At 44.6% G+C, this 144,179-nt stretch overlaps 1 protein-coding gene across 1 annotated transcript; it reads left to right on the top strand.

Moving 5' to 3' along the window:
- The first annotated feature begins 30,371 nt into the window (after positions 1-30,371).
- On the top strand, positions 30,372-134,384 carry ADAMTS16 (ADAM metallopeptidase with thrombospondin type 1 motif 16). The gene is made up of 23 exons (XM_063130001.1): positions 30,372-30,431; positions 30,657-30,753; positions 40,083-40,411; positions 52,490-52,766; positions 55,021-55,220; positions 59,172-59,255; positions 65,822-65,981; positions 70,065-70,170; positions 70,480-70,617; positions 74,774-74,927; positions 76,563-76,658; positions 87,170-87,318; positions 93,225-93,397; positions 94,164-94,294; positions 95,950-96,073; positions 100,876-101,123; positions 105,413-105,551; positions 112,182-112,308; positions 120,805-121,006; positions 121,945-122,139; positions 123,551-123,769; positions 131,137-131,284; positions 133,129-134,384. Exons 1-23 carry the CDS (start codon positions 30,372-30,374, stop codon positions 133,242-133,244), a joined length of 3,672 nt encoding a protein of 1,223 aa, XP_062986071.1. The 3' UTR covers positions 133,245-134,384.
- Positions 134,385-144,179: the final 9,795 nt, after the last annotated feature.

Below are 144,179 nucleotides of genomic sequence, written 5' to 3'. Positions count from 1 at the left end.
TGTTCAAAAACAAAACGTTCAATGACTGTAAAAACAATGTTTCATATACTAGTGTCGATCCCCTCCCAATCATTGAGGGTTCAATCGATAGGACTTCACCCTTATTTGCTTAAAAGTCATCAAGAGGATGTACAACAATTTAAAATGTGTTCTACAGACTACCCTAATTTCTTAAAACAACACTTGCTGGATGTGCTATATAAAAATATTACTTACGTTAATATTGTATTTTATTTATTGTATTGTATTTATCATACTTAAAGGTACCCTTTCCTCTAAGGAGCTCAGAGCAGCCAGCCACATCTTGCATTCCTAGGGTGGCCATGTGTCCTATTTTACAAGAGAACAGTCCTCTATTTCAAGAGCAGGCAGAGGACAGTCCTCAATTTGAAAGTGACCTATGTGTAATGGGCTGTCCAGTCTAAGTCTGGTTTGAAGTCAAAGTACCATAAGGAAGGAGAGAAGGGGCCTTGAAGTAGTTAGCACCAGGAGAGCTGTTCACCTGGCCACAGTCTTCTCCACGATTATTGTATGTCTATTTAAATCACAGTGATTGTTTCTAAATTTACATCTCTAAATATACAATTGAATGTGCACATTTAATGCAAACTGGTGCCCTCTTTTTTTGGATATGCATTTCCATGTTTTTGATGATGCATAAGAGGCTATCCTAACAACAACCCTGTGAAGCAGAATAACCTGAGAGATAAAGATTGGTCTAAGGTCTGCCCATAAGCTTCATGGCTGTGCAGCCTCAGGCCTCCCCTAGTTCAGGAAGGACACTCTCCTCTTGCACTAAATCGGCTCTCTAGTAATAATAGTAAGCTATTGGTAGTTAGTGAAAGTGGCTGATCTAGCAAAACAAAGTTTGCTGAATAATCAAAGCACAACAGGTCATGTTCCAAGTACGTTACTTCAATGTCATGGCTATGATTCACGAGTGCCCCTTATTAACCAAAGTGATATTTTTTAATTAGATGCAGGGGCCAGGACAGATGCCTCAATTCTCTGACACCAAATATCATTTCAGATGTAAGGCTTCATTCTTATCCTTTATGTTTCTGTAGGAAAACCGCATGATGCAACTCCTTGGCAGCAAGGCAAATGTCTAAGAATTTAGTTCCAGTCTGCTAGCAGAGGGCCGGTTCCTACAGTTGCCAGCTCCCATGTGGTATAAACACAGTATGAATGAATCATTGCTCAATTTTTCTCTTGGCATTGCTGAGTATATTTTATATATCTTCCAACACAGGTACCATAGGCTGACCATCTAAAATACTTCTTCTGTTAGGGAAGCTGGCGACGGGCCGACTAGGACGGACTAGGTAAGACACACACACACACCCTGCCACCTTACCTGGCTCTGTCACAGTAGCATTTTCACATTGAGGATTCTGAAACTGGTAGCTCTAGTCCCCTCCTCAGTGGGAAAGATGTTCTTCCTGGCCCTGTGAATGCCAGCCAGCATCTCCTCTGATCTCCCTTCCCATACCACAATTTCTGCGCCTTGCAAAAGGGACACAGGGCCCTCTACCCACGTTTGTGAACACCTATATTCAAATGCTTTTGTCATCCCCAAGTGGAACAGTGATGTACTGTTACCCTGCTTTGCCATTTCTCTTCGTCTTCCCTGTTTGACTCTCAGTTCAGTGAAGTGAAAATCGCTTCACTAAGTTGCTCCTCTGAGTTGCTTTACTGCTGCACAACATACATAACACAGCCAGTGGAGGTTGGTGGGGCTCTGGATTTCAGTCTGAACCCGCCAGAATAAAGGAGCTACCCAAAGTGCTGAAGCATATCCCAAAATAGGTCCAGCACCTTAGATAGCTCCTTTATCATTCTGACTGGTTCCAACTGAAACCAAGAGCCCCGCCAACCTCTACTGCAAACAGCTCTGTGGCTGTACAGTGTGCTTCATGGTTTATATGACGCAGCCACCAACTTGCACCCACCACAGGTTTTCACCCCAAAACTGCGCACTTAAAAAGTAGATGACTTACTGTGAATTTTCCATTTACTCTGAGGTCGCTGCCTTCCTTACTCGTCTGCCGGTGGTGACCTTGCTTCACATCGAGGCTGGCAGCATTCCAGGGGCGAATTGAGGCCCACAGTAAGTCAGGGGCATGTGTGGGAAGGCTGAGGAGAGGGCAGGGGCAGGCTGAATGGCTAATGGCGCTGCCTGGAAAGCCCGCATTCCCTCCTGCCATGGGGATTTGCCGCTCTCACCCCACAGTAAGGAACGAGTGACAAAGCGACACCATCAAGACACACACACACACACACACACACACACCGGAGTAATATGAAGGCTAAGAATGTGAGCTGTGCACGGAAAGGTCCCCCATCCATGAACTCCCTAGATGGCCTTAGACAAGCCACTACGACAGAACCCACTATATGCAATATGGGAGTGCATATAGTGACCTACCTTATAGGTCTGTGGCTAGGATATATATGCTAGGATATATGTGTTCTCCAGCGTTTTCAAAAGAACCTATTATTTGCTGTGTTGGCCTATGCTTATGTTGTAGGGTATTTTGGCTTTTTTTCTCTTTTGTTTTCTTTTTTGTACACCGCCTTGAGATCGTTATTAATGGATATGTGATTAATAAATTTGATATATAGAATTCACTTTTTAAAAGCAGTAGATCATGATGATGATGATAATGATATAATATAATATCATTCTTATCAGCAGAAGCCCTGCATAGATTCTGTGCTTGCTGAAAATTACACTCTTAGGTCATAATCCACTCAAACTGATTTCAATATGTGCAATCGAAACATATGCTAAATTGCCCTATTGAAATCAATGAGATTTAAACATAGAATCATAGAATAGCAGAGTGGGAAGGGGCCTACAAGGCCATCGAGTCCAACCCCCTGCTCAATGCAGGAATCCACCCTAAAGCATCCCTGACAGATGGTTGTCCAGCTGCCTCTTGAAGGCCTCTAGTGTGGGAGAGCCCACAACCTCCCTAGGTAACTGATTCCATTGTCGTACTGCTCTAACAGTCAGGAAGTTTTTCCTGATGTCCAGCCAGAATCTGGCTTCCTGTAACTTGAGCCCGTTATTCCGTGTCCTGCACTCTGGGAGGATCGAGAAGAGATCCTGGCCCTCCTCTGTGTGACAACCTTTTAAGTATTTGAAGAGTGCTATCATGCCTCCCCTCCATCTTCTCTTCTCCAGGCTAAGCATGCCCAGTTCTTTCAGTCTCTCTTCATAGGGCTTTGTTTCCAGACCCCTGATCATCCTGGTTGCCCTCCTCTGAACACGCTCCAGCTTGTCTGCGTCCTTCTTGAATTGTGGAGCCCAGAACTGGACGCAATACTCTAGATGAGGCCTAACCAGGGCCGAATAGAGAGGAACCAGTACCTTGTGCGATTTGGAAGCTATACTTCTATTGATGCAGGCCAAAATAGCATTTGCCTTTCTTGCAGCCACATCACACTGTTGGCTGATATTCAGCTTGTGATCTACAATTCCAAGATCCTTCTTGTTTGTAGTATTGCTGAGCCAAGTATCCCCCATCTTGTAACTGTGCATTTGGTTTCTATTTCCTAGATGTAGACATACTTATGTCTTGTTGGGATTGTTCCCTTAATAAATTGATAGGACCCATTCCTTATTTAAAACATTTCCTGTAAGCATATTAAGAAATTTTCAATGAGGTCCATTTTGAATGTATACTAAAAATAGTGCTAAATTCCTGGCATGTGAAAAAACAAAAGAATTTAAAATAATCCCAGCAACTTGTACAGCACAGTCAAATTGCTTAGATTCCCAGTTAAACCCATTATTTTATTGTGAAGGGGGAAAGTTGAGAATCAGAATGTTTAGTTTGCTTGAAAGGGTTCCAAACAGAGGCCTGGGAAGCACGTCCCTGAGGAAATACCGTGGTTTTCAGCATTCATTCTTGCCAGTGGGGGGGAAAACTGTAGATTACTTTATTTCTATTTTAAAATGTTCAAAAAGCCAGTGGGAAATACAAAGAGTTCCAGATTATTTCCATACACAATGGCAGGTACATGTCAAGTATCTATCAGACTCAATCCCTAAATCATCACACATAGCCAGAATTTGCCCTCTGCTTCTCCTGTGCCATTATGCATCCATGCCACAATCCTTACCTCTGTGGCTTTAAATAAGCCATATGAAACAAGAAAGAATGCAAGAAAAAAGGGGGGAACATACATAAGAGTAAATTATCTCTGAAAGACAGCTTGCTCGCTCACTACCATGTTTTGTGTGTGTCACTTAGGCCATAGCTAGACCTAAGGTTTATCCCTGGATCGCCCAGGGGTCAAACCTGTTCAACTAGGTGACCCACAGGGGATCCAGGGCTCAGGCAGGGGTGAACCCTGGATGATCCCAGGAGAAACCTTAGGTCTAGCTGTGGCCTTAGTTGCAAAGGAGTGTTGGGTGTGTTGTGTACTTGCTTAGTCCCTGTGGAGCAACCAGCAGTCCCAGCAGCTCTGGCCATGCCCTGGGTTACCTCTATGTGCACCTTAGAACATGCCTCAGAATTCTCTGCAATGTGCATGGATTCAATATCAGATTTGGGGGAGCAATCAATGTGGAAGGTGTGCCTTGAGGGTAGAAATTCTGAGAACCGCTAACTTATCATACACTAACCCACACATGTTTAGACTGGAAAGAAGTCCTACAACTCTCAGCATGCCCCAGCCAGCATGGCTAGCTGCTGGGAATTGTAGGACTTTTTCCCAGTCTAACAATGTATAAGATTGCACTACAAATCAAGACAGTCTGCAGTACAAATCAAAGGCTTTGTGCACCAGTTCCACCTTTTCCTCCTTAACGGATTTTTTCCCCCTCTAAGATAGCTAGAAGAAGCTGTGAGAGGACACGGGAGGGTTACAAATGGAAGACAACATCTGGACCCACTGTAAAAGTCTGTGTTTGAGGCAGGGTGGTTGCATGGTAAGAGCCTTGTCTGGAATCCCCTTGGACCCAAACCAGATGATACATTTTCCATATGGTCATCTCTCCTGGACTTGTTTTGATTTAGAAATAGCAGGTGCTCAAGCCTCTGATCCAGATTGGGACCATGACAGGCAGGGAGGGAGTGTGACCCTTCTCTCATGCTACTTCTAACCCCAACCCCAAATTGGTTGCCCCCAACTTTTATTTGCCCCCATTGTACAAAATGGTACATTTGGGCCAAATAGCAGCTTGGGGACAATGGACCCAAAGCCTGCTCCCACCTGTTGCTGCTATTTCTAAAAGAAAAAAACAAGCCCAACATAGATCACCTGGTAAATGTATCATCTACACCAGATCTTGCTCAGAAATATACATGCTCCTGAGGAATAATTGCAGGGAATAAGTGATGCCCTTTGCCTTCTCCAACCATGTCACTAGTCCAAATATTGGGCAGTAAACTCGAAGACGTAGGTGTTTAATAAAGATTTGTTAAAGGGGGGGGACACACTGAAATCTAAATACTCAGTACATTTGTCATCAATTGTAAAATGCTGCCTTTTTTCATACTGTTGTCCTAAGCAATTTTTTTTAAAAAGTAGATGTTATGACTCTTGGGTCCTCGAGAACTGGTCCCCTACAGAGCTGTATGCCTTTCCATGGGGAAATAGTGCTGGGGTTTTTCTCTCAAACAATGCAAGTCACTGAACTGCTCTTAACTGCTCTTTCACCTCTGACACAGTTGTAAAAACTAATTAACCGGCCCAAAGGGTTTTGTTTTAACAGGTGAGAGAACATGAACACTGCAGCACTTTGTTTATGTGGAACAGTCCAAACAAGTAGACCTCACTCATTTTACGATATCATTCATGTGTAAATGCAAAAGCGTCCTACTTCCCTCTCACTAAGCTTCTTGGGGACTGAATCACTCTGTAAGAGTGCAAAGGGTGAAGAATCATAGAATAGTAGAGTTGAAGGGGCCTATAAGGCCATCGAGTCCAAACCCCTGCTCAATGCAGGATTCCACCTTAAAGCATCCTTGACAGGTGCAATCTTGCCACGTTTTCAGTCTGATCCTATGTAGAGTTAAGTGCTCCTAAATAGGGCTGTGCTCCGCTTCGCATCGGAGCGTAGAAGCAATAGTGAGGCGGCCTGATTTGCCTCCGACAAAGGCGGAGACGAAGCAGATCGGGGGGGCTGTGGATCGAGGCGAAGAGGATCTAGACCAAGCGGATCCTTTGCCTCAATCCGGAGCTCCGAAAAAAGGTAAGTGGGGGCTTACCTGGTGCTGCTGCAGTCCGTGCGGTGACAGTGGCAGAGCCAGGTAAGGGGGCAGAAGGAGGGGGCTTACCTGCCTCTGTCACGGTCCGGTGGTGGCTTCAACTGAGGCTGAGGCTCAAACCGGAAGGCCAGGCCACAACCGCGACCTGGTCTTCCTGTTTGAGTCCTCGGCCTCAGGTGAAGCTGCTGCCGGAACGCAACAGACGCAAGTAAGGAGGGGGAGGGAGGGGCCTTTCCTGGCGGCGGCAGTGGCGCAGTCTGTGCGGCGATGGCGGTGGAGCCAGGTAAGGGGTCAAGAGGGAAGGGTCTTACCTGAGTTCATCATGTTCCAGAAGCAGCTTCAACTGAGCCCAAGGACTCAAACCGGAAGACTGCGGCCTGGTCTTCCGGTTTGAGTCCTCGAGCTCAGTTGAAGCAGCCACCGGACCGCGACGGATGCAGGTAAGGGGGGAGGAAGGAGGGGACCTTACCAGGTGCCGCCCCCACTGCTGCAGAGCTCCGATTTGGAGCTGGAGCTCAGCAGCGGAGCAGAGCGGCCCATAGGCAGATCGATGCGGGGTGTAGCGGGCCCATTCCAGATTTTGCAGATTGGGTGCGGAGCAGATCGGGGGATCTGTACACAGCCCTACTCCTAAACCCATTTCTTTCACAGGCAAGTCCAACTTTATATAGGACTGGACAATTCCAGTTCCATGCCTAACCAAGAATCTGTGGGGAGCGGTTACATATTAAGTGGTGACACACACTGGGAGTGCTGAAACTTTTTCATCCTGAGAGCCAAATTCAATTTCGGAAAAGCTCTAGGTGGCCCAATATTAGTGTGAGAATCGTAGGAGCTACTGCAGTGTGGCCTTTTACCACACCTATGCAGTAATGCCAGAAATGTGAGGTCATGTGAGAGAATCCTATGTTGCAGCTTCTTCCCACATCAGTGGTGCCTCTCCTTGAAAGTGGATCAGCACCTTTGCATGTGACCCAAGACTTCTGACCTTACTTCGAGGGGCACGGGCAGGGTCGGTGCTACCATAGAGGCCACTCAGGCGGCTGCCTAGAGCGCCAAAGTAAGGGGGCGCCAAATACTGCACCTGGAAGCCGCTGTCCCACAGTGGCTCTGAGGTGGCGGCTTCCAGGCGCACCGTTCCGAAGCCGCTCGCCTGCCTCAGCGTCCTAGCTTCACTTCGGCTGGGCACCCACCCAGCTGAAGCGAAGCCACCCCCACCCACCCCCACTCCAGTGTCCTGGCTTCGCTTCGACTGGGTGGGCGCCGAAGCGAAGCCAGAACGCTGGGGTAGGGGGGCAAGCGGGCGGCTTCAGAATGGCGTGCCCAGAAGTCGCTCTCCCAGAGCAGCTTCCAGCCAGGCATGCCATTCCGAAGCCGCCCGCCCGCCGGCCCCCCACCCCACCCCACCCCAGCATCCTGGCTTCGCTTCAGCTGGGCAGGCGAGATGGCGCCCTGTGCCCAGGTACGCTGGGGTGGGGGTGGGTGGGTGAAAGCAGCTCACCTGCCTAGGGCGCAAAACAGTCTGGCACCGGCCCTGGGCACGGGAAGGAGCTATGCTACAGTAGTTCCCATGCTGCTAAAGGTAACCAGTTCAGAGGGTTCCTAACTAAATGGTTATTCATATTCACCAACCCTGTTAAGCAGAGATCTGTGCATTCACTCTATCCTTCTGCCCTCCTTCAGCTAGCAACAGAAAGGACTAGAGGTGAAATATCTGTAACCGTCTCCTACTTGGACAAAGCGAGGTGGGAAGGAAACTCATTTTTCTGCCCACAGTGAGCACCACAAGCAGCTTTCTCTGCAGAGCGAGTTGCTTGAGAAGAAAGCCCAGACCAATTGCAAATGCTATCAAACAATCAGGCTTTCCTGAAAGATGAGTGGGGAAACTCCCTGCGTCCAGCCACTGATTCAAACACAGGACCACACAGATGGTTGGGAGTGTTGAGATCAGTTACACAGAAGGATAAAGCTATACATTTCCCATGGCTATCACACCCAGTCTGGCACACCTGGCCTTTGCAGAGGTCCTGGGAGATGTGGATCAGTTTGGCTGATGCTGGTGGAGCACGTTCCTTATCTCAGGAATAAAAGAATTCGACCAACAGCGCAGGCCGTGGGGGTGGCGGGAATGAGAGACGAAGCAGCTGCAAGATGAGTTCAGTGGAGTCGATGTGTAATTGAGGTCAGAAATTGGCAAATTGGTTCTAGGCCTTTTGTGCATGTCTTTGTGAGGAAAGATGATAAATCTTCCTGAGGGGGTTGTCCTTTAAGAGCAACCCAGGCCTTAGCTAGACCTAAGGTTCATCCTGGGATCATCCCTGATCATGTAAATGACACACAGGATATCCCGGAGCAGGCGGGGACGACCCTGGGACAATCCCGGGGTAAACCTTAGGTCTAGCTAAGGCCCCAGTGCCTACCAGATGTGTCAGACTATGTATTTTACTGGCTATACTGGCTGGGGATGATGGGAGTTGTAGCCCAGCCTATCTGGAAGGCACCAGCTTGGGAACGGCTATTGTGGGGTAAATATAGGAAAAGAGAATGAGAGAAAAGTTAGGGCAAGCATGGGCAGTTCAGCTGGAGATATTGGGAACTTACCAGAGCCAAGACAGGGGTGCAGGACCTCAGGCCTAGGGGCCAAACCTGGCTCTCCTGGGGTCCACACCCAGCCCTCTGAGATTCCCCAGAAGATGCCCCTTTCCCCGGCTTTTGTGGGGGGTTTGCCCATTCTCAAAGGTTGAGCTGCCTCTCCTAAGGCTTAGTTTCTGGCAGTAATACTTTTAAGCTAACATTTACTGGTATTTAGGGTATTTGGGGGGGCTTGCCCCATTTGCTTTTAGTCCTGCCCACTACTGGAATGCACCTCACAGAGACACCCCCACCCCCTGCCAAGAGCTTCTCCAAACTGGAACTTGAAAAAGGTTCAACACCTCTGTGTTAAGGGGCCCATCAAAAACCAACGCCACCACATTTACTTTCATTTCAAATGTTGCCTATTTCTACACTAAGCAGGAACATGCATCTCGTCCCTTTCCTTTATTCAGGTAAGGCCTTGGTTCCAAAAGGGCATGCATTGTCTCTGGCCTGGCCTGACCATAGCCACCCATGAGCAGGGTCTGAGGGCTCTTAAAGACTCATTCCATTCACACAAGTGAGTGAACACACATACACACACACACACACACACACACACACACACACATATCTCTCTCTCTCCTCACTGGCCACACCTCTTCTCCTCCCTCCAGGTCAAGGGAAGGAGTTGCCCAAGGCCTCCCAAAAGCAAAGACCTTCTGTTTGTTACAAGTATTGTTCAAGAACAGAAGGATTCCATTGTTGATACATCCGGTCTAGAGCAGAGATGGATTTCCACACATATTTGAAGCTGGCTGGACAATTTCCCCCCTTTTGCAGAATGAGAAATTGCAAACCTAAATTTGAATTACCATATATATAAATATACTCACAGTTCAAGCACAGAAGTGGCCAAAAGACTGCTGGGTGATCTTTCTCCCCAGGGGACTCAAGCAGGGCAGGCACAGCAGGCAGCAGGAACTTGCCTCCTACATCTTCCATTGCCCAAAGGCACAGCAGATTAAACAAGGGAAGTGAGTGGATTATTTCTTAATATACAGGTATATTGAGAAATACTTGAGAAATACTACAGGAGTAGGCAAGGGTAGCCAATGATGAGGAAGACACTCCTGAGTTGAGTGTCTCAAGTGCCTGGTGACAAGTGCCAAACTGGTGCTACATTGTATGTGGCTAGTGGAAGCAAATGAGGGCAACCACTGCAGGCTGATTGAACTAACTAATCCAAAAGAGAATTCATTTCTGGAAATGGCATACTTTTGTCAGGTACCACATGACTCAGACTAGGAGCCCTGTGAGTCAGGCACTGGTTCCTTGCTCCTGGTTGGAGAAGAATCATGTTGCAGGACAACCCAAGGTGCTATCACCTCAGCCAAGGCATGGTTGGGAACCTGACAAGGACCCACATACCAGCAGGGTCCACTGACAGGACCACCTCCCCTGGATTTGCTCCTCCTCTTTACTGTTGCAACCTGCTTGTTCACCTGCTTCTCGCTTTGGACCAGACAACGGTGGTGGTGAGAAAGAGGAGGAGCAGATGCCGCTGCCTACTTGCTCACTGGATCTCAGCCTGTTGAGCAAGCAAGTGGTAACAATGATGAGGAAGAGGAGGAGAAGCAAGAGCAGCTGGTGACCATAGCAGCGAGAAGGTAGACTCACTGAGGGAAAGGGCCCATCGAAGGTGTCTTGCCCGAGGGCCCTCAAGGGCACTAACCTCAACCAAGAACCCACCTAGTCCTTGGAGTTAGGTGCAATGAGGCAGTCAATCCTGTATCACTGCCTGGTATAAAGCTCCCAGATCTGCAGCTCTCCCTCAGGTAATTTGGTGGCTGCCCATTGAGACAAAGATGCATTTGTGACTGACATCCATCCTATGACTTATAGTTCTATTCATAGTTTAAATCAGGGGTAGGCAACTTATGATCCTCTAGATGTTTTGGCTTACAACTCCCATCAGCCCTGGCCAGTATAACCAATAGGGAGGGATGATGGGAGTTGTAGGCTAACTAAAACATCCAGAGGGTCATAAATTGCCCACTCCTGGTTTAAATGCAGGTATGTCTGTCTTCAAAGCATTCTGTGGCAACAACTAAATTCTGTTGCATGAAGACATCTCACATTAGCAGAGAACAAGTCTAAACAACATTTTTGTAGCTCTTTAAGGCATGGGAAAAGTGTCTAACAACACTTATCACATTATGCACATTTTTAATGAGGTAAAGTTTGAAAGCAATTTTAATCTGTGATTTCTGGCAATGTAAAGACCACGAAGTTACTCAGTTTCTTATGATTTATTTCTCTCTAACAGGTGAAAAGTTGACCTTGATGTTTACCCTAGCTAAGGACATATATTTGTATAACAATGTTTCAGCCAAAGCCATGTATCTTCTCCTTTATTAATTTGGCTGCAATTCTAAGCATACCTGGTGGGCCAGGCCTGCCCACATGTTGGGTGATATGGCCTCCTATATTTGCTTGACACCCACCCTATTTTTTGCATTCCAAGGCAGCTAGCAAAAATGGGGAGTTTACAGAGCTTTTGATAAGCCACTATATATGCTTGGTGCCCTGTAAGGCCTGCACTAGACTATGGAAGTAATTCCCCTTGGATGCAATAGGATTTACGTTAGGGTAGATATGCTTAGGACATAAGAACATAAGAAGTGCCCTGAGGCTGGATCAGACCAAGGGTCCATCTTGAGGGTGAGACATGAGAGCACTCTTCAAATACTTAAAAGGTTGTCACACAGAGGAGGGCCAGGATCTCTTCTCAATCATCCCAGAGTGCAGGACATGGAATAACGGGCTCAAGTTACAGAAAGCCAGATTCCAGCTGGACATAAGGAAAAACTTCCTGACAGTTAGAGCAGTACAACAGCGGAACCAGTTACCTAGGGAGGTTGTGGGCTGTCCCACCCTAGAGTCATTCAAGAGGCAGCTGGACAACCATCTGTCAGGGATGCTTTAGGGTGTACATACAATTGGTGTACATAGGCATGGTATGAAAAGAGAGACTGGCTCTGGTGCTGTGTATGTCCAAGGGAGCTGTGTATCCATACTGCCTTGGATACTGAAGGTAGCACATATCCATCAGGGCCAGTAGCCCTGATTGAGCGCCTTCTCCTCCACGAGTTTGTTTAACCTCCTTTTCAAGCCATCAAAATTGGTGGCTGTGGCGTTACACCCCACAAGTCAGTTCCCAAATGTATGTCTGCAGTTTGTAAGTCTGTGGTGAGTTTAGAATGTTGGTCTGAGTGGGCGTAGTTAGAATGTCTTGGTAGGGGCAGGAGTGATATATAAGGGAAGAACGGAGGGGATTGAGGGAGACTTTTTAGGTACTCTTAGGCCACAGCTAGACCTAAGGTTTCTCCTGGGATCATCCCGGGTTCATCCCTGCCTGAGCACTGGATCCCTTGTGTGTCACCTAGGTGAACAGGTTTGACCCCTGGATGATCCAGTGATAAACCTTAGGTCTAGCTATGGCCTTAGAGTCTTTAGTACTCTCTGTGTTTAGAGTACTTAAGTTCTGGGAAATTTGAGGTTCAGTGTAGAGAGTGGTGTCTTTGGAGTGTGGTGTGCACATAGTTGATGTATATTAATCAATACAGATAATAAAGGAAGCTCAAGAGTGATTGTGTGAGAGAAAGGAAAGCGCATATGTGAATGAGTGAAATAATTGGATGAAAGGTTTCAAAAAGGTTTTTAAGGTTTTATTTGAAACAAAGCTTGTGAACTTTTGAAAATAAATTTTGATTATTTTGTTTTTAACTACCATGGAAATCCCACGTGTCTGTTTGGCATTTATCATCTAAAGTTTACACATTTGGCACCCACTCTGACAACAGTTCACCTCAGCACATATAACTCACTGTGTATTATTATATATATTGAAATCCTTCTCCATTTAACCCCTTTCTCCACATAGTTTGGAGGAAGGTGGTTTTTATCCCTTGCCTCAGGCGTATCAAGCGGTGGGGCTTGGCTTGAGCAGGGAGCAGCCGCGGCCAGGCTTGGTGTTCAGAGCCTGTGTCGTGGCAGTGGCCATCACCACATCTTGTGGTAGTTATTATTATTATTATTTATTTACTCTATGAAGAAGTAATTCCTTTTATCTGTCCTGAATCTCCCACCAATCAGCTTCCTGGGATGACCCCAGGTTCTAGTATTATGGGAGAGAGAAATGTCTCCCAATCTACATTCTCCACACTATGCATAATTTTCTCTCCACTTACTCACCTTTTTTCTCAGCTAAAGAATCCCAGATGTTATCACCTTTCCTCCTAGGGGAGTTGGTCCAGTCCCTTGTTCATTTTAGTTGCCCCTTTCTGCACTTTTTCCAGCTCTACAATTTTATTTTATTTTATTTTGGTTCCATGACCAAAACTGTACATGGTTTTCCAAGGGTGGTCACACCATATATTTGTATATGGGGAGTATGATGTCGATAGGTTTATTTTCAATTCCTTTCCTAATTATGCCTAACATGGATTTTGCCTTTTTCACAGCCACTGCATACTGGTTCGGCAATTTCACTGAGCTCTCTACCACAGCCCAAATTTCTCTTTCTTGGTCAGTCACTATTAGCTGAGCTCCCATAAGCTTATACTTGAATTTGTGATTATTATTATTATTATTATTTTGCCCCAAACTGCATCACTTTACACTTGCTTACATTGGACTGCATTTGCCATTTTTATGCTCATTCTCCAGTTTGGAGAGGCCCTTTTTGGAGCTCTTAACAATCCCTTTTTGTTAACCATGCTAAATAATTTGGTGTTGTCAGTAAACTTGTCCACTTCACTACTCACTCCTAAATCTAGATCATTTATGAATATTTGGGAAAGTATTGGACCCAATATAGATCCCTGTGGGGCCCCACTGTTTACATCCCTCCATTGAGAGAATGTACTCTTTATTCCTGCTCTCTGCTCTTTGACCAGTTACTGATGTATAAGAGAACCTCTCTTCTTATTCCATGACTGCAAAGTTTGCTTAGGAATCTTTGGTGAATGACTTTGTCCAAAGCCTTTTGGGAATCCAAGTGAACAATGTCTACCAGATCATCCCTGTCCACATGTTTATTGACACTCTCAAAGAACTCTAAATAGTTAGTGAGACAGGACTTACCTTTGTGGAAGCCATGTTGATTCTTTTCCAGCAGGGCTTGCCCTTCTATATGCTTACTAATTTTATCTTTAATAATGCTTTAACCAATTTACCCAGAACAAACTTTAACCTAACTGGCCTGTAATTTCCCAGATCCTTCTGGACCCCTTTTTTAAACATTGGTGTTACATTGGCCATTCTTCAGTCCTTGGCTCAGGGACATCTTGCATATTTTTATTAGAAGTTCAGCAATTTCATATTTGAGGTCTCTGCTATTTTGAGCAAAAGGTTTGATTCCCCTCCCCACCTTAAACAAATATCCAGTGTATCCAATGTAGTTGCAATTGTCATTTTACGCCACAATCATTTAAGAGTGTCAATGATTTTGGAACTTTAATCCAGAACAAGAAGTCAGCCCCTAGTCCAGGAAAGCACCTGAAACTGTGGTACAGAGCAATCCTAATCCCCAGATCAAGCTTGCTGAAGGGGATTAGGATTAAGCAGAGATGCCCCTCCACTGGGCTCAGTCAGCAGAGAGAATCCCCCAGATTCAAAGCCTTTCTATTACCCTGAGGGGCCACAGACAAAAAATGACCAAATGTGAATTCCATAGGATAATCATTCTAGGGACCACAATACCTGATGGAACGCCTCTCCCGACATGAACCTACCCATACACTGTGCTCAACACCTAAGGTCCTCCTCCGAGTGCCTACTCCGAGCGAATCTCGGAGGATGGCAACAAGGGAAAGGGCCTTTTTGGTGGTGGCCCCCCAACTGTGGAATGATCTCCCAGATGAGGCTCGCCTGGCACCAACACCGTTGTCTTTTAGACGCCAGGTCAAGACTTTTCTCTTCTCCCAGGCATTTAACAGCATTTAACAATGCTAAGTTTGTTTTTTAATGGATCCCAGAACTGTTGTTTTAAAATGGATACTGTTGTTTTTACGTTTTTGATGGTTTTAAATTTTGTATACTTTTTTTTTTTTTTTTTTTTACTGTTTACTGTTTTTAACTTTTGTAAACTGCCCAGAGAGCTTTGGCTATGGGGTGGTATATAAATGTAATAAATAAATAAATAAATACACTCAATGCAGTTTTGATACACACTGTGTTCTGTTATCTTTGCTGCCTGAATGCAAATTTATCTCCACTTCTTGTGATATCTTTCTGATCTTCTGGTAATAAAAAAACTGGCCAACTCAGCAATAGTTCTATGCAAATACTATTGAAGTTGCCTGAACAAAGTTTCATTTTAAACTTCAGGTAATTTACAAAACAGAGGACAGTGAACTAGCTCCCCTATATCGTCTGAATTCCATGCACAAACAATCCTCATAACCACATGTCTCATGCAACCTCCCATAAAGCACCATGGATTCATGGACGACAATCTCAACAAAGATGGGGAAATGAGCAGTTTAACATTTGTTCAGAAGAGGACATTTTTGGCAGGTGCAGCTTTAGGCAGCAGGAGAGAAAAGGTGCACCTGGAGAAAGTTCCTTTTCCACACAATTAGTTAAAGATACAGGAGCAATATTCTCCTTTATTCCTTTGATTCTTAGGCTGTAGCTAGACCTAAGGTTTATCCCAGGATCATCCCGGGTTCATCCCTGCCTGAGCGCTGGATGCCCTGTGTGGCACTTAGATGAACAGGTTTGACCCCAGGACAATCCTGAGATAAACCTTAGGTCTAGCTACAGCCTTATTCTTGGGTGGGAACCTCTGATCTATCACTCTGGCCCTTCACTGAAGACAGGGAGTAAAATATTTATCCATCTGTACTTCTCTATATGTTCAACCTGGGATCTGGTGCTTTGGTGTGGGGACAGGAAAAGCAAGCTGCCGAAGGAGTTGCATTGCTGAGTCAATGCGAGGCATCTGTCCCATTCCCAGCTCCCTGTTCTGGAGGAGCTGCCCCTCCTAAGAAGGCAGCCAAATGCCATGCAATTTGTCACAGCACTGGAAGTTGTGTCATGCTTCTCTGCTTGCCAATTTTCTAATCTCATGCATTTGGTTTAGCCCCAGCTGGCAGAGAGGGAGCCTCGTAGTATGTAGTAGCATGTTTATATCAGAGCCGCTCTATAGTTAAACTATATCTTACTGCTACCTGGAGAGAGTTGGAACAGATTGCTGAACTGAGACTTGTTATTTTCTAAATTATATTTCTTCCTCCTCCTCCTCTTGCATGGGGTTCCTAGAACGGATATATGATCATGTTGTTTTTGCTCACAAAATATGCAAGTATGCTCCCATTCGAAGACCCAAATGTGAGCGTCAGCACATGCCCACCACAAATATTCACAAATTGTCAAACATGTGCTCGCATTCATCTTGTTCCTGATTCCCAGTTCAATTTGCACAGATTTTCTCAATAGACTGAATCAGCTTCAATTCAGTTCATGGAGGAAATTTGGGGAGATTTGCACAAATTTAGGGAGATTCATGCAGATCTCTGGTTCGACTGCTGCTCGATTTGCACACATTTATTTATTTATTTATTTATTTATTACATTTCTATACCGCCCAATAGCCGGAGCTCTCTGGGTGGTTCACAAAAATTAAAAACATTCAAAGTATAAAACAACAGTATAAAACCATACTATAAAATACAATATAAAAGCTCAACCAGATAAAAACAGCAGCAATGCAAAATTACAAATCTAAAACACCAAGTTAAAATTTATTTATAGACTGTTAAAATGCTGGGAGAATAAAAAGGTCTTCACCTGGCATCTAAAAGCATATAATGTAGGTGCCAAGCGAACCTCCTCAGGGAGCTCATTCCACAGCCGGGGTGCCACAGCAGAGAAGGCCCTGCTCCTGGTAGCCACCTGCCTCACTTCCTTTGGCAGGGGCTCGCGGAGAAGGACCCCTGAGGATGACCTTAGGGTCCGGGCAGGTACATATGGGAGGAGGCGTTCCTTCAGATCTCCTGGCCCCAAGCTGTTTAGGGCTTTAAATGTTAATACCAAATGTTAATACTTTGTGTGAACGTTTCCTGTTCATACAAAGCAAGCAGTGATTGCAAATGGGAATGGGAACTGGCCATGAGATGAGCACAAGACAATGTTTGGAGCGCCTTAGCAATCTCAAACATTGCTCTTTCACCCATCCCTACTTCCTAGTGATTTCATTTATTTATTTATTTATTTATTTCATTTATATCCTGCCTTTTTTCCTCCAAGGAACCCAAGGTGGCATACATAATCCTCCTCCTCTCCATTTTATCCTCACAACAACAACCCTTTGAGGTAGGTTGGGCTGAGAGTCTGTGACTGGCCCAAAGTCACTCAGTGAGCTTCCATGGCCGAGCGGGGACTAGAACCTGGATCTCCTGACACCCAGTCCAACATTCTAGCCACTAGACCACAGTGGCTCTCAGTGTGATTAGAGTACACATTTAACTCACTTCAACAGCATAACAGCATCAAGTGCTCCTATGCCATTCACCAGAGGACGTTGTCTAAATGAACTTATTTGGAAGTAAGCCCCATTTAGGACTTTGAAGTAAGGTTGATGAGTTAGCATATTTGTGTGGGGTAGATGGTGAGGCTAGATCAGAATTCCATTTCCAGCTACAATTTCAATAAATGCTGCTGGACCTGAATTCTCAAAACTGGGCCATATTAGAAAGAATGATACCAAATGGTTGTTGGAATGCATTGATTCCTTTCCAAATGTTTTAATACAGATCATTGTTCAGTCCCCACAGCCATCTCGGTTCATTTTAATGGCCATTTGGCAGGGAAATACTTTTCTGTTAGGCCATTTAGGGGTGACTCCTAAATAGCGCAACCGATCACCCTTTGGCTTAATAAATTCTAGTGGCCATTCAGCAAATTCCTGAGGCCATTTGGGAGAGACCAATGTCTCCCTTCTGAATAATAATAATTCCATTTTTGTACACCCCAACAATTTGAGTCTGAAACATTTCCATATTCCACCAACAATAAAAACTATCAGAATCCATAACAAATTCTTATGACCACCTTAAAATTCTGTAATTTATCGTTAATTACTTTTTTTATTATTTCAAACTTATAGAACATAGAAGTTCCTGATTTTCCCACGTGGCTATTTATCACCAGAAGCTTATTCTTTCTATAGCTGAATCCAAGGTCGGTGCCAGACTATTTTGCGCCCTAGATAGGTGAGCTGCTTTCACCCACCCACCCCCACCCCGCTTGCCCAGCCGAAGCGAAGCCAGGACGCTGGGGTGGGGGGTGGGGCGGGCGGGCAGCTTCGGAACAGCGTGCCCGGCTGGAAGCTGCTTTGGGAGAGCGACTTCTGGGTGCGCCGTTCTGAAGCCGCCCGCTTGCCCCCCTACCCCAGCATTCTGGCTTCGCTTCGGCGCCCACCCAGTCGAAGCGAAGCCAGGACACTGGAGTGGGGGATGGGCGTGGCTTCGCTTCAGCTGGGTGGGTGCCCAGCTGAAGTGAAGCCAGGACACTGAGGTGGGTGGGCGGCTTCGGAACGGCGTGCCCAGAAGCCGCCCTCTCAGAGCCGCTGTGGGACAACGGCTTCCAGGTACAGTGTTCGGCAAACCCCTTACTTTGGCGCTCTAGGCAGCTGCCTGAGTGGCCTCTATGATAGCACCGGCCCTGGCTGAAACCTCATGGTACTGCTAAGTAGGTATTGGGGTGGAGGGGATTCAAACATCTAAAAGTCAGCAGCAAATTTTCAGGAACCAGTACCACATTTTTAAGCAATCCAGATACTTTGATTTGTTAAAAGTGTATGGAATATTTTGAAAGAGGCAGTGGTAAGACTACTCCTGAAGAAACCCTCCCTGGACCCAGAAAATCTTAATTTTGGGCTGGTGGCAAGTGTTCTTTTCCTTTCTTTGAGTGGGTGATTTCCACCTATCTCCACATGCTCTTGGATGAGGCTGATTGCCTGGGTCCATTTCATTTAGGGTTCCAGATGGGTTTTGGAACAGAAACAGCCTTGGTTGCCTTGAATGACCACCTATGTTGGGAGAGAGGAAGGGGAAGTGTGACCTTGTTGATTCTCCTTCATCTCTTGGTGGCTTTCAATACCATTGATTTCAATACCTACTGGGATAATTGATTGAGTTGGGAGTGGGAGGCACTGTATTTCAATGGTTTCACTCCTACTTGGATTGTTGGCTCAGAAAGTGGTGCTTGGTGAATGTGTTGCTCAGCCTCATGGATTCTCCAGTATGGGTTTCCACAGGGGTCAGTTTTGACCCCCATTCTGTTCAACATCTGCATGAAACTGTTGAGCGCTGTCATTGGCCCCATTCAGAAGACACCTTAAACCATGGCTTTAAGCACCATGATTAAGCCAGAAAGCTGGGCTGTGTTCAGAAGACACCTTAAAGCATGGCTTTAACCATGGTGAATAAAGCAAAAAGCCTTACTGTGGTTAAAGCCATGGTTTAAGGTGTCTTCTGAATGGGCCCACCAGTACGTTGATGACTCCTTTTCATCTTCAACAGGTGAGGCTGTGGATGTGTTTGATTAGTGCCTGGCTGCGACAATGGACTGGATGTGGAGTAATTAACTAAAACTCAAGCAAGACAAGACCAAGGGAATACATTTTTATCTCCTTTCCCTATGTAAATATGCTTAATTTCTACCTCTAGAGCTGTGTGAGCAATTCTTCCGAGTAAGCCTTAGTACTAAATCCAGCATCTTCTGCTTGGTTACTTGCCACTATTTATTGTTTCAGGCATGAGGTTGAACCCCTATCCCCTAATTCTTAAGAGTCTCCTGTAAGGTCTGAGAGGCTCTGGCTGAGGCTGAGGTGAGCATAAGGAGTGCCAGGAGTCTACCTCCATCTCTTCCTTCACATTTGTTACATCCCACAAACATGGGAGTAGATAGCTCTATTAGAGAATACTCCTCTTATTCAAAGTACTCTCTTTTTTAAAATTGTATTTTATCCAAAATCCATATACTGCAGTATCTGCCTTTTTCAGTTACCTGAAACTAAGGTTGGGGGGGGGGGGGAATGTGCATGAATTTTTGAACCAAAAGCTTTATGCGGTTTGATGTAACATCATTAAGAATAGTTTAAATGTACATTATGTAGTCTTCCAGAAAGCACTCTTTTATTCCCTACCCACAAGAAGGTTATAATTTTGGGTTGCACTTGAATTTAGCATTTTTTTTTAAAAAAAAAAAAAGTTACCCATTTCATTTTAATCATCATCCACCACTAATTATTGTGGTAATCTTTCTCTGCTTCAGATAATGGCCTTTGCAAACATTCTCAGATTATGATTTTATCTCTTTGCTTACTCTGGATGGTGGCCCACACTGCTCTGTGACTAGACTCAAAGATTATCTCATCATGATGCTATTAGTGACGGTCTATGTGTAGCTTCCCTTTTTGCGTTACCTGTCTGCCCACTGTTTCCTTCACTGCTCTCCTTGTCTGTGATATTATTATTATTATTATTATTATTATTATTATTATTATTATTATTATTATGTACATGGTGCTGTACAGAGTAAAACAGTAATAGCAACAGTAAATAGCAAGACCCTGCCGCATAGGCTTACATTCTAATAACATATTCTAATAAATATTGACAACTAACAAGGTCAAGGAAGAATTGTCAATTGCACCAGCTCTTACATGTGCACCAGCAACACTGATGCACATAGTAATGCTTTAATCCACTGGTTATGGCCACACACGAGGATATGGGAAAAGATTCATGGGCAGAAAAGATTAGCTATTCTGTATCCAAATTGGGCTGCTCACATGTTTACCTCCTTACAAGGGGGTTTGATGGGGCTAAAGAGGAGATCTCAAGAAGACTGTATGATGGTGAAATACAATCATCATTGGCTGTCATCAAAGTGAGCCATTCAAATACAATATACAAAAGTATAATTACTGCCCCGGGAAAAGTTCCTTTATACTTAACTTCTGTTACCTCACATGAGTTGAGATGGTTATTTACCCGGTGCAGGTTAAATTCACTCCAGTTAATGGAGGTGAAAGTGCGTTATAGGATCCATCCACACGCTAAAGCTGACTGCCCAGCCAGCTGCCCCAAAATTGAGGATATGACACACTTTCTAGTTGAGTGTCCAGTGTATGTCGAGCTGAGGAAGCAATACCTTGAGCCCCTGATTCCCGGGTTCAACCACATGTCACCTAAAAATGTAACTCAGATATTATAGTAAGGCTCTGATCACTATATTACAGGAATCACAGTCGTGATTCCTGTAGTTAAGGGCCGTCAGTAAAACGAGCATTCCGCCATGTTAAATGGAATTGCTGGGGGGTGGGTCAACCTAGCAGCCTAAAATAAAATAAAAAATATTTCAGGAATCTTTCTGAAACGCGGTACTGCCAGAAAGAAATGCTGGCTTTACATTCCCTGCGCGTTTCAGGGAGATTCCTCCAATATTGAGGGCTGGGTGGGAGTTTAAAGCAGAAAATGGTGGGGGGGGGGGGCAGTATGTCTGTCCAGATCTGCTTTGTTTTACTTCCTGGTTGGCAACCTTTTTTTGCTCACTTATAGCGCCAAATTGGGACCCTTACCTTCCAATCCATTGATGGGATTGTGTTCCCCTGTCCTCCTCATTGATGGAATGGCCTTTCTTTTTAAAATATCTGCTTCCGTTGATTAATTTTATTAATTTATTTGCGTCCAATGTTAGCCTATGGGACTCCGATAAGCTCACGCATGCGCCTCAGGTTCCAAGGAGGGAGGGGGGAGAAGGGAGGGAGTGGGAGAGAGTCTGGGAGCAAGCAAGGCCATCCTCTGGGGGGGGGCAGGGCCTCCTTCTAGCACCCGGGCCTGCAGCCGTGCAAGGAGTTCACCTCAGCTGGGCCCAGGCTTCCTCCCAGCGTCTCCGCCCCCTCCCTGCCTCGATGGAGCCTTGTACTTTGCCTGCAAGATCCTGCAGAGCAAGTACAAGGCCCCATCGACGCTCAGGGAGGGGGCTGTGGGACACATTCTGGGACTTCCTGGAAGCATCCCCCCCCTACTCCCTGCCTAGGCCGAGGGGAAGAAGAAGAGGAAGAAGAAGAAGAAGAAGAAAGCTGCAAGCAAGCAGGAGAAGAAGCAATTAGAAGGTAAGACTGAGGGGGGTCGGTGGGGGGGATGGTGGCTAGGTGAATGTAGGGGGCTGGCTGCTTAAGAGCTTTATTGCACCAGCACTATACCTTGCAATCGCTGCAAATTGCATGCAAAGGACTCAGAAGTTTTCCACCTTAAAATCAGCTTTTATTGTGAAGTACTCTCATGCATCCTGCTTTAATTGTGCTTAATTTGCAAAAAAAATTGCAATTTCCCCCTTAAACTCACATGGTGGTTTGCAAAGGATTGCTGCAAAACAACAATGTCTAAAGCTGGTAGCTCTGTGCTGCAGCAGCAGTAGCAAGACAACTGCAAAAGCAGGTACATGGGTGCTGGTGTGAACGGTATTTAGCTTGCACGCTTGAAAATTGTACAGATTCCAGCCTTTGCAGTGTTAATCTCGAAGTCTTACTGGGGGAGTTTGGGTGTGTGTATGGATAAAACTCTGTAAAAATATTTCTCTTAAGACATTGTCAGGGATGTCTGTCAGGGATGCTTTAGGGTGGATTCCTGCATTGGGGGGGGGGGTTGGACTCAATGGCCTTGTAGGCCCCTTCCAACTCTGCTATTCTATGGTTCTGTGTGTCTAGATATTAATTTTAAACAGTTTTAGGCTATTTGCAGTTCCATCCTTTTCTATTATAAGTAAAATGATTCAGACTTTCTTTTAAAAACAAACAAAAGCAGGCATTAGTTTGCAGCAGAAATGTCAGTATTTAGAATCATAGAATAGCAGAGTTGGAAGGGGCCTACAAGGCCATCGAGTCCAACCCCCTGCTCAAGGCAGGAATATAGTGGCAGTTTCTTTCTTTTCCACTGGAGATTGTATTAGAACCTCATCTTTGCTTAGGTGAAGGAAAAGCAATTAAGTTAAAATAATTTATTTATTTATTTATTTAAGAACTTCAATTTTAACTGTGGCAATATTCTTCCTTCAGGAAACATTACTTCATAGACCACCGTGATCCTTCTAGACTCCCTTTGCAGCCTTTTTTATTTTAAAGATTTAAAAAAAGGCTGTTTCTCTAAGGTTTGAGAAGGCTTTCTTTAAAATACAGTCTTTCTTTAAAAATAGGACACTTTAGACATGTTTGAGCTCTATAGAGGAACCATACTTGTCCATAGGAATCCATGGCAAAGCGCTCTTTGTGATCTGAGGAACTGAGTAAGGGAACCCTGGAGACAATTTAGACTGACCAAAACCCTATTCCCCCTTCTGAAGAGGTCTGGATTAACACTATTCCCCCTTCTGAAGAGGTCTGGATCACATCTCTAGAAGCTGGCTTATCCGCTTCCTAGAATTTGGGATTGTAAAGATTACCCCCTGATTAATTTATTTGTTTATTTATTGCATTTACATACTGCCCCATGGCCAAAGCTCTCTGGGCAGTTTACAAAAGTTAATGAGCTCTTCATTCTGAAACATGTTGGGCATAATAATAATTAAAATAATACATTGAAAATATTTTCTCTTTTTGCATCCTGTTACTGGAAGCATCACTGGGGTAGATGAAGAAATACTCTTAAGTCCATAAGGGTGTAATCTTATGCATGTTGAGAGGGGGTGAGGCCTACAACTGCCAGCATGCCCCAACCTGCAAGACTGGCTGAGGAATGCTGGGAGTTGTAGGATTTTTACTTTTCTGTCTAAAAATGCATAGGATTGCACCATTGGGCCAGGTTCAGATATTATTTAAACCTTATATTCAAGTAATGAGGTAAATGTATTGTAAACCACCCAGAGAGCTTTGTCTATGGGGAGGTATATAAATGTAATAATAAATAATGATTTATTGCTAGTTTTGCAAAAAATATTTCATGCCAACTTTTTATCATGGGATGTCTGGATCACATTGTCAATGGAATAAGTTTCTAGGTGTTCAGCTATACATTGGGGCACTGAATAGCTGCTGAGAATAAGTTTGATACAATTCTGAAAGTTACTGTACCGTTTCCACCCTTATAAATAAACGAACAAAACTGTCATAGCCCCCTGAATCACAGCAATTCATTTTTAATCATAGAATAGTAGAGTTGGAAGGAGCCTATAAGGCCATCGAGTCCAACCCCTGCTCAATGCAGGAATCCACCCTAAAGCATATGTTACAGATGGTTCTCCAGCTGCCTGTTGAAGGCCTCTAGTGTGGGAGAGGCCACAACCTCCCTAAGTAACTGGTTCCATCAATCTTCTCTTCTCCAGGCTAAACATGCCCAGTTGTTTCAGTCTCTTCATGGAGTTTCGTTTCCAAATCCCTGATCATCCTGGGTGCCCTCCTCTGAACCTCTCCAGCTTGTCTCCATCATTCTTACTATATCAGCTATATTGGAACATTGAGAGAAAATGGCTGCCTCCTCTAGCAAATATTGTCAGTGTCTTTCCACGGGTGGGTTACTCTAAAGCCTCCGCCTCCAACCCCAGCGTCCTGGCTTCGAAGCCTGGAGCGGGCGGTGAGTGAAGGGAGGTAAGTGAGCGCGCGGCGGGCGAGGGAGTGCAAGCTGCAGAAGCCCTGACCTCTTTTGCATCTGATTACTCTAGTATAGCTCCTGCAGCTTGCACTGTTGTGATGAAAAGGGAATTTCACCAGGTGTCATTTGTATATATGAAGAACCTGGTGAAATCCCCTCTTCATCACAACAGTGCAAGCTGCAGAAGCCCTGACCTCTTTTGCATCTGATTACTCTAGTATAGCTCTTGCAGCTTGTACTGTTGTGATGAAAAGGGAATTTCACCAGGTGTCATTTGTATATATGGAGAACCTGGTGAAATCTCCTCTTCATCACAACAGTGAAAGCTGCAGGAGCCATACTACAGTGACCGCATTTAAAAGAGGGCAGGGCTTTCGTCATCCTTTACAAAAAGCCATGAAATTCAATGAACTAAAAACCTACGGTTTATAAAACAACGTTAAGGCCGTACACTTTTCCACCAAGCACCAAAAAGCGGGGAAATTGGGAGTTAAGGCTCGCCAGCCTTAACGCCACATCCTCCCTAAGGAGGCAGAAAGTACCAGTGAAATTCTCATTCTGCCAAAGCAGATAAACCATGAGGACAGGATGGAGAATAGGATATGCAGAGGTGACTGTGGGGCTGTGGAAAACTGATGACGAACAACTTAGAGCCATGTACTTCTTTTTTTGTTTAGAGCAGCCCTTCCCCAACCTGGTGCCATCCAAAGGTGCTGGACTGCGACGACGGAGCAGGTAAGAAACCCCACCCCCTCCTGCCTGGCCCTGCTGCCAGGTAAGCCCCAACCCACTTCCGTGTTCCATCGTCACTGGGCCCGGGCTTGAACTGAGCACCCTGGTCCATCCGGAAGCTCAATTCAAGCCTGGGCCCGGGGACGACGGAGCAGGTAAGCAACCCCCTCCTGCCTGGGCCCTTACCTAGACCCACTGCCACTGCTGTGCAAACTGCAGCAACAGCTCCAGGCAAGCCCCCACCCCAGCCCACCCCACTTACCTGCTCCATCGTCGCTGGGCCCCGGCTTGAATCGAGTGCCCTGGTCCACCCGGAAGCAAGTCCGCACCTGCAGCCTTGCTTCTGGGTGGACTCAGGGGCTCGATTCAAGCATGGGTCAGGCCATGACGGAGAAGGCAAGTGGTGGGGAGCGGGGGGGCTTGCCTGGAGCTGCCACCCCAACAGTTTGTGCAGTGGCGGCTCCAGGTAAGGGGCCAGGCAGGAGGGGGGTTGGCTGGAGCTGCCGTACTTTGTGCAGTGGTGGCAGCAGGTCCAGGTAAGGGGCCAGGTGTGTGTGTGGGGGGGTGTTCTTACCTGCTCCGTCGTCGCCTGGCCCAGGCTTGAATGGAGCCCCTCTGTCCACCCAGAAGCAAGGCTGCAAGTGTGGCCTTGCTTCCAGGTGCACCAGGGCGCTCAGTTCAAGCCCGGGCCCAACGACGACAGAGCAGGTAAGTAGGGGGGGCTTGCCTGGAGGCGCCCCCTACGTTCCCCATCCTGCTGTCCCAGCATTCCTGACCATGGGACATACTGACTTGCAATGATGGATCGTCGCAGTCCAACACCTTTGGAGGGCACCAGGTTGGGGAAGGGCTGCTCTAAACAAAAAAAGAAGTAGGTGGCTCTAAGTTGTTCGTCATCAGTTTTCCACAACCCCACAGTCACCTCTGCATATCCTATTCTCCATCCTGTCCTCATGGTTTATCTGCTTTGGCAGAATGAGAATTTCACTGGTACTTTCTGTCTCCTTAGGGAGGATGTGGCGTTAAGGCTGGAGAGCCTTAACTCCCAATTTCCCCGCTTTTTGGTGCTTGGTGGAAAAGTGTACGTCCTTAACATTGTTTTATAAACCGTAGGTTTTTTGTTCATTGAATATTGTTCAGGACTGCCAAATTTGTACAGCGGACGCTGGAGGTACGGAAGCTTTTGTTTGCCATATAGGATCAAATTTTACTAATCTGAGATTACATGAGGGCCAGTACTGGTACTGCAATTGAGCCTACTATCAGTTTTATATTATTATCTTGTATTATTCTTCTGATTGCGGTGAGATGGTGTATGGACATGCTATTATGTTAATATGTTATTTTTCTACTATTTTGTTTGCGATTGGCCTATTCGGCTAACAAGCAATAAAGATTGATTGATTAATTTTAAAACACACATGAAGTGCCCATGTGACAGATGCTCACGGTCATGGAAAGAGAAACTTATAAGTGAGTCATGCCATACCTGTTAATAGCAACTAGAGAGACATTTCTGCACAGGAAGGAGAGCTTAACATGTGAAAAACGCCATTCCCAAATGAGTAGAGCTCAGGGGCAAGTCTATGTATGAAGAGTTGGAAGAGAACTAAAAAAACAGAGCAGCCCGTTTACTAACAGGGATTGGCCAGCGAGATCACATTACACCAGTCCTTTTACAACTTCATTGGCTGCCAGTCCAGGTCCGGCCCAATTCAAAGTGCTGGTATTGACATTCAAAGCCCTGAACAGCTTGGGGCGAGGTTATTTGAAGGAATGCCTCCTCCCATATGTACCTGCCCGGACCTTAAGATCATCTACAGGGGCCCTTCTCCGTGATCCCCTGCCAAAGGAAGTGAGGCAGGTGGCTACTAGGGGGAGGGCTTTCTCCGCTGTGGCACCCCAGCTGTGGAATGAGCTCCCCAGAGAGGTCTGCCTGGCGCCTACACTGTACTCCTTTCGTCGCCAGCTGAAGACCTTTTTATTCTCTCAGTATTTTAACACTTAATTTTAACTTAAATTTAAATTTTACTGTTTTAACTCTGTATTTTAATCCTATATCAATTTTGCTGCGTGGTTTTATCCTGTTTGTGCTTTTTATACTGTATTTTGTATTGGTGCTTTTAACCTGTTGGTTGTTTTATTATGGTTTTAATTTTTGTGAACTGCCCAGAGAGCTTTGGCTATTGGGCGGTATAAAAATGTAATAAATAAATAAATAAAAATATGTAGAATGCACCAATTCATGGGTGACTGAAAAATGCAGGAAGGTTGAAATGAAATTGTAAATCCACCTTCCTGCATGGCTATCTGTTGATTTAAAAACCAAATGCTGCATCTCTGCCTCTTACGCATGCACACCTTCATTGAGAGGGAGGCTCAAAAGTAATATGAAATTGGTCTAAGCTTTTCCCCTCTCTCTTTCCCAAATGTTTTGTGTAAAGAGCAAAGCTCATGCTCAAACACTTGAAATTCTTCCATGCAAAAACAAACCCATGAAAGTAGCTGTGTGGCAGAAGTGAATTCTGGTGTGTCCGCAGTTACAGGTGATGCTTTCTGATGGTGATATACATATGTATGAATGCAGTGGATGAAAATATGCTATCACACCTAGTCTGGCCCTCAAAATGTAGAGCAGACCTCCCTTGAAAGGTATGGGGCAGTTGCAAGGGAGGTGCTATGTTCCAGGAAGGAGTAAGACCCTAGAGATGCCTTCCTTCCCTACCAGCCAATGCTAAAGGCTCTCATACCCATTTCTGCATATGGCTGCACCCTCACTGTCCCACCATCCAGGCAAGAATGGCTTGCTGTTGTTTTATGTATCCCTCTGTGTGGCTTGTGGGGTGGGGTGGGGTGAGCCAGAGACCTCTGTTTGGTTTCTCTTCTGAGGCCAACATGAGATCACGTCTCCGATCAGAGGTCCATGTCCTACGCACACACAGCCACAGGTTTTATGCAAACCAATGGGTGCAAAAGGATCTCTGTAGGTTCAGATGATTGGTAGTAATGAGGACCCCAGAAAGTAGTGTAAGTGTGGAGGAGTTCATCAATTTGAGAAACCGCAAACTAGTCCATGATAGGTAGGGTTGCTACAGCTAGGCTGGGTTTACCATGAAGCAGAATGAAATGGTAGCATCCAGCCGGAGTAGAATGGCCCATACCATCTCAGGCTGCAGATGTGGGATACCAGCAACACATCAGGTAGGAAGGTTCTAGCTTGGGCTAGCTTGATCGTTGCAGAATTTGTTTTTTGTTTCTAACCAGCGCACACATTCAGAAAAAAAATGGCATTCCCTGCCTGCTGCCTCCAGAAATGGTCCCGTACATTCCTCCGTGTCAGGACTTGACCAGGCAGGCCTCGGGGGAGCGATAAAAGAAATGCACTCTGCACCTGCTCAAGCGCACTTTCGCCTCTGCTTGTCGCACAGCCTCTACGTGGCCGTGCCCCCTTGCAATGAATTAACCCCCTTTGGTTCCCGGAGCCCCCACGCTCGTTATCTACCCCCCCAGGCTGGTGCTATCATAGAGGCCACCCAGGCAGCTGCCTAGTGTGCCAAGCTAAGGGGGCGCTGGGAGCAGCGCAGCACTCATGCACGTTGGCTGTGAGCTGGCCCAGCCCGAGGATTCAGCTGGGCCTGGGTGGCGAGATGGCGCCCTGCACCCGCCCAGCTGAAGTGAAGCCAGGGACGCTTGGGTGGGGCTCCATGTTCGGACTTCCGCCCGGAAGCCGCAATGTGGAGCCACCCACCTCCACCCCAGCGTCCCTGGCTTTACTTTGGCTGGGCAGGCGCGGGCACCATCTCGCCCCGCGCCTGCTGAAGCAAAGCCAGGGATGCTGGGGGGGCGGGGCTCCACGTTCAGACTTCCGCCTGAGAGGGCAGCTTCCAGGCGGAAGTCCAAATGTGGAGCCGCTGCCCCCACCCCAGCATCCCTGGCTTCACTTCGGCTGGGCGGGCACAGGGCGACGCGAGGCAGGGCTGTCGCGAGCAACTGGGCCTCCAGCACCCTCCTAGCGCTGAAGAAGAGGGGGAAGAAGAAGAAGGAGGAGGAGGAGGAGGAGGAGGAGGAAGAAGCCAGCAGTAAGCACCAGGAGGTGGAGAAGAAGAAAGAGAAGAAGCAAGTAAGGTAAGACTGGGGTGGGGGGAGGAGAGAGAGAGAGAGAGAATGTATGGGTGAATGGGGTGCAGGGGGTCTTTGAGTGAATGCATGTGTTCATGCATGTGTTTGTTTGGAGTGAGTGATGCTGAGTGTGTGTGCGCGCACGTGTGTGAGGTGGGGGGGATGATTTGGAGGTGATATTCCTATTAAATAATGCCTTTTAGACCCATCGACGTTCCTTTCCAATTTGTTTGCTATAATTGCCGTGACTTATTTCTTGCACTTTCAAATAAATTTAGCAGTTTCAAGTTTTGTGTTTCTTATTTTTTCCAGGACACATATGCTCTTAAAAATCAAAAGTTGGCATTTTGGGGGTGGGGGGGTGAAAGTAGCTCACCTTGCCTAGGGCGCAAAATAGTCTGGCCCCGGCTCTGCCCCCACCCCACCCCACCCCACCCACCTTTGCGTAGCCGGGACCGTCCCCTGCCTGCTCTCGCTCCAGCAGGACAAAGGGAGAGAGCGCGCGGCCGAGCCCGAAGACCCCTCCGACCCCCCCCACCTCTCCGCGCGCTTCCCGTCTGGGTGGGAGGCGGCGGCGGCGGCGGCAGGTGCTGGGCGGGGCGGGCCCGGCTGTCACTCAGCGGGAGCCGGGTGGCTGCCCCCCCCCCTCCCGCGAGCGGAGGCTGCTGAGGGAGCTCGCATGGGGCGGCCCGGCATGGAGAGCTACACCTGGCGCGACACGCCGCCTCGGCCCGTCTGCTTGCGCGGCTGCTCCCTCGCCAGCAACTCCCGCCGCCGCTCTCGGCGAGGCACCCTGTAGCCACTGGGCGTCCTTCCCCTGGCGGCGGAGCGGGAGCAGCCGAGTGCGTGTCGGGGGGGGGGGAGCGGGCGGGCGGGCGAGCGAGCGAGCGCCGTTCCTTCATGTCGTGACGCCGCTTCGGGCTGCCTCTGCACAGCCCCCCGCAGGGCATGCAGGTCTCTGCCACCCGGCAAGCGGGCTCCACGTCCCTCTCCCGAGCAGGCGCCGGCCTCCCGCCATCCGCCTTGTCCCTTCGCTGAGTGGGTTCTTGGCCGGCGGAAGATGCGTCCCCGCAGCCTGGCGGGGCTGTGGCTCTGGCTGGCTTGGGGGATACAACTCAAGGTACGTTCCGCCAGAGCAATGCGTAAAATCCGCCGCCCCCCCCCCCTCTTACCGGTTATTTCTCTCCCCGGGGGTATTGCATTTTTAAAACCGTTCCCTTCCCCAGCTGTGTTATGTGCAATATTGCAAAGATCCGAGTCACGTAAGGATATGCTTCCCCCACGCTTTTTCTCTTCCTTCAGTGTATTTCTTACATCGTTGCATGTCTCCCATTTGCTTCCCTAGGATGCACCTGTGGCGTGCGTGGGTCAACCAGCAGCTGGGAGCCCAAATCTCCTTCCCACTTTGCACTCGGAGTTGCTGGACTTAACAGGCAACAGTGGTAAGTCAGCAGAACTCGGAATAATTTCCACTGCTCCCAAGTTGTGTTAACACTTGGACGTGTTACATTATCTAAGGAGGATAATGATACACAAGGATGACTGATGTCTAATGAAAACAATTCTTTGACTTTCTTATTTTTAAAAAAATCATTACATATGACCACTAATGCTTTACTGATAGGGCTTGAACTGTGCATGTTTGCTCTGACATCTTACTTCCAGGTGAAGTGTGCATGCATAGAATTGTAGTCTTTATGTGATAAATTATATGGAAGTTCAGAATAGTCGATTGTGATTCTCATATTTTAATGTGATCTCAAGTGAGTAGCCCAATAGCTACTGGGATCTCAGGATAATTACAAAATTTGGGTTGCTAACATTTGCCTGCTGGTTGTAGAGCTTGCTTGCTGAGTTGTAAGAATGTGCACTAGGAAGGAAAATCCACTGAATTCTGAGATTAATTCCAAATAAATATGCTTTGGATTTGGCTGTAAAAAAAAAAAAAGCCACTTTCTCAAAATGCCATGTTTGGCTTTTATTAGTAAAAAGGTCAATCTCTTTCATTTACCTGTTGGTACTTGGAATATTGTTTACTGTGAAATGTGGGCTATAATTGATGTGTTGGTTTTGATCTGTGTGAATGGATTTCCCCACCCACATAATATAGAAACTATTTGAGTGTAGCTTTCCTAAATTAAACTGATATATTTGCTGCTGGCTTTCTTCCAGTCTGGAGTTGCTGCCCTGAAACTTAAAACCTAACAATAATAACTTAATGGATGAGGAAATAACACCCACACACATTCAAGCTAATGAATAACTGTTTCCCTCAGTGAGGTCTTACTACATGGTGATATGAGCCCAGTAAAGATCTGAGCCAGTAGGTGACTTGCTTTGCGTTTGCCCTGCAAACATTTAAGTAAAGCTGTAAGTCAAAATTGAGGCTTATTTTTATAGATATCATCTACACCCTTTCCCCCATAATAATCATGACAAGAGGAAGTTCAGCGTTTATTAGGATCATAAAACATCCAGATGCATAATGCCCTACTGGAACGATTCCATTCTGTAATAGTGTTGTAAAAGTATATTATTAAAGCAGTCTTGTTTCCAATCAGTCGCCATAGGTGACTAGGAATTTCATCCAGGTGAGTGAGCCAGGCTGCCAGAAGAAGGACAGAGCACTCAGCCCCTTCTCTGGCAGCCCACTGAATTTCCTTAGCTGGATGTAAGAACATGAGAAGTGCCCTGAGGCTGGATCAGACCAAGGGTCCATCTAGTCCAGCACTCCATTCACACAGTGGCCAACCAGCCATCAGCCAGGGATGAACAAGCAGGACATGGTGCAACAGCACCCTCCCACCCATGTTCCCCAGCTACTGATGCACACAGGCTTACTGCCTCGAATACTGGAGATAGCACACAATCATCAGGGCTAGTAGCCATTGATGGCCTTCACCTACAGGAATTTATCCAACCCCCTTTTAAAGCCATCCAAATGGGTGGCCATCACTACATCTTGTGGTAGTGAGTTCCATAATTTGACTGTGTGAAGAAGTACTTCCTTTTATTTGTCCTGGATTTCCCACCAATCAGCTTCATGGGATGACCCCGGGTTCTAGTATTTTGAGAGAGGGAGGAAAATGTCTCCCTACCAACATTCTCCACACCATCCATTATTTTGTGCACCTCTGTCATTTCTCCCCTTAACCTCCTTTTTTCCAAGCTAAACAATCCCAGTTGAAGTAACCTTCCCTCATAGGGGAGATGCTCCAGCCCCTTAACCATTTTATTTCCCCTTTTTCCAGCTCCACAATATCCTTTTTTAGGTATGGTGACCAGAACTGTACACAGTATTCTAGGTGTGGTCGCACCATAGATGTGTATAACGGCAGTATGATACTGGCAGTTTTATTCTCAATTCCTTTTCTTATAATGCCTAACATGGAGTCTGCCTTCTTTACAGCGGCTGTAAATTTTCATCGAGCTGTCCACCACAATCCCTAGATCTCTTTCTTGTTTGGTAACCACCAACTCAGATCCCATTAGGTTCTACTTGAAGTTGGGTTTTTTTGCCCCAACATGCAGCACCTTACACTTGCTTACATTGAACCGCATCTGCCATTTGGACGCCCGCTCTCCCAGCTTGGAGAGATCCCTTTGGAGCTCTTCACAACCCCTTTGCATTTTAACAACCTTAATTAATTGGGTGTCGTCAGCAAACTTTGCCACTTCACTGCTCACTCCTAATTCCAGATCATTTATGAACAAGTCGAAAAGAATTGGATCGTTTGCTTCCTCCCCACCCAGTGTAGAAACTGAGGGGGTGGCTAGAGGAGGGATGGAATATGCACCTCCTCCTCTGGCAGCTGAAGGCATTTCTATACAAGACAGGGAGAACGGGAAGCCCCTTCCTCACCCATTCGTTGTAGAAGCCAAGAGGGCTGCAGCGGAGGGAAGGAGCACTCCTTGCCTGTACCACTAGCCTCCTGTGTTTCTGTGCCAGATGTGCAATAGGCTAACTTCTCCACATCTAGCATCAAAAGATGGCGGGCTGGTGGTGATGGGACAGAGCCGCCCATGCCTTGGCTACCAGCCCACTGAGCCTCTCCACAGGAGGCAAAGCCCTTTCCTGCGTGTCCAGCTCTGAAATCAAGTAGGCTGGCAGTGGGCACATGGATCCCTTTATCTTGCTTGATGACAGTCGGTGGAGCTTCTGTGCTCAACACACAGGAGTTGAAGCCTCTCTGTGTGGGCTCATTGTAGGAACCGAGTGGGCTGCAGAAATGGCAGGGAGCCCTGGGGTGGGTGGGGGGAAGTCTACCAGTCCAGCCTTCCTCAAACTGGTGTTCTTTGGATGTTTTGGATGAGGACTCCCAGCATTCCTAACCATTGGCCATGCTGGCTGTGGTTGATGAGAGTTGGAGTCTAAAACTTCTAGAGGGCCCTAAGATGGTGGAAGCTGTACTGGCCTGTCTTTTCCTCACAAGAGTGGCTGGCAAAAGAAGGACAGAGGCCTCCGTCTGTCCTCCGGAAGCACTCTCTCTTAGGAATAAAAAGCAGGCTAGTGACTTTTAGGAGCTCATTTACAAGGTTATATTAAGGGAAGTGTAAGTGGAGATTCAAAAGGACACTAGAGGGTGCTAAATGTGAAGTTTCCTGTCCCAAAGTCTTCATTCAGTGCTGGTCCTGTTTGGATTAAAGTGGGAATTTTCTCATTAATTTTTTCAGGACATTTGATTGAGAGGCTCTGGAGCAGCCTGCCCAAACCTATAAGTGCACTAGACTACAACACCCATCATCTCCAGCCAGCATGCCTGCTGTGCATGATGGGTTTGTAGTTCAGCACACCTGTAGGCCACCAGGTTGGGAAAGGATTAAACCCTATCTCTAGAACTGCCTTCCCCCAACCAGTTTCCCTCCAGATGTACTGCTATCACCCCCAGCCATCATCCCATTGTCTGCACCCATCTTTGCAGACATTTTTGTGCTTGTAGGGTGAAATTATTTGTATTAGATTCATGGCTGTTGCCAAAGAGAGAGCCATCCTGCACTGAAATCCCCCCATCCCCACGTCCCCTCTGTAGCTGACTAATCTGGACCTTGAACATGACAACACGACTCAGGCCATAGCTAGACCTAAAGTTTATCCCTGGATCGTCCAGGGGTCAAACTTTTTAATCTAGGTGACCCACAGGGGATCCAGTGCTCAGGCAGGGGCGAACCCTGGAGGATCCCAGGATAAACCTTAGGTCTAGCTGTGGCCTCAGTTTCCATTGTTAGAATAAGTTGTGTGTTGTAGCATAATCTGTGCTTAAAATGCCAAACAAATGCTAGCTGAAATCACTTGGAAAGTACACCTGCTTTTTTATGTTTATTTTTTAAATGTGATCCTGTCTTAGAGCATCATCAGACGAGTGTTTTATTACACGCTCGTTACTGCCCACTCACAGTTTTTCGCGTGTCCTTTAGGTGATGCTGTCGACCTCCCATGTGCCTCCACTCCTTCCACTCATTTTTCTGTCGCAAAAACACGTGGAAAATCTGACTTTTTTTTTTTTAAAAAATGAAACTTTCTGCCATTTCCTGCTGTGTGCAGGAAAAGCAGCACAATAAAAACACCCACATGGTCATTGCTGCTTCCTCTTTCTTTTTCCATGTAAAGAGATCATCGCTATTGTGGGACAGCAGCAGGAGGCCACAGCAATGGTAGGGAAACATGAAAATCCCCCCGTCTGATGATGCCCTTAGTGCAAATAGGCTACCGTCCACAGAATTTTGGTATAAAGTAGGGCTGTGCTCCGCTCCGATTCGGATCGTGAATCCGGAGCGGAGCGACCCAATCCGCCTTCGCCAAAGGCAGATCCGAATCGGGTTGGGGGAGCTGCGGATCAAGGCGAAGCAGTTCGCCTCCATCTGGAGCTCTGAATGCAGGTAAGTGGGGGGGAGGGGAACTCACCTGGTGCTGCTGCTGCTGCCGCAGTCCATGTGGTGATGGCAGCGGAGCAAGGTAAGGGGGGCTTACCTGTGTCCAGCACGAAATATTTGCCTTCCCAAATATTGATGTCAGAATGAGTGGTCTACAATTCCCCAGAATTAAAGGTAGGGACAATATTTGCCTTCCTCCAGTCCTCCACATTTTCTCCAGGATTTCTCAAAAGTAATAGATAGAACTTCTGAGATCCCATCCGCTAGCTCCTTCAAGACCCTAGGATGCAATTCATCTGGATCTGGAGACTTGAACTCATTTAAAGTACTTGGATATTCCCTGTGAATCTCAATCTGCACTTCTTCATAGAATCATAGAATAGTATAGTTGGAAGGGGCCTATAAGGCCATTGAGTCTAACTCCCTGCTCAATGCAGTAATCCACCTTAAAGCATACAGATGGCTGTCCAGCTGCCTCTGGAATGCCTCTTAGTGTGGGAGTAAATAATTGGTTCCATTGTTCTACTGCTCTAACAGTCAGGAAGTTTTTCCTGATGTCCAGCTGGAATCTGGCTTCCTGTAACCTGAGCTCCTTCAGCTTGTTTGTCACATGTGCCGGATGGGACTCAGATCCTCTTTTGGGAGAAGACTGAACCAAAATAGGAGTTGAGCAGTTCTGCCTTTTCTTTGTCACCTGTCAGCATTTTGCCATCTTTGCTGAGCAGCTGGTTTACCATTACTTTTGTCCTTTTACTTTGAACATATCTGAAGAAGCCCTTGTTTTTGTTCTTCCGTTATCCCTCACCAACCTCAGCTTCTTCTGAGCTTTAGCCTTTTTGGGTTGTTGTTTTTTAAAAAAATTGAAAAAAAATGAAGAAAAAACAGATTATGGGATTTTTTATTTTAGCGTGAGGAATAAAATGTTTTAGACAAGGTGTACAGGTATTTACTTCTCCAAATGATTTCTAAAAACTATCAAATTATTACAATTTCTGTGCACCAAGGAAAAGCAAATCCTAGGTTGTGAACTGAGACTACAACTTTCAAATGCAAGAGCAAGATGCATTTAGGGGGCACTGCCATTGATCCTCTAGGGGGCACTGCCAATGAAGCAGAGAATAAGGCCATGGCTAGACCTGCTGATATCTCGGGGATTGCCCCGAGATCATCCCTGTGCATCCACATGACACACAGGGGATCCCAGGAGCAGGGAGGGATGATCCCTCTCTTGCTCCAGGATATTGGCATAGTCTTTAATCCAGCTTTTTCCCCCGGTCTGCGAGGAGCTGGGAACCGCACACGGGGCTCAGAGCCCGCCCAAAAATGGCGGCTGCGACATCCTTCTTCTCCCAGGACATCGCGCGCTGTGTGTAGACAGAGGGGGAGATCTTGCAATCATAAAATCATGAATTCCTTCCCCCTCTGTCACGCTAGACTGCTAGGTCTAGCCATGGCCTGAAACTGATAGTGATAGCTATAGCTCAGAAAATGAGTCTGATTAAATTTCATGCATATTCATCGAACCTTGGTCCCCCTTTTTCTCAGTTCTTTTAATGGGAATGGGTGCTTTATGTCTGCTTGACTCTGTGGAGGATTAGTGGAGACATAAATAATTTTCTTTGTTACTAATGTTGATGGTTTCTTCTGTTGTTGTTGTTTTAAATTGTTTTTTGCCTGCTCTTTATAAACTGGCAAAAGCAAAGAGGGTCCATACATTTCATGTGTTCCTAACTGTTCAGGAGCTTGTAGCTCCATTTGTTACCAAAAAAAAATAAAAATAAAAAAAGGAAATTAAATTTGTAATATTTATTTATTTGTTTGTTTGTTACATTTATATACCGCCCCATAGCCGAAGCTCTCTGGGCAGTTTACAAAAGTTAAAAACAGTAAACATTAAAAGTATACAAAATTTAAAAACATAAAAACACCAGTATAAAAACAACAATATCCATTTAAAAAAACATACTAATTGTTTGAATACACAGTACTTTTAATATACCAAATGTAAGAATTTTATGCCAAACCAACTTGGACATAATTACATTTTATAGTGACTTTCAATCTGTAAAAAGTGCTAATATTGCATTATTTTAATTTTTCTGAAAATTTCCGTTTTTCCAAAAAAAAAAAAATGAAAAAAATCCTGAGGGTTTTTCAATGGCTTCAAAATTTCTGGAAATTATACATCTCTACCCCCCAATAGCTGCTGTTCCCGTTCCTGCCACAGAGCTTTACCTGTAGTCCTTACCTCTAGAAATTTGTCTCCATCCCCCACAGGATTCAGTTTAAAGACTCCTGATCCAACTCACCATTCTTTGGACAGACACATTCTTCCCAGTCTTTGTGAAGTGTAGTCCATCTCCTGCCAGGAGTCCTTAATCCAAAAAGCATAAACCATAGTCCCGGAAACCAATTCTCTCCCAGCAACACCATCCTTGTAGGCAAAAAACATCTTTTCCTTTCTACTCTTCTATGGGCTGGAAGGATAGATGAGAAGACCAATTGAGCCTGAAAGGTTTTGAGCTTGCTTCCTAGAGCTTTGTAGTCCAACATGACTCAGGCCACAGCTAGACCTAAGGTTTCACCTGGGATCCTCCAGGGTTCGCTCCGCCTGAGCACTGCATCCCCTGTGTGTCACCTAGATGAACAGGTTTGACCCCTGGACGATATAGGGATAAACCTTAGGTCTAGCTATGGCCTCAGTCATAGCTGTGCTTGGCAGTATCATTCATTTCCATATGGATGAGCAGGAGGGGAAAACGGTCAGTGAACTTGATGAGTTTCGGCAGCTACTCGGTAACATCACCAATCTGTTCTCTGGGAGACAACATACTTCTCAAGCCAATGGCACATATCCACCTCTGTTCTTCGCAGTAGGAAGGCACCAACCATGACCACCCTTCTGTTCCTTTTCTATTCATGCCTCTGCTTGAACTGAGGGCCAAAACAAACATTACTTTAAATGTGTATCTAGCACCATTTTTATTTATTATAGTAGATGTAGGCCTCCTGAGCTGGATCATACCCGGGGGGGGGGGGGCAGGATAAGGGGGCTTTTAAGGTCTAGATTGGGTCCCCTGTGCCTGCTGTGAGGAAAAATGAAAAGGAGACATAGCTGCAATGCGTAGACACACATTTCAAGCAATGTCTGTTCTGGCCCGGAGTTGCAAAATTGACGCGTTGCTTTTCTTCCGTAGAGGCCGCTAAAAGGTCTGTGTTTCTAGTAAGCCAGTAACTTTGTTTCTGCCATCACCTCGCTACTGTTGCTGATCCGATAACATTGCAACACCCCTGATCTGGGAAACGGAGGCAGAGGGGGTGGGTGGGGAAGGGGAGGGGGCGACATAGAATTGGCAAACTACCCTTTGGTTAGGCCTGAGATGGAAGGCCAAATATAAGCCAGAAGGGAGGAACCCTCACAGGAAAACAAAACAGCAAGAGGACCCAAAGGTAGTGTTAAAGCCGTGTACATATAAGTGAATAATTATATGTACACGACTTTAACACTATCTTTGGGTCCTGTTGCTGTTCTGAGATGGAAGGCAGCACAATTGATTATGAGGCTTAGGAAAGTGTGGAATACTCGTAGATAGTGAAGTGAAAGCAAGTGTCCTGCTTTGCTGAAAGAGAACTGGGTGACCGCAGCTCACTCCAGGAACACTCAAGCATATCAGCTGTCCCCAGCCTGGCATCCTCCTGATGTGATGGACCAGTGGAGGCTGGTGGCTCCAGTGTCGGTGGGGTGGTGAATCCGCTCTGGGTTTCAGTCAGAACCAGTCATAAATCTAAAGGAGCTCTCCAGAGTTCGCATTTCTGACTGAAACCCAGAGCAGATCCACCATCTCACTGGCATCAAAGCCACCATCTTCCACAGTGTTGGATGACAACCCCCTCATCCCAGGCCAATGGGCATGTTTGCTTGTCATGATGGGAGTTGTAGTCCAACATATCCAGAGGGCACCAGGTTGGGGAAGGCTGATCTGTATGATTCCTCCTGCCCATCTAAAATTGGCATGTCAGGGAGGACTACTGTAAACCGCCCAGAGAGCTTCGGCTATGGGGCAGTATATAACTGTAACAAATGAATAAATACTGGAATAGGTTAAGCAGAGGATTGGCAGGAGAAGGGACTATTTAACCCTTTACCTACCTGCTGTTTGTCTGCTCCAAATCACCCCAACTGTTTTTCCCCCCTCCAGGAGGGAAAAATATGAACCTTTTCTCTGGGTGGGAAAGCGATTTGAGGAAACTGAGGCCATAGCTAGACCTAAGGTTTATCCCAGGATCATCCCGGGTTCGTCCCTGCCTGAGCTCTGGATGCCCTGTGTGGCACTTAGATGAACAGGTTTGACCCCAGGGCAATCCTGGGACAAACCTTAGGTCTAGCTACGGCCTGATTTTGGGTGGACAAACAGCAGGAGGGAAATGCATACTCAGCACCTCTGCTCATCCTGAAACCATCCACATAGGAATCTGCCTTATACTTCAGTCCATGATGCTCAGTATTGTCTCACTGAGTACTGACTGCAAGCAGCTCTCCATGGGGATTTTCCAACTCTCCCTAGAGGGTATTGAACCTGAGACCTTCTGCATTCAAAGCATTTGCTCTGCCACTGAACTACAGCCGTCTCTAGATACTTTATATGAAGAACAATAATTGAAACAAATCTAATATATCATTTGGCTCTTCATCTTTAAGGTGCCACAGGGTTCTCCTCCTCCTCCTCTTCTTCTTCTTCTTCTTCTTCTTCTTCTTCTTCTTCTTCTTCTTCTTCTCCTCATAGATGAATATGGCTAGCATTTTGCAACTTAAAAGTGTATGTGGACTGTATGTGGGTTTGTGACCATGGAGACATCTGTGCCATAGTGCATTCTGATTCTCTGTCTTGACTGATTACAGAATATAATATTGTGACAGCATATGAAGTAGACCAAAATGGGGATTATGTAAGTCATGCAGTTGCCCACCATGAAAGGAGGAAGAGATCAGCTTCAGAAGGAGCAATTGACTCATCGCTACACCTCCGTTTCCATGGATTTGGCCATGACTTCCAACTTGACCTTACGACTTCTGAGTTTCTGGTGGCACCTGGATTTACAATACAGACATTGGGCAAGGGGCGAACCAAGTCAATACACACATACCCAGCAGAAGACTTTTGCTTTTATCAAGGAGTCTTGCGATTGCACAGAAACTCATCTGTCGCACTTTCAACATGTGGAGGCTTGGTAAGTAGAGATGCAAAAATGCTGCAACCTAAGAAATAGAAAATGCAACGTGATGGATATTATTAAAGTGAAATTCAAGTGCGATGTGGAGGGTCTCACTCAGGTGGAATGTCTCTTGGATTGTAGGAGACTTTACAGGGGTCTGTTTCGAAAAATACATGCAAAATACTTTTTTTATAGAAAAATGTAACGCGTACCTAGCAAATGTACCTTTACAGTCACATGAATTGTATAGGTGTATAGATAGGTACGTGTATAATGTAGTCCATATATGTGTGTATATGTATGCATGTGAATGTATATGTCATATATTCATCAGAACTTAAGAGTCCTGCTAAATCTGGGAAATGGCCATGCATAGGCAACTTGTGGTCCCCCAAATGTTTTGGCCTTCAACTCCCATAATCGTTCATCATTGACTATTCTGGCTAGGGCTGATGGGTTATACAAACAGGACATGAAACCAATAACCCTTCCCCTGCTGTTTCCTTCATAGCAACGGGTATTCAGAATTATACCGTTTCCATACATTGAAGTTCCGTACATTGAAGTTTCCGTACATTGAAGTTAATGTTGATGGCTGAGCAAAAAATAGCCAAAGGCAAGGGCGGAACCAAGTAATCTTCTACAATAATATTATTAGTAAAAGGTTTATTAAAGTGCCAGGTGCCTACGCGTTTCGAACGCAGTTGCGTTCTTCCTCAGGGCTTTATAACAGTGCAGTTGTTTGCAGAAGCTGCTAGGCTAGCATGATACAGAAAGAAGTGAGATATATAGGGAAAAGAGACCAAGGGCTCCCCTACGGGGTTTTCCCTTAATGTTCATGGCTAACAGACTTATCCTACATGAATTTGTCTAATTCTTTAAGCCCATCTAAGGATTTGTCCAATTCTTTATTCCAATTAATTATCACACATCTTGTGGCATTGAGTTCTGTAAGTTATTTAACTGTTGTGTGAGGAAATGCCTTCTTTAACAGCCTGCTGCCAATCAGGTTTCTTCGTGTGTTTTTAATGACCCCAAAGTTCCAGTGTGATAATAGAGAGGTAGAACCATTTCTTTCTGTCCACATTCTCCACATGATTCATAATTTTATAAACCTGTCGTTCCACCCATCCACCCACCCACCTCCATTTGTGTATGCATATATAAGATCCATTTCATGCATTCATTTTCATCACTTGATATCTATAATATCAGGCTATAAGGCACATGTACAAATGAGCTACCACAGGCCAAATACTACAGAGAGAAGTTTCACATCACATTGTACACAATGCTGCTCAATGTTGTTTGATCACATATGTTTGATCTGGAAGTCATGAGAAGTTAAGGGGTATAATTCAAATGTATTTCACTGAAATTCTTCACCCCCATGAAAGATACAGTCATTTTCCCTGCCTCTTTCATGGAAGCAGGAAAATTGGGTGAAATTTTGAACGGTTACCTAATCAGACCAGGTATATAAATATATATTAACCTGGTAGACCAGGAAGCCATTATGCCTGTATACTTATGTAGTTGTAAACATGTGTTTTCTGCTACATAATATGGGAAGTGCCCCATATAACATAAACCCAGGATATTGAGTAAATGTGAAGAATTTCTGTAGGTTAACACTGAAAGCTCAGTGAAGCTGACTTTAATTTTCTGCAGACAGGTTATTTCACTGAATTACAAATACATTTGCTGTGAAATAACTTGATGTTTATCAATTTGAGTGCCAGGGATGATGTTATCTTCTTTGGTTTGACTAGTCCAACAGGTAGGTGAAATAATTGTGACTTTGATGATAAAAGCACGAAATTGGGCACACTTGTAGACCATACCATGTTGAATATTTCTGGCTGTAGGGCCATCACAGATTTGCTTTGTAACAAAATTGGCAGCCATTTTCAAATATGGCCACCATTTGCTGTTACGATTTCTCAATTTTTGGAGAATCATGTCTATTTTAGGGTTTATGAGCCCTGATTTATTTGAATTATAACTTTAGAAGAGTACAAAAAGACTAATGGGAGTTAATAACAAAAAAATCTTTAGGTTCTGTACTAGAATATAGACCTATGTTGTTTTTTAAAGGTACACATTGGAAAAAATAACTAAAATAAGAACAGAATGATTGCTGTTTATTTCATGTAAATACAAGGTTGTCATTACCAGGTCTACTACACTACATTTTTTTTCCAAAGTCAAATACGCTTAGGCCCTTTTTACACCTCCCAGCCTTCCAGGAGAGAGGGGGGGAGGATTTCACAATGTCTTGATTGTGAAATCCTCCCCCAGGGTGCACGTGTAGCGCGTGACATGCCGGGAAGAAAGAGGCACATCACGGCTGCCATTTTTTCCCCCATGGGTGAGGCTGGTCACGCAAGAGTGAGGCCCCACTCCAGCAAAAAAGTGAGTAGTTTTAAAAACGACAACCGAAAACCGCCCCCCAACACCCCCCTCCCTGCCATCCCAGGGGTGGCAAAATTGCTGCCACCCCCTCCCCTGATGGGCACAGAGCCACGCTGCATGGCTCCAGTGTGTTTCCCATCCACCCCCAATCACTCAGTGAAGGTAGCTGTGGTTTTTGCATTCATCATTTGGGCCTAGCAGTGACCAGCCTGGTAGACAGTCATTTTGATATGCTGAATGAGCACATCCTGTGCAGGAGGTAGATCGTCAATTGCTCTACCTTTCTGCATGAACAGCTGCTTCCATGCATCATTAATGTGCTCTTTGCTGCTGTTACGGTCATATAGCAAAACTACAAATCTCTCCGGTGGCTTCAGCCACTCTTCTACTGCCGGCTGTCTTGCTGTCAGCCAAGGTACAGAAAGCTGAGTTAATATCTCCATATGCATTCTAGGTGTCCCATGCAGTCCTTTTGCCTCTGCCTTCAAAAAAGGACATAGTATCACACCCAGTAATTGCATGGGACGACATTGGCAAGGCAATACATCGATCAGGACCCAGAGCTCTTGCTAACTGGTGAGCAGCAAGGAACCAGAAGTTCTTCCCAACTCTAAATGCCACCCACAGTTCATTAATGGGCAGGCACTGTGCCAATGTTATGGCCACAACTACAGCATTGGTGTCAACAGGGCTTATTAGGGCTTTATTATACTCTTGCTGCATAGCATCACTTAAGCAGAGTAGGATGCACGTGCCTGCCTTTTCGTGTGAGCACGGAGCAAGTCCCAAGACATCTTGTTGACTTACACAAAGCATATTGGTATTGTTTGTAGTAATCACCTGTTTGTTAGTGTCAGTGTCTGCTAGCATCATTGCCAAGAAGGAGAACAACTCATTCTTAAAAGCATAGTGGAGAAACTCTTGCCAGTTTTTGGAGACTTGGCTTGATGGCTTGACATGTTTCCAAAAACCTTTCCCCCTTTTGCTGCATGTGTCACTCTTCAAGCTTTCATGCCTATACATGTCACAGAGGATGTCTAATCTTGTTACATACTGAAGCTGTGGTTTGATATAGGGAAGGAAAACATCTGTGTCATAATCCTGGGATGTTTTTGCAAGCCTTGGTCACAGCATGTTGACAATGGAGGCACTATCAAGCATGGTCACCTGCACTATAGGATTGGAGAAATGTTCTTTCTCAGGTGTGAGCTCGTTCAAACAGCACAACAAATCAGACTTTGTTCCTGCTCTCAGATTTCCCATCTTTAACAGTACTGGGGGGATACGCTTGATTCTCATGGCGAAAGATTCTCATCTAGATTACCACTGCATATCTGGGATGCAATGTAAAGTCTAGAGAAAAGCAAGCAGTAATTTCTTAGGGACATCAGTTGCAGCTGTTTACTTGACATTTCTCTGACTGGAGGATGGCTGAAGATATGGAGGTTGTTCTGTTTGATAGAAGCTATGATTGGTTTGTTTTGGTGGATGAGCCCCTCACTGACATATGTTTCATATTGGTCAACTCCAAGTTTCTTAATCTTGAATAGTGTGGCTGCCACTGCTGGATCTACAATGTTTCTACTGTCAAGTACAATAACATCACAGCTGTTTTTAATAAATGGATGTCCCATACCTTCTATAGCTTGAGTAAGAGACTTAGGCCACAGCTAGACCTAAGGTTTATCCTGGGATCATCCAGGGTTCGCCCCTGCCTGAGCACTGGATCCCCTGTGTGTCACCTAGATGAACAGGTTTGACCCCTGGACGATCCAGGGATAAACCCTAGGTCTAGCTATGGCCTTAACAGATTTTGCAAATGCCATCTGTGAGTGCTTTTGGGCCTCATAATGATGCTCATCTGTGTCCCATCTCTTATTACTTGAATTTTCAAATTCTTCAGCTAAGCGGGCCATCTTGGGACCAGACACCATCCATCGATGCAGAGCTGCTGGGTTTTCTGTTAGTGCTAAAGCCCAACCTTCACCTTTTACAGATGCATTATTCTGCTCGTGGGCCTGGTCAATGGCAATAGCAGAGAAGGCACGTTTGGACTTTTTTGTGACAAATATCCCTTTCATGAATACTTCACAGATTTTACAATGGCGCTCTTTAAGTGAAACCATATCACATATGTGGACAGGGATCCATCTTGCATATTGGTTATGGTCCAATGCAAAGAGCCAGGGGGCTTCAATATAGAGTTGGAAGTTTCCCTATTATATCACTCTCACATAAATCATCAAGACAAACTCCAACTGTAGAATGATGTATCAGAATTGGAACTGGGGACATACATTCCTTCTTTCCTTACACCAATCTTCAAGCAACAAAAAGTGGCCATTGTCTTCTGAGTCTTTGCTGTCCTCATTATAGACCTGCTGGAGAAGTACTTAGAGACTACTGCCTATGATTTGATGAGCCCTACAGGTGCGTGTCACATGGGATGCATGTATAAATGAAACAGCTTTTCCTGCTGTGGTAGCACCAGACTGAACAAGCGCTCCAGTCCACCCTCTTTCATCCAGAAGATCTCCAAGGGCCTTGAGAACTGCCATCTCAATATGGAGCCCACCAAACATCAAAATACATTGATCCTCACCATGAGTTTTTGGACAGTTCCACTGGATTTGCTTCACTGTGCATGAGTGTGTATAGTAGATGTCTGCACATGTATTTACACACCAAATTCAAGCAAAATTTATTTATTTATTTATTACATTTCTATACCGCCCAATAACCGAAGCTCTCTGGGCGGTTCACAAAAATTAAAACCATCATAAAACAACCAACATGTTAAAAGCACAATTACAAAATACAGTATAAAAAGCACAACCAGGATAAAACCACACAACAAAATTGATATAAGATTAAAATACAGAGTTAGAACAGTAAAATTGAAATTTAAGTTAAAATTAAGTGTTAAAATACTGAGAGAATAAAAAAGTCTTCAGCTAGCGACAAAAACAGTACAGTGTAGGCGCCAGGCGGACCTCTCTAGGGAGCTCATTCCACAACTGGGGTGCCACAGCGGAGAAAGCCCTCCTCCTAGTAGCCACCTGCCTCACTTCCTTTGGCAGGGGCTCACGGAGAAGGGCCCCTGTAGATGATCTTAAGGTCCGGGCAGGTACATATGGGAGGAGGCGTTCCTTCAAATAACCTGGCCCCAAACCGTCACATTCATTTTGACCCACAGAGCATCAAACATACAATAGAGCAGATTGAAAATGTTTTTTAGGAGGCCATTTTGAAAAATGTCCGCCATTGCTGTTAGGGGGGAAATCTGCAATGGCCCTACGTTTAAATTTTCATGAGATTAAGTCCACATCTCATGCTTTTATCATCAAAAGCACAATTCGGCCAAATATTGCACCTATCTGATAGACTAGACCTAAATGTCTCTTCTCACCCAAAGGTTTCTTTGTCACTTCAGAAGTCTATTTTTTATTCAGGGGTATTCAAGTTTCAACTGATTGAAGAACTGGTTGAAGTGCTGGGCTTTATCAGAAAACGATCTCAGAGTGATTTTTATTTTTATTTTCCAGCTTTCGTAATGGGAGAAATACAAAAATGGGGGTGGGGAACGTGTCACTCATGGGCTGCCTGCAGCCCCCTGTTTTTGCAGCCCCCACTGCCTTCAGACTGCCTCTAGGGAGCATGGTTTTGCTTGTTTTAAAGTAGAAATCATAGATGTTTTTGCTACTGCACCTAATTTCAGCAGGGGTGTGGCTCCCAGGTAGTGCCCACCCCAACGTAAATGAATTGGCAAATAAAAAAAACCAAACCAAAAGCCTTTCCCCCCCACCCACCTCACAGCTAGTTTTGTGCAAGAGCCCTGTGGTCATCAAGCATACAAATGAATGCATGAGGTGGGCAACCTGGAGACCCAATCTCTATGCACTCAAGATCCTATTTGCACAGGAGCCATTGCAAGTTTACATCCTATGTATGATGCTATACCTTGCAAAAATGGAAGATCCAGAGCCCATGCATAAGCCTCTCTGCAAACCAGGACCCTCAACCCATGGAGGCCAGGGATGAAGCCAGTGAACATGATTCTCATTTACCTTCTTCCTCCCCCTGCCCCCCACCCCACACATTCATTTGTATATTTGACACCATCTGCTTGTGTTAATTGCTTTCTCTTCTATTGCCTCCATGAGACCTGTTGTGTCCCTCAAAGTATTTGCATAGTCAAAGGCTTTCTTTAATTAGCTGGTTCATACAAGTGTCTGTCACTTGATTTCTTAGAACTTGATGACTGGCTTCCCAGAGCAGAGTGAAAGGCAGGCAAGGTCTCTGAGTGCTTCTGAAGTTCTGTGTGATGTCGGGAAGGAGAGGCTGCCCTCTCCTGAGCCTGGAACTCTAAAGGAGGTCATGTCTGACTTCATGCTCAATTTAAGGGTTTGATAATGGCAACTACAAATGATGACTGTGTACCAAGAACAGCCAAAAATGGTGGTCCACTGCCAAAGACATTGGAGAATTGCTACCAGCTAGAGTACTAAGCTAGATGGACTGATGATTTGACTTGGTATAAGACACTTCCATGTATCTGTGATGGCTCATTTACATGTGCAAATCACTATTTGCCACTCCAGTATGTGTGAACCAATCGTGGTCCTACTTTAGAGGGTAGTGAGATAATCTGTTTATCAAAGCCGACATTAAAGCCTGCTGACATCTCTTTGGGGGATGTGGGTGTTGGAAGGATCAATCCAGTAACTCAACTGGGAGGACTAAAGTATCTCTACTCTTGGGGCCTTGCTAGATGATGGGGGTAGCCCGGTGTGAGCCCCGGGCTGTCCCCTGTGCGTCCAGATGACACACACGGGATCCCGGGCTCAGGCAGGGGTAACCCTCCTTTGGCCTGGGATAACCAGCACCGTTTGTGGCCCAGTATTTCCCGCGGTCTGCATATAGCCCGTTTCGCCGCTTTCCCCAGCTACCGCATTTACTCGCGAGTAGCCAGGAAAAGTGGCAGACCGTGTGCAGTGCTCCATAGGAGCGCTGCAGCCATCAGAGCAGGGTGGGAAGATGGTGGGGAAACGGAGCCAGGGGGGACGGGGGGGAAACGGAGCCAGGGGGGATGGGGGGATCAGAGATTGCGGGTGCAGGGGGATCGCAGACAGGGTAGGAAATTGGGGGCAGGGGGAGTGGGGAACCCTTTTTAAAAAAAGCCTACCTTTATCGTTGGTGCGCTCCTGTGCACATGGCCCTTTTAAAGTGAAAAAAAAATGGCGGATGCGCCAGGTCCTTCCTGCAGCCCATCCCATTTTACGTGTAGACAGGGGCGACGGCCTGCACTACTTCTAGCGCGGGCTGGTCCCTCCTCCCAACCGGATTCAAAGGTAGGTCTAGCAAGGCCCTCAGAGAATGTTTCTGGGAGAGCTGCTGCTTTCCTTTCATGGGGAGTGCAAAAGAACCGTGATTGGCTTCCATCTTGCCATTACCCATTTTGATGAAGCCAGGGGTAAATTCATTCTGTTCCATTCAAAATTTTATTTATTTGTTTTTATTTATTTATTACATTTCTATACCGCCCAATAGCCGAAGCTCTCTTTTCTTTAGAATAGCTGAAGCTCTCTTTTCTTTAGAAAAGGTGGAGGAGGGAGAAGTAGCCCCACTTGAACTATGGACATGCATTCAGGCATGTGTGGAGAAGCTTTGTGCAACCTTGTGACATGAGAGCTGAAGGAGGCCCTGGTCAGCATGGGGATGTCCCCAATCACTCATCCCAGATATGGTTACCGGAACCAAACCAGAGCCCTGGAATGCAGCAGGTCTTCCTTCCATCCTGAAAGCTATTCTGTCCAAATAACTGAGCTTCAGGTCCAAATTCCCCTTTATCCCAAATCATACATTTGCCTGGATGTAAAAACAGTTTCTTTGAGTTTACCCTGACTTTTCTCCACATCACCACCTTCTGGAGAGTATATAAAGATGTTAGTAAGAGCCACATGTTAGAACCCTTTATGTTGTGTTTTGTAAGTTGATATGGCAACACAATAACAAGTAGGAGGCTTTCTTTCAGAGACAGAATTTGGAGACCCCAAGAGCTGCTACGCGCTTGACCCAGAGGGCAAATGAGCACTTGGCCTTGTGTTAGGAAATATAAAATCATGGTGGGTAGTGGTGGAAAAGACCTATTAGCTCATCCAGTCTCTTTCTTTGCCAAATTAGAATTGTTTCTTTTGGTACAGTTTGTAGAGATGTGACGAATTCCATTTTAGAATTGGTATGATTTCCCTCGTGCTTAATATTAAACAGACTGATACATCAGACTATCAGGATGTTGTTCTTGTTGTTGTTGTTTTAAATTGGAGCAAATGCTCCCTCTCTTAGGGCAGAAATATACTTTAAAGAGAACATAGCGCTGCATTCAAAATCAGTAGCTAGGGTGGCCATATGGAAAGGAGGACAGGACTCCTGTCTCTTTAACAGTTGCATAGAAAAGGGAATTTCAGCAGGTGTCATTTGTATATATGGAGAACCTGGTGAAATTCCCTCTTCAGCACAACAGTTAAAGCTGCAGGAGCCCTGCCCTCTTTTGTATCTAGTCACTAGCGTATCTGGTCACTAGGGCAGGGCACCTGCAGCTTTAACTGTTGTGATGAAGAGGGAATTTCACCAGGTGTTGCATGCATGCAAATGACACCTGCTGAAATTCCCTTTTCTATGCAACTGTTAAAGAGACAGGAGCCCTGTCCTCTTTTTCATACGGTCACCCTAATCAGTAGCCCAATCTAAAGTGTTTTCCCCGACCCTGTAATGTCTAACACAATTTGTCTCCTTTTCCTAATGCTATAATAATCAGTTCCCACTACCAGTAGCCAGTGATATGGAATGGTGGCAGGGGAAAATTCAACATAATGATGAGGAAAACAAGAACAGTTTTGCTAATGTTAAGGACATTTTCAGGGATGGACTCCTGTTCTCTTTCACTTGTTGTTTGCCATTGTTTTAATTTCAGTTGCACATCACATGTTCCATTTTCATTGAAGATGCTTCACTTTTCCTGCTTAGCAGTCACATTGCTTGTGTCTCATGCTCTTATTTGAAGTCTGTGCAAACTGCAGAACATTAAGCCAAACGCAACCCACCAGCCAGGTATGACTGTCCCATCAGGGGATTGAGAATGAGCACCTAGGACTGCAAAATGGGAAAGAAACTGTCAAGCACCAGGTAGGCCAGAATACATGGCTGGTGGGATGCACTGAGTTTGGTGGGTCATAAACTCTGCAAGCCTGGCTGGGATTCCCTTCCTTTTGTGTTATTCTCTGTACTCTTTCTTGATATAGAATCTGATGAACTGGGGTGGAGGGTGGCGTTGGGTGGGTGGGTGGGATGGAGAAGCATACTAGAAACTATTCATTCACAGCTATATGGAATAATGAGGTAGAAAACATAGAGGAAGGCTTATGTCTTAAATGATGACTCTCGTGGGCTATTGGGGAAGCAAGCATTAGAATCCAAAGTGGTGGTGTGACATTTAAATACCAGGCCCAATGTCCTCCTCGGTCTTCTTTCCATCCCAGTCAAACGATGCTTTGCAAATGATCCCTGCCTTTCGTTTCAGCGGCGAACTATGATAATGTGGTGATATGAACCGCTCAAGTGTGGCTCTTTGCTGCACCGTGGTTTGCAAATCCGTGGCCAGCCTCAGGGATATGCCCTCTGGCCTCTAGGAAGCAAAGTCTTGCTTGTTTTCTTCTGCAAGCTGTAACTATGTTTCATCCCTTTTTGCACTAGACAATGCTCAGTACAGATGTAATGCTGTCCACTTTCCTAATTATGGGTAGGAAATTGGGCTTGCCTGCTCCTCCTTCCTTTTCCCTCTCATGTGGCATTCTTTCCTGCCCTCCCAGTTATGGCCAGGGTTGGTCTGCACACCAGGCTATGCAAAACTTCTTCTAATCGTGTTTGCAAACCATGGTTTCATGCCAAATATAATTAGCAAAAATGCTGGTGAAGACATAACTGAACTGAAATGCCCCATCATTGCCCCATTTGCTGGTGGCAAAATGGAACAATGAGGGGGCATTTCAACATTTTGGGGAGTGGGTGGGAGCAAAAGCCAGGCAAAATCTGCCAGCACTACTCTTGGTGGCTGGTCATCATTACCATTGTTTTTGCTTAGAAGTCCATTTATAACGATGCTCAATGGTGATGTATCATTCTAAGGAGAGTTCTGTGTATTTAAAAAAGGCAGCTGTTAGACACTGAGAGGAGTGCTACCACCATGTAACATACAGTAGAGTAAAAAAAAAAAGGTGGGCTTGTGGCAGAAGTAGTTTGAAGTCACCTTTCATACATACACAGAGAGAAAGAGAGATTCAAGTGGAATATTTTCTATAGCTTGGCAACAAGGGAGAGGGCCTTTTCGGTGGTGGCCCCTCGACTGTGGAATGATCTCCCCGATGAGGCTCGCCTGGCACCAACATTGTTATCTTTCAGGTGCCAGGTCAAGACTTTTCTCTTCTCCCAGGCATTTAACAGCATTTAACAATGCTAAGTTTGTTTTCTAACGGACCCCAGAACTCTTGTTTTTTAAATGGATACTATTGCTTTTATACTGTTGTTTTTATGTTTCTGATGGTTTTTAAATTTTGTATACTTTTTAATGTTTACTGTTTTAACTTTTGTGAACCGCCCAGAGAGCTTTGTCTGTGGGGCGGTATATAAATTTAATAAAATAAATATAAATAAATAAATATAGCGAATTTTCAGCTCAGCACTAAAAGCTTCCCATAGGTTAGCTCTGAAAATGAAAGAGTAAGAGGAATGCTTGCACCAGAGGGGGAGACCACATGAGTCCATGGGTACTTCAAGTCCCCTAACCATGGTTAGGAGATTGAAAGCATTGCACCTACACCAGGATTATCTTCCCCTTTAATTTGGGTTTGCAAATCCATTTCAAATGCTGGTTTCAAATTCTGGATGACACAAGTCCTGTTCAGGTCATGTAAATGCCTGCAAGGTTCATGGGGCTGCACGTGCTGCCCCTGCCCCCCAGTTTCTCTGCGTGCACTGACCCTGTGCTCCCATGTTGAAGGGGAATGTCTGAAGGGGGGCTTCTTCTATGTTTGAACGCCAGTAAAAGCATTGACATGATCAAGAACCCTGATAAAGCAACCTTCTCTCGAACGTGTGGAAGCTTCTCTTTGCATTCAAGTGCATGCGAGGGGGAAAGCACTTCAGACTTTGCCCTCAACACAGGACGGCCAGAGATTGAGTGGGTGGGGACAGGGACATATGAGGTGGGGACCCTCTGTGTAGACCTATGCTTCTTGCATGCGTAACAGCTGAAGAGAGTCACAGACACCCTGGTTGGCGTAAATTATGGATTGCATCCTGTAAATGTAACACCAAACCAGGGGAGTTGAGCCTCTTTCAGCCTGAGGGCCAAATTCCATTTTGAAGAAGCTCTTAACACCGACAGTGTAGAGGGGATTCATTCCACAGGGGAAGGGACAGTGTGCATCCACGAAGCTTGTTTCTGGCTTGCAAATCATGGTTTGCATTCTGTTTTAATCGGACTTCCATTTTCTAACAACTGCTGTATAGATTAAGGTGGGTTTGGCAGCTCAACACATGAAGAGAGCTAAAAGTGGCAGTCTCCTGAAAGATAACCACAAGCTGTTGGTCTTATTTTTAATGATGTGGGTTTTTTTCTAGTCTGGCTTGATAAGGACAGAGGAAACTGATTACTTGCTGAAACCACTACCTCCAAATATTGCACTTAAACATAACTTCTCTGCTCCTCGGGGCCACCGCCCCCACGTACTGTATAAGAGATCTACTGAGCCTCCGCTGGCAACCGATAATGAGGTAACTGTGAATGATGAGAGGCAAAGGGAAGTGGCTGCGCCCAGTCATGTCTTTCAAGAATCCCAGCATCGTCGCAATGGCAAACAGCAGCGAAAACGGCACTTTTGTGGGAGGCGCAAGAAATGTATGTAAGGACAGAGTTCCTTTCTCCCTTCCTGTAATTACACTACCTGTGTCACTGTTGTTAAGATTGTTCATTCGAAATCCAGGCCTTTTCTACACCTAAGGGTTCTCCCAGGAAAATGGAGGGATCGTCCCAGCCTGCTCCCGGGATCCCCTGTGTGGCATTTGGATACACAGGGACGATCCCGGGATATAGGGCTGGTGTAGATATGCCCTAAGTTCTGCTTTTCTAGTAAATGAACATCTTTACAAGAGCTAGGAACTGAAGCTAAGCTGAACACTTTGGATCCAATCCTCTGTTATCGGTGTTCTAGGTGTGGGTTTAGATGTCTGCCCCACCACAGATTCATATCAGCTCTACAAGCAAACACCTATTATTATTATTATTATTATTATTATTATTATTATTATTATTATTTATATAGCGCCATAGGACAGGGCTTCTGTATCTTTTAACAGTTGTATTGAAAAGGGAATTTCAGCCAGTGTCATTTGTATATATGGAGAATCTGGTGAAATTCCCTCTTCATCACAACAGTTAAAGCTGCAGGTGCCCTGCCCTCTTTTAAATCTGGTCACTCTAGTATAGCTCCTGCACTTTAACGTTGTGATGAAGAGGGAATTTCACCAAGTTCTCAATATATACAAATGACCCCTGCTGAAATTCCTTTTTCAATACAATTGTTAAAGATACAGGAGCCCTGTCCTCCTTTTCATATGGTCACCCTACTTTAGTCTAAACCCTATTGCCATAATCTGTGCAATTAGTGCTTCACTGGTAATTTGAACACACCTTTCACCACCTGCTTCATTCCAGCCTTTGCCCTGGTCTTCCACCAGAACTTTTAAAAAATGATGTTTGTTCATATCCAAATCTTTTCCTAAACAGCCTTGATACAACTCAACCAAACTTAGGCATTCTTAAGTCCCATTGATTTAAACATGATAGATGTAAACCAGTTTAAAGCCGTTTAAATCCATGGGACTTAAAAACACTAAACTTTGGTTGTGTTGTGCTGTTGATTTCTGTTGGTGGATTAAATAAGTGCTTACATCTCTCCTCTTTAAATCATTAGGATATTATTATTATTATTATTATTATTATTATTATTATTATTATATTTATTCCAATGTTCAATTCCTTTGCTTATCTTGTATTCTGAATGATTTCCAAAAAATTGTACCAAAGCATGTCCCAACAGGGCTTACTCTAATATTACCAGAGCAGTGTAATTTCTGTTTTTCCATGGCTCCATCCCATACTGCTCCAGTAACATTTGCATATGGGAAATCAAGTCCAATGTGAATGGCCAAAAATGTTCTGCTTAATGCACAAAGCACTGAATGGGAAATAATTACCGAAAGGAGAGAGCAAAATGTTAATAATTATAGTGGTGTGCTGGTGCGGCCAGGCACTTCAGGGTGCATACAGACTTCCATAATTAAGGAGGACTCACTGCATACCATGTAATTCTCACATGTACCTGATCCTCTTCTGGGAGTGCACATATCCACAGGCCTTTCCCAACTCTTAATTCATGAGATCCTTTAATTCAAGGGTGGGGAAACTCAGCCCAGGGGACCCAAATCTGTCCTCCTAAGGTTCAGATCTGGCCAGCCGTAGTTCCTCAGATACCTTCTTTCCCCCAGCCACTGATCGTTTGGTGATTTCTCGGCTTTTGTGCAGTTTTTTCTCCATTCTAACGGTGCCTCTCATTGGATTAAGGCCACAGCTAGACTTCAGGTTTATCCTGGGATCATCCAGGGTTCGCCCCTGCCTGAGCACTGGATCCCCTGTGTGTCACCTAGATGAACAGGTTTGACCCCTGGACGATCCAGGGATAAACCTTAGGTCTAGCTATGGCCTTAGTTGCTGGCAGTAAGAGTGTTAAGCTATAATATGCTGGCATTTCTTTGTAATTTGGCTCCATGCCTTTGGACTTTGGCTCCACCCACCACTAGAAGCCCCCCTTCCCGAGCTTCTCTGAAGTTGAATTTGTCCCTTGGGCTGAAAGAGGTCCCCCACTCCTGCTTTAATTGGAGATGCTGAGGGATCTTCTCCATGCAAAACAGATGCCCTGCTGTGCAATTGAGCTATAAGTTCTTTCCTCCCTGGGTGTTACTTTTGTGGGTGCTTTGTATAACCTTGCTCACATACATAGCTTGTTGATTTGGTTTTAGTCTGTCTATGTCTATCTCTCTCACACACATCCCGTTGAGTTTTACTTGGACATCTCCTGCCTTGCCTCTTGCAGATATGCCCCAGCCTCCAGGCGCCGATACCTACATCTTACCAGATGAATATAAATATTCGCTGCGAAACAAGCGATCTCTTCTGAAGGCCCACAAGAACAAAGAGCTGAATGTTGAGACTTTAGTGGTGGTTGACAAAAAGATGATGCAAAACCATGGCCACGACAATATTACTACTTATGTCCTGACTATACTCAATATGGTATGATGGACTGTTTTCTTGAGACAAGCTGGGTAATGAAAATGTATACAAACGCATATGATGACATTGTAAGACTGCTCAGTCATTAATTTGCTCTTTCCCCAAGGATTCTTTTTGGGTTGAGGCTGGGAACATCTGATTTCTATGCTCCTTCCTCACACTGTGCATAGAAGTCAAAACAAATCAATTGTATTTGCTTAAAACCATTCGTTATCAAAAGCAGGGGGAAGGGATGCATCCCATTCACAAATCAGCTGACAAAATATAATGTGGAAGGAAATTCAATATTGTTATTTATCATAAATGGTCCCCATCGTATTGCATTTTCCAAAACAAACAAACTTCTTTGAGCAGCTAGAGCAAAATGGCAATTCCGTGTGTTGCCTACTCATCAGATATCAAAGAACAGATTTGCTCAGCATCATCTGAAAATGAAAGATTGCCAAGGATTTCTTTCAAAAACTTCCCCCCTGGGGCAGTATATTAAGAGCAATATGATACATGGCATACATGCAGTATCCAAGAAAGAACCTTTTAAGAATAAAAATGTAACTGCGATAAAACAAATTTAAATATAATGACTGATGTGACATACCAAGTTTAAAAGGGATTTTAAAAATAATGAATACATCATATAAATTTATGAAAGTGCAATGAATTAACAGTGCAACGTTTTACATACAAACGTAGTGATTTTACTGGTTTCCAAGGTGCTGCCAGACAGCTGCTTTTTTTTTTTGCTTACTCATAGATTTTTGTATTTTTAAAACAATAATCATACAGTACAATCCAGCAAAAGTTAAGCCATTAAGTCCCACCAATTTTGGAGGGAGAATTAAACATGTGAAGGAACAGCCCAAGAGCTCATGGAAAACAAAGGTTTTGCTACCCGCTCTTGCACTTTATCATATGCTGAGCAGCACTACAAAGTTATATTAATGATCAGGGCCGGTGCCAGACTATTTTGCACCCTAGGCAAGGTGAGCTACTTGCACATCCCCCCAAATTGCGCAGAAGTCCAAACATGTGCACCGAGTGGAGAGCTGGGACTGGCTCACTTCAATTTGGGACCGAGCCGTCTGGAATTCATCGGGACTTACTTCCGTGTGAATGCAACCCGCTATGCAGCCTGGCGTCCCAATCCCCTCTGCATGTTTACTCAGGGAAATAAGGCTTCTGAGTAAGGAGGCATAGGCGGATCGGGCCACACTGGTGCCTCCTGGTGCAATGCTTTCTCGGATGCAAGTCCCGTTGATCCACGCGCGCAGGATCGGGAAGCAGGAGAGTTTGCCTTGCGAGGAGTCCACAAGTCCCTAGCTTTGCTGGGCGAAGGGAGAGGGAGTCCCGCCTGCTTGGACATCGCGGCCTGTTTGAGGAGAGAGGCGAGGCGATCCAGTGCCCTTTCCTCAGGAGTAAGGCAGAGGCTGGCTTGAGCCAGGGTCGAGCTCACCATGTGCTTTTTCTTCTTCTTCTGGCAGCGGCCTCCCGGCTCTGGGAGGGCAGCTTCCAGATGGCTAGAGTGGCTCTGGGAGGGCGGCTTCCGGGTGGAAGTCCGAACGTGGAGCTGCCGCCCCACCCCAGCGTCCCTGGCTTTGCTTCGGCTGGGTGGGCGCAAAGTGCCATCTCGCCTGCCCTGGCCCAGCTGAATCCTTGGGCCAGGCCAGGCCAGCTCACAGCCAACAATGCAAGTGAGTCCTGTGCAGCACCCCTCTTAGCTTGGCGCTCTAGGCAGCCGCCTGAGTGGCCTCTATGGTAGCACCAGCCCTGTTAATGATCAAGAAAGGACTGGGATGCTATTTTCTTGCTTTCATTTATAATGTCTATCTGTTCTTAACTTCTTCCTCTTTACAACTTTGTCTATGCCCTGGGTGGCTGATGGTGATCACACAGCTATAGGCAATGAGAAAATCAGAAGATTTGAACACACAGTTTATCTGATCTAAAAGATAGGGACAGTAGAGGGAGAGTGGAGAATGGTTGCCTACTGCCCAGCCTGGCTAGTAAAATACCATTCGAACAGAACCTGGATTATGAGGAGGTGTGTGTGTGTGTGTGTGTGTGTGTGTGTGTGTGTGTGTGTGTTGAAAGCTCTTAGCTGAAGTCCAAACCCAACTACATTCTTTTTCAGCTGAAAACTTCTCCAGCTATCCCTGGTGAGATAGGGCATGATGTAACTGTTAGAGGCCTTAGCTAGACCTAAAGTTTATCCCGGGATCATCCCTGCCTGCTCCCGGGATATCCTGTGTGTCATTTACATGAACAGGGATGACCCCAGGACAATCCCAGGATAAACCTTAAGTAGGGTGACCATATGAAAAGGAGGACAGGGCTCCTGTGTCTTTAACAGTAATATAGAAAAGGGAATTTCAGCAGGTATCAATTGAAGAGGGTGAAATTCCCTCTTCATCACAACAGTTAAAGCTACACTAGCTATAGTAGAGTGGCCAGATACAAAAGAGGGCAGGGCTTCTGCAGCTTTAACAGTTGTGATGAAGAGGGAATTTCACCCTCTTCAATTGACACCTGCTGAAATTCCCTTTTCTATATTACTGTTAAAGATACAGGAGCCCTGTCCTCCTTTTCATATGGTCACCCTACCTTAGGTCTAGCTAAGGCCAGAGTCTCAGAACTGTGGTTTAAATCTCCGATCTGCTATACAGCTCATTAAGTGGACTTGGGCAAGTCACTCTCAGCCTAACTGACCTCACGGGTTTGTTGACAGATCAAGGGATGGGGGAAGAATCACCTTTGCTACTTTGGAGGAGAGGAGGATAAAAAAGATAATAATGAAATAGATATATGTCTTTTCTGACAAAAACCTCCAAAGGTAAACTGGTTGTAGAGCAAGTGCCTCATTTTTATTCTTCATGCTTTGTTGCATGTTTGACTTAGTTAATATTTAGTTTCCCTAAGAGACAAGCAATGAAATCTGCAAGATGGACATAAAAGTTAATGAACCGCAAATGTTGTCTTCACGTTGCACATTGTTTTGTGTCCTATAAGCCTGAAATAACACATGCTTATCAATCCTATTTTGTAGAAGGAGGCTTATTTTGATGCAGGCTTCAATCTAGCAAATAAAGCTTGATTATTATTATGGGCATGATCCAGAAAAAGGTAGTCCCTTTGATTTTAATGGGAACAGTTCAGCATGCCTTCGGGGCTGGCCCAGTTGTAAAATCGAACTAGGCAATCACCTGAGGTGCCGAAATTCTAGGGTCGCCCTCCTGCCTCATCTCTGTCAATATCTTGTGGAAAGAACCCCTCCCTGCATTTTGAAGAGTCCACAGAGGCAGGCTAACAGCTCATCCACGGGGTTGATAACCACTCCATTCCAGGGAATGTGATCAAGAGCGAACCCCAGGGGATAGACACAGGACTAATGAGGAAGTAAAGAAATGGTCAGTCATTATACATTAAACTCAGGAAATGGTAGCCTGATCAACATGGAAAGTTGCCGCTAGCTCTAGGACTTCTTTCTATCTTTGCAGGCATAGAATTGCCCCCTTTATGCGCGTTTGTTAATTCCGCTCGGCATACAATGAGATGCAAGAGTGGGCAGCAAAACATTAGTTTTCCATGAGCGCTTGGACTGATCGTGCACAATGCTCTCCTCCAAAATCGATGGGGACTTACCTGCTTGACTTTGGTTAGACTGTTTTATATTTTTCTTGATTTGCACAAACCTTTTGTTATACATAAGGAATCCTGTGGCACCTTAAAGACTAACTCGTTTATTGTAGCATAAGCGTTCGTGGGCTGGAGGCATAAGCAAAGTTTCTTGAATGATAAAAAAAAAAAAGGATAAGTGATTTTAAAAAATTGTTTGATGGGCATATTTTGAAGCATCTTTCAATGAGGATGAGATTGCAAGTTGAATTCACAGAATTGTGTTCAGTGATGGTACTGACCTAATTGGCTCTAACAGCTTGATTTTTGTAATTCTTTTAGGTTTCTGCTCTGTTCAGAGATGGTACAATCGGAGGCAATATTAACATTGCAGTTGTTGGCTTGATACTTCTGGAAGAAGAACAGGTATAATTGATATTTATTAAATTTTATGGAGTAAAATAATTAAACATGGTTGTCTTTTAGTATTATAAGATACCAGGGATGTGCTCCGCTTCTCCTCGGACCGGAGAAGCAGGAGCGGATCGGGGGGCTTCGCCTCCTGTTAAGGCGGAGGCGAAGAGGATTGGGGGAGCCGCGTAGCGTTGCGGAGCGGATCGAGGTGAAGGCGGATCCTTCGCCTCGATCCGGAGCTCCGCAAAAAAGGTAAGGGGGGGTTACTTGGCCCTGCCGCTGTCGCTGCCGCCCATGCAGCGACGGCGGCAGAGCCAGGTAAGGGAGCAAGGGGTAGGAGGGTCTTACCTGCATCCATCCACGGTCCCACGGCTGCTTCAACTGAGCCCGAGGACTCAAACAGGAAGACTAGGTTGCATCAGTTAAAAGGATTCTAGGTAGCAGGTATAGGAAAAAGAACACTCTGCGTGAGACCCTAGAGAACCACTCTCAGTCGGACTGGACAATATTAAGCTAAATGGACCAGTGGTCTGTCTCAGTGTAAGGCAGCTTCATATTCATACATGTATGGGTGTTCTTGGAATTGTATATATGTATACACATGCACATACACATATATATAGGGAGAGAGAGAAAAATTTATTTATTTATTTATTTATCATACTTATACCCCGCTCCTCAGCCAAAAAAGGCTCCCGGAGCGGCTTACACTTAGCAAAAAAGACAGTCCCTGCCCTCAGGCTTACAATCTAATAAAGACATGACACACAAGGAAAAGGAGTCAAGGAGGGAGGGAGGGAGGAGAGAGAAAGAGAGAGAGAGAGAGAGAGAGAGAGAGAGAGAGTCCAGCAGGAGCAGGCCCCGATGTTACTTCTGCCTGCTCCTGTCCCCTCGGTCCTTCTTCTTCCCCACAGGGCCACTAGGGCTTTGCTTTTATGGGGAGAGAAAAGCTGAAATCTCTAATCTCCTTCAGTTGTCTTTAATGAGAGTGGTGCTAATAGGCACCCTTTGATTCAGAGCACACGTCTGGAATGTCCAGTCAACTGCATGGAGACACTTCAACTCAGTGCTTTGAGGTACAGAACCATATCGTAGTTCCCCTATTAAGCCATGAAAGAACAGCTCCAGATTATTGCTGCTCCAGCTGTTACAACTGTGTTGACTGGTACATTAAAGTCTACTCTCCCTTCATTTATTTCCCTCTTTCCTTTTTTTGTTTTTGAGTTGACTCCAAACCCCTGTGCAGTAGAAGGCTCTGCTAGCAATGTAATGCTTCATTTTATGTGCTGAGCGATCAGGGCTCCTTAAGTGACAGCTTAATTACATTGAATGTTTAGCTTTTCGTGCTTGGACCACATCCAACTTGAAAAGAGTAAGGAGAGTAATCTTTTGATCTTACACCTGTGACATAATTTTCCTTTACTTCTCTGGCTCAGAATTGCTGCTCTTGTAAATCTGTTGTTTACCGTTCTGCTGTTTTCTGTCCGTCTATAGCTATTCATGTACAGGAAAGGGTGCTGAATGAATAAATTAACTAGCTAAAGGAATAAATTTATAATTAAAAACTGTCTATCAGTTTTATGGCTGCAGCTTTTAATTGATTAATCACTTAGATTAATAGACAGAAAGATACCTTTGATTGGGGGATGTAATAATTTTATTATTTATTTATTTAATTAAAACATTTATATCCCGCACTATATTGATAAGATCTCAGGGCAGCGTACATATAAAAGCATACAGTATAAAAACAGTAAATATACACAGCTAAAAACAAATTAAACCATAAACCAAGTTAAAACAATATATAATTTAAAAGCAGTAAAACTATTAAAACAGTTAAAACTCTATCGAGAGTCAAATCAAGCCCCCCCCCCCCACAATAGCTTGTCCCCTTATTTTGATCATATCCTTCACTCTAAAGGCTGTTTTATGTCAGAGGAGGAAAGAATATTGGATGGACGTAATATAATAATCCCTTCAGAAACAATGCTGTTCTTCATTTTAGATATTGACTATCTGCTCATGATACTTTGGGACTTTCACCTCTTCGCTCTCTCTCTCTTTTTAAAGAAGAAATTAGAGTCTGGATTAATATTATTCTCCAATGTCTTTTGCTAATGTGTAATGATGACAAACAATATATTTTTTTATTTGGATGCCACAGTTCTTATTGAATATAGATCACTGGAGATTAATGCAGTTGTCAAACCAAGTGATATATAAGCACTGTGGTCCCAATCCAAATCTGGTTGTAGATACTGACAGCAGGTGTGGATACATCTCCCTTGAAAGACATATCTAGTCAGTACAATGGGGGCTGAGTGGGGGTTCATATTGGATATCTGACTTTTAGGGTTAAGATCTTTCGAACCTTCCCAAAGTTTTTATTCCTTCCATATATGTGGATCGTTTGTGTTGCTTTTTCCCAATTTTCCTTACATCTCGGTTGACAATGGTAATCAAATTTATCCACAATCCCTCTCTAAAATATTTTAACAGCCCCCAGGTGCAGGTTAAGTGTTCTCTTCGCCCTTTTTTCCTGCGCTTAACCAACCTACTACTTTTGTCACTGAGGCAGAAGGCTTTTGGAGATGGTTCCAGATACCTGCAGTGCCACTTTATTATCTCTTAAGTACCACTATCTAGGCAATCCGTACTCTTCTGCTCCGACACCAGATTAAGTCAGTCATCTGTGGTAGCATTTAGGTTCACAGAAAAGCTGGGAGGGTGAGTAGAAGAGAAGACTTAGAGGGTTGTTCAGAAGAGCCTATGGCCAACTCATACAGGGGTGTTGTATGACAAGGCAGCCTGGAACAGGAGACCTTGGAGGAGGATACTGTCACTGGTCTTGGAGCTTGTGAGAGTCAGGGGCAGCCAGAGGATGCTGATAGCATTCCGGGGGCCGCTGACAGAAGTGATACCCAACTCAAGGAGGCTGTGGCATTAGAAGAACTCCCTTCTCCAAACCTCCAAGATCACCCCCAAGCTCCCAGGATCAATGGCAGCAGTGTATCTTGACAGAAGCAGTGCAGTGCTCACCTGGCCAGAGATAGAGTCCTACTCATGAGGTGCAAGCATGCTCTGGATCATGCCCTAATAACAAGTCAGGAAGGTATGAGACAACAACATCCCTTATAAAGCCTCTCAGCTGGAGTTAAAGCAGCACCTTTCTGACTGTATTTTCTGCTGGACAGCTCCCCTGCTAACAAGACTTTCTGATCCTTGAACCACAGGGCTGCTTCTGGTAAGGGGATCATCAGACAAGTGTTTTATCGCACACTTGTTACTGCCCACTCACAGTTTTTTGTACGTCCTTTAGATGACACCATCTGCCTCCCACTTCTTCATCTCATTTTTCCGTTGCAAAAAAAGACCCGGAAAATCCGACCTTTTTAAAAAAAACAAAACTTGCCACCATTTCTTGCTGTGTGCAGGAAAAGCGGCGCAATAAAAATGCCCACTGAAAGGGCCACGTGGTTGTTGCTGCTGCTGCTTTCTCTCCCCATGTAAAGAGATTGTTGCTATTGTGGGACAGCAGCAGGAGGCCATAACGACGATAGGGAAACGCGAAAATACTACCGTCTGATGATGCTCTAAGGCCGGAACTGACCTTTATGGCAGGAATGGAACAAGGGGATAATCAAGCCTCCCCTGATGGCCCCATTCCCAGCCACTGTGTGCGTCTAAGCCTCATCCAGTTCGTAGTTAGGTAGCCCTTTCTGACATTTTGCCAGCCATGTGAATGTCAGGGGCAGGAGGAGGGAATTCTTCTGAGCAGCCTTCTAGAATGTGATGAATGGAGGGAAAAGCCTATAATAATCCTACCCACCCCGCAAAAACACACACCCTGCCTGTGAAAATCCAGTAGCCATTTGCTGGTCAATGATGAATTACACTGAGTTCCTAAAGGCACAGGAAAGTGTTCCTTGCACTCCTAGCAGCCTATGCAATGTGGGAGGCTTCATTGCGCATGCACTGCTGCCTGGGGGGGCACTTGAAAAATCAGAACCTGCTTGAATCTGGCAAAAGTATAGACTTTTTAGTATGGCCTTTGCTGCTGTTGCTGTTTTTACTACTGCATTGGTTTTTATTATGTGTGTTTTATTGTTGCATGCTGCCTTGGGAGGGATTCTGACCTGAAAGGCAGCCAAGAAATATTTTAAATAAAAAATTTAAAAACTGGAATTCAAAATGTATTGTGGAAGGGGGGTATTAAAACATCTGCATCTGCTGAACCTTTTTCCAGAGCAGAACTGGGATGTTCTGCCCATTTGTACTGTCAAACCACCCTCTTCCAAGATTCTCAAATCCTGAAATCTATATTAACTCTATTTGTCATACATCAACTTCTTTACGTTATTCTACATTACATTATTGTAAATAGTTGTGATTCAAAGACCACAGCTTCTACCATGGTCTCATTGGCTTCAATGGGACTACAGTAATACAACAGCATCATACTGAAATGTTCTGCTGTCTACAGTTCTGAAACTCATCAACTCTCTTTCCCTGAGAGAAGCAGTAAGTTGGGTGGGTGGGTACTTAGGTAAGCAGTAAGCTGACTTCAGTTTTTAAAGGGGGAAAGATTGAATAAGGTATTCTGGGCTGGAGAAGCCATAAAAGCGCAGTTGGTGCAGCCAAAAGAAGGGAAGGAATGAACGGACAAAGACCTGTTAATGCAATCGTCATTCATGCTTATTACTTATTGAACTCTTCACAGGATGTAAGCCAGGCTGCAACCTTGGATCCAGCTAAGCCAAACTGCCCACTGCCATAGACGGTGGCCTGCAAAGTGTCCGTCACACTTCCTGCTTTTGCTATCCTGGGCATGCATCAAAGATAGACATATATCATGCGTCTGGGCCGGCTTTATTGGATGAGTTTCAGTTACTGAGGCCTGAGAATGTGGACAAGGTGCTTGGCCAAGTCCGGTCGACCACTTGTGTGCTTGACCCTTGCCCTTTATGGCTTATTACATCAAATAAGGAGGGGATCCCCAGCTGGGTCCAGGAGGTTGTAAATGCCTCCTTGAGAGAGGGAGTGGTGCCGGCCTCTTTAAAAGAGGCGGTAATCAGACCACTCCTAAAAATGCCAAACCTGGACCAGGAAGATGCTAAAAACTGTAGGCCGGTGGCGAACATCCCTTTCCTGGGCAAGGTGCTTGAGCGGGTGGTTGCAGGACAACTCCAGGCACGCTTGAATGAAACGGATTGTCTAGATCCATTTCAATCGGGTTTCAGGCCTGGTTTTGGAACCAGGCCTGGTTTTATTCTAGGTGTGCTTTTTATATTATATTTCGTATGTGTGTTTTAAATTTGTTTGTTGTTTTTATGCTCTTCATGGTTTTTAATTTTTGTGAACCGCCCAGAGAGCTTTGGCTATTGGGCGGTATAAAAATGTAATAATAAATAAATAAATAAATAAATATTGCCATGCATGGCCGGTGGGTTTTATTTGACAAGACAGACCTTTCTAAAAGACTTACATTATAATTGTCCTAACTCTGCAAGGGGCTGGAAGGCCCTAAAAATAAAGTCAATTCTGTGATTCTGCAAGGAAGACTTTGGCCTTAGCTAGACCTAAGGTTTATCCCAGGGTCATCCCTGTTCATGTAAATGACACACAGGGGATCCCAGGAGCAGGCAGGGACGACCCCGAGGCGATCCCAGGATAAACCTTAGGTAGGGTGACCATATGAAAAGGAGGACAGGGCTCCTGTATCTTTAACAGTTGCATAGAAAAGGTAATTTCAGCAGGTGTAATTTGTATATATAGGAAACCTGGTAAAATTCCCTCTTTATCACAACAGTTAAAGTGCAGGAGCTATACTAGAGTGACCAGATTTAAAAGAGAGCAGGGCACCTGCAGCTTTAATGGTTGTGATGAAGAGGAAATTTCCCCAGGTTCCCCATATATACAAATGACACCTGCTGAAATTCCATTTTCAATACAACTGTTAAAGATACAGGAGCCCTGTCCTCCTTTTCATATGGTCACCCTACCTTAGGTCTAGCTAAGGCCAAAGTGTTACGTTTTACCTAAACATCCAGTTCCCCCATATATGTTTTCATCTTTACTTATGTAGAAGTCATTAATGGTTCTCCACTGTTTCTCATTGTCTTGCCCCTAAATGTCTGTGCTTTTTTATTTTATTAAATTAGGGTGACCATATGAAAAGGAGGACAGGGCTTCTGTATCTTTAACAGTTGCATAGAAAAGGGAATCTCAGCAAGTGTCATTTGTATATATGGAGAACCTGGTGAAATTCCCTCTTCATTAAAGCTGCAGGAGCTATACTAGAGTGACCAGATTTAAAAGAGGGCAGGGCACCTGCAGCTTTAACTGATGTGATGAAGAGGGAGAATTTCACCAGGTTCCCCATATATACTAAGGACACCTGCAGAAATTCCCTTTTCAATACAGCTGTTAAAGATACAGGAGCCTTGTCCTCCTTTTCATATGGTCACCCTAATTAAATTGCTTACTGTGACCAATGTGAAGCGCTTTTACAGTTCCCATTTAACACCTTCGGTGGGCGTTTTTCCCCTTCTCCTCCTTCTCTTCCTTATGTGCAGCCAGGACTCGTGATCAATCACCATGCTGACCATACCCTGAGTAGTTTTTGTCAATGGCAATCTGGGCTGATGGGAAAGGACGGAAGCCACCATGACCATGCAATTTTACTTACCGGCGTTGATATCTGTTCCTGGAAAAATGAGCCATGTGATACCTTGGGTGAGTCCTTGCTGCCCCCCTACAAGGCCTTGGCAAAATTGATGTCTTCTGCTGTGGGCGCTAAATACCAGCAATCCAGGGTCTGGCTCAGCACTCAGTGGGAGAAGAAGCAAACATTGGTCCCTTTACCTGAAAGGGTTTCACAAGTTTTTGTCATGGTTACAGATCAGCAACTGGGGAATGCTGGACCCAGTCTGGCCCTCTGACAATTGCCAGGTGACCCCCTCCCCTCTCCACAAATACACCCTGACATCCTGGTTGCTAGCATTGGTGAAAGAGATGTAAAGCAAGGGGCCATCTGCAGCAACAGAACTTGCGGGCTACAAGAGGGTAGTAGGGCTCTTCTTATTTTCCCGTGCTCTTATGGATGTCACCCTGAATTGTTTCGGAGGAAGATGGAATAGAAATGAACTCGTTCCTGATATTTCCAGTGTTCAGGCTGTGAGTGCCAGTGCTTATGTAGCCAAAACAGCATCACTCATGCACAAGAAGGAGTTATCAGCAAGCTTGGGGAAACTCCAAGAATAGCAGAAGTACGGTGGGGGGTTTTTTTGGCTTTGCAGGGGGAATCCTAACCAGGGGAAACTTTCAAAATTAAGGATTAAGCATGCTCAGTGGCAACAGAATGCTGACACTGTTTGCCGGGGGGTGGGGGAATAGGAACTGGGGCCAGGAAGGGAAGGGAAGGGCAGATGGAATGGAGTGGCTGGTATGAAAAGCAGCAGTCCACACAGCAACATTTTGTCAGAGGCCCCACTTATGAATCAGTACAAAAACAACGTTGATGATGATGATATTCTGCCTTATTTGCTAAAAGCCGTCAAAGTGGTGCACAGCAATTTAAAACAGACAGACAAAAAAAACCTTAAAACACTAAAAAAAAATAAGAACGTTAAAAACAGCAAAACATTTGAACATTAAAATTATATAATTTAGTAGATTAAAAGATGTGTCTTCAGACCCTATCTAACAGCCAAGGGAGTGCGGGGCCCATCGTAGTCCTTGAACAAGCACATTCTACAGAAGAAAGTCTTTTCAAATGTGCCCTACCAATGAGCCTCTGTGAGGAATTCACTGTTTTTAACTTTTGTAAACTGCCCAGAGAGCTTCGGCTATGGGGCAGTATATAAATGTAATCAATAATAATAATAATAATAATAATAATAATAATAATAATAAAAAAAAAAAAATAATACTGCTCAAGTTCATAATGAGAAAGGTGGCCCCTAGATAGTCATGTCCTAAGCCATTTAGGGCTCTAAATTTTTTTTTAAAAAGCCTAACTTTGATTTGAGCCTGGAAAATAACTGGCAACCAGTTTTTATTGGTACTGGTTTTAAAAACAAAAATATATATCGTGTTTTATTCTTTTAATCTTATCTTTTATTGTTCATTGCTCTGGAATCAGTTTAGATGTGGAGCAGTACATAAATGTTGTAATTAAATAAATAACTAGTGCAAGTCTTTCAAGAGAGGTGTAATGTAGTCCTCAAACTGCAGCAATTAGCAGCCGAGCTGCCACATTCTGCACCAGTTGAAACTTCCAGACCCTCTTCAGTCTTTAGCCCCAAGTAAAGTAAATTGCAACTGTCTAAACAGTGATGTAACCAAGGTATGAATAACTACTGTCAAGTTAGACTGACTCAGGAAGGCTTGCTACTGGTGCAACTAGCGTAGTTGTGCCAATGCACTCCTTGAGAGTGCCTTGGACTGCAAGATCAAACCAGTCCATACTCCAGGAAATAAAGCCAGACTGCTCACTTGAGGGAATGATATTAAAGGCAAAACTGAAGTACTTTGGCCACATAATGAGAAGACAGGACACCCTGGAGAAGACGCTGATGCTAGGGAAAGTGGAAGGCAAAAGGAAGAGGGGCCGACCAAGGGCAAGATGGATGGATGATATTCTGGAGGTGACAGACTTGACCTTGGGGGAGCTAGGGGTGGCGACAGCCGACAGAAAGCTCTGGCGTGGGCTGGTCCATGAAGTCACGAAGAGTCGGAAGCGACTGAACGAATAAACAACAACACTGCCATGTAGGATTAAGGGTGTCAGAATCAGGCCTGCTTTCCTTAGTGTGGGAAAAAGGGTTTCAGGGGGTCATTCCAAAGAAGAAGAAGGACCAGAAATTTACCAGCCAACACAGGAAGCAGGGGAGGAGATTCTCCAAGGCCATAGCTAGACCTAAGGTTTATCCCTGGATCGTCCAGGGATCAAACCTGTTCATCTAGGTGACACACAGGGGATCCAGTGCTCAGGCAGGGGTGAACCCTGGATGATCCTAGGATAAACCTTAGGTCTAGGAGTCAAGGATGAATCTTCCCAGCAGTGTATCTGTGAGAATGCAGATGACCCAGAGATCACACATGCACCCTCCTGGGAACTCAGCCTCTGTCTGATGGGGAGGGGACATCAGAGTTGGCAGATCCCAGAGTCCGACGCAGGGTCAAGGGTGGAATTGAGAGGAGGTGGGAGGTGGTCTCTTCGGATAACAGCTCACAGAGGCTCCTCAAGAAAGACCCTCTCTGACAAAAAGTGTATTGCTTGAGTTGAAGGCAACTGCCTTGCTTTGTTAGTCAAATTAATCTTAGAGCGTAGATCCTAGCATTCACACACCCTTCAGATTAGAAGTGATGTTTGTTTGTTGAATTAAGCTTTGTGAATTACATAGCAGATATCTTTATTGTCTTGTACCGGCAGGGGGGCATGGAATCATGGCAAGGGACAGCACAGCATCAAGGAGCTCTCTCAAGCTAAGAATCTCAGGGTGAGAGCATCCTCTTCCAGGACAGTTTGGATGCCAGTACCTGAGTCAGGCATTCTACTGACCAACAACACCTCTGTCTTGTCTGGATTGAAGCTCAGCCTGGTCCACCCACATACAGCCCATTACTGAACTCAAGCAAGGGTTTTGACTGATTCCTTGCTGTTATGTGACAAAGAGCAAGAGAGTTGGATATCATCAGCATATTGGTGGCCTCTTACTCCAAAACTCGAAATGGCCTCTCCCAGTGGTTTCACATAAATGTTAAATTACATGGGAGAGGTGATATAACTGGGGGACACTGTGGGCCAATGACTGTAGAGTCAAACAGTAATTCCCTTTCTGGATCCAACCTGATGAAAAGAATGAAACCACTTCAAAACAACACCCTCTTAATGATATGAAAAGCTGCTCAGAGGTCCAGGAGAAATAATAGGGTTGCACTCCCCTGCCATCGAGCTCATTACGCAGAGCATCCACCAAGATGATCCATGCAGTTTCTGTCAGTGCCATATCCCAGCCGAAAGCCTGATTCAGGCCATAGCTAGACCTAAGGTTTATCCCAGGATTGTCCTGGGGTCAAACCTGTTCATCCAAGTGCCACACAGGGCATCCAGCGCTCAGGCAGGGATGAACCCGGGATGATCCTGGGATAAACCTTAGGTCTAGCTATGGCCTCAGTTTCATTCAGATCCATCTGAAGTTACAGTGCTTCCACCTTTTCTATCCTTTTTGCCAATCATATCCTTATACTTGAGATTGAGAAAAACGAGGTTTCCCCATTTTTTCCTCAAAACACCCGTTACTGTAGATAAAACTGAGAGGAAAGGACTTGCCCAAGCCCAGCTGGATGGCTAAGAAGGACTTTTTGAACCCAAGGCTTACTAGTCAAAGTCCAGTACTTGGACTTCTCAGGGCAGGATGATACAAACATGAAAAATATCTGAATAAAGCACAACAGTCACATGCCATCAGACTGTCAAAAGGGATTTATTGTTCTAATAAAAGGAGGCATCTGGTTTTTGTTGCTCAGTATAAAACGTGTGTCCAGGAGTTCCAGCCAGGCAATGGTGGCATATATAGGTGGGATGGGAAGGGAATAGGAATCCAGTTGTGCACTGAGATACATAAGTGTGCAGGATCCTCATTCATGTTATGCTGGCAACAACAGAATATTTTGCAAAACAGCTCTTACATGGGCATTTCAAAGCCAGCAAACTCAGCTCTTTTGGATTTGGGAGTTTTGTTTTTGATTGTCAAAATGCCTTTCTCAAGGACATTTCCCCTCTTCTCCCTTCTTTTCCATTTAATTCACTAGGATTTGCTCCAATAAGTGGAATGTGCAGTAAATATCGTAGCTGCACAGTTAATGAAGATACTGGGCTTGGATTGGCTTTTACAATTGCGCATGAGTCTGGACATAAGTAAGTTTGTATGCATATATTTAGTGAGAGAAATAAGTTTAGGAATCCTTTGTGTCAACTAATGAATTTGAAGCAATCTATTGGATAGAATTATTCAAAGGGAGTTTTCTAAAAGGGACCCTGAAAACTACTGATAAATCTAAAGTGTTTCTAGAATACACTGAGATTTAAAAATTCAATACACCAATGAGTGTATTGAAGATTCTACTGTTGCTGAGATTCTTCTTATTCCTGCACAAGTCAGAGTGTGGGCATTAAAAGGCAGCATTTACAAAGACAGAATACAAATGATCATTTTGCCTCTTACAGCTTTGGCATGGTCCATGACGGAGAGGGAAATATTTGCAAAAAGTCCGAAGGTAACATCATGTCGCCCACACTGGCGGGACACAATGGGGTCTTCTCCTGGTCCACTTGTAGTCGTCAGTATCTCTACAAATTCCTGAGGTATGCATACTGAAGAAGTGATTGTATCCAAGTGAAATAGCTTCATGGCTGAAAATGTTACTTTTGCCTCCCTTCCCAGAACAGAAAATGCTCATGATTTAAACTGCCTGTGGCTCAGTGTGCCAGAACAGATAGAGAACATTCTCAGATCACAACCAGGACTGGCTGCAAAGGGCGGGGAGATCAAGCATTTGCTGTGGCCCTGAGACCTGCAAAGGGCTCACCTTCTCAGCAGCGCTTTCAATCTCTATTTGTATGGAGCACCCAGAAAATCAGAGGCAATGTGGGAGAACTCTTGGTTTTCACATTATGCTTTCTCCAGAATGCTGGAATCCACTTAAGATGTTTTGAGAAAACTCTTTATCAAAGGAAATTTAATCCTTTCTGGAAAAAACAACAGCTTGGGACAACCTTTCCAGTCTGGACTGGAGTAAAAAAGTTGTCCAAAGCAAGTTTTTTTTAATAAGCATTACATTTCCCATGATAAAGAGTTTCCACGGACTCCTTGGGAACCATATCTATTTGTGCAGCTGCCTTATTTGTTCTTGTTTTTTTTTTCTATGGCTGTTTTTGATCCTCTCTATTGTGTGTTCACTCAAGATGCTTTGCTCAAGCCACCACCCACCACCCCAGTCCTAGACCTGGCATTAATCCTTGTCAATCCCAGTGGCTCTTCTGGTTGCCACAGGATAATTCTCTTTCTATGGCAGGCCATTTGCACAGTCAAGAGCAAGGTGGCTCCACTATGGCTTCCTGTGTGACGAGCTGTGTGTTGAGAGATCCTCTTGTGAATAAATGGCAGAAGACAGGCTTTGACATGTATCCCTGTACTGCCCAGTCAGATTGAAGGATAGTGAACTATGTAACGAATTATGGATTTTCTGCTATAATACGTTAAACATTCTAGCTCTGCCCCCTCTGTCACCTTCCATGTGCACATCTGCAGCAGGGAACCTTTTATAGCCACATAGACCCACACACACACACACACACACTATGTGTAGACATTTTATTATCACAACAACCATGGGAGGTATGTTAGACTGAGGGATCATGATGGACCAGTGACCTTCACAGCTAAGGGAAAACTTGATCCCAGGCTTCTCCAGTCTTAGGGCTTTGCTAGACGTACCTGTTAATCCGGGCGTGTGGAGGGGAAGGAAGCCCCGTTGCGTCCGCCATTTTTTTAAAGTTTTAAAGGGACCGGAGCGCAGGACCGCTCAGGTAAGTTGTTTTTAAGAAAAGGTTTCCCCACTCCCCCCCTGCCCCCAATCTTCCTTCCCAGCCACGATCTCCCTCCCGCCCCGGCCACGATCTCCCCCACCCCCCAGCTCCGCTCTTCCCCCCCATCTCTCCCGCTGGCTCCGATCTTCCCTCCCTGGCCCCGATCTTTCCCCCCCCCACGATTCCCCCACTTGGCCCCAATCTCTCTCCCCTGCTCGCGATTTCCCCCCCCAGCCCGATGGGCACGGCTTCTCCCGGCTACTCGCTTGTAAGCCGCGTAGCTAGGAAAAGCCGCAGAACGGGGCTGCGGAAATACCGGGCCACAACCGGTGCTGGTTATCCCTGGCCAAGGGAGGGTTGACCCTGGGTTGACCCTGGGATCCCCTGTGCATCATCTGGACATACAGGGGTGAGCCCGGGTATCAGCCCGGGCTAAACCCTCATCTAGCAAAGGCCTTAGTCTGACGCCCTCACCACTACACCACATTTGCTCTCACTGATTGATGACGGCGCATGTCATAATGGGAGTTTCCAGCATTCATAAATGAAGACACGGGTGCCCAGTGAGCAACCTGGCAGTACGAGCAACTCTGGTGTTCTCTAGCTGCTTTGTTTTTCTGTGTTGGGTTACAGATGTTAAGTGGCTTTACACAGAATCCGGCCATTAGCTAGGCTGTGCTAAATTTCTTCCAACCACCATAATAGCATTGACCATGTTACCCTATCATTTCTTATATTAATAGGAAAAGACCTCATCCCATTTAGTGATGCCTGTGTGGTGGTCCTTATTTTAGAAGTGCGAGTTAATGTTAGAAACATCGTCTCACGTGTCTGACATCCCCAAGATATATTAATTTTGTTTTTCAGCTGCATAAAATTGAAGGCGACCAGATGTAAGGTCAATGTCTGGTATTATTTAATCCAAATGGAAAGTTGTGAAACATCAGCTATTGCCAGCATTTTTAAAAAGTTCAAAGTGAAGTTCATTACTGAGCTAGGCACAGTTTAGCCCTCTGCACATTCTCAGCTGGTAATGTCATATATGCTGAGGCTCTGGCAGATTTTTTAAAAAAGCCAAACATGCACATTAGAGCCTGGTTACAATGGACACTTACAATGCATATATCTCAGTCCAGGAAGAATCATAGAATAGCAGAGTTGGAAGGGGCCTACAAGGCCATCGAGTCCAACCCCCTGCTCAATGCAGGAATCCACCCTAAAGCATCCCTGACAGATGGTTGTCCAGCTGCCTCTTGAAGGCCTCTAGTGTGGGAGAGCCCACAACCTCCTTATGTAACTGACTTGGTACGTCCTCCAAACTTTGAGCCTGGTGTCAGAATGAGATATTTCTAGTTGTGTTGCATGACAGTAGGCTGTAGTTCGATTCAAGGCTGTGTGACTACTGCATTAATTCAGAACCACGCCATTCAATTCAAGGGTCATGGGAAGCCTCCCCAACTTTGTGCCTTCCAGTTGTGTTGGACATCAACTCCCATCATTCCCAGCCAGCCGCATGTTGTAGTATGGAACATCTGGTAGGCACCAGTATGAGGACAGCTGCTTTAGGGGTTACTTTAGTTTTGCTAAAGTTAGTCCCACTCAGGAAACCTGGGACCCCATACTGCACATCCATACTGCACATGTGCATAAATGCTTCCTTTCTTACATGCCTGAAGTTGTAACAAAAAGAAATAAATTTAATTTAATGCAGATAAAGGAGCTCATGAAAACTGGGTACTTTATCAGACAAAAGCAATGATCCTGCACAAGTCCAAGGGCCTTGCTAGATGATGAGGTAGCCCGGTACGAGCCCTGGGCCAGCCCTGTGCATCCAGATGACGCACAGGGGATCCTGGGTTCAGGCAGGGCTGAAACCTCCTTCAGCCTGGGCTAACCGGAACCTCTTTTGGCCCGGTATTACCCGCGGCCTCTGGCTGAGCCCGAGACTGCTCGTTCCGCCGCTTTTCCCGGCTACCGTGCTTACTCGTGAGTAGCCGGGACAAGCGCCAGAGCCTGGGGGAGGTGGGGGAGATCGGAGGCAGTGGGGAAGGTGTCTGGCGGGTGGGCAGTGGAGCTGGCGGGGATGGGGGGGAAACGAACCCGGCGGGAGAGGGGGGGACACATGGCCAGGGAGGGGAAAGCAGGGAGAAGGTTTTTTGGTTTTTAAAGGGCTTTACCTACGCGCAGGAGCATTCATGTGTCCAGCCCCTTTAAAAAGATTTTAAAAATGGCGGATGCGACGGGGCTTTGCTTTCCCGCATTGCGTCCACGTCTAGCAAGGCAAGTAGCACAGGCTCGCCGCTCCTCCCACCCGGATTTGGCGGTAGGTCTAGCAAAGCCCCAAGACATTTTTACCCCAAAATCAAGGCTATCCCCTGTAAATCTCTGTCTGTTGACTTCTATTCCTGGTTCTCCTGGGGCACAGTTGCTCCCATATGTTCTACTCACAGCATTTTTAGGGTAACCTCCAAGACAAGGGCTTTGCTTTTGGCAAAGGATGCAGTTGGACTGGAACATGCAGTTTGCTCTTCAATGTTGTTCTGACGGCCTGGGGGTAACTGGCTTCTCTAGTATGCAGTCTCTTCTGGAGAACAGGGGCCTGCACCATGGTATCTCATTTCAAGCAGTGTTGGTCAGATCTGGTGGTTCACCAGCAAAGATGTCTGCAGCAATAGCTGTCAGCTCACAAAAAAGTCAGCTCATGATCCTTCAGCAACTGTACTATCTCCTCGCCTTCCATCATAGACAGACCTAGTTTTTTTCAACCTATGGAGGTGCTGTAAAAAGAATCTTCCACCTGTGCCTCTTCAAAACGTGTCCAGGATGATTGTCTCAGAACTGTCTTGTTTCAAAACTGACTAGCGGCAGGGAAGGGGCCCTTTTAAAACTGTATTTGACGTATCCAGAGATACCTTGTCTGGGTTTCTTGCAGCTCAGCTCAGTCCTTGTGTCTTGCTGACCAGCCTAAGCCTGTGCATGAATACAAATATCCAGAGAAGCTTCCCGGAGAGCTGTATGATGCAGCCACTCAGTGCAAGTGGCAGTTTGGAGAGAAAGCCAAGCTGTGCATGATGGACTTTAAAAAGGTGAGAAGCTGTTGTGTTTAAATTCGTTTTTATCCTGCCTGCAATCCAAGTGCCTCAGGACAATGCACATGGGTTATAATACCCTCGCCCCATACACATGTGCACCCATTTTGTCTTCACAGCTCTGTAAGGTAGGTTCAGCAGAGAGGTAGTCTCTTGGCCATTGTCACCATGCTCAAGCATCCATGCTCAAGCCAGGATTTCGAGCCCAGATCTCCCCACTCCAAGTCCAACTCTGTAGTACTGCCTTGCCCAACCTGGTGCCCTCCAGATGTTTTGGATTTCCACTCCCATCAGTCACAGCCAGTAGGTTGGCGGGGAATGACGGGAATTGTAGTCTAAGGGCCTTGCTAGACCTACCTGGGAATCTGGGCCTGTAGAGGGGCCAGCCCGTGCTAGAAGTAGCATGGGCTGTCGCTCCTGTCTACACGTAACACATGACGGGGTAAAGGAAAGCCTCGTCGCGTCAGCCATTTTTTTTCACCTTAAAGGGGCCATGTGCTCAGGAGCACATCAACGGTAAAGGTAGGTTAGGGTATTTTTTTTTAAAAAAAAAATGGTTCCCCAATCCCCCTGCCCCCAATTCCCCCCCCCCCCCGCGATGTCTGATGACGCCCGGCCTGCCCGCCATGTCCAATCCCCCGCCTGCGCACCCGCCAGCCATGTCCGATCCCCCGCGCACCCGCCCACTATGTCCGATCCCCCCGCCACCTGCCCGCCATGTCCGATCCCCCCCCCCCTCTCCGCCCGCCATGTCCAATGCATAGAAAAGGGAATTTCAGCAGATGTCATTTGTATATATGGAGAACCTGGTGAATTTCCCTCTTCCTCACAACAGTTAAAGCTGCAGGAGCTATACTAGAGTGACCAGATTTAAAAGAGGGCAGGGCACCTGCAGCTTTAACTGTTGTGATGAAGAGGGGATTTCACCAGGTTCTCCATATATACAAATGAAACCTGCTGAAATTCCCTTTTCAATACAAATGTTAAAGATACAGGAACCCTGTCCTCCTTTCCATATGGTCACCCTACCTTTCCTATTAACCATCTTCTGGACCTCAGATGGCAGAGGAACCCAGAGAAGAGCTGCTTGGCTTGGATTTAACCATTTAAATAAATTGGCATGTTGATCTTAAATACATTATTTGAACAAAAACCCCACTGATTTCAATGATATTTGCCTCCACATAGGGCCTGTTCAGATGACACTCTAAGCCATGGTTAGGCCTCTAATCCTTTTGCAGTAAATGTTTAGTGAATATGTTTAAACCGTGGTTATGTAGCCACCATGGTTAGGAATGGTTCCCACAACATGCTAAGCCATAATATTTAGCTCAAAATGCTTAACCGCTGTGGCTTAGTATGTCTTCTGAACTGAGTCATGGTATGTGATTCAGTGAAAGTTATGTATTCCAAAATCATATTATTGTCAATGGGTCCACTGGCTCTCAGTGCTGTTCTTTGATCAACATAGTATTCAAAAAATGCTCTAATGTGAATGTAACGCATCACCTGGAAAGAGCAAGATTTTTGCTTTCTTTTGGCCATTTTTAGTTATAACTGTGGATATATCTGGAAATCATTCCTAATGTTATGCTTCCGTTTATTACTGTTCCCCCCGTCCCCTCCAAATAGGATATTTGCAAAGCCCTGTGGTGTCATCGGGTTGGCAGAAAATGTGAAACCAAATTTATGCCAGCTGCAGAAGGTACAATGTGTGGTTATGACATGGTAAGAACGGGTTTTTTGAATAAGTGGGGCTGGATTGGGAGTAAACCAAATTTTAAATGCTTATACAAATACAATTTACAAAGAAGACAGGACCATTTGATATCTCTTAGTGACAAGACCCATTTAAAGTAATACGTTGACTGTAGATATACTTTTTTTCTGACTTTATTAGGAAACCTCCATTGACAATTTATTACAGAAAGATCGATCTTGCATGTAAAGATATATTCTTGAAAGAACTTATTGCCTCTGGGTTTCTTACTTGTCGATAAAGAGTATTATGGAGATCATATGTGCTGTTGCAAACTAGAGGCATCCTTGCTTTTCTCCCACCTTACTGATGGCATTTCACATTTCATGTAAAGATAATACGTGACCAATTCCATGGCCTCATATTATCTTTACATGAAAGAGGCTAGCTGAGGCTAGCGAGGAATGCTAAAAGCAACAAAACAGCTTCAGGTATGTGCATAATACAAGACAGAGGAAAGAAATGGTGGATCAGCTGCTCAATGAGGATGGCAAATTAATATCAGATGACAAAGAAAAGTCCAAAATGCTCCATTTCTACTTTGGCTCAGTCTTCTCCCAAAAGCAGGTTTATGACCCACCCACCCCGGCAAAAGTGAAGTACAAGCTGAAGGATCAGGATTGCAGTTTGAGATTGATAAACAAATGGTTAAGGAACACCTAATTTCTTTGAACAAGTTCAGATCTCCAGGGCCTGATGTACTGCATCCTAGAGTAATAAAAGAGCTGGCAGAAAAACTCTCAAAATCACTGTCTATTATCTTTGAAAAATCATGGAAGACGGGTAAAGTGCTGGATGACTGGAGGAGGGCTAACGTCGTCCCTATCTTCAAAAAGGGCAAAAAGGAAGAACCTGGGAACTACAGACCAGTCAGTCTTACATCCATCCCTGGGAAAAATTTGGAGCAGATTATAAAAAGTAATTCTGTAAGCACATTGAAAACAATGCAGTGATTACAAGAAGCCAGCATGGATTTGTCAAGAACAAATCCTGCCAGACTAATCTGATCTCATTCTTTGATCAGGTAACCTCCCTTGTGGACTGTGGGAATGCTGAGCATAATATATCTTGACTTCAACAAAGCTTTTGGCAAAGTACCACATGACATTCTGATCAGCAAACTAGTTAAAAGTGGGTTTGATAGAATAACTATTAGGTGCATCCACAGTTGGCTACAGAATCAGGCTCAAGGAGTGCTTATCAATGGTACTTTCTCAAACTGTGGAGAAGTAACAAGTGGGGTACCACAGGGCCTGGTGCTCTTCCACATTTTTATTAATGACTTGGATGAGGAGGTGCAGGGAATGCTTCTCAGATTTGCAGATGACACAAAACTGGGTAGGATCTCTAATACCCTGGAAGACAGGAACAAACTTCAAAGTGGTCTTGATAGGCTGGAGTGCTGGGCTGAAAACAACAGAATGAAATTTAATAGGGATAAATGCCGAATTCTACATCTAGGAAATAGAAACCAAATGCACAGTTACAAGATGGGGGATACTTGGCTCAGCAATACTTCAAGCGAGAAAGAACTTGTAATTGTCGTAGATCACAAGCTGAATATGAGCCAACAGTGTGATGTAGCTGCAAAAAAAGCAAATGCTATTTTGGGCTGCATTAATAGAAGTATAGCTTCCAAATCACGTGAAGTACTGTTTCCCCTCTGTTCAGCACTACTTAGGCCTCATCTTGAGTATTGCGTCCAGTTCTGGGCTCCACACTTTAAGAAGGACGCAGACAAGCTGGAGCGTGTTCAGAGGAAGGCAACGAGGATGGTCAGGGGTCTGGAAACAAAGCCTTATGAGGAGAGACTGAAAGAACTGGACATGTTTAGCCTTTAGAAGAGAAGGCTGAGGGGAGAGATGACAGAACTCTTCAAACACTTGAAAAGTTGTCACACAGAGGAGGGCCAGGATCTCTTCTCGATCCTCCCAGAGTGCAGGACATGGAACAATGGGCTCAAAATAAAGGAAGCCAGATTCCGGCTGGACATCAGGAAAAACTTCCTGACTGTAAGAGCAGTACGACAATGGAACCAATTACCATGTTGCCCTTTTTCTCAGAACTGTACTGGCTGCCAGTATGTTCGTGAGTCAGGTTCAAGGTGATGTTATTAACATATACATCCCTTAACAACTTGGGATCACGTTCCCTGAGGGGAACGCCTTCTACCCCATCAATTTGTCTGTTCATTGAGATTTACAGATCAAGGCCTCCTGATTGGTCTGTCACCTGCATATATACATCTGATGGCATCTGGGGGTTGCCATTTGGTCGTGGTGTCCTGCCTTTGATATTCTCTCCCCGCTACAGAATGACAGATGCCAGCACTGATGGTGATTTTAATGCCTAGCCTAGTTAGACTATAGTTAGATTATTGTGAATTTTATTTCTGTTTTAATTGCTGTTTTAATTAATGTTGTACACCACCCTGGAATTTATAATAAAGGGGGGTTATAGAATGTATTTAAACCATCATCATTGTTTCTTTAGTGGTGATTTTGAAGAAAAATAGCCCCAGGAAGGAAGAAAGAAAGAAAGAAATATCATATCAGGCTCTTTTTCCAAACCAAACTGTTGAGTCATTTGACTCCAGACTAGATTTTAAGGATATCATACACAAGACACATGTCAAGATGAATGCAGACAGACACAATTTAAGCTCTTCACATCAAAGCCGACATGTGCTTTTAGGTTAAATGGGGTGTAATCCTGACTGACAGTCCCAAGAGAAGTGGTGTCTGTGTATTTTTGTCCAAGAATAACAGACAGGAACAATTAATCTCCAACAGATTACTTCATCTATAAATCAGATAGTATATACAGTCTGTTTGCTTTCTTTACTCCCATTTACTATTTCTAAAGTGTCACTTGCCATAAGTCATTCTCATAAGTATGAGGGGGTTGCCATCTTGATTAATCCATTAACGATAACAGAAAATCTGAAGAGATGACAGTGGTAGTTCCTTTGAAATATAAGGTTTTAAGCACCAGTGCTCTGATCCAGAAAAAGGTGATCCACATACAGAAGCAGGCTTCTGCATGTATCTGAATGCACATCCAAATCCAGATGTTGCCTATCAAAACTGTGTTGCCTTCAAAGGGATGCACGACTGCATGTGCATCGTCATCTGAGTGTGCTTCTGAATGCACACATTAACAGTACTAGACAACATCCCCGTTCCAGTTTGCATCTGATATATGCTCACACAGAAGCCAGCTTCTCTGCATGGAATGTCATCTCTGGATCATCCCACATGTGCTACATGAAGGGATTTTGTGACTGAACTGGGTTAATAACAAGCTTTCTGAAAGTTTGGTCAATCTTGTATGTTATGTATTAAGGTGAAGCTAAGTTAAATGCTCTTATGTCCTATGGAAATGAGCCTTATAAGGCCATGTAGGTAAAACCAATGGATTCCCTTTGTATCTGTCATGGCTCACCTCCACCTCCTTCCCCTACTGGCCTAGCTGACATTTGCACATGGACTGATATATAAGCACATGGGGGCAAAAACCCCTGCAATCCCGACTCCTGATTTGGCAGGCTTGCATGAATGCACATATGAGTTATATATTATGACTAATGAATACAGACAAGCTAGGCCTGGAAGCAAAGCAGGTGACCACTGCTCTATTTCTCCAATATATGTCAGTATTATCCACTTTTCCTGATGTGTACGAAGGCCTCAGATATACACACTTTAGGAGAGTGGATTTGCAGTATGGGGCAGCTATTTAGTACCATGATATTGGTACCCCCTTCAGACCTGTGTTCTTAGTGGTGGACTTAAAATTTAGGGGGAAGTGTGTTTGTGAAAACTAGGGTGACCATATGAAAAGGAGGACAGGGCTCTTGCATCTTTAACAGTAATGTAGGAAAGGGAATTTCAGCAGGTGTCAATTGAAGTGGGTGAATTTCCCTCTTCACAACAGTTAAAGCTACACTAGCTATAGTAGAGTGGCCAGATACAAAAGAGGGCAGGGCTTCTGCAGCTTTAACTGTTGTGATGAAGAGGGAATTTCACCCTCTTCAATTGACACCTTCTGAAATTCCCTTTTCTACATTACTGTTAAAGATACAAGAGCCCTGTCCTCCTTTTCATATGGTCACCCTATGAAAACCCACTAGATAAGTAGTTACATTCTGCTGAGACTTTAACACATCTTCCTGCCTGGAGCTTATCATATGCCTGCCTGTGTAGTGGCTTCCCTTTTGCAGCTTTGAAATGAAGGGCATTTGTTTTATTTCAGAAGCAAACCACTTAGTTTCATGGATGAGTGAAGGAACCACCATGCAGTGGGCTGCAGATTACACCCATTATACATCTGTAAAAAAGAGCAAAGGGAACCGTCATAGACTTTATTCAGCAGAGAGATAAACTATTGAACTCTCTACATCAAGATGTAGGAATGGCCACTAGCTTAAATGGATTTCAAAGGGATTTTACAAATTCATGGAGGATAAGGCTATGGCTATCCATCACCAGTCGTGATATAATACCCCCAGTGTCAGGGTAGTGTGTCTCAGGTTTTTCCTAGACCATGGGTTAGCCCGGGGTGACTCCGGCCCTGGGATAACAGGCACCACTTTTGGCCCTGTATGCAGCGCGAGACCGTGAGTGTGTAGCCCATTCCACCGCTTTTCCCGGCTACTGCAATTACTCACGAGTAGCCGGGAAAAGCGGCGGATGTGGCCATCACGGCAGGGTGGGGAGATTGGGGAGAATTTTTTTTTTAAAAAAAAAAATACCTAAGCGCACAAGCGTTCGTGCGCATCCGGCCCTTTAATTGAGAACAAAAAGGCGGACGCGATGGGGCTTTCCTTTAGCCCATCGCATCTGACATGTGGATTGGAGCGAGAGCCCGCAGTAGCTGCACCACGGGCTCGCCCCTCCTCCCGCACGGATTACCAGGTAGATCTAGCAAAGACCTCAGTATCAGTTGCTGGAAAACATGAGTAAGAGGGTGCTACTGAGTTCATGTCCTACTTGTGGGCTGCCTGTAGGCATCTGGTTTGCCAGTGTGAGAGAGAAGATGCTGTGCTAGAAAGGCGTTTGGTCTAAGCCAGCAGGGTGGTTCTTATGTTCTTACTAGCAATGTGCAGTAAGAACATAAGAACAGTGTGTATAAGCTTTGGAACCAGGTTATACAGATAATCTTCAGTTCCATTTATTATCAACTGCCTCAGAACCCTTTACAGTGGAATCCTACATACATGTCTACTCAGAAGAACTAAGCCCCATTGAGTTCAGTGGGACTTATTCCCAGGGGTATTGGATTGCACCCTCAGTGTTACTTTTTAGTTATCCAGATATATTCTTAGGAAACTGGATACAGAAATGGTTTCAAACAATAACAGCTGCAACTGAAATAGGAAAGATTTGGAGATTGTGATATGTTGGGAAATAGTCAAGTGAATTGAAGGAATAAACCTTGTAAGATTCACAGAAGGCAGATGAATCAATAGCAATTTTCTATTACAGCTAATCTGTATTATGGAAAAAATGACTGTATAAATAGTATAGAACTATTACTTTTTTCTTGAAGATTGATGTCTACGTATTAAATTATGTTGGATAATTCATTACCAGATATTAGCTTCAATTTATTCTTTCCCCTTTGACTGCATGGTTATTATAATATTATATGATAAAATATAGACAAAATTGTAAAAAGGATGTCAGCATTGGATTTGTACATCAGATCTGGGATTTGAATCGGTGCTGATTCAAATAGATTTAGGAGAAGTCCAAATAAAAGCAGGACTCCTCCAAAACACACTGAATTGGAATAGGAACCCTTCAAAAGATTCATCTGTAATTTGGAGAAACACAGAGAGTGTTTCTGCACAAATTGACACATTTCTTCACAATCTCTCTATATAAGGAAAGTATCCGTGTGGGGAGAGGAGGGGGTGGAGTTTTGTGACTGACAGCTCAACACAATGAATGGTTTTAATAGGGCTCTCCAATCACAGTGCTTTGGGGGGAGGGATATTAAAAGAATATATCACAGGATTGTTCCTGTGCTCAGTGTGTTTTGCTAGTTCTCTCTCCCAAGAGCAAGAATGTTAGAAGAATTTCAGACGAGTCAGTGGAACCTGTGAGTGTGTAGCCTTGGGTGCTTGCTTGGAAAATGCTGGATGTTTAAGACCTTCTGCTTTTGCCACTATGGCCACAGCTAGACCTAAGGTTTATCCTGGGATCATCCAGGGTTCGCCCATAGACGATCCAGGGATAAACCTTAGGTCTAGCTATGGCCTATATGCTCAGCATCAGGGGTAAGCAGCTGCAGGAGGTCTAGGAGCCATTTTTTTCCTACCCAAATACATACACACACACACACACCACATACACTGCAGGCTGCACTGTTTCCAGTTTGCCACCAAAATTCTCTCTCCCTCTCTCTATTTATATATATGAAACAAAACAAATGTTCTGCAGCAGTAAAGGATTAAATTTATCTTGTTTAAAAGTGACCATTTTACTGGTAGTGGCTATGAGGTGCCATTTTGTTTCTTTTTAAAAAATTAAAGTTTGGGGCTGTGATGGAGGCAGTGGGGGGGGCATTCCTGCTTTATATCCATCCCCCGGTGTCCTCCTGCACATGCTATGATTTTGGTGCCAAGTGAGCAGCAAAGAAACCAAAAAGAAAAAGACTTGAATTTCCATTCATCATTACTCCCAGCCTCTGCACCTCTCCTTCTGAAATTTTGCAGGTTTCTTGCCCCTCTTTGGTGTGTGCCATTTTCATAGAAATGGACCAAACAAGCACCCATGGGGATGGAAATGGGAAGCAATCTATGCCTCCTCCCGCCTTAAAAATGGGAAGGCTCTCCTTCCACAAAAGCTGCTGCACATATTATTCGGCCATTGAATAATAGCAACCACACTGCTCCAGGGAGCTCAGAAATTAACAAGACAAATCTGCAGGTCACTGGACAAAAGGACCTGAACAGCCAAAGGCAGTCAGTCCTGGAGCAAGCCCATATTTCCATAACCATCATGTTGCCTTCTATTTTATTCATGGGATTTGAGAGGAATGGTGCAGTCTAATGCTGCAGACAGCCATCCTTCCTAAGATTTAGCTTTCCTTTTGAACTCTGATTCATTGCTGACTAAGCTTTAAAAAAAAAAAGGATCATAAATTACAGATGTCAACGAAGCAAGACAGTGACAGCAAGAGCCTTTTTTAACCATGATCTAAAGCCTGGAATACTTTAACCAGAATAACTTGAACATTCAGCTTGTTTAGTGGCTAACCAGGGCACACAGGACACCAAAGGAAAATGAATGTACATGTGCAGGTCTTTCCATCCCTTTATTTTGAAAAGCACTTAAAGACACTTTAAAAGGAATGGTAATTGCTTTATATAATTCCTAACATAGGGTGAAGACAGGCAGACAGTCTAAAGCAGGATTGCAGAACCTTAGGCCAAAGCCATCCCCTTGGGGGTCCAGACTGGCCCTCTGGGGTTCCCACAAAGCCACACCCTCTTCCCCAGGACCCACCCCCTTTTCATGGCATTTGTGCAGTTTTTTTCCCCATGCTAAAAGCTTGAAATCCCTCTCCTAAGGCTTAGTTACCGGCAGTGAGACAAGTTAAAATATGCTGGTGTTCTCTGTGCTGGACACACCCCTTTTGCCCTTGGCTCCGCCCACCATTGGAATGTGCCCCCCCCCCAGAGCTTCTCCAAAATGGCATTTCGCCCTTGAGCTGCAACAGATTGTGCACTTCTGTTCTAAAGTGTGGTGGAAGCTGGTGTGTGTGTGTGGTGAGTTGTTTTTTATTTGTTTGTTTGTTTTTGCATACATTCCACAGCATTTGATTTCAAGCAAAGAATGTGTGCTTAACACCAGTATTACCATGCTTAGGCCTTAGCTAGACCTAAGGTTTGTCCCAGGGTCGTCCCGGGGTCGTCCATGACTGCTCCCGGGATATCCTGTGTGTCATTTACATGAACACGGATGACCCCGGGATGATCCCAGGATAAACCTTAAGCTAAGGCTAAGAAAGAGGGTGGAATACGTTCCAATTGTGATGGCAGGAGTGCTGAACTGAAAATGCTGCCCCATTGCCACTGCCCCATTCATGGGCTGTGAAAGTGGGGGTGATGTTCTTTTGATTTCTTCTTCTTCCTCTTCCTCAAAAGATAGCTTGGCCACCAACCCTATCTCTGGAATTATTCTGTGTCACACGTCTTCCCTGTACGTCTTCCCAACTCCTGCACATTCCTGGTAGCATCTTGAGTGGGGGGCAGGGAATACACAACTGTATATCTCTACCCACTCTTTATTTCATTGGCTCCCATTTGCAGGAAGCAAGGAAGTTCTGGATGTGATGCCACATCCAATACCACATTTTTACTGAATGTTACCAGAGGTGATGCAGCAGCCACATATACCACAGAACATCAAATTAGGCCATAGGTTGATGCAGTATTTACATTCCAATTATTACCATATACAACATATAAAACTAAGATCCACACTCACCCTTGATAAATATTTGCGTGTGTGTGTGGTCATTTTGAGGCCAAGCATAGGAAAACCACGCAGTCAGGACATTGTATTAAGATCCCAATTGAAGGCTGGGAGACACCGAAAAGAAATGCAATCTTGGTTGTTTTGTCTCCTGGAAAAGCGATGTGACCTTGGACAGACAGTAGTTTATCACATAGTCCAGGTGTCTCGGAGAAAAGGGAGCACATCTAAACAGAAAACATCTAACACCTTTATCTGTAGCTCAACCATAGCAGGATTTCTGAATGTGAAGAAATTCTCACAACTGCACATTCTGTATTTTTTATGATGTACCTGATTTGAAGGTGCGCAGTGTTTTTAACTTTACATTTCATGGGTGCCACTTTGAATACTTTTTTACAGACACACATACACACACACACAAATACACACACTCCCTCACTCTCCAGGGCTGTATTAATAGCAGCTAAGTTGTGTGTTCATATTTGGATTTTCTTGTATTTGCATGAAAGAGCGTTCAATTCACACTCCTCCTTCCACCCAATGTATGTTTAGTCACATAGTGGTAATATGTTTACATGCATGTTGCAGATTTGTGATAGAATGAGAGTAGAGTGGGTGCAGGGCCTGCTGCTGTAGATGGATTTGGCCACCACCGCCCAAACTGTGAAGAAGGTATTTTGAAAAGTCCCTCTAAAAGCAAATGATCAGCCTAAGATGAGCCCTGAATTTTAGCAAATACATTGTTTAAAAATACCTGATATAGTGTTAGATGAATGGCTATATTCTTGTTGAAACAGGTTTCCTGCATTAGAGGCTGGGGAGAAGTTATTAAGAAAGAAAATGTTGTGTTTAGAAACACTATTGCCCCGCTCGTGCTCTTCGCTCCTCTGATGCCATGTTTCTCGCCTGCCCAAGGGCCTCTACTTCCCTTGCTCGGCTCCGTCCATTTTCTTCTGCTGCCCCTTACGCCTGGAACGCTCTTCCAGAACATTTGAGAACTACAAGTTCAATCGCAGCTTTTAAAGCTCAACTAAAAACTTTTCTTTTTCCTAAAGCTTTTAAAACTTGATGTTGTGCAGACTTTCTACTGTTAGTTTTACCCTACCCTGTGCCTGCTTACCCTACCCTGTGCCTGTTTGCATTCTCTTCCCCTCCTTATTGTTTTACTATGATTTTATTAGATTGTAAGCCTATGCGGCAGAGTCTTGCTATTTACTGTTTAACTCTGTACAGCACCATGTACATTGATGGTGCTATATAAATAAATAATAATAATAATAATAATGTATGAGACTCTATTTTAGAGTGACCAGATACAGAAGAGGGTAGGGCTCTTGCAGCTTTAACTGCAGCTTTAACTGTTGTGATGAAGAGGGAATTTCACCGGGTGCTGCATGCATACAAGTGACACTTGCTGAATTTCCTTTTTCTATACAACTGTTAAAGGTACAGGAGCCCTGCCCTCTTTTGTATCTGGTCACTCTAAAATAGAGACTCATACATGTTTCTAAACACAACATTTTCTTTCTTAATAACCTCTCCTCAGCCTCTAATGCAGGAAACCTGTTTCAACAAGAATATAACCATTCCTTTTCATATGGTCACCGTACCCAACCCTAGATCTATGTTGCCCTCACCTCACAGAGCCACTTTGGAGGTCTTTTGTTGGAAAGGTGTCATAAAAATACCAATCAAAGTAAATAAATATATAATATACTGTAGTTATAAAAAGCAGTTTTGAGAAGTCAAGGAAGTATTAAGTATCGTTTCTGGTTGTGTGGTTAGGCAGTTTGCATAACCTAACTAAGACCATACTTCCTTCATAATGAGGGAGAATCTCTGTGAATATCTTTAGAATATTAATACTAAGCAAAATATGTTAATGCACTGGTGCAGTATTGCAATATTTCATTTTAAATGAATTGTGTTTTGAAAGTGCAAAATAATGTGCAAACAAAAGGTCTAAGCTGCCAACACATTGTATGTTGCAGTGGTGTCGTGGTGGCCAATGTGTGAAGTATGGTGATGAAGGGCCCAAGCCAACCCATGGGCATTGGTCAGAGTGGTCCAGGTGGTCAGCATGTTCCAGAACCTGTGGAGGTGGCATATCTCATCGAGAACGAAACTGTACTAATCCAAGGTGACTCAGAATGTCTTTTCCAAGCCTAAATGCCCTGGACGAAAGGGTGGGCAACCTGTGGTTCTGCAGATGTTTTGGCCTACAACTCCCATCATCCCTCACCACTGGCTGTGCTGACTAGGGCAGATGGGAGCAGTAAGCCAAAACATCTGGAAGGCCACAAGTAGTCCATTCATGAGCTATATGTTGCCAAAAACAGGCATAATTGTCCTTGTATTGTGTTATAGTTAATGTCTTGTATCAGCAACTAAGGGCAAAATAGCATGCTTCACAAAAGATATGCACTGGATGCATCTCCTTGCTTATTATTATGTATTATTAATCACACTTATATACTGCCACATAGCCGAAGTTCTCTGTGCAGTTTACAAAGATTAAAACACTGAACATTAAAAACCTATATACAAAATTTAAAACCATAAAAAGCATAAAAATAGATTAGATATTATCCATTTAAAACAACTCTTCTGGGTCAGTTAAAAGCTCTACATATGCTGTTAAATGCCTGGGAGAAGAGAAAAGTCTTGACCTGGCGCCGAAAAGATAACAATGTTGGCGCCAGGCGAGCCTCATCGGGGAGATCATTCCACAATTCCATATAACAAACATTGAAAGTCGCAACACTCAGTTACCCACTTTTGAGAGCAAGTGTGATACGTTTCTGCATGGCACAGTAGTGGAGCACATTCATAACATTCTAGTTTCAGTCCAGTCTAGTTTAACTTTGCCAATTAAAAGGATCACAAGTCGCAAGGTTGGGAAAGTCATCTGAGACCATTTAAAGGCACTCCCCTTTGGATTAGACAACACTGGGTTACAGGGCCAGCCCTACCATTAGGCAGCCTCTTCAGGTGGCAGATGCTGGGTGGCAGCAGTGGCAGCTCCTTGGCTGTTCCTCCTGAGTTCCCCAGCCATTCCCATCTCTTGGAGGGCAGAGCTGTATGCCACACAGCCTGTCCTGCATTCTCTGTATTAGCCTGCTATTGTTGAAGTAAGATTCAACCGCAGCTGGACCTTTTATGTTGAATGGAGGGGAGCACCATCTTGTCCTTTGCCTCAGGCAGTAAAATATCTTGGGTTGTTGCCACTGGGCTAGGTAGTTTGACAACTTTATATGTTCAATGACAGGCGCAAGAGTGTCAAATTTAGATATGGGACATCCAAGTTAACAGCGTCCATTACATAGCAGTCTGTCCGTTTGAACTCCTTGGAGGAAGGGCATGGTACAGATATACAAATGAACAAATAATATTTTGAATGTTTGAGGGAATGAAATTCCCCGCATACATGAGATTTCAGTGAACTCTTGACCAATTCTGCAAAGTGTCTTTGTTTAAGAAGAAAAAAAGAACATTTTATATATCCCACCCTTTCTCTGGGGAGAATAATGGACTCATCGCTTTATCTTCACAGCAACTCTGTGAGGTGGCTTAAGCTGAGAGATAGTGACTGGCCTAAGGTCACTCAGTAAGTGAACCTGGGCTTCCTGTGACCTGTGCCCAACATTCTAACCATTGCATCACACTGGGCATGATTTGTTATTGCTCAACAAACATTTCACTCAGATGTATTTAGAATACTTTCCGGCTTTTCTTTGTGCAAATCAACAGCAGTGTTGCTCATCATGAAAATGCACTCTATGGAAGACACATTTAATAATTTCATTAGCATTCAAAGGAAACTCTGAAATAGTGATTCCGTTACATGATATCTTATAAACCCTTTAAAGTGTAATGGTCAGGTTCAACTTCTTATTTTCTGGAACCATGGAAAATCTAGAGAGAAACACCTGTGCTGCTTTTGATTGACCAATTATGATAAGCACATATGTTTATTATTGAACACACAAAAGTATATGGCCATATCCAAAGTGCAACTTACTTGACTTTTAGGGATATAAATGTAATACACACACACACACACACACACACACACACACACATATACATACTTGAAATAGAGTCCTGAAAAAGTAGAATGGACTATACTCCTTCCAGTTGCAGATGGAGGATGCAATTTTGCTGTTACCCCACATAAAACATTCCCCACAACTTGAATATAAGCACGTCAAGGACAAATTTGGTAGCCTAGCCAGCTCTGTGGAGTCTTGGGAGGATTTGTTTTATTCTGCTTTTACTTAGCTGTGTACTCACTCAGCTGAGTATACCTTGAGTGGTGCAGGCCATTCCACCCACCTCAAGATTTGACTACCACTTTCTGCTGAATGTGTAGACCAGGCCTTAGACATGATGGAAGAGGTGGTTTTGAAAAGGGTGATCTAGTGCTCAAGAATGTCTGTAAGGAAGCTGGCAGGCCTTGCCTATATCCTCCAACTGATTGCCCTATTAGATTAGAAAAGGAATTTTCTCAATGTCACTTAACCAGTTTCACCAACACAAAGTATCGTACATGTGAAGTAATAGCAGCAGCTGGAGGATGTCTACTCACTAGGGGGTAAATGTAGAATATAATATGGTATGCATAATTGCAGTTCCCCAAGCTTATCATTTGACCTTCCCTTGGCACAAAGAAGAATATTTTAAGAGCCTTAATACACTCTCCACCAAGTCATGAAGCATATTTAGCTCTGGAATATACACATCCTTAAACTTTATTAACATAGTTATGGAGCCTTTCCATGTTGACCTTAGCTCTGACACAGGCAATATTTTTAATCTTTAATTTGTTTTTGGTTTGATCTTGTTTACAGTCTGTTTCTTGAAATATAATGCCTTTCTATGTAATCAGCAAGTGTGATTAAACAGATGCAGGGTGCATAAAAATGTCTGCAAGTTAGGCAACACCAGAATTTTCTAGGAACCACATAGGGGGAGGGATCCTGTTCTCATAAGAATATAACAGCCATGCTAGATCAGACCAAGGCCACAGCTAGACCTGAGGTTTATCCTGGGATCCTCCAGGGTTCGCCCTTGCCTGAGCACTGGATCCCCTGTGTGTCACCTAGATGAACACTTTTGACCCCTGGACGATCCAGGGATAAACCTTAGGTCTAGCTATGTCCTAAGAGTCCATCTAGTCCATCATTCTATTCACCCATTGGCCATCCAGGAGTCCACAATCAAACCACAAACAGGTCATGAGGGCAAGAGCACCCTCCTGCCCATGTTCCCCAGCAAATGGTATCCATCAGCATACTGCCTCTGATACCGGAGATGACATTTAGCCATCAGGACCAATAGCCATTGATAGCCTTATCCTTCATGAATTTGTCCAACTCTCTTTTAAAGCCATCCAAATTGGTGGCCATGGCTACATCTTGTGGTAGCGAATTCCGTAGTTTAACTGTGTGCTGTGTGAAGAAAGACTTTCTTTTATCTGTCCTCAATCTCCCAGCAAACAACTTCATGGAATGACCCCAAGTTCTAGTATTATGAGAGAGAGAAATGTCTCCCTATCCATTTTCACTACACCATACATAATTTTGTACACCTCTATCAAGTCTTCCCTTATTCACCTTCTTTCAAAGTCCCAGATGTTGTAACCATTCCTCATAGGAAAGCTCCTCCAGCCGTTTGATCATTTTAGTTTCCCTTTTCCAACTCTACAATATCCTTATTTGGGTCCGGCGACCAAAACTACAGAGTTTTCTAAGGCCACAGCTAGACCTAAGGTTTATCCTGGGATCCTCCAGGGTTCGCCCCTGCCTGAGCACTGGATCCCCTGTGTGTCACCTAGATGAACAGGTTTGACCCCTGGACGATCCAAGGATAAACCTTAGCTATGGCCTAAGTGTGTTTTTTCTCGTTGGTGCATACTGGTCTGTGGTGCTAACCCACCTTCACCGCTGCTTGACAGCACTGTAAGGGAGATGATGGAGCTAGATGAGTTGGGGAAGGAATGACTTTGTCTCTGTCTATATGATGCTGCTTTGCAACTGCTTCCCCCAAAACCCCGCAGCATCACTGCTGCAGAGCGGGAATGCTAAATCTAGATGGCAGGAGGGAACTGTCCTGCTTGTCAAGCCTGCCCAAAGCCCTGCGTTCCCGGGCTTACCCTGCACTGGGAACCACCCCCCAGGAATGCCCCCAAACTGAAGCCACCACTGACAGATGGGAGAAACAACATGGTGGCATTGGAGCAGATGGATACGATGCAGTAAAAGCACAAAATGAAACAGCACCGTTTCGAAGGTAAAACCTCGATGTGCCTGCGAGTTGGTGGCTGTGTCATTTAAACAACAGAGCACCACTACAGAGTTAATAGAGAGTAGATGCACCCCCCTAAAGAGACAAAGGGAATGAGGACCAAACTAGAGATATAGTCTATTTTATGTCTTTCCACTTTGACATAATTAACTTTGTCTTTGCATTTTTTTAAAAAAATGCAAATGGAAGGTACTTGGTGGAGGCTGATAATTATTGGGATTGGAGTAAAAGGGGAGGATTTTAACCCTTTCCTCCCCTTCTGCAATCTTCTCAAACACTGCTCCTTCAAAGCTGTTATTTGCATTGATGGGAAATCCTCCAATGGTGTTTTCCTCCCAATGCAAATAGCAGCTTTGGGGGAGCAGATTTCATCTAGACCACAGCAGAGGAGGAAAGGGTTAAACCTCCCTGTTTTCAATGCTCCTGATAAAGTCCCCCACCTCCACCCCCCTACATTTTTTTTAAAAAAGTTTACATTAAATACAAAGATGTATTTAATGTCAGTGCTAGTTTGGTCCTAAGAGGAGGCAGCAGACAGGTCCTATAAATGGTAGCATACTTAGGAGGGTAAGAAACTGGTTGCCTACCCTCTTCAGCCGCCCAGATATTAGTCAACATACCTAATTTATTTTTTAGCTGTCAGTGGCAACTGGACGTCTGGATTTTTGCACCCCTGTAGAATTTATTCATTCTCAAGTGAAATAATTGCCATATTATGACCACTTCTGTTGCATATTTCTTTGCTGGTGCCCACCCCATCCCATCCAACGCTATACAGTGCTTTGGTTGGTGGTTCTGGGGACCAGAACATTTGCTTATTCGGGTGTCTGCCAACCACTTACCCTTCGTGACTAATAATATCTAGCAGGAGGAGATTGACCACATGGATCTAGGAGATAATGAATGCCTACATAGAATCATAGAATAGCAGAGTTGGAAGGGGCCTACAAGGCCATCAAGTCCAACCCCCTGCTCAATGCAGGAATCCACCCTAAAGCATCCCTGACAGATGCTTGTCCAGCTGCCTCTTGAAGGCCTCTAGTGTGGGAGAGCCCACCACCTCCCTAGGTAACTGTTTCTTGTGGGATAGAGCAGTCCCAGCCAGCTTGAAGGAGGCAATTGTGGGGCTACATCATAAAGAAACCCTCCCTGCCTCCAGAGGATGTTAATAACTATAAAACAGTTGTGAATATCCCATTCGTAGAAAAGGTGCTCAAGCAGGTGGTAGCCATGCAACTTCAGGCAGCCATGGATGAGGCTGATTATCTGGATCCATTTCATTCTCATTTCCAGCCCATTTTGGTATTGTGACTGCCTTCATTGTCTTGTTGGATGAAAGGTAAGAGGAATGTGGTCCTACTCCTTCTCCTTAATCTCTTGGTGACTTTCAATAGCATCAGCTATGGGAACCTTCTGGATAGGCTGTTGGTAGGATCTTTCTATCGTTCCTAACTAGTATAGATTTGATTGTTGCAAATATCAAATATAGAACACTGATTCAGTTGTTGTTGCACGTTTGGTGGAACTGTAATATTGTCATAGAATTTTAGATACAACCAGCCCAAATTATTGGTTGGATTCTTTGCCTCGTTTCAAGGAATAGATAAACTGTTGTTATCAACTTCATGGTGGTGAATGGTGATGTTATTCTCTGCTCTGTGTTGGTTTATTTAAATATATGCTGTTAAAATTACTCATTAACCCCTGGTTTGAAGTAGTTCCTCAATTAATGCTTTACAGACCATCACATGGAGGAAAGTTCTGTGAAGGTTCCCCTCGGATGTTGAGACTTTGCAACAGTGAGAAGTGCCCAAAAAACAGCATTGGTTTCAGAGCTGCCCAGTGTGCAGAATTCAACAGCAAGCGGTTCAGAGGATGGAGCTACAAATGGAAACCCTATACTCAAGTGGATGGTGAACCTCAATCTATGATTAAATTCCTGCTGTTTAAAACTATGGGCCTGATCCACCCCCTTCCCATATGCCAGCTTATAGAGTTGCATGCACAGGAATGCAACTCTGTACAGCACCATGTACATTGATGGTGCTATATAAATAAATAAATAATAATAATAATAATAGGAAGCAATCTCAAAAGTCATAGATGGGACCCCTTTAATTCCTCTTCCTCCCCTCCACTACTGGGTGCGCAACTGACCATTCTGTGTGTTCGAAAGGCCCATGTGAGACTTTCATATATGGCTCTAATGATCACCTCCAAAAGTCACAGAATGCACCTCTCTGCAACCCCTGGTCAGTTGCACTTGTAGAGGTACAGGCTCTTCACTGAATTGCAACCTGGCAAGCCTTGACTCTAATGATTGTGTGTTGAATCAGAGGAAATGGTTCTAAATTAGGGTGACCATATGAAAAGGAGGACAGGGCTCCTGTATCTTTAACAGTTGTACTGAAAAGGGAATTTCAGCAGGTGTCCTTAGTATATATGGGGAACCTGGTGTAATTCTTTCTTCATCACAACAGTTAAAGGTGCAGGTGCCCTATCCACTTTTAAACCTGTTCACTAGTATAGCTCCTGCACCTTTAACTGTTGTTATGAAGAGGGAATTTCACCAGGTTCCCCATAAATACAAATGACCCCCTGCTGTCCATTCTCCAGCCTTCTAGCAACAACACCATGGACAAAAATGAATGAATGTTCATTGTTCTGTTTGCATTTCAGATCAAGACTTGTGCAAGCTATACTGCATTGCAGAAGGCTTTGATTTCTTCTTTTCTCTGTCAAACAAAGTAAAAGATGGGACGCCTTGTTCGGAGGATAACCCTAATGTTTGTATAGATGGGATTTGTGAGGTAATGATGAAATAAGGTACTTTGCTTTGCCATTAACTTGCATTCAGTGTATTTAATTAGCAACCAGGGCAAAGTACAATGCTCTGTCTCCTTACCTTTTACTTTTGTGTTTTTCAAGGGGGAGAGATAAAAAAAAAGTCAGGCTGGAACTAGACCTTACCAGAGAGGCATGGCTGCTGCCAAAAACATCATTGGCAGTCTCCTCACCCTCTCCTCTGACCCCGGGTAACATTTAGTAACGCAAAACCATGCTGTGAATTTCTCTGCCTTCAGCAGCAAGCAGCAGCCAATGAAGTGGAGTGGCAGCTGGAGAACGTGTAGCACGGTGACATCATGTGACACATTTTGTGTCACGAGACATTGTCCAGGGAGAGAGGAAGAAGCAAAGGAGGTTTCTATTTTGGTGACAGTCATGCGTCCCCAAAAAGCTAGTTCTGGTCTCAGCATGTCTGAAAATGAATATGGCTTGCTAGCTTGAATTGTTCTCATCAATCAATCAGTCAACTGAGGCTGAAAATGAAGAATAAAATATTAAAGATGCCTCTCCTTCTAACAATGAGTTAAAGATGGCTTTGCTTTCTAAAAATGTGTGGTAGCTTTTGTTTATTAGATTTTAAAGTCATCATTCTTCAATATCTCAAAAAGATACCTGTGCAGAACATTTGGTAGTATGCAGATTTATTTTAACTTAATTGATAAATTAATTAATCAGTTAAAAGGCAGGAAATTAAACTATTAACCATTATTGGAACAACCCAAAGCACAAATGAAAACAAAGTAACAGTTATTCTGCAACAGTTATTCTGCAACAGTTATTCTGCAACAGTTATTCTGCAACAGTAACTGCAACCGTTTCAGAGAAGTCATATTTCTCCATAGAGAGTATTACACCAGATGCTTGCAACAGGTCCTAGATCACAGCTAAACTGACACGTTAAAAAGGCCAAATGATTATTTCACAAAATCAGAGCTAAACTAGATGTGGCAGTAGCAAATCTGTGTATTTAAACATGGGACTATTCCTATTACATAGAAAAAGAGGCTGAGCAACCATTTTTAATAACAAAACTGCCCCCTGTGAAGTGCAGAGATTACCCCACAGGCACACAATAGCTAAACTCCCTGCAGCTCCCTCAGATATTTTTCCGATATCAAAGTTACATCCAATATTGGAGCTGGGCTGAGAAGAAAAGCACTCAGAGTGAACAGGGTTGGGGAGGTCTCCAGGTGATCAAGTAAGAATACCGAAGTTGGCTATCCCTGCTTTAAATGGTCAGTAAGGTGTTGACGACTTTTCCCTCCTAATTTTTACTTTTATTTTGCCTTTCCGTGCAGCACGATTGCAAGGGCATAAAACAGCACATGGACCCTTTGTGGAGAGCCACAAAAATGTATAGGAGATGGAAATAGGGGAATTGTGTTGAGATATGACAAAAATCAACATAGTTTCATATTTTGAGCAAATAATACGTTGAAAATTAAGAGATGAATGGTTTTTTTCCCCTCATCCATATGTCTGCTTATTCTGCCTTTTGACAAGTGACATGAAGCATTCCTGGGAAATTGAAACATTTGATTGTTTTCTTGTAACGTTTTGGATTGAATGATTACTGTTACCTAAATTTAGACCCATTCAGACTGTCCTTCTTTTGCAGATGGTTGGCTGTGATCAAGTCTTAGGCTCCAGTGCTGTGGAAGATGCTTGTGGAGTGTGCAAAGGAGATAATTCAAGCTGTAGGATCTATAAGGGGCAATACACAAAATATCACCCTACAAATCGTAAGTGTTTAAAAGTTTTTCACTCTTAAAAAGAACGAGTAATTCTTTAACAGGCTTAAAAGAAACTGCAAAGTTCCAGGGCAGCACTGTTAGCCTGTGTATTTTATAGACTAGTGTTTTTAGCAACCTCATGTTTCAGTGCAGTATAGTAAGACACAGAGGAACAAACCAGGAAGGCTGTGGTTCACATCTCACCTCTTTTGGCCCTAGGAAGCCACCGTCTATCAGCCTTTGGTCCCCATCTACAAAATGGGGATGATAATACTCTCTTGCCTTACAGGGTCATTGTAAGGATTACAATAAGAGAATGTATATGAAGTCCATTGCACATTTAAAAGCTCTAGTGTTAATAGTAGTAGAGTAAGTCTGCATACCTACATCCCACCAGCCAAGTTTGGGATGACTGAATATTTCAACTGTTTTTGCTTCCCATCTGACGTTGCAAAGATGGGAGATGTGGTTAAGCACCTACCATGATACAGTACATAGCTGTTTGCTTGTGTTTCGCTTGGCGGCTCACAAGTTGTTCTCACCTATGGCAGCACCATAATGGTGGAATAGGCAATACAGCACATTGGACTGGGGAAGCTATGAGCTCAGATACACCAAGCAGGATATTCCACTATGAAAGTGGTATGAAAGCGGTACTGCTTTATAGTGATATTGAAGTGCACTGCAGGATCTACACTACTGCTTTATCGTGGTAATGAAGTGCACTGACAATTGTTGGGTCCCATGACACCTCTACACCAAGCAGGATATAACACTATGAAAGTGGTATGAAAGAAGTATGTGGTATGGGTCATGGGTCCCAACAGTCAGTGCACTTCAGTACCACTATAAAGCAGCAGTGTGGCTCCTGCCTTTTATATACCACTTTCATACCACTTCATAGTGGAATATCTGCTTGGTGTAGATGAGCCCTTTGAGTTCAGATCGCTGTTTAGCCACAAAGTTTACTAAGAGCCAAACTAGATTTGATGTTAAAGTTTCAGGGAGGTAACATCCCAGGTACAGAAACAGTCTGTCTCCCTTCCTCCTGTGGCCCTGATGCTGCTAGCTCAACCTCCCATGGCTTCCATTTACATTTTTTAAATAAGCATGTTAATTGTATTCATATCATAGCCCTAAGTAGCCTTGGGCAAGCCAGTCTCTCACCCTGCCCTATTTTACAGTGTTTGTTATGAGGATAAAATGAGAGACACTGCATGTAAAATGCCCTGAAGGAAGGGCAAATTACAGGTATTATTATGAATTGTTCAAATTTTATTCTTAGTTGTGAGCCATGAACAAAGCAGGGCACAATATCTTCAGTCAGCAAGACCTTGCTTTTGTTTATAAATCCCCTGTTCTGTAATCCTTAGGGAGTTTAATTAATTTTTTTAAAAAGGGCCCAGTCGTCATGATTAACAAGTTAAATAGACAGGATTCAGTTACTTCAGAAATAGCATGTTGGACTGTAGGCCATTTTATCTGTCAGGTTGCATACAGGTATAGTTAGTTCTTTCCCCCAACTTTTGAAATCTTTAGTACTTTCATACTTGGAACTGAAACCTGAATATTAATAGGAATGTTGTTTTGTGATTAGATGTGTATCAAATGTGAGAGTTAATGACCCTCCCCAAATATGGGTTTGCTTCTGTATACTTGCAGATAAAATGGCTCTCTGGAGATTTCCCACCTCTATTCTTTGGAGAAGTGTCTGCTGTGAAAATACCTTGGAACTAGGGCTGTGCACAGACCTCCTCCCCCTGATCCTCTCGGCTCCCGCTCCACAAATTGCGGATCGGGCCCGCTCCACCACCACCCCTCGATCCGCCTAGGGTCCGCTCCGCTGCGGAGCTCCGGCTCCGAATCGGAGCTCCGCAGCAGCGGGGGACTGCGCCAGGTAAGGCCCTCCTCCCCCTTACCTGTGTCCATTCCAGCCCGGCCCAGCTTCACTAGAGCCCGCGGCTCAACCAGGAACTGTAGGTCCCGCTTGCAGCCTACACTTCCTGGTTGAGCTGCGGGCTCTAGTGAAGCTGGCGACGGGCCGCGACGGACGCAGGTAAGACCCCCCTCCCCCTTACCTGGCTCTGCCACCGTCGCCACATGGGCGGTGGTGGCGGCAGGGCCAGGTAAACCCCCCTCCCTCCTCCCCCTTACCTGCGTCCGTCCGTGGACCCATGGCTGCTTCAACTGAGCCCGAGGACTCAAACAGGAAGACCAGGCCACAGTTGCGGCCTAGTCTTCCTGTTTGAGTCCTCAGGCTCAGTTGAAGCAGCTACGGGACCGCGGATGGATGCAGGTAAGACCCCCCCCCTCCCCCTTACCTGGCTCTGCCGCCGTCGCCGCATGGGCGGCAGTGGCAGGGCCAAGTAAACCCCTCTTACCTATTTTATGGAGCTCCGGATCGAGGTGAAGGATCCGCCTTCACCTTGATACGCTCCGCAACGCTCCACTGCTCCCCCGATCCTCTTTGCCTCTACCTTAAGGGGAGGCGAAGCCCCCTGATCCGCTTCTGCTTCTCCAGTCCAAGGAGAAGCGGAGCACAGCCCTACTTGGAACTACAGTAAACATGTAGGTGTTTTCTGCAGAGCCTTTGCCCACTCGGCCCTGTGACGAATGGGTGGTTCTAATAAGAGTCTGGAAGTAACAAAAACACACAATTTTTGTGGTCTCAGTGTGTTCAAGCCTCTTTCCCCTTCCTGCCTTCCATTCCCACACCCACACAATCCACAGATGGTAAAGGGGAAAAGAAAAACCTGACATGTTACATGGTTGTAAAGAATTGGAGCAATAGGAACAGAGGGTTGGAGGAAAGTTCCCAAATGAAGAGAAATGGAGAGCTCTTGGACTGGAAGACAAATATCTGAGGTGTCATGTGTGGGAGGCTGATGAGGGGAGAAATGGATCTCAAGGGTGGGACAGGAGAAGTGAAGGCGAGGAGCAGAGGGACATGGAGGGGCATGGGAGCCACTGAGGTAATGGTGATAGTGGGGAAAATGAGGAGGCTGGACTGCTGTCCTCACTCCCACCCTTTGGCTCCTCTCCGCATCCATTACATCAGCAGAAATACCATATGCCAGAGGCCTTCTCTCGTGGAACTGGAACGGATTATCAAAACGAACAAAAGTAATCACCAAATGCTGTGAAGCATAGCAGTAAAGTATGTGCTTTTAGTTCCTCAGTAATTCGACCCTCATAAATATAATAATGCAACATTTGATGTTTACAGCACTCTTAGGCCTGATTCACACTTAATGCCTAAGCAGAGTTTAGGAACTGGGAGTTGGCTGAAAGATTGGGCTTTCCCCATCTTGTGTGCAGATTTCCCCTCCGCCCCCAATCCCCTAATAACAGAGGCTCAGCACTAAATGCATCCAAAATAGATATGGTTACACCCCTAAACCCACTTTGAGAACTCTGATTAAACCCAAGTAGGAGAGGAAATAGGACCTTGCCAACAGAGAATGATCAGGGGTTCCACCATTTTGGCCGGCCTTGATAGCTGGTCAAAGCCTGTGCTTGCCATGAACCTGCTCCTCCCCCACCCCCGTGAAGGAAGAGGCAACATCTTGTTTCACATTATGTTCAATGCCTAGTGTCCCCCCCCCCTCTTCCACAGTTCTGAACTGGAAAAAGAGCTGAGGACTCATGTCTGTTGTGCTGTGTCTCGTTGGCCTTAGCTAGACCTAAGATTTATCCCGGGGTCGTCCCAGGGTCAGCCCTGTTCATGTAAATGACACACAGGGGATCCCGGGAGCAGGCAGGGACGACCCTGGGACGATCCCGGGATAAACCTTCAGTCTAGCTAAGGCCTGAGACACTCAGAAAGTACAGAGGAGTCCCACTGCTTTCCAGGAATGTCCAAGGCTTAGCACCCTGATGGGGCCAAAGCCCCCATGCTTCTCCAGGCTCAGGAAAAATTAGGGCATTCTCCCTGATACTGCATTTGCCAAGTTCAAAGATGCCCTTACCAATGGCGAGATGGTGAGTGCATTTTGTGGATCCTTGGGAAGGATAACCATGCAACGTAAGTAACCTAAAGACAAGTGCGATGTGTCAGCAGCCATGGCTCTTATCCATACTGGCTGGATGTATTATCCTGCTTGGGGTCTCTATTGAGCAGTGAAGGGAAGAAGGCCAGGCACCTAATATTCAATCCAGGGGCTTTATACCGCCTGCCAAAGTTTCACACCCCTATTCCCTTCTATGCCTGATGAAGGTGCTAAAGCCTGAGCTTGTGCACTTCCAGGTAGATTACCAAGGCTGCAGTCCTATACGCACTAACCTTGGAGTGCAAGCACTGGAGTCATTGCTGACTCCTAGATGGACGCCTGCTTTTGCTGACATTTTCTTGGCAGACCTTTGTAGCGGGGTGGTTTGCTGTTGCCTTCCCCGGCCGTCATTCCCTTTCCCCCAGCTAACTGGGTACTCATTTTACCGACCTCGGAAGGATGGAAGGCTGGGTCAACCTGAGCCGGCTGCCTGAGAACCAGCTTCCGCTGGGATCGAACCCAGGCCATGGGGAGAGTTTCGGCTGCAGTAACTGCCACTTACCACTCTGCGCCACACGAGGCTCTAACCTTGGAGTAAGTTCCATTAAACATGATAGGACTTATTTCCATTTAGACTGCACTGTCAGCTAGGATGTAATACACAGGACTACTGAGGCCAAGATGTTCCCAGTTCAAGTTCCAAAGTCCCCAGCAGAACTCTTAAGTTGGAGCAAAAACCTGCTGAGTTAATACATTTCTCCCACCTTCATGTGGCCATTACTATGATACTGAATAGTATCTTTTTTTCCCTCCTTCATCTAGAGTACTACACCCTAGTCACCATCCCTGCTGGAGCACGAAGCATTCGAGTGCATGAAATGAACGTCTCCAACTCCTATATTGCTGTTCGTGGTTCCAACAATAAAAAATACCACCTCAATGGCTACTGGACCATTGACTGGCCAGGGAGATACAGGTTTGCTGGAACTGTGTTTGAATATCGAAGGCCACATAATCAGCCAGAGACACTAAGTGCTCCTGGACCTACAAATGAAAGTGTGGTGATAGAGGTATGCTATGTTGTAATAGAAAAAAGATTAACTGTACAAATGGAACAGGACTATTGTGTTCTAACAACCCTGGAGCTAGAGCATGTTGGGATACTGCCAAAACCGGCCTTCCCCTGCAGTTTGTCCCCTCCTCAGCCATAACATATAGGAGTTCCTACCATGTGGACTGGGAACCCTGGTGATTACTCGTCAATGTTTTGGCCGGGCCAGAAATGATTTGCCAAAAGAGGAGGTTTTGGGTGGCATCCTGGATAGCTGGTGCTCTGGATACTCTCAAGCCATATCTGGACAGTGCTGATGTCTCTGCTCATTGTTCCTGGTTCAAGTTAAACTGAACTTACCTCCTTTCATTTTTTATTTCATGAGTATTGGGAAATTATTGTCATTTGCAGCAGCTTTATGCAACCATTCAGAATACATTTCATCATTTTCAAGGCTGATATTGGCACCTGTTCCTTCCGTCTCCCTCTCTTTCCTTTGCCAATGCTGCTGTCCAATCCTATTGGCTATGGCAACCCACATGGTTCATTTTATCACTGACATCCTGGCACCTTTTCTGATGCAGAGAAGTCTCTGCAATTAATACATCCTTGGCTCACAGTATGAACCTCAGCTACCTGTAATGTTCAGGTGGGCATTATTACCCATAACCTTCTTCACCTTGGACTTTAATCAGAGCTAGAGAAGAATTACTCTCCTTCACTCCCTTTCTGCTGCTACTGGGGCATCAGCCAGATGTGCAGGTAGGAAAGAGGTAAGCTTAGGGGTGTTGAGAGGTCACAGGGAGTGGAGGAAGAATCAGGCCCCATCACACTCCTGATGATGTCATTGGGGTGGAATGGGGTCTAATTTGACTCATAACTTGGTTTGGAATAATGTGACCTTCCCTTGATTTAGTTATGTTTCCCAAGCCTAATTACAGATTCAGTGCCTGTGTGTTTGTGTCAAAAGTCTGACATGAAAATCGTAAGCCATAGCTAGACCTAAGGTTTATCCCTGGATCGTCCAGGGGTCAAACTTGTTCATCTAGGTGACACACAGGGGATCCAGTGCTCAGGCAGGGGCGAACCCTGGAGGATCCCAGGATAAACCTGAGGTCTAGCTGTGGCCATAGATGCTCATCATGGATGCTCATGAATAAAATCACATGAATCAGCACAACCCATCAGATTAAAAAAGTTGTGAGCAAATGGAGCCAAAGAAGACAGTGAGGATAAAGAAGGAGGTGGAAATGGAGCTGAGAAAAAGTGATAGCCAAGGGAAGTGCTGGCTAGGGGGGAGCCGCGGGAGATGCAGGGCAAGAGTACTGCACTAGAGCTAAGCCAACGTTTTAGAGGGAAAAAAATTCTAAGATTTTTTTTTCCTCACCCTGATGAAAAAGATGGTCACTTAGAATTTTCTCTAAATATTCTCCACTATTTTTGATGGCAGTTGCCATTTTCTCCCTACAATGCCCCAGAATGCTCCAGGGCATTCTGGAGGATGCAAAATGGTGGCCAGGTTGCCATGACAGTTGCTGCTGCTGCAGATGGCAGTTAATAGTGAACCCACCCCTGAAAAACTGCTGGAGAATTTCTCCTTTCCTCGGGGGAGAAATGACTCTGCCTACAGATAGGGTGGAGAATTTTGAGAGGCCATTTGTGCACAGCTCTAGAACAGCATCAAAACAACACAAATATTTTAGGAAATTGAGTATTTTTCATTAATTTATTCACCTGTATTGGAAGTGCTACTTTTAAAGTGAATAACAAAATTTAGAGATGTTTCCTCCCCGTGCTCCTCCAGGTTGAAATGGCAGACTAGAGGCTTGTATGAGTAGTGCACAGATCCAGAAACAGTTACTCTATGCCGTCTGGTATCTCTTTCCTGAGATGGTGCCTTCTACTTCTTGCCTAGTGTTACGAGACCATTCCTTTCGGATATGATCAGTTATTTGGTGGGATGAGGTTATGAAGGAAGATTACATTCACACACAGCGTAAGCTAATCAGGTGTTCAGTGTACTTCTATGAAATGAGGAACTTTTAATAGCAGAAAGGACGTTTACTGACACCCCCCTCGCTAGTCATATCCAAAATTGTGAGTAGACGGAGCCAGGTTCCAATCACATAAGAAGATATTTAAAAGGGGAAATGAGCAAAGATATATAGATCTCACTCTAGCTGAACCATAGTTCTTTACTATTGAGGTTTCTAAATAGAGAGCTTGGATATTTAAACCTGCAAAATGTCCAGCACTTTCTAGGGAATTTAATTGGAGCAGCAGCGTAACCAGGACACAAATAGTTTGCAACAGGATCCTATAGTTGCTGTGCTAACGCAGCAGCTCATATGAAGGTGATAAAGGGTTTAGGCACCGTTTTGCCCCTACAGCATGCTGTGATCTAAGCCTTGCAGTAGCAGTGTTGGGCCCAGCTCCTGTTCAGTTGATGGCATGGTGAGGTGAAGGCAGGTGGGATCCGTAGCCAACAAGAACTGAATTCTTCTGTTTGTTCAGACCAGTGAGCAGATCTGACCTGGAACTCTTTATAGAAATGAAGCAGTACTTCTTGATCCACTCTGGGTTGTTGGTATAAGGAGACTTCCTTAGTGGTATGGCTGGTGCCCTAGCAGTTCCCTCCTTTGGCCATGGTTCAGTAGGGGTGCAGAGCTTGAATTTCTGCCTGGCATCCATCAAATCACCAGTTCAAGCTATGGCTCTTTGTGCTGCATCCTATAAGCAGCAAGAATAAAGACAAGTCTTAGGAGGTTGGATATGCCTGGAAGCCTACTTCCCGGAGACAGGATATCACATTAGTTGCCATAGTACAACATATTTCCACCTTAAAAGCTAAAGTGTATTGAAATGCTGAAGTGAAGTCCCCGATATCTAGCTGTGCATTTTTATTCCTTTTTAAGAAGGAAGGAAGGAAGATCCACTAATGATTCCAATCCCAAAACTCAGGAAGAGATCCATGGGTTGTAATGGGACTTAACTGAAAATAAAATATTTTGAATGTTGTAGCCTTAGTTATTACAATAAGTTCAGTGTGAAAGGGTGAAAAATGTCTGAGAAATGTTGCTAAATTTAATCAGGATTCTTTTAACTGTTTCACCTGAACAAGACACCAAACTCATCTTCAAATCTGTGCAGTTTGCCCTCGCCCTGAAAAAGCTTGCTGGATCTGATCAAAACCTGCCAGACCTGGGCGTCACAAACTAGATGTGCTATGAGAGATTCATGGTCTTCTTTGTTTGCTTGACGGGCGGGAGCGGGGTGGAGGGATACGTTTGGTTCGGAGCTGCAGCACTGGGGGAGAATGAATTAACCCATTTTCTTTGAGCCATTTCCCTGATTTAAAGCCTCTTCCTAGTACTTCTATTAGCTGTCAGAGAAAGTGAAGAGAGACATATCCAATAGGGGTACTTTCCCCCCTTCCACAGTTGATAGCCAGTGTATATGTGGGGTGAGGGGATTGATTGACAGCACAAAGCAATGGGCTAGCCTGCTCCCATCCCCAGCACTTTGGCCCCGACCTCAATTCCTACCCCTTCCTGACATTTGTAAAGCAAACACCATGCAATCCAGGCAAGAATCTCCCACAATACATCTAGTTTGGCCCAGAATGGTGTAGTGGGTAAAGTCGTTCATTTGAACTCTCCTATTAGGATGTAAGATCCCTTGATTTTAGTGAGACTTAGGCCTTAGCTAGACCTAAGGTTTATCATCCAGGGTTCGCCCCTGCCTGAGCACTGGATCCCCTGTGTGTCACCTAGGCCACAGCTAGACCTAAGGTTTATCCCTGGATCGTCCAGGGGTCAAACCTGTTCATCTAGGTGACACACAGGGGATCCAGTGCTCAGGCAGGGGCGAACCCTGGAGGATCCCAGGATAAACCTTAGGTCTAGCTGTGGCCCTACTTCCAACTAAACATGCATAGAGCTAGTCACTGTAACACTGCTTGACCTACTTGACTGGGTACTTTTGAGTAGAAACAAACCTAAGTTTGTTTTTGTTCAGTGGAATACAAAATATGATAAATAGTAAGAAATAACAAATTTTGGCCTTGTATTCCTGCAGATGTTTCACCTGAATAGACACACACACACACACACACACACACACACACACACACACACACTTCATCTCAGATTTTGTTTTTTGTAACAACCTGGCTATACCCTTGCTACCAGTTTCAAGGCAAGACATTCTTTTCAGAGATTCCTCATTCAAGGGAACTCTTTTACTAACTCAGTCTTCAAAACTTCAGCAAGTGCTGATAAGTATATCTTTCCTTGTTTCCTTTCTTAGCTTCTCTCTCAAGGTAAAAACCTAGGAATTCTCTGGGAATATTCTCTTCCTAAGGCAGAAAGTGAAAGAACGCCAGCACTGAAACATAACTATACATGGGCTGTCATCCATTCCAAATGCTCGGTCTCGTGTGGAGGAGGTAATGTGTCTCTGAAATGTTCAAAAATATAGTTTTATTGCAGACCACAGACTCTTTCCTGTCCAGGAATAGCCCTCACTAGGCACTTCCATGCAGCTCAGAAGTGTAACCTGTAAGTATAGAAAGCTCCTTTACAGGCTATATAATTAGGCTGGCTCCTAAGCGTTATGTTAAACCTGGAGAAAATAACTTAGTACTTTGTTACGTTGATCCCCACTGTGCGGAGAAGTATTTAAGTTGACAAACTAGAAAAGGCAATACCAATTGGCCATGCTGGTTGAGGATAATGGGAGTTGCAGTCCAACATACCTGGATGGCACCAGATGGAGGCTGGATTAAGGTATTTTACCTGTCACTCTGATGAACAATATTAACTGGCAAAGAGGAAGTGGAAGAAGAAAGAAATCATTAAAGAGGGTACTTCCTGTTGGGATTTAGAGCCACTGCCTCTGTTTAGCATAATGGTAGCACCATCTCTTGTGCATATGCTCTTATCGTTCTGCTAGTGATTCCTAACAGGCTAAGGCCCTTTCTACACCAGCCTTTTTTCCCGGGATCATCCCTGTGCATCCAAATGACGCACAGGGGATTCCAGGAGCAGACAGGGATGATCCCTCCATTTCACCAGGATAACTGAGACCTCAGTTATTCCAGTTTTACCCGTGGTCCTGGGACCATCCCGAGGACCGCGGGCAGTGTGGGCACCTGTCCCAGCTACTTCCCTCCTCCTTGCGAGTAGCGGGGGTCAGCAGAGAGAAGAAGCCGGGACAGGGGGAGTCCAGAGCCACCAGGGGTGAGCTAGTCCTTCCGCTGTTCTACAAAAGGCAAAGGTGTGCTTTATCCTTTCCCTCCCATCCTACATGTTAACGCTTCTAAGGGCCTGTGCAATTCTTTTCCTCTGCTCCTTCTTTCTAGCCCTCTATACTTGAGAGAGCTGTGTTGCTTCTACTGTATTCTGTTTCTGTTGCCTTTGAGATGACATTTTGCTGTCATTGGTGCTTCTTCTATCCCTCCATTGCAGAACTTTCTGAATCACCAGTTATGCCGAATCCAGGCAAATAAATGAAGCGGTGAACTGAGGAAGGGCTAGCAACGTGGGCCACTGATTCACTCCTATGCAAGCTGAGATACAAGCAAAGCTGTCTTTAACACCCTCTTCCCCCAGCGTTCTTTTATGCTAGGGCGGGAGAGGTTACAAAGCCTTTTCCCTCTGCTAAGTTTCATAATAAGGCAAGGGGAGGGGTGCTTGGGATCAGGCTGTGGAGCAGGTGGTGGTAAGATTGGAAGGTCAAAATGGGCCCTGGAATGGCAGCTGCCTATCCCTGTGCTCTCGCAGTTCAATCAGGATGCTCTTCTAAGAAGATGTAGATCCCCAGGCTTGACTTTGAGACAAAGGGTAAATTGTAAGATCCTAGAGTCTGCACCTGAGCAGTCTCCATGTGGGGTGATAACCTCCTGTTGCTCGTTCTCCCTGAACATCTGCCACCTGGCTTAAAAGACCAAAGCACTGGAGAAAGAAGAGTTGACGTCATAAAAAAAGGCAAAGGTCAAAGTGCTGATGATCCTTCAGAAACTGAAGCTGGTCCTTGTCTCAGCGCCTTTAATACAAATACTTTGATCTAAGATTGCTATGCTTGTCAAGCTGTAGTGATATTTTGAAGGGATCACGTGTTCCCCGAAAGAAGAAGAAAATCCTTTCATCTTCTTTGGCTTTTTATTTAAATGTATGTATTACTCTCACCGGGTTAATTTAGATTTGTTCCTCAAACCATACTGAATTATGCATGGCTAAGACTGGAACTAAATGCTTAGTAACCAACATGTTTATGGAGCGCCCGCAACCACGTTTCCTGCTGCAGAGGAGTGAAGGGGGGGCGGGAATTTGCAGGAGAGGGACACTGGGCAGGAACGGTGTTGCATAATACTTTACTGCTTTTCTCGAGCTGGAGTTCTGGATGCTTAACAAAAAAAAATCCACAATACAAAAGAAAATCAACTGGGAAGCAGGAGGTTGCAGGGAGAAATCAATTACTGTGGGAAGGATTAAATACACACATGCTCTGTCACCTACATTTCAGTGGAGAAGCACAACAAGACATATATTGTGTGCCAAATGTTTAGTTCTGGCTAGGTTCCATTAGTCCTTTCATTGTTAATAGTGAGTTAAGGTTAATTTATTTTGCTTTGTCTGCCTCCATTTTTCTGCCTCCATTTTTCTACATGAGGCTTTTGCGCTGTATCTACTTCTGGTTTTGTCACCCGAATAGCATTTCCTTAACTGCTTTTCTGCGACATTGCCTCTAGGTGGCACTGTGGTGTAGCGGAATAGCACAAATACACATGTAGTGTTTACTTTCCACCATCAGAAATAAAACCCCATTTTCCCTGCTCTAAAAAAAAACTCACAGTAAGTGCTGTTTGCAAATGTAAGTGAAACTGGAAGGTCACAACAATATCTAAAGAACCCGTAAACAGCCATTAATAGGAAATGATGAGCACACAATAAATTCCTTGTATAGAAAAGCCCCAACTTTCAGAGTTTTTTCATCTGGCCACTCTAGATGACATTTAATGGCCACTCTAGGTAGTGACTTAACAGTCCATCTTGACTCAAAAGTAATTCCAGATTCTCTGTGAGCTTGTGGTCTGTGTGGAGGGATCATGATGATGATGGTTTGTGCTGTAGAGCAGTCTATCATGTGAGCCTTACTTGCAGTTGGAACTGGTTCAGCATGGGTTGATCATCTCAATGAGAACTAGGCCACTATTTGCTTTTACAGAATTATTCTAAGCATTGTCTAGAATAATAATAATATTTATTATTTATTTATTACACTTATATACTGCCCCCATAGTCAGAGCTCTCTGGGCGGTTTACAGAAATTCTAAAATTGAGATAAAAACAAGTATACAAAATTTAAAAATTTAAAACACAGAACATACACACATAAAGCATTAAAAACCGTTAAAAACTAAACATGTGGGTGATTAAGATGTGCTGCCATATGCCTGGGCAAAGAGGAAAGTCTTAATCTGGTGCTGGAAAGATAGCAGCGTTGGCGCCAGGCGAGCCTCATCAGGGAGATCATTCCATAGTCTGTGGGCCACCACCGAAAAGGCCCTGTCCCTTGTTGCCACACTCCGAGCCTCTCTCGGAGTAGGCATCCAGAGGAGGACCTTAGATGTTGAACGTAGTGACTGGGTTGTTATTATTATTATTATTATTATTATTATTACCCGCCTCTCCATTTTGATCGAAGTTCTATTGGAGCTTCATTGAACGCTCATACTGGTAAAAGTTATAATATAAATTTAATATTGCATTCCTATCAGAGCATACTATTTGAGGCACTCAGTGTGAACTTGCAGGTCGGGTTTATTTGTACAAATACAGTGGCTGCCATTGTCTTCCCTACAATGGCTGCTCCTCAAGGCAATTCAAAGAGCCACCGCCCACCTACCATTTGCTGGAACACTCATGTGCTGCCAGTTATCATGAACTTCTTGCTAGTCATTGTGCAGACAGCATGTGATGGGTCTGTCTATGAAATGCATGACCATTTTGTCTGGAGGCCCAGCAAGCCATACATTGTGTAACTAACAAAAATAGCAGAGCTTCGTACATGAAGCAGACTGCACAGGCAGAGGAGCTGATAATAGAATGGAAATAAATTGTGGAACAGAATTCTTTCATCTCTGGGTGAAGGGTTAAATCACCCCTGTTGCAACTCACACAGCACCTTTTATTGGCAATTTGAAAGGAATTTACGTTCCTGTTTTCTTTGTGTCAGGAGAAAGCAAGTTCATGCAAAGTGCTGTGAGGTAACGAAAGTACACTGGCAAATAAAACTAATGTGGGGGGGAGGGGAGGAGAGAGAAAATTACAGTAGAAAAGGAGTCTGGGTCTCTTTGTCTTAAAGTGACTTCCTTAAAAAGGTTATTTGCTGTATTCATAGATTTTTGCCTTTTCTAGAAGATTTCCTATCTGAACAACTTAAAGCATGTTCTTACTTTTCTATATAAGTTAGGGGCGTTCAGGCACAAGCTCACTGTCAATGTCCCAGATGTTAAAAAAAAAAGTGGCCATGACAGCAGTGGAGGAGAAGAAGGAGAGAAAGTGAGTGACTGGGAAAGATGGAGTGACTGGAATATAGATGGCAGGCACTGGTGGGCAGGCAGCCAATTCCCCACACCCACCTTTGATGGTGGCCAGAAACAATTCCCCTGACCCAGGTCATGTCCTCCTTAAGAAGAACAGCCTGCTTGTGAGTAAGGGCCTACTCAAGAGTAATGCAATGGTGCCAGGAAATGGGCATGGCTGAAGGCTTGCATATAAAGGCCAAAGGAAGGGGAGACTGGGAAAGAAGTAGCTCAGTGACTTCTGCTTAGAGAAGGAGCCTGCAGTCCCAATGAAAAAGGAACTGGGTGACAGCCACTGTTTCTTCCAGCTGAGGCCAAAGCGGGTTGAGGCCTGCCCCAGCCCATCCTCTCCTTCTTCCTTACGGAGGTTCAAGGAGTGCTGAATTCTCCAACTATACATTAATTCTGATAATGTGGGAAGACTTAAAGCATCCTTGGGCAAGGCTCCAGGTCTGCAGAGCCTACAAGTGGTGGGGAAGTAGAGTAACAACTGGCCTGCTCAGTAGGGGACACCTGTCTTGCTTCCAGACTGTTTGAATAACACTTTTTTCCAGTTATATAATAGGATGTATATTTGAATCAGTTAGACCATATGACATTTGTTAAGCCCAGCGGTATGCGCAGGACCAAAGTATGCTGTCCTTTTGCTGATATTAAGTGAGTTAACTGCATTGTGCATGTCGGACTTCATGTGCAAGTCCAGTGTGCAGAGTGTCCTGTGCAGAGATGGCATCCATCATGTATGATGGCATCCACAACAAGATCTCCCGTCACACATAGAGCCAAGGTGTCCTCCCTAATGTATTTAAGACTGGTGATCTAAAGTGGACAGGGTGCACCTGCTGGACAGAATGGGTGCAATCCTGCTCTGCTCTCATCTTTGACTCTGCACACTTAGGGCCTCATCTGAACCACCTGTAAACAATACTACACTACAGCAAACAGCTCTGACTGTCATTGCATACCATGTGAACCCGCTTTATGTGATTGCACTACACAACAGTTTGCATGAATTACTAGACTATTCCCCTAATTGATGATTACCCACAGAGGCCCATTTGTTGGGCATTGCGTGAAAGAACTTTCCCCTGTGTCACTCCTAAAGTGTGGAATGTGCTCCCTGAAGAACTAGGGTTGGGTTTTTTTTAGAAAGGATGTGAAGACACATCTTTTTAATTTAGCCTTTTAAATTATGAAGTTCGTGTTTTAAATGTTTTACTCATTTTAATGTCCATGGTTTTTATTGTTTTAAGATGGTATTGTTTAAAATTGTTGCTTTTTAGCAAATACAGTGGTATATAAATGTTAATAATACAATCAATCAATCAAGGATCCACCTGGTGCTCTTTATCTCTGTAGTCCTTGGGGCCAAAAAGGTTGTGCACCTCTATTCACATGGTGTAGGTGAATAGAGGTGAGCAGATGTCCTCTGTTCTGTTCCATTAATGTTTTCTGGTTAGCTTTCCAGTTTAACTTGGAGAATTTCAAAAATTAACATGGGAATTATTCCCCTATGCTCAATTTGCTGCAGATTAGTTCATTGCAGTTTTTAGTTCGCTTACCAATGTGTACATATGTACATTGTATAAAACATTGCATGTAAAAAGTTATGTTGATGTGATCACGTAATCACGTCAAGATTCCTTGTTGTGCTGTGAGCTAAGTAGTGCCCATATGCACACTTGAACATTGGTAACCACTGAAGGGGTTGTGCGGGGGAGGGGGGGCTACATAAATTGAAAATTGCAAACTGTACACAGAGTCTGAAAATAATGTTTTTTTTAAAATGGAAGAATAATGGGTTGCTTACTCATTGGTGCTACTCCACAAATAAGATCAGGTTCTTCAAAATCCAGGAAGAAATTTGGATGGGGATAATTTCGTAAATAGTCCTAAACAGACTGTACTGAGAGAAATCTAGTTCTCTTATTCTGGTGAATCGTGAAGCATTTCCCTGTGGTCTTTGAAATTTAGCCCTGTATATCCATGTGAATGAAGGAAAACTGGGATTTGTGTTGTTCCCACCCAACCCCCAATAGCTGAGCTTTATACAGCTATGCTTAACAAAATCTCTTCGCATGTTTGCTAAAATGACTGTAATTTGAGCTTAGATCTGGGTTTACATGTATTTGGGGAAAGAATCGTGGGTGGGAACTAGAGGAAAAGAAATATGCTGCACAAAGGGAAGACAGCATCTGTGAAGTAGCAATTAGAAGCAACTGGTATATATGGTTCTCAGGGTTACTTAAATCTCTGAGATAATCAGTCATCTAATTAGTTGATAGTTAACAAAAATAATAATAATAATACTAGACTTATTTATTTTGGCTAGGGATCCAAACCGCAGGAGGTAATCAGATAAATGAGATTATTATTTACATAGAGTTATGTTAGAAGTACACAGTGGATTTAGGTCATCAAGAGATTGGGTTTCGCATGTATATAGCTTTCATGACTTTGAGCTTGCCACCTGTGTTGTTCTGTATGCAGGTCAAATGGTCACAAAAGGAAACTGCTACAAAGACCTGCAAATGGAAGTGGATACTACTTTTTGCAACCCTAAGAGTAAACCAGCTACTGGAATTTTTCCTTGCAAAATGCCGGCTTGCCCTCCCAGGTAATAAAACTGCATCAGCAATTGTGTATTTCCTCATACGTTTTGGTGGGTCTATTTATTTATTTTTATTTATTTATTTTTTATTTATTTATTTATTTAAAACATTTGTAACATTCCTTTTGACTAAAAAAGCTCCACATCCTGTTTTGGAGCTTATTACTCTGGTTTTGCTCAGTTTTCACTGGCTTCCAGTTTGTTTATGGGCAAAATTCAAGGTTCTGGTCATTACCTAGGGTGACCATATGAAAAGGAGGACAGGGCTCCTGTATCTTTAACAGTTGCATTGAAAAGGGAATTTCAGCAGGTGTCATTTGTATATATGGAGAACCTGGGGAAATTCCCTCTTCATCACAGCAGTTAAAACTGCAGGAGCTATACTAGAGTGACCAGATTTAAAAGAGAGCAAGGCACCTGCACCTTTAACTGTTGTGATGAAGAGGGAATTTCACCAGGTTCTCCAGATATACAAATGACACCTGCTGAAATTCCCTTTTCAATACAACTGTTAAAGATACAGGAGCCCTGTCCTCCTTTTCATATGGTCATCCTACATTACCTAACTAATTACAATCAGGATATGTTAAATATCATTATCTCCCACCGTTAGGAATGTCACAGCCTCTGTGTTTTGTAGCGATCTATCAGAATTGCAGGTTGGAGCATCTTTCCGCCAGTAAAGTACTCTGTTCCCCACCCACCCAAGATGGCCTCTGGACCTTCCTGGGCTACGAAAAGCTACTTATTTGGGCTGGGGACTTGCCTGAGCAACAGGGTGTTCCTGATTCTGGGGTGATGTTCCTGTGTTTCTTTTGTTCTGGTTCTTGTTTGTTCCTCCTAGCATATTCCCCTGGGTCTGACTCCTGCTTATTCCTTCACTCCAATCTTGACTTGCCCTTTGTCTTTGGATCACCTCCTGGATCACCAGCCTCGGATGGCTTCCTACAGCTCAGCCTTGACACCCACATTAAGCCTGCTACCCACACATTGCATTATATACAAAAGTGCCCAAGGCACACAACTATGCAATATACATATAGTGATAGACAGCTGTAATAAACCTTATTTATTTACAAATATACAAATATATATAATTGCTGCACTACTGGTTCCTAGCAAAACTGTGCATAAAAAGTACTCATGATATAATCGTCATTTTTCAATAATAAGTACTCCTGATATAATAATCATTTTACAATAATAATTTCCAATGTATAATATACATAAACCACAGTCACAGTTTTTTTGACACAATATATTGCTGGTAATAACACCTTTTTAACATGTTTATATGACACGATGCAATGCTGGTAATGACACCTTTTTGACATATATTTATAATAGTTCTTAACAGCGTTATAGACTTTATTGACAGGTTTCCGCGGTTTTTTCTCCTGTTTTCGCAAGAGCTTCGTCGGAACAAACACCACAATGAATCGGCTGAAAACCATAAATTATTATGTGATAGACATCTCCAAGGATTATTATGGGGTGGACACCTCCAAAATGAAAGACAGCCGGTCTGTTTGAAGCCTGAAAAAATGTGAATGGCAGCTTATTCACATGATAAGAATAACTTACAGCCAGGATCTTAGCAATGCTAGAGTATGAGAGAGAGACAGAATGTTGGGTACAGGATATTGAGAAATATATAATTATAAATTATAAGTATACACATTCAGGTTTGCAGAGTTCTATACAAAATAATAATAATAATAATAATTATTATAATAATAATAATAATAATTATTCTTACCTGCCTCTCCCTCTGGATCGAGGTGGGGAACAACATTAAATTAAAAAAACACAATATAAAACAAATACATAAAACTGATTAAAAGAGCATATAAAACCAATACAATATTCAAATAACAATCACGACATATTAAAATTCTTCGGTTTAAAATTCATCTGGGTAGGCCTGCCAGAAGAGATTAATCTTTATGGCTGTCTTAAACTCAGAGAGAGTATTAAGTTGATAAATCTCTTCCGGCAGGCCATTCCACAGTCTGGAATGGTCTGGGGGTGGCAGAAGAAAAGGTCCTCTGGGTAACAGTTGTCAGTCTACTTTTGGCTGACTGGAGTAAATTATCCCCAGAGGACCTGAGTGTGCGGGCCGGATTATACGGGGGAAGGCGATCTCGCCGGTAACCCAAACCATGTAGGGCTTTAAAGATAATAACCAACATTTTGTACTTCGCCCGGATACTAATTGGCAGCCAGTGGAGTGATTTTAAAGTTGGTGTAATATGGTCACCCCTAGGTGGATCGGTGACCAACCTGGATGCCATATTTTGAACTAGTTGAAGTTTCCAGACTAGGCACAAAGGTAGTCCTATGTACAGCGCATTGCAGAAGTCAAGCCTCGAAGTTACCAGTGTGTGCACTACCGTCTTTAGGTCTTCATATTCTAGGAAAGGGCATAGCTGGTGTATCAGCTGAAGCTGATAAAAGGCACTCCTGACTGTCACATCTATCTGGGCTGTCATTTGGAGCGACAGATCCAGTAGCACCCCCAAGCTGTAAATGCAGGCTTTCAGGGGGAGTGTAACCCCATTCAGAACTGGTTGACACACCTCCAAACCCAGGTTAGGGCCCTTGACAGTAAGCACCTCCATCTTGTCTGGATTCAGCTTCAGTTTGTTTTTCCTCATCCAGCCCATTACTGCCTCCAAGCATTCATTCAGAGAAGACACACTATCCTTAGCTGATGCTGTTATTGAAGGCATAGAGAAATATATTTGGGTGTCATCAGCATACTGATAGCACCCCGCCGCATGCCTCCGGATGATCTCTCCCAGCGGTTTCATGTAGATGTTGGACAGCATTGGGGATAGGATGGCACCTTGTGGTACGCCATACAACAGCTCCTTTTTTGAGGAGCAACTATCCCCAAGCTTCACCATCTGGAACCTACCCGAAAGGTAGTACTGGAACCACTGGAGCACAGTGCCCCCTATTCCCAAACCCCCCGGGCATTCCAGAAGGATACCATGGCTGATGGTATCGAAAGAATACTATATTAAAAGTAAAATACCCTGAAAGCAATTTCTTAGACCTGCTCTTTCAATAAAAAGTGTCTTGTTTAGTTCTGAGGCACTCAGATACTTAGTTTAGCTTCGAGGACACTTCTAATTTCATCGATCCTGAATCATCGTAGTGGAATAGTTATTTAGTCACAGCACATGCTAAAAATGTATAAGCAGTTTCTCCTCGTCTCCTTATGCACATATAGTGTCTTATATCATTTCTGTGCCCTCTCTCAAGTTAAAAGGGACATTGCAATACTGTCTGATCCCTCCAGACATCACTTCTGTGTTCTACATGGGATATTTTGAAATTCATGGCCACAAGCCCTGAGGGGTTTGGCTGCAATCCCAGTTTGAGCATTTAAGCTAGCTGAACCTGGACATGAAGTCTATAAATATTTGGTTTTACACCAGAGCAAAGCTTAAGCTGGTGATTGAGTGGCTGAGCATATCCCAAATTTGTCCAGCGTAACACATTTATGTTACGTTCTCCTCCTGGGTAATATAAATGGAGGGGAGAATTCCAATTAATTCCAATTTAATCCTTTATTTATTTCATGTGATTGGTGAGTCCAAGGAAATGCATTCACTTTTGTCTAGTGTTACTTCATAGCAAGGGATGGCAAGAATTAGAGCTTTCTTCATGGGCTCTTGCTTTCTAACCCACTAAGCAAAATTTGCAGTCTGATCCTAACTATATTTGCCAAAATATGTGTCAAGTCCACACACACACACATTCTGCATCCTTGTACTACCCCTTCATTATGCCCCAAACTATCCCCTGCTGAGAACTCTTCTCCCACACAGCTAGCAAATGGCATCGCTATGACCAAATGCCCTTCCATCATGTCTAGCCCTGGGTCCAACTGAGAAACCCTCCTCAGTAGGGACATGAAGAAAGGGGATGGGAAAGCCCTGTTGTAGTTGTTCGGGTCTACGCCAAAACAAAAGCATTTAAAAACTACTCCCGTATGGCTTGCAGAGGTAAGATGCCCAAATGTGATATCAAGACATGGTATGTTACAGAGGGTGGTTCTTCTTTTTGTGCGGCCAATCCATATTTCTTCCAATATGTAACACTGCCCCAAGGACCCTCTGAGGGTTGTATTGGAAAACAGCAAATCAAATAATTTCAAATTGTTTATTGATTTCAGTGGTATTTGCTTCTAGGTAAGTTTGCATAGAATTCTAGCCTGAACTTCAGGCATGTGTGTGTTAATTTATTTATTTATTTATTTATTGCATTTCCATACCGCCCAATAGCCGGAGCTCTCTGGGCGGTTCACAAAAATTAAAAACATTCAAAGTATAAAACAACAGTATAAAACCATAATATAAAATACAATATAAAAGCTCAACCAGATAAAAACAGCAGCAATGCAAAATTACAAATTTAAAACACCATGTTAAAATTTATTTATAGACTGTTAAAATGCTGGGAGAATAAAAAGGTCTTCACCTGGCGTCTAAAGGCATATAATGTAGGTGTCAAGCGAACCTCCTTAGGGAGCTCATTCCACAGCCGGGGTGCCACAAATAAACTGGTGACTTTTACCTTTGCAATGGTAAACATGCCCAGTTCTTGCCGAAATTGGAATATTTATTAGTATAGTACCTAAGATAACTAGGCATTGTAGCAAAAACAAAAACATTGTATACAGGCAATCTGTAGCCCAAATAGTAATGTTGATATAACTGACTTTTGCCATTTATATCGTCATGAGAAAGATTTTTTTCATGATCGTATTCTGATTTTATTTTTATGTATTTTTGGTTTATCTTTAATGTGTGTTATTGTGTTTTGGTTCTTGTTATTTCATAGACCTTCCTAGCAGCCTTGACTCTTCCTTTGAAAATGAAAGTAGGATAAACACTGTAAAACTAAAGTAATAAAACAAACAGTCCAGTCCTATAATTTGAGTTTCAGGTGCTGCGTGAAGTACAGCAGCAAGAGCCCCTTTCTCATGTGACCTTCTTGGCACGGGAACCTGTATGGCACGGCTCCTACCTGTGTGCTTTGCAGGTAATCTCAAAAAACCTGCACCATTAGAACAAGCTCATGCTGCCCACAGGGCTGGCGCCAGACTATTTTGTGCCTTAGGCAAAGTGAGCTACTTTCACCCACCCACCCACCCCCCAAAAATGCCAACTTTGATTTTTAAGAACATATGTTTCCTGGAAAAAATAAGCACAAAACTTGAAACTGCTACATTTATTTTAAAGTGCAAGAAATACGTCATGCCAATTATAGCAAACAAATTGGAAAGGAACGTCTATGGGTCTAAAATACATTATTAATAGGAATATCACCTCCAAATCATCCCCCCCCAACTCACACACACGTGCACACACACACTCAGCATCACTCACTCCAAATAAACACATGCATGACACATGCATTCACTCAAAGACCTCATGCACCCCGTTCACCCTTACATTCTCTCTCTCTCTCTCTCTCTCTCTCTCTCTCTCTCTCTCTCTTCCGGGTGAGTTCCGGAAGTCCAAACATGGAGCCGTCCCACCCCCACCCCAGCGTCCCTGGCTTCACTTCAGCTGGGCGGGTGCAGGGCGCAGTCTCGCCCGCCCAGGTCCAGCTGAATCCTCGGGCCAGCCTGGCTCACAGCCAACGCGCGTGAGTGCTGCACCATGCCCAGCGCCCCTCTTAGCTTGGCGCTCTAGGCGGCCACCTGAGTGGCGTCTATGGTAGCACCAGCCCTGGCTGCCCATCCTAGAAACTGCAGGAGGGACTCCTTTCGTACGCTGCATATAACTGCCCCTGTGTACTGGAAGGAGCAACACTGCAACAGCTCCCTCAACACAAAGAAGGAATCCTAAGTGCCCAAACACATTATCAGAAGTAATGCTTATAAGCCTGTCCCTAGGGTGAGCACTTCTGCATCACTCCAAAAGAGAATAACACTTCACCTAAAATGTGTGAATGCTTATTTAGCTGTACAGATGCATTTCTATTTAAATTATAATAACTATTCCTGAATTTTCATCTCTCCATAATGGGAAAGGCTGTGGCCAGGTAACCTAGGATCCTGCTCGGTCTACTGGTGCAGGATAGCTTCAAGGCCCCTCCTCTCTCTTCCTATGCTGCTTTATCTTTAAACTGAACTTGGACCGAAAGCTCTTAAAATAGAGGATTGCCCTCTGTTAAGTAGGACACATGGCCACCCTAGGTTTACCAATCAGGATGCAGGTTGAGGGGGAAAGGGGGGTTTAAACGTTTCAATGCTTCCCCATATATAAAGATCACTGGGCATAGAAAACTCATATGTCGTAGCCAGAATTCTTCCTTGACCTTGAGACAGGAGGCCAATGAGACAGTTGGGAAAGCAATTTCTCCACTTAGTATCTTTCTCTTGATTTCTTTGTCCTGTTTTCATAACTATAACCTTAACCTGAGTGGAATCACTAACACCTATGCAAGTCAGGGTTTCAGGACAGAATTGTCAAGATAAAGTTGCGTAAATAAATAAAACAGATGTGAGAAAATGCTCTGTTAACTGGTATTTACAATGCAATCCTATGGATGTCTATGCAGAAGGAAATCTCATGGTATTCAATGGGCCTTATTTATTTATTTATTTATTTATTACATTTTTATACCGCCCAATAGCTGAAGCTCTCTGGGCGGTTCACAAAAATTAAAACCATGATAAAACAACCAACAGGTTAAAAGCACAAATACAAAATACAGTATAAAAAGCACAACCAGGATAAAACCATGCAGCAAAATTGATATAAGATTAAAATACAGAGTTAAAACAGTAAAATTCAAATTTAAGTTAAAATTAAGTGTTAAAATACTGAGTGAATAAAAAGGTCTTCAGCTGGCGACGAAAGCAGTACAGTGTAGGCGCCAGGCGGACCTCTCTGGGGAGCTCGTTCCACAACCGGGGTGCCTTACTTTCAGGTAACTGGATGCTGAGAGTTGAACGGACCAGGAAGGTGAAGGCCGTTATACACAGTTATGCATAGGTAGCGGGAGGCTAGCCTTATTCAAATTAATAGCCTCAGCACTAAGCTTTAGTTCAGGAGCAGCACTTTAGCACTTCATAAAATGCAGTCTTTTCCTAGGGACTAATGAAATCTCCACATACATTGCGTAGTGCACGCACCACTTCGCCTTCCTAGATTACAAATAGAGCAGGCTGTTGTACATTAACGTTTTAGGAAGCAAGCTGGGGAGGAAAAACAACAAAAAGGGAGCTGTGAAGTAGAACTTCCAGAAGTGTTGACGGGAATGTTTTAGGTCACTTGCTAAGGACTTGGGTTACTGCTTGCTCCAGGGTTCTTTCTTTCCGTCCTCTTTGCCAATCAGCTGTCGTCGTCTCCCGGTCTTTTCCATGCCAAGGTCTGATATCGGGCTTTAATCTTGGGGAAAGAGAAGAGAGCATGAGCAGATTTCTGGGGCAGCCTAAAACCTGCTCCTAAGGTCAGCAACTGGAACATCTGTTCAAACAGAAGAACAAGGGAAAATATGACTGCAGCGTGGCCCTCGTGGTTTTGTCTGCATTTCAGTACTGGATCCTAGATATAACAGCAGAAGCAGAATATGTACGTGGCTATAAAGTACTGCAGAATACAAGGATAGAAAGAGTCTAAACAAGCTGTACTTACCAATATGTGATGAAGGATTGATGGGAAGTCTCCATCACACTGAATTATTTCCTTTGCAGCAGCGCTGGGATGGGGAATGTATGATGTAATCTATTCTATACATAGAACGTGGTATTTTGGAATCTGTAAATAAAAAAATTAAACAGTTACTTGAAAGCATATCACAGATGGAGGGATGTGAAACTTGCTATTATATCAGCTATTGGTTTGCAATATATTGGTTTGGACTCAGTGAGTTTATGACTAAGGTGAGATTGTTCCAGGCATGTCCTGGCTCACAGCTCATGCTTTTTACAAACCAACTCTCTCAATTGGCTTTTTTCCCCCAACTGGCTTGTTTTGCTTGATGGTAAAGTCTTTGTAAAGAAAAAAGAAAAAAAAAGCCCTTTTTGTTTGCTGCTATACTAGAAATACTGCCACTACTTTTAGCATTTTGTTGTACTGAAATATTTATTCCCGACTTTTCCAAGAGGAAAAGTCAAGAATTCAAAGTAATTATTGGGCTAGATCTAGACTTGGTCATGTTTAGAACTGCCTCATTGAGATCATGGTTAATCATAACTTACGTCCTATTGGTTTCAATGGGTCTACTCTAAGTATGACTAAGTCTGGATGTAACTTATTGCCATATTTCCCTGTATCTGCTAGATTTACTCAAGGGCATTTGTCTGAGTTTTACTTATCCTCTTGTCACGAAGTCAAAATGAGATAGCCCTGAGTTCTTTGCAGGAAAGCCAGGATACAAACACAATACCTACAGATGAATCAATTTCTGTTCACATTGGCCTTGATGAAGAAGTAACCTCCCCCAAATGTAAAATGTCTCTGCTTCTTTTTTTAGCTGGTCTGTTGGTAACTGGAGCGAATGCAGCTCAACTTGTGGGGCAGGGGAGAGGTACCGCTATGTTCACTGCATGCAGAGAATTCAGTACAAGCCAGAATGGGTATCAGACTCTCTCTGTCGATTCCCTGCCCCAGTCACCAGAGAACTGTGCAACATCCAAAGCTGTCCACCTACTTGGAGTGCTGGGACATGGTCTGAGGTAAATTAAATTCACAGATGTTTTCTTCAAACACAGGAGCTGTCCTGGCAAGGTACTTGCAGACGGAGGGCTCTTAGTACTACCATTCAAAAAACATTGTTCCGCTGTTCTATCTTTTCCCCCTTAATGGATTTTTTTTTAAGTGATGGGAAAACACAGAAGGGTTATGTGGCGTTACCCCACAATTGATTATATTGCATATGGCTGGATTAGTATGTCCGGTAAACTGAGTGGGTGTGATGTAATAGGTAGGGGGGAAGAGGAGTATATAAGGAGTGCATTGGGAGTTGTGGGGGAAGTGTTTTTAGGTTTTGTTTTCTTACGGTTTTTATTTGTAAAGTAAAAAGAGTTTAGATTCTAGGGACTTGGGATTGGTGTAAAGAGAGAGAGGTGGTTGGTGTGTGGAGAGTTAGATTAGACAGGATTGAAAGTATTATATTTTTATTTAAAGTCTTTAAATAACAATAAACTTATTATTTTGTTAGCTACCAAATACCACGTTTCAGCTTGGCATTGTTTACCTGCCTTACAGTTATTAAACACCCACCCCATATTATGCCCACATTATATTTAGAGCAGATCTTGTATTAAACCTGTTTCCCTCATAGCTAGGGGAAAGGTTTTAATTAGCCTTCTCTCAGTTTTTCAAGTGGTGGCATTTGGCCTGAGAAGGGTTTATGTGACGGGCCTAGTGTAAGGGTTTGTTACATCGCAGGTTGCAAGCTGAAGACATCATTGTTTCGAACCCCCCTCCCATAAAATTCCACGTATGAGGCAGGGCAATTGCACAATACCAGTTAAAAATAATGACTTGACTAATGCATTCAGTTTATAAAAATCTGCTAACAATATATCTCTTTTATTTCTTAAGTCTCGTTTCTGCTTCTGGAAAACATCACCCCCTAAATGTTTGTTCGTTTTTCATTCTGCTTTCTCAGTGCTCTCGGACATGTGGGAAAGGCTGGAGAAAAAGAGTGGTCGTATGCAAAAGTTCCAGTCCTTCTCCGTGGGCTCAAATTCTGCCTGATACGGCCTGTGCAGCAGAACTGAAACCCAAGATGCAAGAAACCTGCCTCCTGAAGCGATGTCATAAACATAAGAAGCTACAGTGGTTTGTGTCCACATGGGCTGAGGTGAGGTAGTGGAGAGTTCCGGTGCATTTCCATTAATAGCAAAAATCATTTAAAACAGAATTACAGTCTTGCATGGAATTTATTTTTAAACACTGTACCACTGAAATGGGTATACACCAGCCTTCCAGATGTGTCAGTTCTCATAATTCCCAGCCAGCATGGTCAATGTTTGGGGAAGACTGATAATATGTATTCTCTGTCACACACAGTGATAGTTTACAATCTATATATATAAAACGCTTAGGTATGTTTCCGTAAAGGCTTCAGCTGATACAGGTTGCTAAGCAAGAGTAACAATGTGTAACGTCAGCTGATACAGGTTGCTAAGCCCCTCGCCCAACTCCTCCGGGCTTTCCAAGGTAATCCTACCCCCCTTTCTGCCTCTTCGCTCCCCTCACCCCATGAAGGGGGCAGCAGGCACGGCCGGGGCCCTTGGTGGCCAAGTAGGAGGCCGCTCGCGCCCCCACAATGATATTTAATTAATAAACTTTAAGATATGCTACAACGGCGTATGTTACGCCAGGTACAGCTAGTAAATAGAAAATGAAGGATAAAAACGTACTTTCTGCTGGGTGCTCACAAAGGGATCTCTGCAGAGCTTATCCAAGAGAAACTGCTACTGGAATTCAAAAAGGTAACAGTACACGGCATCTCACATAATACTTCTGCTTCCCCTGAAAATGCAGACAGAGCCAAGTTCCCATTTTCCATCCAACAGTGGTCCACACTGTTTGCACAACAGATGAGATTGCCATGGGTCCATCAGAGTTGCATTGTTGACTCCTTCACCAAACGCCTGAATTGTGAATGACATCCTTCAAAAATTGACTAACATGTTCCTAGGAATTTTAAGTACCTATGTGTAAATAGATGTTTACAGATATCCATCTGACATTCAAACTTCACATATTTTCTGTGGGAAACACCAGTATAGCACCCACGTACCTAAGACCAACACAATTATCTCGTTCAGTACAAAGCAGTCCTGCTGGATCAGTCCGAGGGTCCACTTAGTCCAGAATTTTGTTTCTCACAGTGGTAAGCTAGATGTTTCCAGGAATCCCAGAAGCAGGTCATGAAGGCAACATCTCACTCCCATTGTTTGTCCCCCCAGAAACTGGTATTCAGAAATACACTGCCTGTAAAATTGGAGTTCTGTTTAGGTATCACTTCCTCTAATAGAGAGCTCAAGCCGTGAGTGCCAGTGGCTATGTATCATGCACGGTAACCACAGAATGCTGGGTGTCAATTTGATGGGGTCAGGAAAGGATCCTAATGATATAGGACAGGATACAAATGTTTTAACAAAAATATAAAAATATATTTTTTGTGAACTTGTCAAGAAAGCTATGGATACTGAGTGGTATAGAAATAAAATGAAATAAAATAAAAAAAATATTTTATTTTCTAGTGCTCTGTGACATGTGGAAAGGGAGTACAGAGGCGAACGCTCAACTGTGCAGAAAAATACATTTCTGGAAAGTATAGAGAACTTACTCCGAAGAAGTGTTCCCATCTACAGAAACCAAATGTAGAGATGGAAAAGGCCTGTATCTTCAACCCATGTCCCAGGCACCCTGTGTATTCACCAGTAAATCAGGGCAGCTGGTTTTCCTCTTCTTGGTCGCAGGTAAGGAGCACAGCTAACTTTGAAATTGTTTTAAGTTTCCAGTCAAGCCTCATCCATCAAGTTTTTCAAACAGTATCTCTTCTGCCCTCAGTTCATACTGTTGGCATGGGCTCTGTTCTGTGGAGAGAGCTGGCCGGTGTGGTGTAGACACCGAATAAAAAGAGTGAGCTGTGAGTTTAATGTCCTCTCTTACAACACTAGAATTCGAGGTCACCTCAGCAAAATTGATTGGCCGTAAGGTCAGGAGACAAAAGAAAGTACTTCATCACACAGCACATACGGACATTGCTGCCTCGAGCTTACATGGCTTCTAAACGGTACTAACAAATTTATGGGGGAAAGGGTTAGCACAGTGGAGGCTGGTGGCTCTGTTGTTGGTGGGGCAGTGAATCCCCTCTGGGTTTAAGTCAGAACCAGTCAGAATTCTAAAGGAGTTCTCTAAGGTGTGGAGCTTTAGAGATCTGACTGGTTGTGACTGAAACACAGAGCAGATTCACTGCCCCACTGACATTGGAACCACCAGCCTCCACTGGTTTATCAACAGCTATTGCCTCTGAAGGTTCTGTTTAACTAAACAGAGTGTATCTCCAAATGCCAGACACTGGAGACACAGCACGAAAAGGATTCTGCCTACGTGTTCTGCTTGTGCTAGGAGGAGGCTTCTGGTTGACCAGTATTGGGAACAGGATTCAGTACTTAAGGAACTGTTCTCAAGAATTTTCTCTCTCCCTATGAAAGAGGCATTGTTTTTCTGCCTCTTTTGCAGGGAAGGGGAGAATTTCAGAGGATTTTCACCTTGGGGAGAGGGACAAGGTTTCCACATGCCTTTCGAAGTTTGGGAGTTGGCTAAAGGATACTCAGCCAACTCCCGCACTAGACTTTTCTCCAATCCGGCAGCACTTCTTGAATTCCCAGGAGATCACGTGACTTTGCCCTCTCCCATAGGCATTCTCCTGGGTTGGAGAAGTTTATTTGCGAAAAGCTTCTTTGCTAAGCACAAATGGGACTTTATCTTGCATGCTCTGTGCTGCTGCAAGGAAGAACAGAGTTTTTTCTAATGCTTTTAAAAGCCCTGATTGCCTATGCTTTGCAAAGAAGCTTCTGCAGCCCTAAAGCCTTTCCTGGATGTCTGTTGGAGAGGGTGAGGTGATGTGGTCTCATGAAAGTTCAGAAAGAGATGCTGGACTGGAAAAGAGTCCTGGACTCCTACATGTTTAGCCTGGAGAAGAGAAGATTGAGGGGAGACATGATAGCACTCTTCAGATACTTAAAAGGTTGTCACACAGAGGAGGGCCAGGATCTCTTCTCGATCCTCCCAGAGTGCAGGACACGGAATAACGGGCTCAAGTTAAAGGAAGCCAGATTCCAGCTGGACATCAGGAGAAACTTCCTGACTGTTAGAGCAGTACGACAATGGAACCAGTTACCTAGGGAGGTGGTGGGCTCCCCCACACTCAAGGCCTTCAAGAGGCAGCTGGACAACCATCTGTCAGGGATGCTTTAGGATGGATTCCTGCATTGAACATGGGGTTGGACTCGATGGCCTTCTAGGCCCCTTCCATCTCCACTATTCTATGATTCTAAGTGTAGGGGATTTTAAAAAAAATAGAAAGAAGACTACCTACACTGAAAACAGTAAGCTGAAATCCTGTCATCCTCCCCAAGGAGAAAGTTATTCGAAATTCTCACCTCCCCCAGCTTCTTTTCTCAGAGCTTTCGTTTCACACTCACCCACCCCCATAAAATGGCAAAAAATGGAAGAAATTTGGGGGGGGGGCACAGCACTGTAAGGGACCCTTAATCTGATCCACCAAGTCCCCAGCTCAGATCTCATCTCTGTCATGAACTCACTAGGAAGCCTCAAGCAAGCCTCTCCGTCTCCACCTCCATCCACCTGGGGGAAATATGAGGACCAATATATAAGGAGGTCTTTGAACACCCTAAACTGTTATTTCATGTGGATGCCATGTTCCCCATATACATGGGGCCCACCATTTTGGAGGCAAAAAGATTCATCAGGAGCTTATGAAAGAGAATGTTTAAGGTGCTGTTATTCATTGTTTACTTTACAAAGCCCTCCTGCTGTCTCTTCATTTGTTAAAATAGGTTGACCTTATGAAAAGGAGGACAGGGCTCCTGTATCTTTAACAGTTGTATTGAAAAGGGAATTTCAGCAGGAGTCATTTGTATATATGGAGAACCTGGTGAAATTCCTTCTTCATCACCACAGTTAAAGCTGCAGGTGACCTGCCCTCTTTTAAATCTGGTCCCAGTATAGCTGCAGTATAGCTCCTGCAGCTTTAACTGTTGTGATAACAGTTAAACTGTTTAACTGTTCAGATAACCTGCTGAAATTCCCTTTTCTATGCAACTGTTAAAGATACAGGAGCCCTGTCCTCCTTTTCATGCGGTCACCCTAGTTAAAAGATAGTAACAGGTTATTAAGGTCTCTGCTTACTTTAGCAACTTTTTTGGGAGATAACTTTGAAGGAGTGAGGATGGGGTGGGGGACCTTTATGCCAATATAAGTTGAACCAACTGATGTACTATAGAAATATTGTTGCAGGTCATTTAAGAGCCAGCAATTATCTGGGAAGCTCCTATGTGTTCCTGACATAGTAACCAACAAGGTCCCTGCACTTAGCACAGTTTTAGATTACATATGAATGTGTTGTTAGTGCTCCGTTGCTTATAAGCGTTTTCACACCATGAGCCACTTGCCACTTGAGAGGACTGTAAAGCTACAATGGCTTGATGCCCACAGACATTTATTCTTGGACTGGCCGCCCTGTTTCACCATTTGATTTCTGAACTGGCCGTCTACAGTTTATTATTGCCTTTCATTTGAAAAAATTATCCTAAAATTAAAACATTTGTGTGCAGGACATGACAATAATTTTGCAAAGGAGAGCTCAGCATCTGCATTGTAGATACCAGCTCCTGGATTTAGTGTCTTTGTCACACTCTAGCATGACCAAGAAAGAAAATCTAGGTGATGAACTCGTGGGACTATGCATGGAGAAACAGGCGTACAGAGCAATCCTAAACGCTACAGTTTCCCAAAGGGCAGATTTGCTCCACTTAACTATCCCAGCAAAAAATCCATTCCATCCAAATCTTTCCTCACCCTCCAGCACCAGAAAAGGAAAAACAATGGCCAGGGGATGGCGGGAGCCACACTGTGGTGTCCCTAGAAATCATGCCCCAAGTAATCAACCAGGAGCCCCCATCCACACAACACATCCACACCCCGCTCTGCAACACAATCAGCCAATGAGCTTCTCCCATCCACAGCATACACATCCTCTGCTAATTCTCCGAAGGCCATGGAATGGCATCTAGGTCAGTTCCTTTGCAATACCATATATCGTGCTATGGGACTTCGTAGTGTGGTATGTGTGTGTATTGTGGCAGGGGTGGGGGATGGACTGCAGAGCAAGGAGCTCTGTTTTCTTATTGGTTGGAGTGGGCAAAACAAAACCCAGGCTCCATGTGGGATTTGAACCGGCGGCAACATGCTGGATGTGTATGGGGTTGTGCTCAGGGCCGGCGCCAGACTATTTTGCACCCTAGGCAGGTGAGCTGCTTTCACCCACCCACACCCACCCCAGCGTACCTGGGTGTGGGGCGCCATCTTGCCCTCCCAGCCGAAGCGAAGCCAGGATGCTGGGGGGGGGGCGGCAGGGGGGCGGCTTCGGAACGGCATGCCTGGCTGGAAGCTGCTCTGGGAGAGCGACTTCTGGGCGCGCCGTTCCGAAGCTGCCCACTTGCCCCCCTAACCCAGCGTTCTGGCTTCGCTTCAGTGCCCACCCAGTCGAAGCGAAGCCAGGACACTGGAGTGGGAGTGGGTGGGGGTGGCTTCGCTTCAGCTGGGTGGGCACCCAGCCGAAGCAAAGCCAGGATGCTGAGGCAGGCGGGCGGCTTTGGGACGGCACGCCCGGAAGCCGCCCTCTCAGAGCCGCTGTGGGACAGCGGCTTCCAGGTGCAGCGTTCGGCACCCCCCTTACTTTGGCGCTCTAGGTGGCCACCTGAGTGGCCTCTATGGTAGCACCAGCCCTGGTTGTGCTGCAGTGGATCCTACTCAAGCACGTGTTGCCTAACAAGACAACAAAAGGGGCTGAGACCCTGGGAACAAGCCAGGACCTACTGCAGCGCAACCTGCTAATGCATCCACACACACATCTAGGATGCTGCTAGTCCAAATCCCACATGGAGTCGGGTGGGGTCTTTTTTGTCCACCCCAACCAACAAGAAAACGGGGGCAACACAGAGAAGTTCTGCAGCCCCCACCCCACCCCTACACAGATACCACATTACAAAGCCCCACGTCAAGGTATATGATATTGCAAAAGATCACACGGTTATTAGGCGGTGTGCAAGAGAATCGCCCGCCCACCCCAATGGAAAGGGCAGAACCACTCCAGAAGAAACAACTGACCAGGTGCAATTGCCTGGACCTCGGAGAGGATGGCCAGCAGGGCACGATCCACCTGGAATGTGTGGCTGAGTAATTCTTTGGCTCGTGAGATGTGCCACTCTGCTGCACAGCCGTGTGGATGCCACTTCCCGCCAGGCAGTAGATCTTTAAGCTGGGATTGCACTGTTAGTTCTCCGTGACTTCCACTTAGTCCTAAAGGGCAAACCGAGCAAGCTGAAATCTGAGGAACTAGCCCCTCCCTCTGCAATTACCATCCTTCATTCATTCACTTTTTACGGAGCATCAATGTTGCAATTTTTCTGGTGTTTTCTGTATACACCTCCCATGTGTTTTCAGCCCTGATTTGCAATTTTTCTTTTGGGGGAAATGAAATAAAATGCAATTGCATCCGCATCCTTCCCACTCTGGACAAAGTGCTATGAAGGCTTTTCAGGGCTCCTGTAAATGAAGCACTTCCTTTTCGCAGGCTTAGCCAGTTGTATGGCTTCCTCGTGATCCCATACTTGAGTTGGCTCCAATAATTGACCGTATTATAGCCCTATTTATAATGCTATAACACTATTTTAAAAAAAGAAAATTAAAAACATAAGGAGAGGAAATCAGTGATTAAAGACTTCTCTCTCTCTCTCTTTGTCTGTCTGTGGGAAATAAAACCTGACCTGACCCGGGGCAACTCACAGAGAGGCTGTTCAGGAGAAAATTGCTCCCTGTTCTCTAGATCAATAGGAAGCCATAAACCTGGCAGAGCAAGGAGGTGATAATGCTTTTATTTCCAGGGATCTTTATAGTACGGAGCTTACTTGGGAGTAGACATTATCGAAGGATCTTGGCTATGGGGGAGGCATTGTTAGTTAATGCCATGCTGTATGTCAGGCTGTGTGGATTCTCTGTTTTAATTCTGCTATCTAATTGTGGGAAACCGTTGCTTAAGCAGCACGAAAGGGCTCTAAGTGGAAGTACCAGAGAGACAGACCTAAGGTTTATCCCAGGATTGTCCTGGGGTCCAACCTGTTCATCTAAGTGCCACACAGGGCATCCAGCGCTCAGACAGGGATGAACCCGGGATGATCCTGGGATAAACCTTAGGTCTAGCTACGGCCATAGTTTGTGGGAAAGGGGCAGGCCCTGGTTTGGCTCAACAGTTTCTCTGAGTGCACCCCTCTACTTTCTCCCATCAGCTGAATGGCTCTCGTTCACTCTTGGGAAGAAAAGCAGAGCGCTGCACAGAGATGTTGTTGCAGGGGGAAGGAGAGGACAAATGCAGGGGAAATGTTATGCTTTCCCAGCCTCAAATGCTGGAATCTCACCGGAGGAAATGGGTCTCTGCTTCCTAGGACCCCTGCAGCACAGCTTTTGAGGCTGCTGGATGTGTTTCCCAGAGGGGCGCCATGAAAAAACAACAACCAAGTGTTGTGTTAAGTATGGTCTAGTGGGTGAAAAGTGGATTTATTTAATCAATAAATTTTTAGGACGTTTGACTATATCTAAAAAAAAAGAAGCTCAAAGCAGTTTACAACGTAACACTTCAAAACACAAAATGCCCACAGTAAAACATTTAAAAACGGAGAATATAAAACATCTCTGGTTTTTTAAAAAAAAACATTCTCAATTAAAGCATTTAAAATTAGAGAACTAACTATGTTTAAAGTGTAACCCTCTTACTATCAACTCAGAGGTAAGTCCTGCCAAGTGCAATCATTTACTCCTATTTAAGTATGCCAGGGCAGCAACCTTCACTCCATTCACTGGTTAGACAAAACTATATAAAGCCTTTTAAAATAGTCTACATATTAATTCAGCAACACATTTCTTTCTTTATGTATATAAAAAATTGCAGATTAGGGGACTTCTTCTAAGATGGGCATAACGGGCTCAAGTTACAGGAAGTCAGGTTCCAGCTGGACATCAGGAAAAACTTCCTGTTAGAGCAGTACGACAATGGAATCAGTTACATAGGGAGGTTGTGGGCTCTCCCACACTAGAGGCCTTCAAGAGGCAGCTGGACAACCATCTGTCAGGGCTGCTTTAGGGTGGATTCCTGCATTGAGCAGGGGGTTGGACTTGATGGCCTTTTAAGCCCCTTCCAACTCTGCTATTCTATGATTCTATGTGTATATGTTTCAGCAGGCACTACTGAAAACAAATAATTCTGCTTTTTTTCCCTTCAAAATTATTATTGTAGTCTTACACTAATTTGTACAGATTCAATTGATTAAAACTCATTTGATACATTAGCTAAGGTTTTTTTTAATGGGTAACAGCCCTAAAGGGTGCAAAGCTTATAGGGCCAGATGTATACCAAGCAGGATATAATGCTTTGAAAACAGTTTGAAAGCTGTATATAGGGTGTGTCCTGGGCCCGAACAGTTGTCACTACTGTTATAAACCATTATAAAGCAGTAGTGTAGATCCTACCTGGTGACTTCCAGATATGTTGGGGGTGCTGGGAGTTGTAGTCCAACACATCTGGAAGCCAACAGGTTGGGGAAGCCTGGCTTTACAGCTTTAAGGCACAATCCTATGCTTATTTAGACAGGGGAAAAAAGCCTACAACTCGCAGAGTGCCCCATGTAGGCCTTTTTCTGTCTAAACATGCATAGGATTGCACCCTTAAGCTCTTAAACCTGACTTGCCTTGCAATAAGATATAAGGCTTTAAATCATACAGGGCACTACAAAGAAAAAAATAAGGCACCTAAACTTGCAATCCTATGCACACCTACCTGGGAGTAAGTTCCACCAAATCACGTGTTCGTTTTTGTGTTTGAGTTGCCAAAGAAAGGGCTTTATTGTATATTTGGTATTAATGATCCAGATGAATAGGCAGCTGGAATACTGCACAGCTCTCCTTATGGAAGAGGCATTGCTGAAGTCAGCAGAGTCTGTGACCTTGTGTGACCTTCCTTCATTACCTCCATTTTTCCCTACAGTGCACAGCAACGTGTGGAGGTGGCATGCAAGTGAGGTCAGTTCAGTGCCTAGCAAATGGGAGGTCTGCCACTGGGTGCCTCTTGCATCAGAAGCCCACAGCCTCACAAGCCTGTAACACCAACTTCTGCCCTCTTCCTGGAAAGAAAGGTATATTCCGGTTCTGCTCTTCTTTCCTGACTCTGACTTTTGCCTTTAAGATTTGGACCCTAGAGGGCTCACTGAATGGACTAGCTGAGGTTATGGATGTTGTGCCTGATTAGGTGAACATCCCTGTTCTAATCTTAAAGTGTCAATCTAATTGAGGTGGGCACAAACCATCCACTCTGCAGTATCCTTCCCCATGAAGTGTGGCTTCTCTTCTGCTGCTCAGCATGGAGGAGAAGCCCTCTGCAGTCTGTAGCTGAGCAGCAGAAAAGGAGTGCAAGTAAATCAAGGCCTGGGGGTTTTCCCCAGAAGGGCAGCATCTCTGAGAACGAGAGCCTAGGAAGGTGTGGGTCCAGCCACCAGACTGCCTCCTTACCTAAGAAGACTTGGCTGCAAGTGACTTGGAAATGGGGCCAAAGAGAGGCAGAGTTCCATTTCCTTGGCCAATATAGCCCATTTCTATGCTGGCTGAGGAAGCCCTCTCCCGGCCAGCATTAAAGTGCTGTGTGTGGCTGAGGAGGAGCCTGGCTCTCCTCAAGTAGCGTGCAGGCCAGGAAGGAGTGCTCCAGCAGGTCCCATTGCTCTGCTTGATGCTGGTTGTCCAGCTTAAATAAAATTCAGCCCCTTCAAGTGGCCAGTTGAACCCTCCCTCAAGTGGGTTTGATGTCTCGACGTTTTGGGCCTGCTGAAGGAGTCCTGTTCCTTTTTCAAGTTGGGCACTTCTACCGTAAGTAATTGCTCAGCTAGTATCATAGACTGGAGCCAGCAGCTCAGTGTCTTCTCCTCTTTCCCCCAGTAATGGCTAGTGAAATATAATACCTGCTGCGATGTCATTGCACTGCTCTCAGTTTAACTTTCTAGTCTAGTTCTGGCCTTAAACTATTAAGTGCTATTGGGCTATCAGCAAACATAGCCCATTCATTCAGACAATCTGAGGGCCCCTGCGTGAAAGTGCAATCAAAAGGATTATCCTTAGAGTAGGGTTTCCTCCATTTTATTTCTTTTAACTGCTTCTGCTGCTCCCTGAAAAAGAAGGAAGCAAGGAAATCTAGGAAACTGTTTTTGAAAGAGATGGGTTCAGAGGGCAAGGAGAAAAAAAGAAGAGCAGAGGGAGGAGTCCAAGAGCAGAAAGCAAACTGGAAGAGAGAGGAGAGATGTACATAGCCAGGAACTAAGGAAAGTCAGGTAATTGGCTGCAGAATTTTAGCTCCCTTGAAAATGGATACAAAAGGAATTGGGAATGCCCTTCCAACAATGATTTGAAGAGGTCCTGGGATCGGACACCTAAAAAGAAAAACGATATGAGCTGAACACTTTGTCTTTCAAAAACATATGTCAAATTTTAAAGGCCATTTCAGGCATTTGTCAAATGGGTGAGCCGTTACGTGGAGTATTAGCATTATGCACATAACACCTGTTCATGGGCACCCAGAGAGAGAGAGAGATGACCAAATTCTGCACCCAGTCATGCTCAGTCATTCATTTATCTTGCACCGCCCCCATGCTTCAGGCAGGCTGTGTCCTTTTCTTACTTTTAAATGTTGTATGTACATTTATTCAATTAAATAAATGTCCCGTTTTTTAAAAAAAGTTAAAGCAAATATTTAAATGCTAAAATAAAGTGTTTTAGGGAGTGGGAGTAGGTAATTACTACTTCCATGCCAATCAGTGCTATGCAGAGCAGTGTCTAGGAAGAACAACTGAGAAGATTGCATGTCAGACCATCTACAGTAGGCCCATTGCTAAACTTATTTCTGTCTGAACGCCCCCTGTGTCTTTGAAACCAGGTTAGAAATCTAATATTGTCTAAAATAAATTTTACCTTTTTGTGTGTTTTTTTTCTTCAGATGCCTTCTGTTCGGATTACTTTAATTGGTGCCACTTGGTCCCCCAACATGGTGTTTGTAATCATAGTTTCTATGGGAAACAATGCTGCAGGTCTTGTATCAATTCAAATTTGTGAGAATTGTTTGTAAAACATACAGCATAGTTCTGGATGCAAAGTGAGCCACACTTCCTGACTCGGGGCTGTGCCCAGTGAACACCAGAGTGACTGCAATTTACTCGAAAGCATACTTCTTCATTAATCTGTGAACCCAGATACAAAAGTGTCGTCAAGGACTACTTGGATGGGTGAGGTGTCTCAATTTTCCCCCAGTATTTTGCTGTGACCCTCGCTGAAGTTTTCAGGTGGGTCTCCTGTCCTTAAGATAAGTGGAGAGGAGGGGCAAACAGGGGGACAGTTTTCTCCAAGTTTGATTATCACAAGGAGAGAGTTGATCCTTGGGACATTGGCATCTTCTGCTGAGAAGATGTTGAAGAGCTGCCTGGAAGATGAAGATCTGAAACCAGCAACGGAAATATTCGTTGAGCCTGAGAGAGGACCTTGTTTCTTTTTACCTCAGTCACCACTGCTAAATAAGGGCTTTGAGCACCGTCCACCAGGAAGATGTCTTGTATGAGCCCCATTGAAATTAGTGGGAACTGTGCAAGGGCACTACTGCACTGGAGCGTTTCCATGAGGGTTCTAGCTGGAGATCTCCCCAGTCGATTGTGCCTGAAATGTCTTGTTACATTGCACTGATGTTCCTGACCAGTTCCTGGCTGTTTCAATGGGGCCTTGTGAAAGGGAATTCCTGGATGAATTGTGCTGTTCTCCTGCAGCTGCAAGCCAGGTGCACTAGCGACAGAATTTGTGAAACCCCATGGAAATGAATACTGTAACTGAAGATAACAATTGAAATATACTTGAGGCACTTTTTGCCAATAAATAAACCTGAACTGCTTTAGTTGGATCTTAGCTTTTAATGAATATGGGGGGGGGGGGGGAGGGTGACAGAAGCCTCAGGTTGCCCTTTCTCTTTTTCAACATTTGTCAGATAATAAGATCCTTTATATTTGTTGTTTTCAAATCAGCGATCTTATTTAAATGTCCTTGTTTTATGCTTTACTGTTAAGTATAAAGAGTGTTCTGCCATCAGTGTTACTTAAACAGCTGATTATACCAAAATTATGTTGTTTGCATTTAAACATAAGGTACTACCATGTTAGATTCCAGCATCGCAGTAGCATAATTAACCTATGATTCCCCCCTGCCCGCCCCCCCCCCGCCCGCCCCCACACACCCTTTTCTTGTATTGTATTGTATTGTAATAGCTCTTCAGGGCAACTGGAAACTAACTTGCAAATTTAGAAACTGCACAGGATGGTAACATTGGGGGCTGTGTATGTTCTGCCATTCCACGGAAGGTCAGAAAGAAACATATATAGTATGGAGCACAGAATGCTGATTCCCGAGAATCTGAGCTTTCATTAAACAAAGCAAATGTCTATCCTTTATCACTGTAAAGATACACTTCAACGTGTGTGGGTTATGCCTGCCAAATTCTTAGATGCCAGAGCAATTGCTGAATAGTATTTCCATTGTTTGAGATTGGGCTTCAGTTCCACACATAGCTATTCACACATTTCAACTAGCAAAAGCTTAATAAATTTTGCAAAGCATGGAAGAATGCAAATTTGTATTGCTTGCAAAAAGTATACAGATTTCTTAGTGCAAAATCTTTCATTTTTTGGAAGCCCAGGGTGTGTACAGCTGTGACTGAAATATACACTGCAATTAGAGCGTTGGTGCTGCCCTACATTTTTTTGGTGCTATCAATCCAAATGGGACTGAATATTTATGTTACCTGAAATTGAATAAATTTTTTATTTGTTTCTGTAATGTCTCATCACTTATTGGATCGGTCATGTTCAAAGGTAGCTTAGAAGTGCCTACCTTCTAATCTTGTTTCTGATATTAATACTTGGTTGTCAAATTGTATTGTATCCATTTCGTGCCACACTAAGTACATCTTCGGTATGATCCCATATCAGGAGATCAGTTAGGTACATACACACTCTAGTTGCCAGAAGTCTGCCACACATGATGAAGGAACAGAATCCATGCCAGGATTAATCAAACATAGGGGCAAATATGAATAGGCTGTGTTTTCAATGGCTCAATAAAGTACCATGGGGTGAAATAAGTGTGCCTTTGGAGACGTTCAAAGAACATTGTTTGTTGGAAATCATAGAATCATAGAATCATAAAATAGCAGAGTTGGAAGGGGCCTACAAGGCCATCGAGTCCAACCCCCTGCTCAATGCAGGAATCCACCCTAAAGCATACTTGACAGATGGTTGTCCAGCTGCCTCTTGAAGGCCTCTAGTGTGGGAGAGCCCACAACCTCCCTAGGTAACTGGTTCCATTGTCGTACTGCTCTAACAGTCAGGAAGTTTTTCCTGATGTCCAGCTGGAATCTGAGCTTCCTGTAACTTGAGCCCATTATTCCATGTCCTGCACTCTGGGAGGATCGAGAAGAGATCCCGGCCCTCCTCTGTGTGACAACCTTTTAAGTATTTGAAGAGTGCTCTCATGTCTCCCCTCCATCTTCTCTTCTCCAGGCTAAACATGCCCAGTTCTTTCAGTCTCTCTTCGTAGGGCTTTGTTTCCAGACCCCTGATCATCCTGGTTGCCCTCCTCTGAACACGCTCCAGCTTGTCTGCGTCCTTCGTGAATTGTGGAGCCCAGAACTGGACGCAAAACTTTGGGAAAGTCTTTTGGTGGTGCCTCAGCAGCACCAGCAAGTGCTTGGAGACATCTGCCACATTCAGTTGGACCTAAAAGTAAAGACTTGGCCTTATTCCCAACTATTCGAGCTCTTTATTGGAGGCAGGAGCCTTCACAATTCTGAATTCGTTCCTATGTAAACCTCTCTGACTCATCCACCCCAAGTGTCAGTGTTTGGCAGTGTAAACCTTGCTGCAGCTGAGGAATTCTGCTGTTGTCATCATTTTGTGGTCACCTCAGGTCCTGCCCCTACTTATTAACTTTTGGAAATGTTGGCATTGTGTAATATCAAGGCTGATGGCTGGGTTGTGGGGGAAAACATGGAAAGCATACGCTCACTCATCCCATTGTCTGTACTGAACAAATATTTCCACTTCTCTCCAAACGCAGAGATAAAATGTTACCCATTACCATGAGTCTAAATTCTTTGCATTCAACGAATCATAATATTTTGCTGTAGTCAGGATGCAAGTAGGAACTAGCCTTGATTTACAGAGGCAACTTTCAGGAGGCTATGAAGTAGGGTGGCCGCATGTCCTACTTTACACAGGACAGTCCTCTTGTTTGAAGGGCAAGTAGAAGGCAGTCTTCTATTTGAAGATGCCCTTATTTGAAAAGCTGCACAGTCCGAGTCTGGTTTAAAGATAAAGAACCATAATAAGGGAGATTCAGGCCAGTAGCTCATCAAAAGTTAGTACCTGGACAGCAGACTGAGCAGACACATGGTTCATCTAGTCCAGTGGTTCCCAAACTTTTTCAGGTAACTGCCCCCTTGGTTCCACAAACTCATGCCCAGTGCCCCCTGGAAGTCCAATGGGGTCGGGGAGGGAGGGGTTAATGGTGGTGGCAAGCCCCATGCCAAGGAGTGCCCAGTGAGGCCAAAATGCTGCTGCAAGAGAATGCATGTGCTTAAAAAGCAGGTCAATCACAGCAGTATCCTAACTTTAATTTTTTTAAAAAAAAAAAAACTCAATTTTTTGCAACCCTCTGCTAGGAAGAGGCACTCTGAGGAGGGCTTAGATGATGAGTGTAGTATATTTGGGTATGGTCATGGTGGGAGAGGCGCTCCATCAGCTCGAGTTGTCCAGAGCCGTGCTGCCAACAAGACCCTCCTCAATCCACACATGTATTAATAACCGTTTAAGAAGAGTCCTTTTAACAGTGAATTGAAATGTTTCAAAAGCAACAAAATCTAATAAAGAGACATACCTTGCTTGTTGTGCCCTGCCATGCCGGCTGCAAACAGAGGCGTTTGCTCTCTGTGAAAAAGGGGCTGTACTGTGCGTGGCCCCTTTAAATGGGAAGCACTCGCCGCAGGCTTGCCGAAAGAGGGAGGGAAAAGAGAGCGAACGCCTCTATTTTGCAGCCAGCGTGGCGGGGCACACCAAGCAGGGTATGTCTCTTCATTAGCGTTTTGGTGCTTTTGAAACATTTCAATTCACCGTTGAAAGGACTCTTCTTAAACGGTATTAATACATGTGTGGATTCTTCCCCTATATGGCTTGGGACCAAACTACCTTCTCCCATAAAAATGTCCCTGGGTTTTAAGACCTTCTGGAGAGGCGCATCTCGGAAAAGACCACCTCGAGCACCCCCCTGCCGCCCTTTTGCCTCTTAGCACCCTCCTGCTGTCCCCTTGCCTCTTAACACCCCTCTATGCAATCCCACCGCCCCCAAGGGGGCGGTACCACCCACTTTGGGAACCACTGGTCTAGTCAATCTTCCCCACTATGGTGAGATGTATTGTATTTCTATTTAAAGCATAGTGATTATTTCTAAATGTGCATCTATACACATAAATTAGCATACACATTTTTTATGTAGATTGGTACCCTCTTGGGGCATCTTGCTAAGTGGCCACAGTATGGTGAAGCAACGTTTGAAATCAGGGCCAGCCGTGCCATGCAGGCCTGCTTCAAGCAGTACCATGGGGAGAGGGAGATGAAGGCAGCAATTGGTGTCTGAATGATGCAGCAAAATTTTAAGTGCAGGCCCTAGTGTAGGAGGGGCATTTGGGTTCTGTTCCATACTGAAAACTTTTTGCAGCTGGCGCTGTTGCAAAGGAACTCACGGAGATGGAACTGCACACTAAAACCAAAGCAGAACTGAGGACAGCTTCTTAGGTGATCGCTAGGGGTGTGCATGGATATAACCCAAAATACCATATACTGCCATGACTGGGGGACGCTCCTCCTTTGGGATCCACAACATTAATGCTCTCCAATCAAAACAATTACAATGACAAATAAGCAGTTATTTGAAATAAGGAAATGAAGCACCCCATAAAAAGCCTTGGGTCACCCCAAATGAAAATATACACACCCCACTTCCAGAAGACTGTCTGCTACGAGATGACATTTGATACTATCTGGTCCAATACTACATTTGGAAGCAGGGCTTTGTCAAGCGTGGTGTTCCAAGGCCAATATTGGGGGGGGGGGGGAACACACATTTAGAAAAGGATCAGGAACTGGGGTGTGAACATCTCAATTATATCCCAAGTAGCCAAGAGAGTGTCCGCTATAAAATTACATATAATCGCATCTGGCCCAGTTTGGGTGCAAGCCACTGTAAAGAAGAGTGCCCTGATGCTAACAATAGAGTAAGTACATAGAAATGGAGAGGTGGAATTGTGGTAGCTCAGAGCTTATTGGCTTATTTTAATGTATCATTAAAAGATGAAAGAAGGATGGCGGACAACAGCAGAAAGAGATTAGCAAGTGGTCAGAGGCTAAATGAACAAGAGCAAACCGCGAGGCAATAGAAGGGAAGGCAAACGGAGAAATCAAAATAACAGAAGGAAGGCAGCAAAGTGAAGGTAAGACCCAGGCCTATTTGAAATGCCTTGCCAAAGGACAATATCAAAGGTCAATAGACCAGGGTTATATGAAGTGGTGGTGGTCTATGGAGTCAAGTAATGGATCCTATTATGAAATTAGCAGGGGGGGATTTAATTCTGAAGTTTTCATTGGACTTCAATACCATTTTGAAAGGAGCAAGCCCATTGAAGAGTGAAGGGCTAGAGGATGGTTTCCATTTGGCCAACTATTTCTGCAAATAGTGTCATTACTTAAGGTGGTGGATCTAGCTGGATTCTCTTGGATAACAGATCCTTCTGAGAAGGCCATCTAGTGTTTCCATGGTCCACTTGAATTTTTCAGTGGAAATTTATCTTGAGAGCTGGCCTGGTACTGACATCCCACCTGCCACGGAGCATGGCAACCCAGTGGCACTTTTCCTGAAATATGCACATTGGTTTGTAGCATTGAACACAATTCACCACATGCACTGTGCAAAACTGCCCACTCACAATCCATGGCAATGGTGCTTGCAAGCAGGGATAAGGAACCTCACACTTTGATGGCCTCAATCTCTGCACTTAGTTCTGCTAAGCTGTTGGGCATGCCACTGATCTCTGAAATGAACAGACCAGCTCTTAAACTTGCTCTTGTAGGAAAACATGACCTGATAACGGTTTCTTCCTTAGGAATTGGCTTCCATAAGAATGTCAACCCATCTACTCTTTACTTTAATGGAGCAGCTATTTGCCCTCCAGTCAGCTCTCACAGGCTGCCTTGAAGAGGCAAGTGATTCCTCCCCACTCCAGAAGAGTCACAGGGGTAAGGGGAAATGGCTTGCTTTCCTAATATTACTATATTTAGCAGTATCCGCTTTCTCGCTCTCTGTCTGGTCTATAATAATCTGAGGTAGATTCCATATTCAGGAGTGATGTCAGCGGGGTTACAGCAGTCTCTCTCGCCACCACTTCATTAGAGCAAATGACTTTATTGTTAGTTAGGACCTAGGTGTGGTAGGAACCCTAGTCCTGCAGTCTCTGTTACTTTTTTCTCTCCCAGACGGTTACACGAGACTTCAGACCACGCGACTTCAGTCAGGCTTGGGCTCACGGAAGATCTCCTTTCGGCCTGGAAGACACTCAGGCTGAGCCTGCTGGTCATTCTTTCGCACCATTCAAGTTATGTAGCATTACACACACATGGGCCAGGCGGTGTATGTGGGGGGGGGGGCGGAGGGAGAGAGATGCTTGGAGAGCCAGGGGCATATACTTCTCCCCCGCTTTGAAACATCCAGCAGTGACGCTGACTCCAGTTGTAAAGCTATGATAGCCCTACACAATCTCGAGACTTTCCCCCCCTCCTCAGCAGGGCAGGCATTGCTGTCATAACACAGCTACCACCATTGCCGCCGCTGCCCCCCCCCTCCCCCGCGACTGCTCAAGCTGGGATTTAATTCCAGGTCACAGCCAGACAAAAATTATGCCCTGTCATTTTGTTCACAGTCTGTTTAGTGTTATTTTTAGGGCAGGAGCAAATATTAAATGTCAACGTCAGCCTTGAAGCATTCGTCCTTTGCAGTAGGGGCTGGTGGCTCCGGCGTCAGTGGGGTGATGAATCCACTCTGGGTTTCAGTCAGAACCAGCCTGAGTTGCAGAGACCTAAGGTTTATCCCGGGGTCGTCCCTGCCTGCTCCTGGGATATCTTGTGTGTCATTTACATGAACAGGGATGACCCCGGGACGATCCCGGGATAAACCTTAGGTCTAGCTAAGGCCTTCGAGTTCTTTAGAGTTCTGACTGGTTTTGACTGAAACCTGTTGTGAATTCACCGCCCCACTGACACAGGAGCCACCAGCCTCCACTGATTCTTTAGAATTCAAGAAAATTCTACTTTGGGACTGAACGGTTCATTTCCATCGCTTACATTGCTCTTCTGATGCCTCAGATTCCTCCCCCCGCTCTCACACACGCCATCTTACATTTTGGTCATCTCTTGGGATCGAATAATTATTACTAACAACAACAGCAACAACAATAATAAATGGTTTGTGGAGGGTCCAAAACTGTTCATGTGAACAAGCCGTACAGCAAGCCCACTGCTGCCTGTCCCCAGACATCCCAACAGGCAGGGGTTTCGACAGGCCTGGCATCAGAGGTAAGTATAATTGGCCGCCTGCCAAGGGCCCACATTCCAGGAGGGACCCAGTGACAAGAGCCCCTGGACTTTCTCCTCCACTTCACCAGGACAACCTGCGTGTTCACCTGCCTCTTGCTCTGGCCCAGACGACAGTGGTGGTGGTGGTGGTGGTGAGATGGAGGAGCAGGAGATGCCGCTGCCACTTGCTCGCTGGCTCTCTGCTTGTGTAGCAATGATGAGAAAGAGGATGAGGATGAGGTAGTGACAATAGCAGCTTTGGAGACACTGGGCATGTCTAGACCTAGGGTCTGGAGGGGGAAGATCTCGCGATTTGGTGATCACAAGAGGAGGAAGAGGATGTCGCGCCCGCCATTTTGTTTATTTGTTTTTTCCGAAAATGAGCACAGGAGCGCTCCTGAAAAGAGGTATTTTTTTTTTAAAAAAAACACCTCCCACTCCCCTCACCCCATCCCTGATGGGCACAAAGCTCCTGAGGAGCTTCATGCCTGGTTCCCAGCTCCTCACAGTTACTTACGAGGAGCCAGGAAAAACTGGGATAGCCCCACACACATCCCACGGTCTCAGGATCATCCCGGAACTGCAGGAAAAAATGGGGGGTGGAGACCGGGACGCACAGGGTTGATCCTGGGGTGATCCCCGGGATATCACCCCATCTAGCCATGCCCACTGAGGGAGGGGGTCCACTGAGGGTGTCTTGCCCAAACACCTGGAAGCAGCACTGGGTTTGTGTCCCTTTATGCACCTCTCAACCACTCTTTTGGAATACAATGTACAAAGGGGGAGGGGGGAGGAGGAGGAAGAAGAAGAAGAAGAAGAAGAAGAAGAAGAAGAAGAAGAAGTCGTCATACAGTTCAGGAGGCAGAAAATGTAACATCTTTTAAATGCCTCCTGAAAACATACCTTTTCACACCGGCTTCTCCTGGATTTTAACTTAGCTGGTTTTATATTGCCTTTTTAACTTTTAACCTTTAAATTTATACTTGTTGTATTTCATGGTTTTTGATTGTGCACTGCCCAGAGAGCTTTGGCTGATGGGCAGTATAAAGATGTAATAAATGAAATGAAGAAGTCCGAGAACACAGCTCCCTGGGTAGAGGATGGGATCTGATGGGACAGGATGGCCAAGTGATGTGAAGTGGAGGGAGAAGATGCCCCTTATCCAATCAGGGGAATGAGCCTGGCTGTGCTTGGAGTCTCAAGTATGGTGGCAGATGGACATGGGAAGGAACAGACCAAATAGCAGAAGCTCTAAAGCCAGTTACAAAACAGCCTCTCTTCCCCTCCGTCTCATGATTTTAGCTCATAACCTCTGAGATTTTACTCCTTCCTCTGGAGACTCTGAGAAGGAGGCTCAGACCCTAAAACTGCATGTCACACCCTGAGATCTGGCAAATTACATGGTTTTGAAGGACGAGATTTGTGCTCAAGTGTCAACTGCAAAATAAAGCAATTATAGTTATATTAGGAATAAATGTAAACAATCTTATGTTGAAATAGCTAACTATGGAGCCATCAGCCAAGTTTTAAGTCACATACCATTATGCAGATTGCTAAATATTTAAAACTGTTCAAGCAGGGGGTGCAGAAGCACTTTTAGCTGAAGGGCCAAATTCCATTCTGGGATTGCATTCCAATGGTGGGTGGGGCATAGGCAAAAGGGGTGGGCCCCAAAATGCCAACATATTGTAGTTTAGAGCGTATACTGTCAGTAACTAAACCATTATTATTATTATTATTATTATTATTATTATTATTATTATTTACATTTGTATACTGCCCCATAGCCGAAGCTCTCTGGCCAGTTTAAATAGGATAAAAACACTTTAAAACAATATGCAAAAAATTTAAATCACAAAAACATACAATTTAAAACCACAAAAACAAACCTAGCCTAACTCCATATTGCTAAATCTCTGGGAGAAGAGAAAAGTCTTGACCTGGTGCCAAAAGATAACAATGTCGACGCCAGGTGGGCCTCGTCAGGGAGATTGTTCCACAATTGGGGGGCCACCACAGAAAAGGCCCTCTCTCTCGTTGCTGTCCTCCGAGCTTCCCTCAGAGTAGGCACCCAGAGGAGGACCTTGGGTGTTGAGTGCAGTGAGCGGGTAGGGTCATGTGGGGAGAGGCGTTCCATCAGGTATTGTGGTCCTGAGCCATGTAAGACTTTATAGATTAAAACCACCACTTTGAAAACATACAGGCAGCCAATGCAAGCAGGCCAGAGTGGATCTTATATGTTCAAACCTTCTGGTCCCTGTTATCACTCTGGCCGCTGCATTTTACACAAGCTGCAGCTTCCGAACCGTCTTCAAAGGCAGCCCCACGTAGAGCGCATTGCAGTGATCTAATTTTGAGGTTACCAGGGCATAGACAACTGAAGCCAGGTTATCCCTGTCCAGATAGGGGCATAGCTGGGCCACCAACCAAAGCTGGTAGAAGGCACTCCATGCCACCAAGGCCACCTGAGCCTCAAGTGACAGAGATGGTTCTAGGAGAACCCCCAAGCTACAAACCTGATCTTTCAGGGTTAGTGCAACCCCATCCAGAACATGTTGAACACCCACCATCCGGCCAGAAGAACCACCCACTAACAGCATCTCAGTCTTGTCTGGATTGAGTCTCAGTTTATTAGCCCTCATCCAGTCCATTGTCGCGGCCAGGCACCGGTTCAGCACATCCACAGCCTCACCTGATGAAGATGAAAAGGAGAAGTAGAGCTATGTGTCATCAGCATACTTAAGTGGAACACTTCAACTTTTTAGAATGGGGTGAGGCAGTGGGGAACTGCATAAAAGCTGGGAAACCACCCAATAATCAATGGCTAGGGGAAATGGCATAGAGCCTTCTTGGGAATCCCAGAATGCCCTGGGCCTGAGTTTCTGTACCTCTGTGCTAAAGAATAGAATTTGAGTGTGTTGTAATTTCAAGTGGTTAGCACTGCATGCACAGGTGTGCTGGTTTGAAAGATCCTTGCAAAACAGAAGGACTGTGACTATTTCTGGTGTGAGATGCACATTCTCTCCCTCTGCTGCTCTCAAGTGCTTGCAACAAGTAGTTGTTACATCTTACACCAGGAATAGCCACAGTCCTTCTGCTTTGGTGGGTATTAACACAAGCAGTTCTGCTAGCATAGTGGCGGCATATCTCTGATCCTGGCTTAATGCGAATATAGGATTGCTCTGTCCAAAGAACAGAAACAATGGTGGCAATATAATAACAGTTGAGTGACACTAATTGTTGGAATTACTGCCAGTCACTAGTACTTAGAGGATTTGAAGATTTTTTTCTAACCCCACACCTGTTTCTTTGCATTGTGAATAGCAATTGCTTT

Source organism: Elgaria multicarinata, chromosome 7, assembly GCF_023053635.1.
Source record: "Elgaria multicarinata webbii isolate HBS135686 ecotype San Diego chromosome 7, rElgMul1.1.pri, whole genome shotgun sequence".
Lineage (NCBI taxonomy): Eukaryota > Metazoa > Chordata > Lepidosauria > Squamata > Anguidae > Elgaria > Elgaria multicarinata.
This window is presented reverse-complemented; position numbering and strand designations above follow the sequence as displayed.

Excerpts from the sequence above, each read along its gene's own strand:
- ADAMTS16 (XM_063130001.1), top strand. The coding sequence starts at position 30,372 with ATGCGTCCCCGCAGCCTGGCGGGGCTGTGGCTCTGGCTGGCTTGGGGG. Across the intron at positions 65,982-70,064 it reads TGAGCCATGTGATACCTTGG|GATTTGCTCCAATAAGTGGA; the intron begins GTGAGTCCTTGC and ends TTAATTCACTAG. Across the intron at positions 105,552-112,181 it reads CTCGGTCTCGTGTGGAGGAG|GTCAAATGGTCACAAAAGGA; the intron begins GTAATGTGTCTC and ends TTCTGTATGCAG.